Source organism: Oncorhynchus kisutch, linkage group LG19, assembly GCF_002021735.2.
Source record: "Oncorhynchus kisutch isolate 150728-3 linkage group LG19, Okis_V2, whole genome shotgun sequence".
Lineage (NCBI taxonomy): Eukaryota > Metazoa > Chordata > Actinopteri > Salmoniformes > Salmonidae > Oncorhynchus > Oncorhynchus kisutch.
In genome coordinates, this window is record NC_034192.2 from 19,281,372 (window position 1) to 19,425,550 (window position 144,179).

Consider the following 144,179-nt stretch of genomic DNA (forward strand, 5'->3'; position numbering starts at 1 on the left):
TATTGCATGGGTTGCTTTTTCCGTAAACTTCTTTTGAAATCTGACACAGCGGTTGCATTAAGGAGAGGTATATCTATAATTCCATGTGTATAACTTGTATTATCAACGACATTTATGATGAGTATTTCTGTTGAAACGATGTGGCTATGCAAAATCACTTGATGTTTTTGGAACTATTGAATCTAATACGCCAATGTAAACTCAGATTTTTTTATATAAATATGAACTTTATCAAACAAAACATGCATGTATTGTGTAACATGAAGTCCTATGAGTGTCATCTGATGAAGATAATTCAAGTTTAGTGATTCATTTTATCTCTATTTCTGATTTTTGTGAATGCTATATTTCGCTGGAAAATGGCTGTGCTTATTGTGATTTGGTGGAGACCTAACATAATCGTTTGTAGTGCTTTAGCTGAAAAGCATATTTGAAATCGGACACTTTGGTGGGACTAACAGCAAGATTACCTTTAAAATCATATAAGACACATGTATGTTTTAGGAATTGTAATTATGAGATTTCTGTGGTTTGAATTTGGCGCCCTCTATTTTCACTGGTAGTTATCATATCGATCCCGTTAGCGGGATTGCAGCCATTTAAAGCTAGTGAGGGAGATAAGTGTTTCCAGTTTCAGAGATTTTTGTTGGCATTTTTGTTGGCAGCAGAGAACTGGAAGGAGAGGCTACCAAAGGAAAAAATGGTTTTGGGGGTGACCAGAGAGATATACCAGCTGGAGCGCATGCTACAGCTGGGTGCTGCTATGGTGACCAGCAAGCTGAGATAAGGGGGGACTTTACCTAGCAGGGTCTTGTAGATGACTTGGAGCCAGTGGGTTTGGCGATGAGTATGTAGCGAGGGCCAGCCAACGAGAGCGTACAGGTCACAGTGGTGGGTAGTATATGGGGCTTTGGTGACAAAACAGATGGCACTGTGATAGACTGCATCCAATTTATTGAGTAGGGTATTGGAGGCTATTTTGTAAATGACATCGCCGAAGTCGAGGATTGGTAGGATGGTCAGTTTTACGAGGGTATGTTTGGCAGCATGAGTGAAGGATGCTTTGTTGCAAAATAGGAAGCCATTTCTAGATTTAACTTTGGATTGGAGATGTTTGATGTGACTCGGGAAGGATAGTTTACAGTCCAACCAGACACCTAGTTATTTGTAGTTGTCCACATATTCTAAGTCAGAACCGGCCAGAGTAGTGATGTTGGACAGGCGGGCAGGTGCAGGCAGCGATCGGTTGAAGAGCATGCATTTCGTTTTACTTGTATTTAAGAGCAATTGGAGGCCATGGAAGGAGAGTTGTATGGCATTGAAGCTCACCTGGAGGGTTGTTAACACAGTGTCCAAAGAAGGGCCAGAAGTATACAGAATGGTGTCGTCTGCGTAGAGGTGGATCAGAGACTCACCAGCAGCAAGAGCAACATCATTGATGCATACAGAGAAGAGAGTCGGTTGTTGTGGCAGAATCAGAATTCTTTAGGTAACATTGATAAATAAGATGTTTTATCAATTTTCATAAGTATGCTCATGTGGGAAAAAGATACTTGGGCCCCAGAGAGGGGAGAGGTCAGGCTTGTCTTCTTATGGGAATGTGTCTGTAACTATTACATGTCCCCTCTGAGGTTGCCCTTATCTTGATTTAGTATATGGCCTAGGTGGCTCACTGTCTTTTCTGATCTTGTCCAGGAGGGGGTGTATTTGAGATGGGAGTATCTAGAATTGACAATTGATATATGCCATTTGATGAGGTAATGTTTTGGTCCTAAGTGGTACCAAGAATGAGATAGGAACTTCGTTTAGGAGATGAAACTGAACGATAATTTATAGCTAATGCTGTCTGGCTATGGGATACTCCTTTCTCAAGTAAAGTCTTCCTTTGTAATGTTCCTAAGATCTGTTATTTGTCATGTGAGTTGAGAGGGGTGTGTCTTGGCTATAAATGATACTAAGAATTGTTTTGTAAGCACTCTCAGAGAATTCATTTATAGACACTGAATTGATCTGAGAGTCACAGGGCTATGGCGAAGCTCATATAATTAAATATGGACTTTATGATATAGCTCTGACTTGTGTGTGGTTTGGTAATACAGGAAAGTTCCACGACATGGTCCAAGCATTGAACCCTGTGGCACCCCCATAGAGACTGCCAGAGGCCCGGACAACAGACCCTCCGATTTGACACACTGAACTCTATCAGAGAAGTAGTTGATGGACCAGGCGAGGCAATCATTTGAGAAGCCAAGGCTGTCGAGTCTGCCAATGAGGATCTGGTGATTGACAGAGTCGAAAGCCTTGGCCAGGTCAATGAATACGGCTGCACAGTATTGTTTCTTATCGATGGCGGTTAAGATATCGTTTAGGACCTTGAGCGTGGCTGAGGTGCACCCATGACCAGCTCTGAAACCAAATTGCATAGCGGAGAAGGTATGGTGGGATTCGAAATGGTCGGTAATCTGTTTGTTGACTTGGCTTTCGAAGACCTTAGAAAGACAGGGTAGTATAGATATAGGTCTGTAGCAATTTGGGTCAAGAGTGTCCCCCTCTTTGAAGAGGGGGATGACCGCAGCTGCTTTCCAATCTTTGGGAATCTCAGACGACACGAGAGAGGTTGAACAGGCTAGTAATAGGGGTGGCAATAATTTTGGCAGATAATTTTAGAAAGAAAGGGTCCAGATTGAATTATTTACGGTCCATTGAGGTATTTAAAACAGTATTATAATCTCCCACCATAACAATAGTCTTGTATTGCTTGTAGGGTTGATAAATTATTTTATGTATTTTCAGAGAAGCGTGGACCATCATTATTTGGACCGTATAGATTAATGAGCCAAATCTGTTATAGTCCAACAACATACTTAAAATAATCCATCTACTTGGATCTGTTAGGACAATTTGCACATTAGAAGCAAAATGATTGTTAATGAATATCATCACCCCTTTTGGGTTTCGTTGTCGATGGGATAAGTATACCCCCCCCCCCCCCCCAGTCCTTTTTCCACACAAATTCAGATGTATTTTTTGTGAACTTGTTCTAATAGCCTTTTGGTAAAGTTCTCCATGTTTGTTGTCAAGGAGGCTAATTTGTTTTTATACAGGATGTACCGCCCCCACCTACTATCACCCAATCATGCCAATACATAGCTATACGGAGCTATGTGGAGCCCTCCACATTGTTACAAAATCTGGGAGGCTCATGGCATCACCGTACTGAGCTCGATTTGGCCTTCACAAGCCTCGGAGGCTCTGCACACCCTCCACACAGAGCCTCTGGACCACATGTTCGGAACAAGCATCAATAGACTTCAATCCTGCTGTAGAATTCATTCCAGCCATCAAGAAGGTCAAAATAATTAGTGACTAAAATGAACCAGTCACTCAGAAAAAAAAGAATAATGACTCTTGAGTCAGTAAAATGAGTGGTTCAAAAATAACTAATCATTCGCGAACTGGACATCACTATTGTTCACACGCGTATCTGTGTTGGACTTTAGCTATACAAGTTCACAGTCCAACTTCAAAACATAAATGAGAAAAAAAACTGTAACAATATGCAGATCAAAAACATGAAAACAACCCATTTATCATGTTCTGTGTTGTTAGGAAGCCACGACTATTAATTGGTCAAAACGTAGAGTATGGCTTGAACCAGAACCGATAATTAAAAACACAATATTTTAATAATCAAATTATTGATTATTCAAATGATTGGTTATTCAATTTCTTGTTATGTAATGTTTCCTTAGACAAAAAAAAAAAAAAAACATTTGTTTGATTTCAGATTCAAATAAAATAAAAGAGGCAGGACTCTTTACTCGAGTTGTATCTTGTCATGTAATAGGAAATATTAATTCGATAAAAACTACAACTATTTTTCATCCACATTGCCACGCTTCATAAATACTGCACCCTCATCTTCAAAACTCCTAGTTATACAACCATATAACTTAGAAATTCGCTGGAAAGAAACTTGACAATTATTTATTGTTTTGGTGAATAGTCATGACTGGTTCAGTTTATCTGTCCTGTGGTAAAACAATGATTATATTGCTGCTTACACCTTGATTACACCAACAGAATATTGGTACATCAGAAGTATGGAATGCGGCATTAGCCTTGCAGAAATTGTAGCAGAAGGTGAATGATGAATTTTTGTTCCACACATATTCAGATGATGATGCGTTCTATTTTGCGCAAAAGTACTATCGTTGGGATCAAGGCGTGACAGAAATTGTAGCAGAAGGTGAATGTTGAATTTTTGTTGCACACATATTCAGATGATGCTGTGTACCATTTTGCGCGAAACACTGTCGGCGTGATTAAGGCGTTAATCTGGATGCAAATTCAGTTTTGAGTTCCACAGGAGTCATTTGCGTACCTGGACGTTTCTGACTGGTCTTGGAACTATGACAACTGGATGGGATATGTAGTGATTTTGCCAACACAGCCTATGCCCCTTAACCTTTTTTAAACTATCGCATTTTTTAAAATTTAAATCGGCATGTATTAGTATAATGAATAATCCAGGAATGGAACAAGCTAATTGGCTCGAGAAAAGTAGATAAAATAGAGACTCTACAGAGCTACAATGAATTGCTAAATTACCTCTGGACAGGAAGAGTCTACGGAGCTCCTCCTCCACCTCGTCACTCTATGCCGCCTACACTTCCGTATTTCCGCTGTGTCCTGTGCATAGATTCCAAGAAGCTAGACAAGTCTTCCGTATACGCTGTCTAGACCCGGTCAGACAGGCAGCTGGTGTGTCTAGAATACTCTTTCTATGCTCTGGCCATTTTCTTCAGTGTAATTTTTTCTAGGTTACACAACTGCAGCAGCCTACTTGAATAAGTAACAGATTTTGACTCAGAAGGACAAATTCGTCCATTTGGAGCGCTGATTCGGGACACAAGATCAAACAGATCTCTTTAACCTAATTCTATAGATAATTAAGGCGGTCGTTCAATATGCTTTTGGGCAAAGTGAGTTTGACTCCTGCTTTGTGCACAGCACTTCGTATCTCCCCTGCCTTTTCCGGGTAAGTAAATACATTCTCACTGACAAAACCGCTTTAAAACGATTTATTTATATACATTAAATCATTTTCAATTCGTATTTGTATTCGTGTAGGATTCAGAAGCAGATCGGAGCAGCAGCCACGCAGAATGCCCGCCTCTATGCTTCTTCTCAGGCCGCGGAGGTAGGCAGTGCGCTGTCATAAAACACAACACTCACAGCCACGCACTCGTTTTCCTGCTAAAATTGGAAACATTGTATCAATGATCAAACATTGTAACAGTGATTATTCTAAACAGGGGCGTTTATGTTGCCATCTTGACAGCTCATGGGTTATGTGTTCAGGTGTTGAAACAAACCATGCTGCGTCATAATGTTGTATTAATACAATTTTATCCAAATGAGATAAGCGTAACTGATAAAAAGATGACATTGCTTCCAGTGGAGGTAACCTATATGGACCTACCATATCCATCAGGATATGTAGTAGCATCGAGAAGTGGGGGAAAGTTCACCGTGGACTCACGTGACTCCAATCTAGGTTATAGGTGGTGCTGAGTTCTATTTCCATTCAATGATAGACAGGGGACAGCAGGACACAGCCAGGTCACACAGTACATGTGTCTGACCAATGACCATGTCAATAGAGTACCACAATAACCATAAAACCTAGTGGTCAAACAGGGAAATGGTTCCAATTGTTTTTCCACCATACATTTTTCCCATAGGGGATTGTAGAAACACTTAAAATAAGGGCCGTTGGGTGTAGGCTTACCCTGGCGTGACGTTTTGATAACCATGTAAATCTCTCTCCGACAAGGTGATTTTTATCAATATATGTCCCTGTATTCACCTCCCAAAAATGAAATGCTAATTAGCTGCTAATGTGGCTATCATAAAGGATATTTTCTCCAAACAATTTGAGGGAGTGCGCACATGTGGCTATTCTGTGTTGAGTGTTAACAAAGAAACAGGTACTCCAATATGCTTCATTTAGAGTTATGTAACTTTAGTTGTCATACATATGCTGGGCTATATGTTTTAGATTTTTTAATGCATTGTAAGGCTGCATGATGAGAGTAATGAGGATTTGAAAAAAGTCACATCAAAGGCATGAGCTCTACTTTGTTGTTTTTTTGCGCAGGCTGTACACACTTCATCAGTCTCTCATTCACAATTTGACAAGCACTTGATAATGCCTCAAATTTCCCAGCTGCATCATCTATATGTGTGGCCGTAATGCCCCCTAAAAAAAGTCCATACCTTTTGCGGTTAGTGGCCGTTGTGCCCTTTGGCTGAAAAAATAATTATAATTCCCTTCTCCTGGCTGCGTGCCAAAGCACCTGTCATTCACATGGTTCTCTGTCACACGATTGGGTCTTTCTCACAGGCTAGTGAGAGTGTGAAGACTGACATATCGGGGGCGCAACTGCACATGTCCTTATCCCATTCCAAGGTGCATATTGGAAGAACTGTCCACATTTACTTTTCGTCAGCCAACAATATGAGTAGGCCTTGTGAACAGCAAAAGCCCTAGCCTATGTCAATCTACTATCCCCATAGTACAAAGGTCAACTATTCTATTCTGTGCGAGAAATAAATATTCCAAACATAGTCTGGGACTGTTGTTGGGATGCGATAGATCCCAAATGAATACAAATTCTAGCATCAAAAAACATATTTTACGCAATGTGGCTGACACAACATTAGAACGTTTAGCTTAAAATGTTGACCAGCTATTAGGCTATTTCTACACATTATAAGCACAGCAATGCGCACACCGCGATAGGCTCGAAGTGTGATTGTCCCATTAGCTTGAAAACACCATTATCAAAAGTGACCCAAATGCGATTATGCATGTAACGCTTTTATTATAAAGGTGCATTCTTATGGTGAAAATGATCTTCCCCAACCTTGAAACTCATGCTCTGTGTAGGTAGGTATGCCAGTTAGACTCAACACCCATTGTAAAGCGGATTAATATGCTTCATTTTAAGAAGTTATTCAGCCACTTGAGTTGTGATACAAACCTTATCAAAACATATAGGACTATGGGCTGGGCTACATGAGGTGTGCGACTATGATTTGTAGAAGTTGCAAAAAAAAGGCATTGGGCTGTTTTTGACTTAAGCTTTTTTTGCCTTAAGCTGGGCATCATTCACAAGTGATGGGCTATTGTTGCCATAGATATCCGGCACTTACAAAATATCACTGGTAGACGAGATGGTGGCGCTATAACACGTGATTGAAAATGCATACATGAAAAGGTCACGCCCCTCACCCCGTTTGATCTAAAGTCATGAAATTCGGTACATATGGTGCTTTCACTTCAACTGGGGGGAAAAAAAAGAGGTAAAATCATGATGTCAGTGATCTCCAGGTCGGAAAGTCAGAGCTCTAGAAAGAGGCCCAAGTTTCCGACTTGGAATTTTGAGTTGGATGACCGTTCCAAAAAAATGCCAGTTGGAGCTTCTTTTTTTTTTCTTCTTCTCCAGCGTTCCCAGTTGTCTTGAATGCGACAATAGGTCCCTCTCCTCACAAGGAACACATTTGCCTCATGGACCCATACGGTCCACCATGATGGATTTTCTGCCATTAACAATTCTGTGAAAAACACTTAAAGCTATGAGTCTTGCTAAGCCACTTGACATCCCAGACACCACTGGCCTGATTTTGACAACTTGGGTGAATGATGTGTCTTGCCATAGATATCTGTAATTTACAAAATTACACTGATAGGCCCAAGGGTGGTACTATAGTAATCAACTGAAACTTATATCAAGCATGTTGTCCCATTTTGAGCTTAAATTGTTGTCACTAATTGGCCCAAGACACTCCGGGGCGCGGCATCATTCGTGGGGGACATGTTTAATGTTGCCTTGTTTTTAAATGAACACTCAAATTCTTAAGAGTAATATATATTGTTTATCTTTCATATTTAATCCTTGTGTATAGGAGCAGGGTCTCCTACTGTAGCTTTCACAAACCCCTTCGCGATTGTTGCCCATATCCCCTGTCTAAAGTACTGTACCACTCCATTCAATTATCCTGATCCTACCTATCAATAATCCATTGGAAATTCACTTCTTTCAGTCCCTATCTCTCTAACATATTGTAACCATAGAACTTGAATGATATTATATTTCTATGGTTGTAATCTCTTCTCTCTGTATGACATTGCTTGTTTGTGTTTGTCTCTCTACAGGCAGTACTGGACAAGCAGGCTGTTGGCACCACCACAGCAACCAAGGCAGCCACTGCCAAGAAGGCACAGAGCGTGGTATGTGTTCTTAGATCAGCCTTCCTCCCTATAAAGTACTGCTTCACTGAGGTTGTCCATACTGGATGCGGCTACTGTTTGGGTCTCCATGTTTTAAAGTTCAAGATCAACAATTATGACTGAGCTGCGCTTAGATCCCTCTGAAATGCATTAGGAAGTACAGTATGCATTTCCTGCTTTTTTTTGTGACAGTTGATGATATATCAACATGACCCCATGTATCTCTTGTAGGAGTCCCAGTCTTTTGCCGTCAACATGTTCAAGGGCCAGATCAACCCCTCGCAGGTCTTTCCCTTCCCCTCAGGTGAATGGACTAGTCATGTATTGTTATGCAGCCACTTAGCGATGATGTAAAGGAGACATGTTGGAACATCTAACGGTTGTGGGCTTTTTGCTGTTTTCCAGTGATGAACGAGGAGCAGACCCAGTTCCTCCAGGAGTTAGTCCCACCCGTTTCCAAATTCTTTGAAGTGAGTTTCAATTCACCTTTTTCTTGTTTTTGTGACCAAATGTTTATTTTATTTTACAAATAGTAAACCACAACACATATTTCCTCTTTAGTTATTCAAGCTAAATTTCTTTACTGCCACTAGATTTGTCATCAGGGTCACCTTCATTAGGGAACACCGTAGCAAAATGTTTCTTATTGGACAAGTTCAGATAGTTTTGATTATCTGTTAGATTATTGTCTGAATTGGACCGTATTCCTCCATTTCAATACTACTGAACATGGCCCAGGTTGTAACTGTCCTCTGTCTCTCGGGCTGGCTCGTGGGTGCTGTAGAATATATATATATATATATATATATATATATATATATATATACTGCTCAAAAGAAATAAAGGGAACACTTAAACAACACAATGTAACTCTAAGTCAATCACACTTCTCTGTGACATCAAACTGTCCACTTAGGAAGCAACACTGATTGACAATACATTTCACATGCTGTTGTGCAAATGGAATAGACAACAGGTGGAAATTATAGGCACTTAGCAAGACACCCCCAATAAAGGAGTGGTTCTGCAGGTGGGGACCACAGACCACTTCTCAGTTCCTATGCGTCCTGGCTGATGTTTTGGTCACTTTTGAATGCTGGCGGTGCTTTCACTCTAGTGGTAGCATGAGACTGAGTCTACAACCCACACAAGTGGCTCAGGTAGTGCAGCTCATCCAGGATGGCACATCAATGCGAGCTGTGGCAAGAAGGTTTGCTGTGTCTGTCAGCGTAGTGTCCAGAGCATGGAGGCGCTACCAGGAGACAGGCCAGTACATCAGGAGACGTGGAGGAGGGCAAGGAGGAGCACTGCCAGAGCCCTGCAAAATGACCTCCAGCAGGCCACAAATGTGCACGTGTCTGCTCAAACGGTCAGAAACAGACTCCATGAGGGTGGTATGAGGGCCCGACGTCCACAGGTGGGGGTTGTGCTTACAGCCCAACACCGTGCAGGACATTTGGCATTTGCCAGAGAACACCAAGATTGGCAAATTCGCCACTGGCGCCCTGTGCTCTTCACAGATGAAAGTGTAGGTAAACTTCCGACTTCAACTGTATATATGGTATGCTGTAGGAGGTGAATGACCCAGCAAAGAATGACTCCCTGGAGAAGGTGGAGGACAGCACCATGGAAAGCCTGAAAGAGATGGGGGCCTTTGGTCTGCAGGTCCCCCAGGACCTTGGGGGCGTGGGCCTCACCAACACACAGGTGAGAACATACACCTTTATCTCTATACACACACAGTCTTGTACAACTAACCTTGTGGGGACACACAATTCCCCAAAATTATATTTTCCCTAACCCATACCCTAATTTCTAACACTAAACCCCATTGAAATAGCATTTGACCTTGTGGGGATAACAAAATGTCCCTATTTGGTCAAATTTTTGTTTGTTTACTATTGTTGTGGGGAATTCTGGTTCCCAACAAGCATAGTTAAAAAAACACACTGACTTGGGGGGGGCGTGGGGGTAACACATAGGGACGCAGACAGACAGACACACACACACACACCTTAAGAGCAATACCCCAACCAGGACGCAGGTAAGCAGGGATACCCTTTTACCTCTATACAGCAAGAACACAGTCTATTCAGAGTACTGTACCAACACATAATACACAGGTCAGCAGAAATACCAGCACACGGGTGCAATGATGCATATACAGTGCCTTTGGAAAGTATTCAGACCCCTTGATTTTTTCCCCCCCACATTTTGTTATGTTACAGCCTTATTCTAAAATGGATTAAATAAATATTTTAATCCTCAGCAATCTACACACAATACCCCATAATGACAAATCGAAAACAGGGTTTTAGAAATTTTTGCTAAATTATTAAATATAAATAAACAAACACCTTATTTCCATAAGTATTCAGACCTTTTTCTTTGAGTCTCGAAATTAAGCTTAGGGTTATCCTGTTTCCATTGATCATCCTTGATCTTTCTACAACTTGATAAATTCAATTGATTGGACATGATTTGGAAAGGCACACGTATGTCTATATAGGGTCCCATAGTTGACAGTGCATGTCAGAGCAAAATCCAAGCCATGAGGTCAAAGGAATTGTCCGTAGAGCTCCGAGACAGGATTGTGTCGAGGCACAGATCTGGGAAAGGGTACCAAAACATGTCTTCAGCATTGAAGGTCCCCAAGAACACAGTGGCCTCCATAATTCTTAAATGGAAGAGGTTTGGAAGCACCAAGATTCTCCATAGAGCTGGCCGTCAGTCAGCCTTGGTCAGGGAGGTGACCACGAACTCGATGGTCACTCTGACAGAGCTCTGGAGTTCCTCTGAGAACCTTCCAGAAGGACAACCATCTCTGCACCACTGTCAGGTGCCTTTATGGTACAGTGGCCAGATGGAAGCCCCTCAGTAAAAGGCATGACAGCCCGGAGTTTGTCAAAAGGCACCTGAAGACTCTCAGACCATGACAAAACAAGATTCTCTGGTCTGATGAAACCAAGATTGAACTCTTTCTGACCTGAATGCCAAGCGTCACGTCTGGAGGAAACCTGGCTCCATCCCTACGGTGAAGCATGGTGGTGGCAGCATCTTGCTGTGGGCATGTTTTTCAGCGGCAGGGACTGGGAGACGAGTCAGGATTTAGGGAAAGATGAAAGGAACAAAGTACAGAGAGATCCTTGATGAAAACCTGCTCCAGAGCACTCAGGACAGACTGGGGCAAAGTTTCACCTTCCAACAGGACAACAACCCTATTTATTTATTTAACTTCATTTAACTAGGCATTAAAAAAAAACTATAACCTTTATTTAACTAGGCAAGTCAGTTAAGAACAAATTCTTATTTTCAATGACGGCCTAGGAACAGTAGGTTAACTGCCTGTTCAGGGGCAGAACGACAGATTTGTACCTTGTCAGCTCGGGGGTTTGAACTTGCAACCTTCCGGTTACTAGTCCAACGCTCTAACCACTAGGCTACCCTACCGCCCCAACCCTAAGCACACAGCCAAGACGACGCAGGAGTGGCTTCAGGACAAGTCTCTGGATGACCTTGAGTGGCCTAGCCTTAACTTGAACCCGATCGAACATCTCTTGACCTGAAAATAGCTGTACAGCCATGCTCCCCATCCAACCTGACCGAGCTTGAGAGGATTGGCAGAGAAGAATGGGAGAAACTCCCCAAATACAGGTGTGCCAAGCTTGTAACGTCATACCCAAGACTCGAGGCTGTAATTGCTGCTAAAGGTTCTTCAACAAAGTACTGAGTAAAGGGTCTGAATACTTATGTCAATGTGATATTTACTTCTTCTTTTAATACATTTAATACTTCTTTTTTTACACATTTCTAAAAACCTGTTTTTGCTTTGTCATTATTGGGTATTGTGTGTAGATAGCCGAGGGGGAAAAATATATATATTTTAGAATAACACTGTAAGGTGTTGGTGGCGTAGCTGCTGTTTGTGAAGGATGCTACCATAAAGTTCAAGCCATGTCTTAGACCACTGGATAAAGAATGATGTGCCTGTGGTAGAATATCCATGTCGAAACAAGTCGGCATGAAACTGAGCTATGTATGTTGCTCTTGATAAGGATGGCAGCAAAATAACCTTCAAGACTCAGCTGTTTTTTTTGGTTTTTACCTTTGTGTCCTCTGACAATAGTACACCAGACTGTTAGAGTACTGTGTAAATTAAGTACACTAATGTTTTAACCTCCTTTTTTTATTGAACAGTATGCCAGGCTGGTGGAGATCGTGGGCCAGCACGACCTGGGGGTTGGCATCACTCTGGGTGCCCACCAGTCCATCGGTTTCAAGGGCATCCTGCTGGTTGGTAGTCCCGCCCAGAAGGCGAAATACCTGCCCAAGCTGGCCACAGGTGAGAGAGAGAGAGGCGGCAGGTAGCCTAGTGGTCAAATCCCAGAGCTGACGAGGTACAAATCTGTCCTCCTGCCCCTAACAAGGCAGTTAACCCACTGTTCCCCAGTAGGCCGTCATTGAAAATAACATTTTGTTCTTAACCGACTTGCCTTGTTAAATAACGGTAAAATAAAGAGACTTTGTCGTTACTCTCTCTTACAGTCATTCTCTTTGGTTCTGCCTATGTATTGTTATACCTAGACTGTAATTCCACGTATAAGGCATTTCAAATCTGTTGGCCTTAATTCTCTTTTTCTTCCTCTTCTTTCCTCTTTTATCTAGGTGAGACCCTGGCTGCTTTCTGTCTGACTGAACCCGCCAGTGGCTCTGACGCTGCGTCCATAAAGACCCTCGCTACGCTCTCTCCCTGTGGAAAACACTACATCCTCAATGGAGGCAAGATCTGGATCAGGTACTGCAGGACCACCAACATTGTGCTATCATTTAGTATGGCGCAAACACTGTGTGGTTTATGTCCTGTACACAGTCATAGCAACATTGGAAGTCTACATACACAGCCAAATACATTTAAACTCAGTTTTCACAATTCATAACATTTAATACTAGTAAAAATTCCCTGTCTTAGGTCAGTTAGGATCACCACTTTGTTTTACAAATGTGAAATGTCAGAATAACAGTAACATTTATTTCAGCTTTTATTTCTTTCATCACATTCCCAGTGGGTCAGAAGTTTACATACACTCAATTAGTATTTGGTAGCATTGCCTTTTAACTTGGGTCAAATGTTTCGGGTAGCCTTCCACAAGCTTCCCACAATAAGTTGGGTGAATTTTGGCCCATTCTTCCTGACAGAGCTGGTGTAACTGAGTCAGGTTTGTAGGCCTCCTTGCTTCCACACGCCTTTTCAGTTCATCCCACAAATTCTCTATGGGATTGAGGTCAGGGCTTTGATGGCCACTCCAATACCTTGACTTTGTTGTCCTTAAGCCATTTTGCCACAACTTTGGAAGTATGCTTGGGGTCATTGTCCATTTGGAAGACTTGAACTGTACATGCTGAATTGCAGTCTACAGACAAAAAAAAGGAAAAGTGATAGTAGTTAGATGGGATAAAATGGAGTCATGTAGTCTCTTGTCAGCTTTGGGTGATAGGAGGAAAAAATAATTTTGTAAGGCATTCTCGCTTTATAACATTTGCTCTTTGCATTTACCTGTTAAATCAGTTTAGATGAAGGCGAGAAAAGATAAAGACTTAAGACAATTGAGACATGGATTGTGTATGTTTGCCATTCAGAGGGTGAATGGGGGGGGGGGGTCCTAATATAGAGTTGTGGTTGTATACAGTATTGCTATTGTTTTCTTTATCCTGACTCTGTCTGTGTTGTCAGTAATGGTGGTCTGGCTGAGATCTTCACAGTGTTTGCCAAGATGCCCATGATGGATGAGAAGACCGGACAAATGAAAGACAAAATCACAGCCTTTATTGTGGAGAGGAGCTTCGGAGGAGTGACACAGTGAGTGGTGGATGGAGGGATGGGTGAAAGGATGGGTGATGGATAAAGATATGGAAGGATGGAGAAAGGGAGGGATTGGAAGAGGGAGGTGTGAAATGGGGGAATTTACATAAGAGTATATGTACTGTATGTTTCTTGTTAGAAGCTTTAAAGACTATCCCAGTCTCTCTATTTTCTGTCTGTCCATAGTCTTGTTTTTAGTGAATATTTTAAGAAGTTTTTGTCCTGAAGATGCACATCCACATTTTAAAGAAGTTGCAGACTAAAAGACAAAACAAAAACATTTAATTTCGGGCTTTAAGCAACCACTTTTCGTATACACCCCCCCCATTTTTAAATTACGATCTTGTCTCATCGCTGCAACTCCCCAACGGGCTCGGAAGAGGCGAAGGTCGAGTCATGCGTCCTCTGAAACATGACCTGCCAAACCGCGCTCCTTAACTCCCATCCGCTTAACCCGGAAGCCAGGTGCACCTATGTGTCAGAGGAAACACCCGCCTCAAGGAGTCGCAAGAGCACGATGAACCAAGTGAAGCCACCCCGGCCAAACCTTCCCCTAACCCGGACGATGCTGGGTCAATTGTGCGCTGCCCTATGAGACTCCAGGTCATGGCCGGTTGTGACACAGCCCGGGATCGATCCCGGGTCTGCGATGCAGTGCCTTAGACCGCTGCTCCACTTGGGAGGCCCTAAGCAAACACTCTTATCCAGGCGACATATTGTCAATGCATTCATCTAAGGTAGAGAAGACACAACAACATGACGACGTGTATCGTTAACATTTCCTTGCCTTCTACCTCATCCAGCGGTCCCCCTGAGAAGAAGATGGGCATTAAGGCATCCAACACGGCAGAGGTGTACTTTGAGAACGTCCCGGTACCCATTGAGAATGTCCTGGGAGAGGTAGGTGGCGGCTTCAAGGTGGCCATGGCCATCCTCAACAACGGGCGCTTCGGCATGGCCGCCGCCCTCTCCGGCACCATGAAGGGAGTCATCACCCAGGCTGTGAGTAACGCTGTGTGGGACTATCCAAATAAAGTGTTACCTCCTATTTGCCCTTCAGTTGAGTCTGTCTAGTCTCATTGAAGCTCTGTTACTGTGTTGGTTTTAGCACTTCTTGACCTCCCATACTGACACCTGTCCTGTCTCTTTGCCCAGGTGGACCATGCAGCCAACAGGGTCCAGTTTGGCAGTAAGATCCACACCTATGGAGCTATCCAGGAGAAGTTGGCACGCATGACTATGCTGCAATATGTCACTGAGGTACACAGACTATCTATTGATTGATGATCAATTTATATCTTGCTTTTCCACACACTCAACACTCTTTTACATAGTATGAGGAGAAACTCCCCTCAACCACCACCATGTGTAGCACCCTATGGGTGATGCCTTGGCAGCCATTTTACTTCAGAATGCTCGCCACACTTCAGCTGACATGGTATCAGTGGAGGCTGCTGAGGGGGTGACGGCTCATAATATTGGCTGGAACGGACCAAGTTGAATGGCATCAAATACCTGGAGACCATGTGTTTGATGTATTTGAAACCATTCCACCTATTCCGCTCCAGCCTTTACCACGAGCCCATCCTCCCCAATTAAAGCACCACCTGTGCATTGTCTGCTTACAGCCACTGGCAGAAAGACGGAAGCCATCGCATAATGCACATCATAATCCATTACTCAATCAACCAAATGTATTTATAGAACTTCATCAGATGACACAAAGTGCTGTACAGAAATCCAGCCTAAAACTCCAAACGGCAAGCAATGCAGGTGTAAAAGCACTGTAGAAAGGCAGGAATCTACACAGACTATTGCAGCATAGATACTGGGCACTTAGACGGGGTTGGGGGACATTGTGGCCCTGTCCGACGTTACTGCCAGACAGGGCCAAACAGGCAGGATATAACCTCACAGACTTTGCCAAAGCACAGCCCCCACACCACCAGAGGGAGCTCAACAGACCGCCAACTTACTACCCTTACACAAGGCTGAGGATAGCCCACGAAGATCTCCCCCACGGCACGAGCCCGAGGGGGTGCAAAACAGGACAGGAAGGTCACGTCACTGACTCAACCCACTCAAGTCGAGTATAGCGAAAAAAGCCTGGCAAGACGTGATGCACCCCTCCTAGGGTCAGCATGGAAGAGCACTAGCAAGCCAGTGACTCAGCCCACATAATAGGGTCAGAGGTCAGACTACATTCAATCACAGGACCTACTACAGAGATGAGTTCAGTAAAGATCGGCAAACCATTCCATAAAAATGTTGTTCTATAGGAGAAAGCCCTGCCTCCAGCTGTTTACTTAGAAATTCTAGGAACAATAAGGAGGCCTGATTCTTGTGACCGTACATGTAGGTACAGTACCAGTCAAAAGTTTGGACACCTACTCATTCAAGGGTTTTTCATTCTTTTTACAATTGTCTACATTGTAAAATAATAGTGAAGACATCACAACTATGAAATAACACAGATGGAATCATGTAGTAGCCAAGAGAGTGTGAAACAAATCAAAAATCTATTTGAGATTTGAGATTCTTCAGAGTAGCCTCCCTTTGCCTTGATGACGGGGAGCTTATTTTGGTATCCTGTTGGGATTGTCATGTCCTCTTCTCCCCTCCCCTTTCTTTCAGTCCATGGCCTACATGATCAGTGGGAACATGGACAGTGGATCCAAAGACTACCACATTGAAGCGGCCATCAGCAAAATCTTTGCCTCTGTGAGTACAGCACTGTCTGGGTTTTATCCTATCCTCTTTTAAGCATTTCCAAACTATTACTTCAATTGTGTAAATATTCCATAAGATACATTGCAAAATGAATGCACTTTGTTAAGAAACTTCAACACAATGTATATTTGAATCCGTCAGAAAATGTATTGATTGATCCAGCATAGACTGTAAATACTAAAATAAGATTAGTGTGTTTTCTGACGGTCAGACAAGTTGCCTGCCCAGAATGCAACTCACTTTGAAAGGCTTGACTTAACAAAAGCCCATTGAGATGTGCACGATTCAAGACGGGTGCGCTCCACACTAGAGGTGTCCAAAAAGTTAGATCCGTTCTGGATCCTTGGCTTTCCCACCCGGCCAGATATGCATAAATAAAATTTTTTTAACAGAACTGTTCTGAATGGACCTGAGGGCAGTCGGACCTAAAAAGGCCCGTGGATAAACGGATCCAAACAGACCCGTGCCGGTTCGGATCTGAGAGACCCGTTCAGATTCGAGAGTAGAAAGAGGGAGAGGGAAAGAAACCTCAATAAACAAGCGATATTGGCCAAATGATCCACAGTTACGTGTCCTTAACTATCTTTAACAAATCAAAATCGATATGTAGCACACTCAATTATTAGCATATTGTTTTATTGGTTTTTACTTTCCTAAAACAATGATTCACCTGTCTGAGATTTGAGTGCTGAAAGCAACAGGGCATTGTATGCCTATAGGTCTAGTTGTCCACTGTATGATATGAACATTTCCAATCTAAAGGAAGAGAAGTTTAGGCCTAGATATACCAGCGCCATGTTCCCAACACCGACATGCATTTCTTTATAGGGAAAGGGGGATATCTAGTGAGCTGTACAACTGAATGGGGAACAGTGGGTTAATTGCCTTGCTCAGGGGAAGAACGACAAATGTTTACCTTGTCAGCTCGGGGATTTGATCCAGCAACCTGTCTGCTACATTATATTGTTAGATTAATGGAGTTACTCTGTTGGCCCTAAAACATTCTTCCTCGCCTCACTGTCGGAGAGTTAGTGAGGAAGAAACCTTCAAAGGTTTCTTCACTTTATTAGGTTAATATCAAGTCTACAAGTCAGTTAAATGTTTATAAGGAAAATAGGAGCAGGTTATTATATTGCGTCATTAAGTTTTGCATCTCACCTTATGTTTTTCCCTTTCCATGGTTTGAGTGAGAGTAACCCAATAGGCCTACCGGTAATTCTATTAGATTGTGGCAAACACAACATTAACTTAATTTGGCCAATGAAAATGGCTCAAAAGAACTCAACAAATGTCAGCAATTGCTAAGGCCATTTATTTTCCAACAACCCTATTTTTAACCCATCTCTAACTAAATATAGCACACAATTAAAATGACAGTGCAAACTTAATTTAGCCAATTATAAATGTATCAACAAAATTCAACAAAACACTTTGCATATATAAAGAACTGGTTTTGATTCTTAAATACAGCTATAATTGTCATGATTATAGCCTAATGATAATAAATACGAAAATAAATATGTTTGAAAATTTGCATCAAACCTGATTAGCGAGTAGCACACATTCTATTTGGCCGGGCCAACATTCTTCTTACCTGTGTCCTCTAAAACTTGTCCCCAAGGACATTCCCCTTTATAGACTTCATTTCACTATAATCATCCTCCTCTAACTTGTATTTTACTTAAATGAAAAAGGCCTCCATCTTTGCTATCAACAGTAGCCAAGGATACTTTCACTTGCGCGCGCTCTCTCGCTCTCAGCAGGAACATGTGACGTGAGCAGCCGAAACCAGTTTCAGCTGGACATAAGCTATACATTTTATTGTGTTGCAATTGGCTGACACCGATAACACAGTTCACATCCACTCGCATACATTCAATTAACTGAGCATGGTTCAGTCAGGCAGGTCCAGTCGGCAAATCCATTTGATTTGCACATACCTGATACTCATGGCAATTATATCAACCAGATGACCCAGATCCGAGACAAAAAGTCCGAATTTAGGACTCGTACCCGCTCGGGTCCAGGGTCGAATATCGGATCTGTCAGACCCATGCCTCTACTTCACGCTGCTACAACTCGCACGCTACAGGACTGCAACAGCAGAGAAGATTAGCTTCACGGTTGTTGCGGAAATTGACCTGCTACTACTGTTTACTTTGTGCATCTATTCTAGGTAATCTCACTCAGTCGACCTTTAAACCCAACCTAATTTATGGCTTGCCCCAACACCTTATGCACCACTGCCCCACAGTGGCAGGAAGTGACATCCCCAAAAACACACAAGCTATACCACACATAAATAACTCCTAGCCTCCCACGCATTGGCTATTTTCTGTCCTTAACACTCAAACTGAAACTAAATAATATAAAAATGAAATAGAAATGTTTTTTTGTAAAGCAAAATAATCTTAACTAATAGAAATGAAAAACAAATTTAAAACTATAATAACCTTGTCTCTCTCTCTTGTGTAGGAGGCTGCCTGGGAAGTGACTGATGAGTGTATCCAGGTCATGGGAGGAATGGGCTTCATGAAGGTGAGTCTGCGTCACTGGATGGCTGCTGGGATTGTTGGGAGGGGTTGTGTGTGTCGTACATAGAAATATAGTGCTTTATACAGACCTGAAAATGGATAGAATTTCTTACCGGTATGCAAATGCACAAAACCTTTTTTTATGGGCCTAATAGAATGACATATAGAATCCCTATTAATTCAATAGGATCTCTTTGGACCTGGAAGAAAAGATTTGTTACTATTATACAGTAATTTTTTTATTGTCATTTCACAATTTCCACCCAAATTAAGAGATGATAAAAAAAACAGCGCACACTTACACACACGTGTGTGTGTGTGTGTATGTGTGTATGTGTGTATGTATGTATGTATCTATATCCTCCTCCCCACCACTCTCACCCTGTTTCCGTCATTGTATCTCTCAATACATACATTTTAAACGAACATACAGTCAGAAATTAAACACAAAAGCTCAGTTTAAAGAAAGAAGTTAGGTACAGTGTAATTCTGAAACCAATAGACCACCACCACCATTGTAAGAAAATTCTTGCAGCGTAATAGCTGATAAATCAGGTTCTAGATCATTTAAATATGGCCCCCATACTTTGTAGAACTGATCTGTTTTACAATGTGTTCGGGTGCCTGTATCAGTGTTACATTTAAGACACTGAGGAGAAGAGGAAGTGGGGCTAAAAGCATGTCTGTGATCTGGGGATATATGCAATTTGTGTATTATTCTGAACTGGATTGCTCTAATACGATTGCATAGAGATGCTAAAACAATATATCTCCAAATGTCCTCCCACATCTCTTCATCAATAGTAACAGACAATTCTTTCTCCCACACTTGTTTCGCCCTCTGTGTGTTGACAGTAGAAAAGGACCTTAAAGCATCATAAATTAAACTTAAGACATTTTCCTTTGTGGGGAAAAAAAGCATTCATTCAATGAGACACACCAGGATTGTCAATTAAGGTGGTGCTCTTCAAAATATAATGTCTTACTTGTAGAAAGAGGAAGAAGTCCTACTTTGGGGGTTTGTATTTCTCAACCAAATGACAATAAAATCAGCAAATAAATAATTTAGTCTGCCTGTGCCCTTATTAAGTCAAAAGTTAAAACCAGCATCCAGCAATCCTGAACCAAAATCTGGACTGTTAAGAATTGGGAAAAGAGCAGAGGTTAGTTTGAACCTTCCCAAAAAACATTGAACTGATCTCCTCCATGCTTTGAGTGTTAAGTGGAATGGGGTTATTGCAGTGATCCTTTACAGTTTTGAAGCGTCTGAAAAATACAAGCTCCTGTAAGGAGTATTTAGAAAAAGAAGTCTCAATGTCTAACCAAATAAAGGAGTTATCGTTTGCGATCCAGATAAAGCCTGCATGACCTTTTTTTTAATGTGTCATAAACTTGATGGATCTCTCGCATAAGAGGACGAAACAGAAAAAAATGATTTAAAACTGCAGTTCCTCACAATAAAATTACGGCTCTTAATAAGGATTGTTTAAGAAGACCAGCTCTATACAACATTAAAACATTGTTTTGAGCTGTCAAACAATCAATTCAGTAGGCTCCTGTAAGCTTGCCTACCTGCGTGCTTTCGTCCACTCTAAAATAATTCCTGCAACCATACTGTACACCTGCCATTTTAATGAATGGAAAAGACATCTGTTACAAAACACACAAAAAATCTAATGAATGAAATTCAGTGATTTGTCATTTATTAGGCCTACCTTACAAGTAACCTGAATTGATGTCATCTGCCGTCCGTGCGTTTCGGTCTCAGCCACTCATCTCTGCCTTTTGTAGACTCACTGTTCTCATCGAACCACACTGCATTTTGGAGCGTATTCTACATGTTTTCAAGTCCATTCGCTCATGTTTCATGCGACTGACATGGGGTAATGATAAATAATAGCCTACAGTTTTTGGCATCTTTAGTTTTAACTATTGTGATTGACTCATGTTCGACTGGTACGGCGTACCAGCTTACTTTCATCCCTGGTTTAATGTCAGCGTCTTGCATAGAAATAGATTTAGATCACTACAATGGACATTGTTGGTGTGTAGACATGACTACAGAGAGGTGCTATTGGTTTATGCTGGGTGTGTGTGCTTACTGTGAGTGACTAGGAGTGGTGCCTTTTTGAAGACTGATTTTTATTTTATTTTTTATTTTTTTGAACTTTACCAATTTTTCTCCCCAATTTCGTGGTATCCAGCTACTATAGCTACTATCTTGTCTCATCGCTACAACTCCCGTACGGGCTCGGGGGAGACGAAGGTTGAAAGTCATGCGTCCTCCGATATATAACCGCACTGCTTCTTAACACAGCGCCATCCAACCCGGAAGCCAGCCGCACCAATGTGTCGGAGGAAACACCGTGCACCTGGCAACCTTGGTTAGCGCGCACTGCACCCGGCCCGCCACAGGAGTCGCTGGTGCGCGATGAGTCAAGGATTTCCCTACCGGCCAAACCCTCCCTAACCCAGACGACGCTAGGCCAATTGTGCGTCGCCCCACGGACCTCCCGGTCGCGGCCGGTTACGGCAGAGCCTTGGCGTGGACCCAGAGTCTCTGGTGGCACAGCTGGCGCTGCAGTACAGCGCCCTTAACCACTGTGCCACCCGGGAGGCCCTGAAGACTGACATCTTATGGCTGTTTCCTATGGTCTGTATCCAGGGCTCTGGTGTGGAGAGGGTGATGAGGGATCTTAGAATCTTCAGGATCTTTGAGGGAACCAACGACATTCTCAGACTGTTTGTGGCTCTCAACGGATTCCAGGTACACTACATGTCAGCTATTTTGTCTGAACGATCATACTGTTTTTTAAGTAGAATTACAAGAACGGCAATCCCCATTCAAGTCACTGTCTCATGATGGGTGGGCCGGAGGCCATATTCAATCTACCCAATATATGTCCCTGTTGTAGTAATTCTATTCCTATGGCGTTTTCAATGTCGGTGTGCGATATGGAGAGTGAATGGTATTGATCTTCCTGTTGTTTCCAGGATGCAGGGAAGCACCTGAAGTCTCTACAGAAGGCTCTGAAGAACCCTCTGGGCAACGCTGGGCTGCTGGCTGGAGAGATCACCAAGAGGGCCAAGAGGTCAGTGTGTAACACGCTGTTTAAGAAGCCCACTTGTCAACACACTAGGGCTGACCCCATTTAGTCGATAGTTTGGTCGACCGAGATCTCTAGTCGAGCAGTAGCAAAAAAATAAAAAATACCTAAAAATCTCATGTTGTACAAGACACCCGTCTGATTTGAGCTGAGTGGACTGATCCATTGTGGAGGCCGTGGGGATGGCTCAGTCCATTACGTGCTGCTGAAATTGTATATGGATATATTACATAAGAACGATGGTGTAACACTAATAAAAAAGGATATTTGAAAACAAATGCGCTTTCTTCCACGTTGGATAGTCGTCGCTGTCTGCGGTTCTGAAACGCATCAGTGCGCTGTTGAATTAGGTGCCTTTTCCTAAACCATGTTGCTATGTGAATAGGTAACCAGCATATTGGTGTTGAGAACAATATGCGGGGGCAGCAGAATGAGGAGATGACAAGACAGCCCTTGTCTTATTGTCTAAGAAAAGTGAGGAGAGAGGAGACCCCAACATAATTAGGTCTATAATCAACAGTCTAACTGTTAATTTGGATTTATAAATCATATACATGTTTATATACAGTGGGGCAAAAAAGTATTTAGTCAGCCACCAATTGTGCAAGTTCTCCCACTTAAAAAGATGAGAGAGGCCTGTAATTTTCATCATAGGTACACTGCAACTATGACAGACAAAATTAGGAAAAAAATCCAGAAAATCACATTGTAGGATTTTTAATGAATTTATTTGCAAATTATGGTGGAAAATAAGTATTTGGTCACCTACAAGCAAGATTCCTGTCTCTCACAGACCTGTAACTTCTTCTTTAAGAGGCTCCTCTGTCCTCCACTCGTTACCTGTATTAATGGCACCTGCTTGAACTTGTTATCAGTATAAAAGACACCTGTCCACAACCTCAAACAGTCACACTCCAAACTCCAATATGGCCAAGACCAAAGAGCTGTCAAAGGACACCAGAAACAAAATTGTAGACCTGCACCAGGCTGGGAAGACTGAATCTGCAATAGGTAAGCAGCTTGGTTTGAAGAAATCAACTGTGGGAGCAATTATTATGAAATGGAAGACATACAAGACCACTGATAATCTCCCTCGATCTGGGGCTCCACGCAAGATCTCACCCCGTGGGGTCAAAATTATCACAAGAACGGTGAGCAAAAATCCCAGAACCACACGGGGGGACCTAGTGAATGACCTGCAGAGAGCTGGGACCAAAGTAACAAAGCCTACCATCAGTAACACACTACGCCGCCAGGGACTCAAATCCTGCAGTGCCAGACGTGTCCCCCTGCTTAAGCCAGTACATATCCAGGCCCATCTGAAGTTTGCTAGAGAGCATTTGGATGATCCAGAAGAAGATTGGGAGAATGTCTTATGGTCAGATGAAACCAAAATATAACTTTTTGGTAAACTCAACTTGTCGTGTTTGGAGGACAAAGAATGCTGAGTTGCATCCAAAGATCCTACACCATACCTACTGTGAAGCATGGGGGTGGAAACATCATGCTTTGGGGCTGTTTTTCTGCAAAGGGACCAGGACGACTGATCCGTGTAAAGGAAAGAATGAATGGGGCCATGTATCGTGAGATTTTGAGTGGAAACCTTCTATCAGCAAGGGCATTGAAGATGAAATGTGGCTGGGTCTTTCAGCATGACAATGATCCCAAACACACCGCCCGGGTAACGAAGGAGTTGCTTCGTAAGAAGCATTTCAAGGTCCTGGAGTGGCCTAGCCAGTCTCCAGATCTCAACCCCATAGACAATCTTTGGAGGGAGTTGAAAGTCCGTGTTGCCCAGCAACAGCCCCAAAACATCACTGCTCTAGAGGAGATCTGAATGGAGGAATGGGCCAAAATACCAGCAACAGTGTGTGAAAACCTTGTGAAGACTTGCAGAAAACATTTGACCTCTGTCATTGCCAACCAAGGGTATATAACAAAGTATTGAGTGAAACTTTTGTTATTGACCAAATACTTATTTTCCACCATAATTTGCAAATAAATTAATAAAAAATCCTACAATGTGATTTTCTGGAAATGTTTTTCTTCTCATTTTGTCTGTCATAGTTTAAGTATACCTATGATGAAAATTACAGGCCTCATCTTTTTAAGTGGGAGAACTTGTACAATTGGTGGCCGACTAAATACTTTTTTGCCCCACTGTGTATATATATATCTATCTACAGCAATAAGACAGATCCTGTTTGAGTGTTTGAGCAAGGGGAACTACTACTTCAAGGTCTCAGAGCGCGTGAATTCACCGATCGAAACGCTATTAGCGCGCACCTCCACTAACTAGCTAGCCATTTCACATCGGTTACACAAGCTGTAGGCTACACCTCGGTAAGCACGGACCGACACCTTTTGGACTGTCATTTTTTTGGGGGGTCTCGCCTATGGAGAGTAACATTTCCAACCAGAATAACCACCATTTGTTTGGCGAACTCCAAGGTCCTCTGATAATACTAGTCCCGTGTGAATCGACATCCCTGTGTTTTCAGAGAAATGCCTGCGTTTTGACGTTTTTTTTTGTGAAAACCGCAAGCAACACCTGATTTTGATAAATTGCTGCGCATAGGCTACATGTAGGCCATTCATATAGAGTTGATCAACTTTTTACAGTGAATGCTTTTGTTTGTGCTTTTCAGTTGAATATTACCAAATGCATCAGTAAGAAATACTGAGCCTAATTAATGCAACCCTTGCTGTTAATAGATGGCAAAGCAGCATACAACCTAAACACTTGGAAATGATGACTTTGTCATCCATAGCCTTAAAATGCGTATCAAGTGCACTTGCACTGTTTAGCTCACATCTGAAGGCTGGGGGGAATTTAGGACGTACTGCAGCTCGCTAAAATATCCTAATGATTATGATCACACTTCCTCAATTCAAATATGATGGTGACACGATAGGAGAGATGGATTAGAAACTTGGGGGATAAAGCTGGAGTTCTCAGTGTGACCTTATCACCTGGACATGTTGAAATACTTTATCTTCACGCCTAGAATTAAAAACCTCCAGGCTTCCTTCATAACTGTCAATGCATTGGGGGGAAAAATAAAGAAAAAAACTAATCCCATCCGGATCATCCTCTGGAATAACGGACATTCTGGGGTAATAATTACATGACCAACGTTCTCCAGTATTACTAGCCCAGTGCGACTAGGTCTTAGGTTACTTGCGTGCGATACATACATGTGTCACGTAAAGAGAGCAAGGGTTGAGGGAATAGGGAATGTTTTTCCTAAACAAATGAGGGTTTTCGGTAACACAACTTTTCAGTCAGAAATGGCTGTAGTTATGTTTTAGCTCCCGCAACACGGACAGCGTGATTAACACTGATGTTCTGTGGTGGTCACTACAGCAGGGAGGAGAGGGACAACGGGTGCTAGTCAGTCACTGTCTTTTTTTATTTATTTTTAAACACAGCACAGCAAGTCTGAGCCCGGCCCGGCACAATCAAATCAATTTCTGGTTGGACTCCCTCTAGTCATTTGTGTGTCTTAATTATTTAATCAAACCGTGTGCTTAAATCATCAGACAAGCTCAGTGAATATAGTTGATTTGATTCAAACACATAGGATGTGTCAATATATGGAAAAATACATGTTTTAAAATGACAACCAATCGACTGCTCGAAAGAACAGAACTCTTGGTCGACCAATTAAAAAAAAAAAAATCCTTGGACCCTCCCTAACCATCTGTCTCTTTCTTGTTATCCAGGACGGCAGGTCTGAGCACTGGGCTCACTCTACAGGGATCAGTCCATCCGGAGTTGTCTCACAGTGGAAATCTGGTGAGAGAGATTCAAAGCTTGCATTGACCTCCGTGGCTGTATATATCCATCCATGCCATAATGTCACCATAAGTCTAAGACTCCCAGTTGATTGACGTCTGTATTTCTTCCAGGCTGTTAAAGCTATCGAGCACTTTGGAGTCACTGTTGAGGATATGCTGCTCAAACACGGCAAGAACATCCTCCGTGAGTATTTATAATACACTGTCAACCTACCGAAGAAGAACTAAATGTGTGAACCTGATTTTTAAGGATACCCAACTAGCAAATTTTGATCCTTGAAAGTTGTGGGAACTTAGGTTTTTGTTTCCCCATTGGTTCTGGGAACGAAGCCATACATTTCCTGACACTAGTAAAACAAAATGTTTTTTAAAAGCTCTGAGAACGGAAGTGAACATTTTCGACTGTTCTGGGAACATACATTTTTAGGTTGCTGGGAGGTTGAGAACCAGAATGAAGGTAGCATGTCAAGTTTTTTTAAAATATATTTTTATTTTACTGATACAAAGCTGTACATTTGTCTATTCAAACAGAACCCCATAACAAGTGAGAGGATAGAGAAAGTTTTGGTTGAAGCTCAAAATGGAATATATGTTTTTAAATCATTCTTAGAACATTATTTGAGCGTTACTAATGTTTTCTTGTTTTTGTTCTGAGAAGTTTGAGTTTTTAAAATGAACCATGAGGAAACCTGCAGAAAACGGTGGTGGAAATTCTACCTTTTTATCTAATAATGAGGAGAGTTAAAATCAATAATCAATCATGCTGTTACTTTTATTAAAAACGGTATTATAATAAGGAGGCGGGTCACACCACCCACGCAGGTGAAATGGAGTGAGAGCCCCCTGTACAAAGAGTACAGGAGCATTTATTTAGTCAAGCTACCCAATGCGAGCATTTGCAGTGTGTGTGTGTGGAGACAACTGGGTGAAAACGTTGCCTCAGTCTGTCGCAACTGAGTGAGGACAATATGGCCAGAATGACAGGAAGTCACTCCAGACATACTACCTCCAACAGTAGCTCAACGGTTCCCCCAAGCTGGGCAAGCAAGTGCCTTTGACTGTCGGCCCAGATGATGTATGGTCGTACTGGTCACACACACAAACTATGAATCTTTCGCCCAGAAACAGGCTCCAAACCGAACAATAGCTCTTATCACTGGTGTGCAGAATTAACACTTTTAATTTAACACGGCTCTGTCTTCGGTTAAGCTAAGAGGAACCAGTTAGTTTCTGTCAGCTCTTGGCTGAGCGCCCAGATATCATGGTCATTCTACACACACAGAACGGTTAGAACAGGCCTCTTATTAATGCACACACACACTTCTCTTATCTATAGAGTTATTTTCTTTGACAATCTCAAGCCCAATGCCTAGGCGTAAAGACGGATATTTCAGTACACAAGCATTAGTAAGGTTTAACTTCAAAATGCCCTCGCAGAACGTTATGCAGAAGTACTAAATTCCCACAGAAGAATGTTTTAACATTCTCTGAATGCTCTGAGAACATGCCTTTTTTTAAATAGAGCCATGAGTAAACCTGTAGAAAACGTTATGCTGCTAGCCGGGTATCCTGCACCATACCCAGAACGTTGTGGGCAGGTTGTATGTAAAATAACCATAGGACAACACGCTCTGACCAAGCTCTAAGAAACATATGGTTCTCAGAACGTTATGTGCTAGCTGGGTAGTGTTTAATGGCCAATATGGTTGTATTGTAATGTTATTTCTCCTCTCCATTGCAGATGAGCAGTTTGTGCTAAAGAGAGTGGCAGACAGTGCCATTGACCTGTATGCTATGGTTGTTGTCCTGTCCAGGTAATACGGATCCTTACTAAACATGTTTTATTTGTAGAAATGCTGTATTAGAAGCTGTATGTTGTCTGGTGTTCTACTGTATGACATGTTCTTTTGGTTTTGTGAGCTCAACGCTGCTCCTCTGGTCCACTCTTACCCAATGGGTCGTTCCACTTCAAAAAGCACAAGAAAGAGGATTTCCACACCCACCATCTCAGATTTCTCTGAAATAATTTGTTGTTAGAAACAAATGAGATTGGCATTCCTGCATCATTATTCTGTTGAAATGTAGTCGGATCTCTGAGAAATGTAATGGAAAATTCCACCCAAAAATCTATATTTTGTTATTTGTTTCATTTGTCCTGAAATGTTTTGCATGTCAGCCATCAAGATCTGCAGCATCATACCAGCTGAATTTCTGTATTTTTGAAAGGTATAGATCTTTATTGCTGACATGCAAAACATTTTGGGACTACATCAACAATTGACTAATGATAAATACCAAAATATAGTTTTGGTGTGGAATTTTCCTGTAAGCCGTTTAAGTGCTTCCAAATTGGACGTTTTTAATTTATAGGAATCATATAATATTCGGTAAATATAGTACCTAACATCCGATTTGGACAGCTTTTTGTTTAACAATGAGTTAGACGAGGAATCGCGACACACCCCTGCCATTCCCACCCCAACAACGAGTATGTAGTATCAGTTCTCTGTGTCTGACATGTAGTAAGTATGGAGCTGTGGCTCGAGTATTGTTTCTTCATCCTATGTAATGTATTCTCAGTGAATTTATTTTTCTGTTCAGAGAAATTAGTCATCCAATTGTATTTGTCACATTTGCCAAATTTCAATAGGTGTAGAATTTACCATGAAATATTTGCTTATGAGCCCTTCCAAACTATGCTGAGGAAAAAAAAGGAAAAAAAATAGTAACGAGGAAAAAAATGCACAATAATGGAGCTATATACAAGGAGTGCCAGATCAATGTGGAGCTATATACAGGGAGTACCAGTACCAGATCAATGTGGAGCTATATACAGGGAGTACCAGATCAATGTGGAGCTATATAGCTATGTACAGGGAGTACCAGATCAATGTGCAGGGGTATGAGGTAATTGAGGTAGATATGTTCATGAAGGCAGGGTAAAGTAACTAGGCGTCATTGAAATGTAGGTTTATGTCCCATCCTACATGCTGATATTATCAGATTCTGAACACCAAATGGTGCTATTCCTGCAATTTAGGTGAACAAATTGGTTTTAACCCAGTAGTTAAAGATTCTAGTTTCATGTCAGGTCAAATAGCAGTTACCTAGCCATGCTTTCTACGAGAGCGGTCTTCTACCTCTCCACTGTTTTAAGAGAGAAATCCTGATGTTCACTGCAGCTGTATCGATGTGCTAGTCCCAAAGCCAGCCAGGCAAAGACCCTTCCCACCAGCTCTGAGCAGTCCACATGGTCCTAAAGCCAGCCAGCCAGGCAAAGACCCTTCCCGCCAGCTCTGAGCAGTCCACATGGTCCTAAAGCCAGCCAGCCAGGCAGAGACCCTTCCCGCCAGCCTATAAGCAGTCTATTAACCAAGTACACTACATGACCAAAAGTTTGTCCAACATCCCATTCCAAAATCATGGCCATTAATATGGCGATGGTTCCCCCTTTGTTGCTATAACAGCCTCCACATTCCACTAGATGTTGGGACATTATTTCGAGAACTTTCTTCTATTGGCATATCAGTCAGACGTCCTCGTCGTGTCCCATTTATTTATTTATATTTACACCTTTCTTCATATCTTTTTATATATTTTCTTTTCCAAAAACTGAACTTCAAAACACTCTCCTGAAACCCACCTCACCAATTAAAAAAGAAAGTATTATTTACCTCATCTGAAATCCAGGAGCTAGTCAGGAGCTAGCCAATTTACTGGCTAACGTTAGTATTCAGCTTAACACGGTTTGTGGTCATCAGCTATCCTTTAGCTCAAATCTATCGCCAGTTTTGTACAACGCGACTCCGACCAGAACATACCGGACCTATTTTTCTCTCCATAACCCCCGATTTCAACCGCAAGCTCTGGACATTTACACCTGGATCTCGCAGCTAGCTAGCTGTTGGTTTACATCGATCCCGGAGCAAATATCAATTATTCCGGAGCTAGCCAGTTGAAGAGATCCATCAGCCACTCCTGGGCTACAATCACCTATCCGGACCCGTTTTACTGCCGATGCGGAGTCCCACCGGGCCTTCACGACTGGACTACCGACGTTATCTGCCCGATGGAGTTATCCAACTGGCCCCTTCGTCCCAATGTTACCTGAGCGCCCATCTGCGACCCGCTAATCGTTAGCTGTCTTATCGGCTGCTATCTGAATAGGTCTTATCTGGACAATCTTTCTTGGGTCACTATATCTATTTTGCCAATTGGATTGGTCCCCTCTACCACACGGAACCCCACTAATTTACAGACGGAAACGCACAAGGTGGCTAAAAACAGACCTCCATCCTATGCTAGCTTGCTACCGATGGCCCGACTAGCTGTCTGAATCGCCGTGACCCCAACCAACCTCAATACTCACTGGACCCTTGTATTCACATCCTACCATACCTTTGTCTGTACATTATACCTTGAAGCTATTTTATCGCCCCCAGAAACCTTCTTTTACTCTCCGTTCTAGACTGACCAATTCTCATAGCTTTTAGCTGTACCCTTATCCTACTCCTCCTCTGTTCCTCTGGCAATGTAAAGGTGAATCCAGGCCCTGCAGTGCCTAGCTCCACTACTATTCCCCAGGCACTCTCTTTTGATGACTTCTGTAACCGTAATAGCCTTGGTTTCATTCATGTCAACATTAGAAGCCTCCTCCCTAAGTTTGTTTTATTCACGGCTTTAACACACACTGCCAACCCGGATGTTCTAGCCGTGTCTGAATCCTGGCTTAGGGAGACCACCAAAAATTCAGAAATGTTCATCCCTAACTACAACATTTTCAGACAAGAAAGAACGGCCAAAGGGGGTGGTGTTGCAATCTACTGCAGAGTTCTGTACTACTATCCAGGTCTGTACCCAAACAATTTGAACTTCTACTTTTAAAAATCCACCTCTCTAAAAACAAGTCTCTCACCGTTGCCGCCTGCTATAGACCACCCTCTGTCCCCAGCTGTGCTCTGGACGCCATATGTGAACTGATTGCCCCCCCATCTGTCTTCAGGGCTCGTGCTGCTAGGCGACCTAAACTGGAACATGCTTAACACCCCAGCCATCCTACAATCTAAGCTTGATGCCCTCAATCTCACACAAATTATCAATGAACCTACCAGGTACCTCCCCAAAGCCTTAAACACGGGCACCCTCAGATATCATCCTAACCAACTTGCCCTCTAAATACACCTCTGCTGTCTTCAACCAAGATCTCAGCGATCACTGCTTCATTGCCTGCAGCCGTAATGGGTCAGCGGTCAAACGACCTCCACTCATCACTGTCAAACGCTCCCTTAAACACTTCAGCGAGCAGGCCTTTCTAATCGACCTGGCCGGGGTATCCTGGAAGAATATTGATCTCATCCCGTCAGGAGAGGAGGCCTGGTTATTTTTTTTAAATGTCTTCCTCACCATCTTAAATAAGCATGCCCCATTCAAGAAATGTACAACCAGGAACAGATATAGCCCTTGGTTCTCTCCAGACCTGACTGCCCTTAACCAACAAACATCCTATGGCGTTGTGCATTCGCATCGAACAGCCCCCGTGATATGCAACTTTTCAGGGAAGCTAGAAACCAATATACACAGGCAGTTAGAAAAGCCAAGGCTAGCTTTTTCAAGCAGAAATTTGCTTCTTGCAACACAAACTCAAAGTTCTGGAACACTGTAAAGTCCATGGAGAATAAGAACACCTGCTCCCAGCTGCCCACTGCACCGAAGATAGGAAACACTGTCACCGCCGATAAATCCACTATAATTGAGAATTTCATTAACCTCTCTAGAGTAGGGGGCAGCATTCAGAATTTTGGATGAAAAGCATGCCCAAATTTAATGGCCTGCTACTCGGGCCCAGAAGATATGATATGCGCATATAGCTGGTAGATTTGGATAGAAAACACTCTAAAGTTTCCAAAACTGTTAAAATAGTGTCTGAATATAACAGAACTGATTTAGCAGGCGAAAACCTGAGAAAAATCCATTCAGGAAGTTTTTGTTGTTGTTGGTTTTGTAGTTTTCTATTCAATGCCATTACAGTATCCATTGACATAGGACTCCATTTGCAGTTCCTATGCCTTCCACTAATGTCAACAGTCTTTAGAAATCGTTTCAGGCTTGTATTCTTATAAATGAGGGAGTAAGACCAGTCTGAACGAGTGGACCCAAACGTGACGCAGAGTTTTTTTTCATGTGCAATTCTTGTTTACCTTTTATATTGACGACGTTATTGTCCGGTTGAAATATTATAGATAATTTAGGCTAAAAAACAACCTGAGGGTTGAATATAAACATCGTTTGATATGTTTCTATGAACTTTACGGATACAATTAGGATTTTTGGGTCTGATTGTTTTGACTGAGTTTGAGCCTGTGGATTACTGAAGAAAACGCGCTAACAAAACTGAGGTTTTTGGATATAAAGAGACTTCATCGAACAAAAGGAACATTTATTGAGTAAATTAATGTCTTCTGATTAACACCATATGAAGATCATCAAAGGTAAGGGGTTAATTTTATCTCTCAACTGGGCTATGTTCTGGGCTAGGTATGCTTTTGCCGAAAAGCATTTCATAAATATGACACTGGTTGGTTTAACAAGAAGTTAATCTTTAAACCTATGTAAAATATGTTTTGTTTTCTGAATTTTTATAATAAGCATTTCTGTAAATGAATTTGGCGCTCTGCAACCTCACTGGATGTTGGCCAGATGGGACGCTAGCGTCCCACATACCCTAGAGGTTAAGCATTTTTCTACAGCTGGCCATGCTTTCCACCTGGCTACCCCTACCCCGGTCAACAGCACTGCACCCCCCCCCCCCCCCCCCCCCCCCCCCCCACAGAGCAACTCGCCCAAGCCTTCCCCATTTCTCCTTCTCCCAAATCCAGTCAGCTGATGTTCTGAAAGATCTGCAAAATCTGGACCCCTACAAATCAGCCGGGCTAGACAATCTAGACCCTTCTAAAATGATCTGCTGAAATTGTTGCCACCCCTATTACTAGCCTGTTCAACCTCACTTTCGTGTCGTCTGAGATTCCCATAGATTGGAAAGCAGCTGCAGTCATCCCCCTCTTCAAAGGGGGGGGGGGACACTCTAGACACAAACTGCTACAGACCTATATCTATCCTACCCTGCCTTTTCTAAGGTCTTCGAAAGCCAAGTCAACAAACAGATTACCGACCATTTCAAATCCCACCATCCGCTATGCAATCTGGTTTCAGAGCTGGTCATGGGTGCACCTCAGCCACACTCAAGGTCCTAAACAATATCTTAACCGCCATCGATAAGAAACAATACTGTGCAGCCGTATTCATTGACCTGGCCAGGGCTTTCGACTCTGTCAATCACCACATCCTCATCGGCAGACTCTACAGCCTTGGTTTCTCAAATGATTGCCTCGCCTGGTTCACCAACTACTTCTCTGATAGAGTTCAGTGTGTCAAATCGGAGGGTCTGCTGTCCGGGCCTCTGGCAGTCTCTATGGGGGTGCCACAGGGTTCAATTCTTGGACCGACTCTTCTCTGTATACATCAATGATGTCGCTGTTGCTGCTGGCGAGTCTCTGATCCATCTCTACGCAGACGACACCATTCTGTATACTTCTGGCCCTTCTTTGGACACTGTTAACAACCCTCCAAGCGAGCTTCAATGCCATACAACTCTCCTTCCGTGGCCTCCAATTGCTTTTGAATACAAGTAAAACTAAATGCATGCTCTTCATCCGATCGCTGCCTGCATCTGCCCGCCTGTCCAACATCACTACTCTGGACGTCTCTGACTTAGAATATGTGGACAACTACAAATACCTAGGTGTCTGGTGAGTCGAAGGAGAGTTTACAGTCTAACATCTCCAATCCAAAGTTAAATCTAGACTTGGCTTCCTATTTCGCAACAAAGCATCCTTCACTCATGCTGCCAAACATACCCTTGTAAAACTGACCATCCTACCGATCCTCGACTTCGGCGACGTCATTTACAAAATAGCCTCCAATACCCTACTCAATAAATTGGATGCAGTCTATCACAGTGCTATCCATTTAGTCACCAAAGCCCCATATACTACCCACACTGCGACCCGTACTGTAACGGTTTCGACCCGTATTGTAACGGCTGGCCCTCGCTTCATACTCGTCGCCAAACCCACTGGCTCCATGTCATCTACCAGACCCTGCTAGGTAAAGTCCCCCCTTATCTCAGCTCGCTGGTCACCATAGCAGCACCCACCTGTAGTACGCGCTCCAGCAGGTATATCTCTCTGGTCACCTCCAAAACCAATTCTTCCTTTGGCCACCTCTCCTTCTAGTTCTCTGCTGCCAATGACTGGAACGAACTACAAAAATCTCAAACTGGAAACGCTTATCTCCCTCACTAGCTTTAGGCACCAGCTGTCAGAGCAGCTCACAGATTACTGCACCTGTACATTACCCATCTATAATTTAGCCCAAACAACTACCTCTTTCCCTACTGTATTTATTTATTTTGCTCCTTTGCACCCCATTATTTCTATCTCTACTTTGCACATTCTTCCACTGCAAATCAACCATTCCAGTGTTTTACTTGCCTTATTGTATTTACTTCGCCACCATGGCCTTTTTTGCCTTTACCTCCCTTATCTCACATCACTTGCTCACATTGTATATAGACTTATTTTTCTACTGTATTATTGACTGTATGTTTGTTTTACTCAATGTGTAACTCTGGGTTGTTGTATGTGTCGAACTGCTTTGCTTTATCTTGGCCAGGTTGCAATTGTAAATGAGAACTTGTTCTCAACTGGCCTACCTGGTTAAATAAAGGTGAAAATGTAAAAAAACTATTCAGCCACAAGAGCATTATTGAGGTCGGCACTGATGTTGGGCTTTCAAGGATGATCAATGAAAACATGATGCATCTGAGCTCAAAGGGTCTAAGTACTTATGTAAATAGGCATTTCTAAAAAAATGTTTTTGCTTTGTCATAATGGGATATTGTGTGTAGATGAGTTACTAATTTACTCATTTTAGATTAAGGCTGTAATGTAACAAAATGTGGAAAAAGTGAAGGGGTCTAAATACTTTTTGAATGCGCTGCATAGTGTATGACGGTGACCCATGCTTTGGTTGTTGGAAACTATTTCAAATTATAGCTTTTTAGCATTTGTGGTACAAATCTAATGCGAGTCAATGGTACATATATTAGCATTGTTACGATTCGTGTTCAAATCCTCCTAAAGTAACTAAATTATGCTACTTAGATGATTTGTATATGAAGCGGGAAATGCTAATATAAACCATTGACTTTTATTGGATTTGTGCCACAAGTGCTAAAATGTTAGCATTTGAAACAGTGGCCAGGAAAACATCACCAAAGCTTGGGTTGCTGTCATACCTTGTCCATAGACTAAGGAAACCAATATGTTGTTTTGTAATTTGAGTAAACTATCCTGTTAACATTGAGGGGGGAACAGAACCATCTAGACGTCATAACCTGGTAATATCAGGATGTAGGATGGGAATTAAACCTAAACTTCAATGACAGATTTCTCCGAACAGTTTTTCTCCGAAAAACAAATATAAAATTCCCCAGGATGACTAAACAATACATTATATGAATCCTATAAATTAAAATGGGCAATTTGGATTGAATCAATTAGCTTAGATTCTCAGAAATGTTGTTGCAGGAATGCTAATCTTATCTGTTTCTAACTACAGAAACTATTTCAGAACAATATGAGATGGTGGGTGTTATGGCTTGGAACGACCCCAGTAGAAATATAGGTTTACATTTGTGTAACATGCTATATTCTGTGAAAAAGATGAAAGCATGAATTGGAATGAGATCTCCCTCTCTCCTTCTCTTTCAGGGCTTCCCGCTCTCTGAGCCAGGGTCATGCCTCTGCCCAGCATGAGAAGATCCTGTGTGAAACCTGGTGTATCGAGGCAAGTGTCTCTCACTCACACACACACACACACACACACACACACACACACCCACACACACACACCTCTGGAATAAATTAAGAGACCACTGCAAAATGATCAATTTCTCTAGTTTTACTATTTATAGTGTTTGGGTAAAATGAACATTTTTGTTTTATTCTATAAACTACTGACAACATTTCTCCCAAATTCCAAATAGAAATATTGTAATTTAGGGAATTTATTTGCAGAAAATGACAACTGGTTAAAATAACAAAGAAGATCCAGTGTGTCAGACCTCGAATAATGCAAAGAAAATAATTTAATATTCATTTTTAAACAATATAATACTAATGTTTTAACTTAGGAAGAGTTCAGCAATCAATATTTGGTGGAATAACCCTGATTTTCAATCACAGCTTTCATGTGTCTTGGCACGCTCTACACCAGTCTTTCACATTGATGTTGGGTGACTTTAGGCCACAAAAATTCAAGCAGCTCGGCCTGTGACCATCCATCTTCCTCTTGATCACATTCCAGAGGTTTTCAATGGGGTTCAGGTCTTGAGATTTGGCTGGCCATGACATGGTCTTGATCTGGTGGTCCTCCATCCACACCATGATTGACCTGGCTGTGTGGCATGGAGCATTGTCCTGTTGGAAAAACCAATCCTCAGAGTTGGGGAACATTGGCAGAGCAGAAGGAAGCAAAGATAAATCTGCCCAATTCCAGCCTTGCTGAAGCACCCCCAGATCATCATCATCGATCCTCCACCAAATGTCACATTGAGTGCGAGACCTGGAGAGGTCTACAAGCCAGAGTGTCTCGCTCCCACTGCAAAATTTGGTGGCGTAGCGGTGAAGAGGACAAGTACATGAGTGCCTAGTTTGAGAAACATACGCCTCACAAGTCCTCAACTGGCAGCTTCATTAAATGGTACCGGCAAAACACGTACCAGTCTCAACGTCAACAGTGAAGCGGCGACTCCGGGATGCTGGCCTTCTTCAACCGATCGCTGCCCTCCCCTGCCCGCCCGACTAGCATCACTACTCTGGAAGGTTCTGACTTAGAATATGTGGACAACTACAAATACCTAGGTGTCTGGTTAAACCGTAAACTCTCCAGACTCACATTAAACATCTACAATCCAAAATTAAATCTAGAATCGGCTTCCTAATTCGCAACAAAGCCTCCTTCCTCACGCTGCCAAACATATCCTCGTAAAACTGACTATCCTACCGATCCTCGACTTTGGCGATGTCATTTACAAAATAGCCTCCAACACTCTACTCAGCAAACTGGATGCAGTCGATCAGTGCCATCCGTTTTGTCACCAAAGCCCCATATACCATCCACCACTGCGATCTGTATGCTCTCATCGGCTGGCACTCGCTACATATTTGTCGCCAAACATACTGGCTCCAGGTCATCTATAAATAAGTCTTTGCTAGGTAAAGAACTGCCTTATCTCAGTTTACTGGTCTACATAACACCCACCCGTAGCACGTGCTCCAGCAGGTACATCTCACTGGCCATCCCCAAAGCCACACATCTTTGGCTGCCTTTCCTTCCCGTTCTCTGCTGCCAATGACTGGAACGAATTGCAAAAATGGCTGAAGTTGGAGACCTATATCTCATTCACTAACTATTTAAGCATCTATTGGAGCAGCTTACCAATCGCTGCAGCTGTACACAGCCCATCTGTAAATAGCCCATCCAACTACCTACTTCATCCCCATATTGTTTTTATTTACTTTTTTTTGCTCTTTTGCACACCAGTATTTCTACTTGCACTTCTATCACTCCAGTGTTAATGCTAAATTTGAATTACTTCGCCACTATTGGCCTATTTATTGCCGTACCTCCTTACTCCATTTGCACACACTGTATACAGATTTTTCTATTGTTTTTAACTGTACGTTTGTTTATCCCATGTGTAACTCTGTTTTTGTTGCACTGCTTTGCTTTATCTTGGCCAGGTCACAGTTGTAAATGAGAACTTGTTCTCAACTGGCCAAATAAAGAAAATATTATCAATTTGTTTAATTTAACTAGGCAAGTCAGTTAAGATCAAATTCTTGTTTTCAATGAAGGCCTACCGGGGAACAATGGGTTCCCGGTTGGCCTATTTAATGCCACCATTGGCCTATGGTAACTGCCTTGTTCATGGGCAGAACATATTTTTACCCTGTCAGCTCGGGGATTCGATCTTACAACCTTTCGTTTACTAGTCCTACGCTCTAACCACTAGGCTACTTGCCGCCCCTATGACCAATGTATGCGGAAATTAGGTATTTCCAAAGGGTTCACAAACTATTTATTGACACTTTATTGTGTATGTACAGTGTGCACACACAAGTCTCATCTCTGCCCCCCCCTCCCCCTCTACCACCAGGCCTATGACAGGATCATGAAGAACGTCAAGGACCTGAAGTCTAGTTCCACCACCCAGGTCTTTAAGAACATGAAGGCCATATCTGCTGCTGTAGTGGAGAATGGAGGCATCGTCGCTCCTCACCCTCTGGGATTCTAAACCAACTCATAGAACATTTATAACACTGACAGAAACATACTACTCCCTGAGAGAGAGAGGTCCTTTTCACACTACTGAATCAATCCAAGCTGTACTGTACTGGCTGAAACCACGCTAGAAAGGAAAATGTGTAACCAAAATCTGAGCCAGTACGGTTTGGGTTGGCACGATAATGTGAAAAGGGTGAGAATGGGCTCTTCTATGGGAGAATCTCCACTGCATACTTCTCATGTCCTCGCCTCTTTCTCAAAACCCATTGGAGAAGGTCAGAGGAGATAACTTTGGGTTTCTTGAAGGAGGCGAGGAGAGAGGATGCAAGTAGTATGCAATTGAGATTCTCCCATTGTCTCAAAGACCCACTGCAAAAAAAAAGTAATTCTTCAAGCCTCAACGTCACAATGCATCACAAGCCAAGCGGATCAATTACATGGTTCTGACTGTTGATTTACTGAATGTAAAGTCTGTTTTACTTTTACTATATTTATGGCCTTTTTAAATAATATGTTCTGTAGTCTTTATCTGTCCAGGATCTCATTTGGAACTAACCATATGTGCATGGTGGCATTTTATCAAATGACTAAGCTGTGGGGAGAGACCAAGTTACTTTGTTGAAGGTTTATGTATGAAGTTGAGATTTGGTTCTGGGTGGCTGAGACTGTTTGGGACAATTCTGAGTAAGGACAGTTTTAGGAAGTATAGTGACATCAGCCTTGTATCTGGGATCTTTGGATGCATCATTTTGTGTTCATTGTGACAATTCTCTCTACCTGTTAATAACCTGATATGTACAGAGTTGCGTGTGCTGCACTCACAAATGGCCTCCGTCTGAAATGGCATGCAAGGGAAAATAGGGTGCCATTTCAGAGTCACCCATGGTCTCTCCCCTACTAGTTATTTGTTGTATGTTCTAATGTCCTTTGACAGTTGACCTTTAATATTGTGGTCAGGTGTCACATTCTGTGCAATCAACCATCTGCCCTTCTGTTTTCAAATCAAATCTTATTGGTCACATACACATGGTTAGCAGATGTTAATGCGAGTGTAGTGAAATGCTTCTGCTTCTAGTTCCGACTGTGCAGTAATATCGAACAAGTAATCTAAAATTTCTCACACAAGTGTAAAGGAATGAAGAAGAATATGTACATATAAATATATGGATGAGTGATGGCCGAACGGCATAGGCAAGATGCAGTAGATGGTATAGAATACAGTATATACATATGAGATGAGTAATGTAGGGTATGAAAACCTATAAAGTGGCATTTTTTTAAAGTGACTAGTGATACATTACATCCAATTTTTTAATTATTAAAGTGGCTAGAGATGAGTCAGTATGCTGGCAGCAGCCACTCAATGTTAGTGGTGGCTGTTTAACAGTCTGATGGCCTTGAGATAGAAGCTGTTTTTCAGTCTCTCGGTCCCAGCTTTGATACACCTGTACTGACCTCGCCTTCTGGATGATAGCGGTGTGAACAGGCAGTGGCTCGGGTGGTTGTTGTTCTTGATTATTATTTTTTTCACTCGTTTGTGCACGGTGATCATTTGTTCCCTACTGTTTCATGTATTCTACATTTGTCTTCATATGACAAGGATTGGAAAGGATTATACTCCGAGTTTGAGTGTGTGTAACTCACGGTTTTACGTAAATATTTTTGGGGACAGCCTGTTTGTGAAAGTCTATTTTGACAAGCCGGCAGGAATAGTGGTGCAGCACACTCAACCACCAACAAACAACTCTAGTGCCTGATATTCCAATTGCCTTTCCCAGGGGTTGCAGGTCTATTTCTAAAATGTATTTAATGGTCGTACCGGTATGTCGTGTTGCTGAATATGTACCGTAATCAATAAAGATTGGCTTGTGGCTACTTCTTCAATCATGTTAATGTCAAAATGAATGTAGCATTGATGATAATAAAGGAAGAACTTGTTTGGTCATATTGTTTTATATTTTCATTACATGCTGTAAGATAAACCTTAGGACTTCTAACAAAGAAATGGATGAAAGGAATTGTACAGTATATGAAAGACATTGTATCATAAAAAGTATAACTTAATATTGTCCACAAAAGGAATGCCTCTGCTTCAGTTCTGTGAAGCTCGCTACTGTGACGGCTGTGGCTCTTCACAAAGGATTTCAGATAGGTGTTGCATGCCAGCAAAGCCACTCCACAATACATTAATTTCACTATAACTGTGAGAAACGGTGCCCACAAACTGTTAGGGCCTACATACAGCTGTCCCAACAGCATAGCTTTCTTTTCAGCATCATGGAGTGAATCCTTACCACTGCTACACCTGGCTATCAGCGGAGCCTTGTCTGGCAGCAAAACAGTTCATACTGCCTTTTTTTTTTAAACATAGCTGATATGGCTGACTTGCTTAAACAAATGTGGTTTCTACTGACAATTGAGCCGTACAAACTATTGCATAAGGGAACCTACGAGAAAATAAGAGGAAATCCGTAATTTCGTTTAAGACATTCTTGAGCGAGCTAGTATGGATGTAGTCAAAACTATTTGTTCAGCACTTTTGAAATGTATAGTGACAGAATTCATGGGATGTTCTTGCAGTATTCTCCCAGTACACCAAGTCAGAGCCTTTGGACAAATAAAGGGGGCATATAAACAGAAAATGAAAGTTCTCGTAATATTCTATGATTACATTTCTCTAAACATGTTATAGGCTACATGTGCACCATCAAGTCAGAACAGTAGTTAAGTTATGAGGGATATTACAATTTATTGGACTCACCTTGTGCTGTGCTCCCTTGAGCAGGAAGGTGGCGCAGCAGTCCTTGTGGGCTCTAGAAAAATCTCAACTTGGAATTCCGCGTTGGATGATTATTATCAAAATTATTTTCCTTATTTTCCGTTAACCCGGAAGCCAGCTGCACTAACGTGTCGGAGGAAACACTGTCGAAGTAACAACTGAAGTCAGCTTTCAGGTTCCTTTGCCGCCACAAGGACTTGCTAGAGCACGATGAGACAAGGACATCCCGGCTGGCCAAACCGTCCCCTAACCTGGACGACGCTGGGCCAATTGTGCACCGCCTCATGGGTCTCCCGGTCACAGCCGGCTGTAACACAGCCTGGGATCAAACCAGGGGCTGCAGTGGCGCATTTATGGCCGATGAGCACCGATACGTTTTATCTCAATTTCTCTTCATATGTCAAGGATCAAAAAGATTTGCCTTTAGATTGACGACGATGACTGCTTGTCTAGCTTGATTGCTACGATTTTGAAAGTATTTTCTTTATGTAACAAGGCAAGTCAGTTAAGAACAAATTCTTATTTACAATGATGGCCAAACCATAATCCGGAACGACGCTGGGCCAATTGTGCATCGCCCAGTGGGACTCCCAATAACAGCTGGTTGTGATACACCCTGGAAATGAACCAGGGTCTGTAGTAACGCCTCTAGCACTGAGTGCCTTAAACCGTTGCACCACTCAGGAGCCCAATGTATGATGCTGACATGATCAGTCCAATCAAAGCTACGGTAGACATAACGGTATTTTACGTAATTTTTACCTGTGGCCAATGACCTTGAGCCTTCTTGGATGGGCACTTCTAATGTAACTCTATGGCAGCACGTAAGGGGCTTGAATTTTCGAGCTCTACCCGTAGATTTTGCGGTCACATAGTTTCTCCATGAGTGACAGAACACTGAACCAATCACAGCGCAACTAGAGAATATTACGCTCCATATTTTCCGCTAGCTGCCCGATCACTACAGAAAGCATTGAGCTAAGCTGAAATAAAGCAAAAAAGAGACCATGTTTGTATGCAGCTTTATTCACTCAATATTATTTTTATTTGACATTGTTTGCAAACTGATCTGTGACACATATTAATGCCAAAATAACATGCAAAACAGGCAAAAAACAGTTTTCCACCATATTCCTCATACCAATCCATTCCTTTTAAATATGTGCACACTTCGAGATGTATGAGTGTGAGTGCACACTTCGGGAGAGAATCATAATGACAGAGGTATCAGAAAGGCTAAGGTGGCTGGGTGGGTCAGCCCAGAATACAGCTAAAGCAGTGGAGGCTCCTCAGAGGAGGAAGGGGAGGACCATCCTCCTCAGTGAATTTGATAAAATATTTAAAAATGTATCCTTTAGATAAAACTATACTAAATATAACCACGTCACCAAATAATTGATTAAAACACTATTTTGCAAAGAAGGTCTACAGTAACCAGAACAGCACTCTATAGGGTAGAACCATGGTGTAGCCGGAGGACAGCTAGCTTCAGTCTTACTCTGGGTACATTGACTTCAATACAAAACCTAAGAGGCTCATGGTTCTCAACCCCTTCCAGTAATTATGAAAACTTCCAGAGGACGTCCAGCAGCCTGCAAGAGCTCTTGCAACATGAACTGACATGTTATCCGCCCAATCAAAGGATCCGATAATTAATATAGTACTGAAAGCATAAGCTACAGCTAGCTAGCACTGCAGTGCATAAAATGTGGTGAGTGGTTGACTCAAATAGAGCGAAAGACAATAGTTTACCAGATTTTAACAAATGTATATCTTCCGAAATGAAGGAGAAGCAAAAGAGAAAGAGAGAGATTTCCCCCCCCAAAATTCACTTTCTGGCCTCCCGGGTGGCACAGTGGTGAAGGGCGCTGTACTGCAGCGCCAGCTGTGCCACCAGAGACTCTGGGTTCGCGCCCAGGCTCTGTCGTAACTGGCCGCGACCGGGAGGTCCGTGGGGCGACGCACAATTGGCCTAGCTTCGCCCGGTAGGGAAATCCTTGTCTCATCGCGCACCAGCGACTCCCGTGGCAGGCTGGGCGCAGTGCGCGCTAACCAAGGTTGCCAGGTGCACGGTGTTTCCTCCGACACATTGGTGCGGCTGGCTTCCGGGTTGGATGGCGCTGTGTTAAGAAGCAGTGCGGTTATATATCGGTTGGGTTGTGTATCGGAGGACGCATGACTTTCAACCTTCGTCTCTCCCGAGCCCGTACAGGAGTTGTAGCGATGAGACAAGATAGTAGCTACTAAACAATTGGATACCACGAAAAAGGGCTAAAAAATAAATAAATAAAATTCACTTTCAGTTTCACTTACTTAGCTAGCAAATGCAGCTAGCTAGTTTAGCCTACTGAAACACCCTGCTCAAACAGAGGGATGCTATGTTAGCTAGAGCCTCTACAGGATCGCCCCCCATGCCAGTTGAGCTAACATGCGCTAATGTGATTAGCAAGACATTGTAAGTAACAAGAACCTTTCCCAGGACATATACATGTTTTATATGGGTAGAAAGCTTAAATTATTGTTAATCTAACTGCACTGTCCAATTTACAATAGCTGTTACAGTGAAATAATACCATGCTATTGTTTGAGGAGAGTGCACAGTTATGAACTTGAAAATGTATCAATAAACCAATTAGGCACATTTGGGCAGACTTGATACAACATTTTGAACAGTAATGCAATGGTCCATTGGATCAGTGTAAAACTGATTAAAAATATATTTTTATATATATATATATTTTTAAACACGTTTTTTCTTTCTTTGTATTATCTTTTAGCAGATATATTGTGTTATATTCTCCTACATTAATTTCACATTTCCACAAATTTCAAAGTGTTTCTTTTCAAATAGTATCAAAAATATGCATGTCCTTGCTTCAGGTTCTGAGCTACAGGCAGTTAGATTTGGGTATGTCATTTTAGGCGAAAATGTGAAAAAAAGGGTCTGATCCTTAAGAGGCTATTAGCTGGCTATGACTTTCCAACACAACACCTGAACTCTTCCAAGTCAAGGTAAGCTTATGGTATTACTAATTTATTGCCACCAAGGCCCACCGGTGTAATGGCTTATGGCCTCCCGAGTGGCGCAGCGGTCTAAGGCACTGCATTACAGTGCTAGAGGCATCACTACAGACCCAGGTTCAATCCCGGGCTGTATCGGGAGTATTGGCCGCGATTGGGTTAGGGGAGGAGTTGGCCGGGGGGGGGCTTTACAAGTAGGCTGTCATTGTAAATAAGAATTTGTTCTTTAGTGACTTGCCTAGTTAAATAAAAGGTTAAATGTTTAAAAATGACTGACTGTACACTAACGTTACTGCATGATTGTAGCGGGTTTACTAACACGTTAGTTCTATAGGCTGTGTGTAGCGGTTTGGCTTGGAAAGCTATTTTCATCTGGTCACATACAGTTGATGTGCATTGGAGCCCACAAGTGAAGGGAAGAGGTGAGAGGAGGAGAGTGCATGGATGCGAGAAGGAATACAACGTGGCTGCTATGAAAGTGAACTGTGTTTACGCGTGATCAGGGGTGTATTCATTCATTTCTGTTGAAACACGTTTCTTAAACGGAACAAAACGGGGATAAAAATACTTGAATTTGTCCATTAGAAACTTTTGTTTGCAAATGTTGGACTAATGACTATACCTTGTATCAGCTAGATGAAGGCAAGAGTGTGTAAGGTGTCACTATCTGTCCATGTGTCACAGTCTGTCACTTCAAATGTGTCTCTTGACCTGTGTGCACCTACGTTGTAAACTTTCATTCATAGGCTAGGTTGTAGAACCCTCATGATGTGTACAGGGAAATTCTAGTATCATGTAGTAGCCTAAACCTATCTAATGTTACATTGGACTGGGTGAATGGAATATGAATGACTGACATCCAATATGCTGTAATAGAAATAAGGCCATGCGCATGAAAAATATCTTCCTCCCTCAACTTAAACGGCACTGACCGCCACTGGGCTACAGGGTGTTCTCCCCCAGTGAGGTAATATCAGCGGTCAGACCATGGTCATCATCAGGGGCTGCAGTCCGACCAGGAACAGCTGGACTATAATCAACACCACCAGAGGCAATTCTTCTGCTCTTGAAAAAACCCTTCTGAGAAAAAAGAAATAGTCTTTAGTCAATAAATATTTATATGGTTGTATGATGTATACATAATGTTGTTCGTACAGACAGACATCATGGGAGGGAATAGGGTGTCACCTCCCACTCCCTCCTCCCCACTCCAGAACCACTGAACCAGACAGGGTTAGGATTGTGGTTGCGGTTGGGGTTGAACTGGGATGCGGGCATGAGGCTAGGGTTATGTTAGAATTTAGGGTTAGAGGAGTGTCTCACCTTGTAGAGAAACCCAGAGATTATCATCAGTAGCAACAGTGAAAACACAACACTGATAGAAGCAATGAGAGCAGTGTGGGATTCAGGAGTTGTCTCCAGAATGGACAGAATCTAGAAGAGTCAGTGGAAGAAATGAGAAAGATCATTGTCATGAAGCACATTAGAAATAATGTGCTCAAATTGAAAATCATGAAACAAAATAATATGAATTTCTATCAGCCTAATCGAGGTGTAGATTACATCTTACATTCCAATTTTTGAACTTGTAAACAAGACTGCATGGGATTCCTCTTAACGCGACTCCATGCAACCAATGGCAACGCAGTTCCAACCACCAAAACAACCACTATGCAGATGTGAGCTAAAGAGGATCTGATGGAATAGAGCCCTTAGAGAGCATCTGAAATGATTGGCTCACCTTCACACTCTGAGAACCAAAGGCAGGGTACTGGGAGTAGACACTCTGGTCGAAGGACAGCGACCCCCAACTGACCACCTCCACCTGCACCGCTGAACCCTGGGAAACAAACAACACTACTGAAACTGAACCACAACAACTCATAACGTGAATCTCGGCCTCGATTCAATCAGATGGAGCGCTAACCCGCGTTGGCATTTTGGCTGTGTTGGAGGTGGAACTGCGGTAGAAGCTGACAAATAGGTGAGCGGCTGCTCGTGTTTCACAAAGCACTCCATTCCATATTAGCCCTACCATGTTAGAAGTTCAAAATGGCGATAGAAAGTGTAGGGCTCGATTCAATCCGTATCGCCGCAGTTCATCGCTATAGCACGATAGGAATTTAAAGGCAATGATCCTGCGATAGCGGAGATCGCATTCATGGTAAATGCTGCATATGTTGGTGTAACAGTATAGCTTCCGTCCCTCTCCTCGCCCGAACCAGGGACCCTCTGCACACAGACAACAGTCACCCACGAAGCATCGTTACCCATCGCGCCACAAAAGCCACGGCCCTTGCAGAGCAAGGGGAACAACTACTTCAGGTCTCAGAGCGAGTGACGTCACCTATTAGCGCGCACCACCGCTAACTAGCTAGCCATTTCATATCGGTTACATTGGCACAATCAGAAATGACCTTTAAAGGGAGTGTAGCACCTATTTCTGAGAAGTCCCAGAGCCAGGCTTTATTTGGAGGGGTGGATTGTGGATTTTGCTCAATGGGATTGTAAATGTTTCTTGCAATGGCTAGCTATTCTCTTCCCCCGTTTCTGAATGAATGTGGCTATTTCTTTCTTGCTGGCAAAATAAGTGAGCTAGATTTTGTTTGTATTCTGCCATATGTTGATAACATAGTTAGGTTTGTCACTGGTATGGGCCAGTAAATATACTAAACCCAGCCAGCTAGACAGTCATAGATCGTAAGGGTGTCAACATGTGGATATTGTAGAAAAATTCTCACAGCCGTTTTCCATGGTTGAAAGGTTTTAATGACTCCAACCTACAGTATAACACAAAAGTGAATAAACCCCTCACATTTTTGTAAATATTTGAGTATATCTTTTCATGTGACAACACTGAAGAAATTACACTTTGCTACAATGTAAAGGTAGTGAGTGTACAGCTTGTATAACAGTGTAAATTTGCTGTCCCTTCAAAATAACTCAACACACAGCCATTAATGTCTAAACTGCTGGCAACAAAAGTGAGTACACCTCTAAGTGAAAATGTCCAAATTGGGCCCAATTAGCCATTTTCCCTCCCCGGTGTCATATGATTCGTTAGTGTTACAAGGTCTCAGGTGTGAATGGGGAGCAGGTGTGTTAAATTTGGTGTCATTGCTCTCACACTCCCTCATACTGACTGGTCACTGGAAGTTCAACATGGCACCTCATGGCAAAGAACTCTCTGAGGATCTGAAAAAAAGTATTATTGCTCTACATAAAGATGGCCTGGGCTATAAGAAGATTGCCAAGACCCTGAAACAGAGCTGCAGCAAGGTGGCCAAGACCATACAGCGGTTCCACTCAGAACAGGCCTCGCCATGGTCGACCAAAGAAGTTGAGTGCACGTGCTCAGCGTCAGCCTGTCAGTGCTCAGACCATACGCCGTACACTGCATCAAATTGGTCTGCATGGCTGTCGTCCCAGAAGGAATCCTCTTCTAAAGATGATACACAAGAAAGCCTGCAAACAGTTTGCTGAAGACAAGCAGACTAAGGACATGGATTACTGGAACCATGTCCTGTGGTCTGATGAGACCAAGATAAACTTATTTGGTTCAGATGGTGTCAAGCGTGTGTGGTGGCAACCAGGTGAGGAGTACAAAGACAAGTGTGTCTTGCCTACAGTCATGCATGGTGGTGGGAGTGTCATGGTCTGGGGCTGCATGAGTGCTGCCGGCACTGGGGAGCTACAGTTCATTGAGGGAACCATGAATGCCAACTGTGACATACTGAAGCAGAGCATTATCCCCTCCCTTTGGAGACTGAGCCGCAGGGCAGTATTCCAACATGAAAACGACCCCAAACACAACTCCAAGACGACCACTACCTTGCTAAAGAAGCTGAGGGTAAAGGTGATGACTGGCCAAGCATGTCTCCAGACCTAAACCCTATTGAGCATCTGTGGGGCATCCTCAAACGGAAGGTGGAGGAGTGCAAGGTCTCTAACAGTGGAAGAGGACTCCAGTGGCAACCTGTGAAGCTCTGGTGAACTCCATGCCCAAGAGGGTTAAGGCAGTGTTGGAAAATGATGGTGGCCACACAAAATATTGACACTTTGGGCCCAATTTTGAAATTTTCACTTAGGGGTGTACTCACTTTTGTTGCCAGCGGTTTAGACATTAATGGCTGTGTGTTGAGTTATTTTGAGGGGACAGCAAATTTACAATGTTATACAAGCTGTACACTCACTACTTTACATTGTAGCAACGTGTCATTTCTTCAGTGTTGTCACGTGAAAATATATACTCAAATATTGACAAAAATGTGAGGGGTTTACTCACTTTTGTGATATACTGTAAGTGTATGTAAACTTCCGACTTCAACTTTATGTGAGAATGCTGTTCATTGACTACAGCTCAGCATTCAACACCATAGTGCCCTCAAAGCTCATCACTAAGCTAAGGACCATGGGACTGAACACCTCCCTCTGCAAATGTATCCTGGACTTCCTGGTGGGTGGCACCCAGGTGGTAAGGGGCCCCTCGGGGGTGAGGGGCCCCTCAGGGGTGTGTACGTAGTCCCCTCCTGTAATCCCTGTTCACCCACGACTGCATTGCCAAACATGACTCCAACACCATCATTAAGTTTGCTGACGACACAGGGAGTGTCCTGTGGACTACAGGAGAATGCAGGTCGAACAGACCCCCATTAACATCAACTGGGCTGTAGTGGAGCGGGTCGAGAGTTTCAAGTTCCTTGGTGTCCACATCACCAATGATCTATCATGGTCCAAAAACACCAAGACAAAGGGCACGACAAAACCTTTTCCCCCTCAGGAGACTGAAATTATTTGGCATGGATCCCCAGATCCTCAAAAAGTTCTACAGCTGCACCATCGAGAACATCCTGACCGGTTGCATCACCGCCTGGGTTGGCAACGGCTCGGCATCTAACCGTAAGGCGTTACAGAGGGTAGTGCATACGGCCCAGTACATCACTGGGGCCAAGCTTCTTGCCATCCAGGACCTATATAATAGGTGGTGTCAGAGGAAAGCCCATAAAATTGTCAGAGTCATAGAGTCATAGACCCTTTTCTCTGCTACCGCACGGGAAGCAGTACCGGAGTGCCACGTCTTGGACCAAAAAGCTCCTTCAGAGCTTCTGTCCCCTAGCCATAAGACTTTGTTTTGTACACTGCTGCTTCTCGCTGTTTATTATCTATGCATAGTCACTTCACCCCTACCTACATGTACAAATGACCTCAAACCTGTACCCCCGCACACTGACTCGGTACCGGTACGCCCTGTATATAGCCTTGTTATTGTTATGTTACTTTTTATTTTATTTTTTACTTTAGTTTATTTGGTAAATATTTTCTTAACTCTTCTTGAACTGCACTGTTGGTTAAGGTCTTGTATGTAAGCATTTCACGGTAAGGTCTACACTTGTTGAGTTAGGGGCATGTGACAAATAAAGTTTGCTTTGATTTGACACTGCCGAAACAACCGCTATGCGGGTGCCGTCTGACACGGATCTGATAGAATCTAGCCCCTCATCTGCTTGACATGGACCCATACCAGAGCAATCTATATATGGCTGCCTCATCTAGCCCATACAAAACATGTGCTTACATACATTATTCAACAATATGAAACGTATGTATGAAGTTACGATTATCCTTACCTCTGAGTTTCTACTGATATTCCCAACAAACTTGAAGATGGTTGGTTGATTGTTGGATGACAGTCCTATGGTGCAGCCAACCAGATGACAGATGACCCCACTACAGTGCTGTGGTAGACCCAATCAGAAGAGTTAGAGTAGAAATGACTGTACTTGTAATGACAAGTGATTAGAGAAACACCCATGTTTCTATTGAGTTTATGCCTCTTTTAGAGGTCTATCTCACCTGATAAAACAGAGTGTTTTTTTCCTGTTTAGAGAATACCTCCTTCCTCTCACACTTTCCTCTGCTGTTATCCTTTGGCACAAACACAGACGTGCACACAAAAATAAGAACACGTATAATGCCAGAAGACATATGTAACTAACCAAATACCATATCCTGCCACTGGTACTTCATGCTGATTGACTGAGGAAAGTGCTGCTTGACTATTTTAGATGCTGTCAGATGACCTGTGTCTGCTACAGACCAGGCACAAAACAAAAGTAAATGCTTCAAGTGAGTGAAACACGAAGGTACTATCTAAACTTGCCCAATACGAAAAACCCATTTTTCGCTGACAATGTCAAAAAGGTATACCCTAATGAAAAGGACCCAGGCTGCACTCACTGTTTGAGGAAGAGACACATTCCACAGGTAACCAGAGTCCAACTCCACTGGAATCACAAATGTTACATTGACCGGTGCTGCCACATCTCCAAAATTCTCCACCTCAGAGATGGAGATAGGACATGGGGAGATATAACGTGTAATTGAAATACTAACAGATAGAGACAGACATGTATACAGAACCAGTAGGCAGCAGTACCATGTACAGTAGGATTTATTCCTACCATGTATATGTGCTCCAGAAGCTTGTTGTCTGGGAAAGTTATGTATTGGGAGGAGTCTCCCCTGAAATATAATAAGTAAAGATCATTTATCCTGACTCAGTCACTATTGTCATATTGAAACTTTGTCTGAAGAGGAAATTGTATGCACCCACCCTTTCACAACAATATTGATAGGAAGTTTGACATTGACAGAGGCACTTGCATAGTTATCCTGAAGGGTGCCCTGTCCTTCATTATCACTGTAGGACAGAAGAATGAATACACGTTTACCATGACACAAATTATGATCTACAAATTCTGATTAGATAGATGAATGGAATAGAGTAAAATAGAAAATAACTTAATTTCCCCCCCCCCATCACTGGTTAAGTTCTATCCGTGGAAATGGTGACTCACCTAGTAACAAACACATTTAAAGCCAGTCTTTCTCTCAAACAGGTTGGCTCAAACACTGTGAATGACATCAACACTGTCACCTGGGGGAAGGGCAGAATCAGATCAAAATATTGTCTCTCAGTTTTACAAAAATTCAGTAGGCTTAATGATGTTTACCCGTGCCCCCTGTCTCAGGACGGAAGAGCTGAGAGGACACACTGTGTGTGTGAGGTTTTCTAGTCCTGTGGTGTTGGACACACACCAAACAGCCACCTGGCCTGGTCCTGATGGCTATAACAGAATGAAATATTACCTGTGACATGATCAAAGCCAAACAAAAACGAGCTGATAAAAGCAAACAGTTTATCAAATCTCTATCCCTCTATCCGTCCCACCCCTGCTCACAACTAAATCCATCCCATCCTTTTATTCTTACCACCTCTGCTCACAACTAAATCCATCCCATCTTCTCATTCTTACCAACCCTGCTCAAAAACTAAATCCATCCCATTCTTTAATTCCTCCATCCTTCCCATCCCTGCTCACAACACAATCAAATCGCATCCTTTCATCCTTCCCACCCCTGCTCCCAACTAAATCCATCCTCTCATTCCTCGATCCTTCCCACCCCTGCTCCCAACTTCATCCATCCCATTCTTTCTTCCCTCCATCTTTCACACCCCTGCTCACAACTAACTCCGTCGCATCCTATCATCCCTCCATCCTTCCCACACCTGCTCACAACTAAATCCATTCTTTCATCCCTCCATCCTTCCCACCCCTGCTCACAACTAAATCCACCCTCTCATCCCTCCGACCCTGCTCACAACTAAATCCATCCCATTCTTTCATTCTTACCAACCCTGCTCACAACTAAATCCATCCCATCCGTTCATCCCTCCATCCTTCCCACACCTGCTCACAACTAAATCCATTCTTTCATCCCTCCATCCTTCCCACTCCTGTCCACAACTAAATCCATCCCATCCTTTCATCCCTCCATCCCTCCCACCCCTGCTCACAACAACATCCATCCCATCCTTTCATCCCTCCATCCTTCCCACCCCTGCTCACAACTAAATCCATCGCATCCTTTCATCCCTCGATCCTTACCACCCCTGCTCATGACTAAATCCATCGCATCCTTTCATCCTTCCCAACTTTGCTAACAACTAAATCCATCCCATCCTTTCATCCCTCCATCGTTCCCACCCCTGCTCACAACTAAATCCATCCCATCCTTTCATCCCTCCATCCTTCCCACCCCTGCTCACAACTAAATCCATCCCATCCCTCCATCCTTCCCACCCGTTCACAACTTAATCCATCCCATCGTTTCATCCCTCCATCCTTCCCACCCCTGCTCACAACTAAATAATCCGATCCTTTCATCCATCCATCCTTCCCAACCCTGCTCACAACTACATCCACCCCATCCTTTCATTCCTCCATCCTTTCCACCCCCGCTCACAACTAAATCCATCCCATCCCTCCATCCCCTGCTCACAACTAAATCCATCCCATCCTTTCATCCCTCCATCCTTTCCACCCCTGCTCACAACTAAATCCACCCATCCATCCTTCCCACCCCTGCTCACAACTACATCCATCCCATCCTTTCATTCTTACCACCCCTGCTCACAACCAAATCCATCCCATCCTTTCATCCTTCCCACCCCTGCTCACAACTAAATCCATCCCATCCGTTCATCCCTCCATCCTTCCCACCCCTGCTCACAACTAAATCCATCCCATCCTTTCATTCCTCCATTCGTACCAACCCTGCTCACAACTAAATCCATCCCATTCTTTCATCCTTCCCACCTCTGCTCACAACTAAATCCATCCCATCCTTTCATCCCTCCATCCTTCCCACCCCTGCTCACAACTAAATCCATCCCATCCTTTCATCCCTCCATCCTTCCCACCTCTGTTCACAACTAAATCCATCCCATCCGTTCATCCCTCGTTCCTTCCCACCCCTAATCACAACTAAATCCATCCCATCCTTTCAACCCTCCATCCTTCCCACCCCTGCTCACGACTAAATCCACGGCATCATTTCATCCCTCCATCCTTCCCATCCCTGCTCACAATTAAATCCATCCCATCCTTTCATCCCTCCATCCTTTCCACCCCGCTCACAACTAAATCCATCCCATCCCTCCATCCCCTGCTCACAACTAAATCCATCCCATCCTTTCATCCCTCCATCCTTCCCACCCCTGCTCACAACTAAATCCATCCCATCCTTTCATCCATCCATCCCTCCCACCCCTGCTCACAACAACATCCATCCCATCCTTTCATCCTTACCACCCCTGCTCACAACTAAATCCATCCCATCCTATCATCCCTCCATCCTTCCCACACCTGCTCACAACTAAATCCATTCTTTCATCCCTCCATCCTTCCCACTCCTGTCCACAACTAAATCCATCCCATCCTTTCATCCCTCCATCCCTCCCACCCCTGCTCACAACTAAATCCACCCTCTCATCCCTCCGACCCTGCTCACAACTAAATCCATCCCATCCTATCATCCCTCCATCCTTCCCACACCTGCTCACAACTAAATCCATTCTTTCATCCCTCCATCCTTCCCACTCCTGTCCACAACTAAATCCATCCCATCCTTTCATCCCTCCATCCCTCCCACCCCTGCTCACAACTAAATCCACCCTCTCATCCCTCCCACCCCTGCTCACAACAACATCCATCCCATCCTTTCATCCTTACCACCCCTGCTCACAACTAAATCATCCCATCCTTTCATCCCTCCATCCTTACCACCCCTGCTCACAACTAAATAATCCCATCCTTTCATCCTTCCATCCTTCCCAACCCTGCTCACAACTACATCCACCCCATCCTTTCATTCCTCCATCCTTTCCACCCCCGCTCACAACTAAATCCATCCCATCACTCCATCCCCTGCTCACAACTAAATCCATCCCATCCTTTCATCCCTCCATCCTTCCCACCCCTGCTCACAACTAAATCCATCCCATTCTTTCATTCTTCCCACCTCTGCTCACAACTAAATCCATCCCATCCGTTCATCCCTCGATCCTTCCCACCCCTAATCACAACTAAATCCATCCCATCCTTTCAACCCTCCATCCTTCCCACCCCTGCTCACGACTAAATCCACGGCATCATTTCATCCCTCCATCCCTGCTCACAATTAAATCCATCCCATCCTTTCATCCCTCCATCCTTTCCACCCCGCTCACAACTAAATCCATCCCATCCCTCCATCCCCTGCTCACAACTAAATCCATCCCATCCGTTCATCCCTCGATCCTTCCCACCCCTAATCACAACTAAATCCATCCTTTCAACCCTCCATCCTTCCCACCCCTGCTCACGACTAAATCCACGGCATCATTTCATCCCTCCATCCTTCCCACCCCCGCTCACAACTAAATCCATCCCATCCTTTCATTCATCCATCCTTTCCACCCCCGCTCACAACTAAATCCATCCCATCCTTTCATCCATCCATCCCTCCCACCCCTGCTCACAACTAAATCCATCCCATCCTTTCATCCTTACCACCCCTGCTCGCAACTAAATCCATCCCATCCTTTCATCCCTCCATCCTTCCCACTCCTGTCCACAACTAAATCCATCCCATCCTTTCATCCCTCCATCCTTCCCACCCCTGCACACAACTAAATCCACCCTCTCATCCCTCCGACCCCTGCTCACAACTAAATCCATCCCATCCTCTCATCCATCCATCCCTCCCACCCCTGCTCACAACAACATCCATCCCATCCTTTCATTCTTACCACCCCTGCTCACAACCAAATCCATCCCATCCTTTCATCCTTACCACCCCTGCTCACAACTAAATCATCCCATCCTTTCATCCCTCCATCCTTACCACCCCTGCTGACAACTAAATCCATCCCATCCTTTCATCTATCCATCCTTCCCAACCCTGCTCACAACAACATCCATCCCATCCTTTCATCCTTACCACCCCTGCTCACAACTAAATCATCCCATCCTTTCATCCCTCCATCCTTCACACCCCTGCTCACAACTAAATCCATCGCATCCTTTCATTCTTACCAACCCTGCCCACAACTAAATCCGTTCATCCCTCCATCCTTCTCGCTCATGCTCACAACTAAATCAATCCCATCCTTTCATCCCTCCATCCTTACCACCCCTGCTCACAACTAAATAATCCCATCCTTTCATCCTTCCATCCTTCCCAACCCTGCTCACAACTACATCCACCCCATCCTTTCATTCCTCCATCCTTTCCACCCCCGCTCACAACTAAATCCATCCCATCACTCCATCCCCTGCTCACAACTAAATCCATCCCATCCTTTCATCCCTCCATCCTTCCCACCCCTGCTCACAACTAAATCCATCCCATTCTTTCATTCTTCCCACCTCTGCTCACAACTAAATCCATCCCATCCGTTCATCCCTCGATCCTTCCCACCCCTAATCACAACTAAATCCATCCCATCCTTTCAACCCTCCATCCTTCCCACCCCTGCTCACGACTAAATCCACGGCATCATTTCATCCCTCCATCCCCGCTCACAATTAAATCCATCCCATCCTTTCATCCCTCCATCCTTTCCACCCCGCTCACAACTAAATCCATCCATCCCTCCCACCCCTGCTCACAACAACATCCATCCCATCCTTTCATCCTTACCACCCCTGCTCGCAACTAAATCCATCCCATCCTTTCATCCCTCCATCCTTCCCACTCCTGTCCACAACTAAATCCATCCCATCCTTTCATCCCTCCATCCTTCCCACCCCTGCACACAACTAAATCCACCCTCTCATCCCTCCGACCCCTGCTCACAACTAAATCCTTCCCATCCTCTCATCCATCCACCCCTCCCACCCCTGCTCACAACAACATCCATCCCATCCTTTCATTCTTACCACCCCTGCTCACAACCAAATCCATCCCATCCTTTCATCCTTACCACCCCTGCTCACAACTAAATCATCCCATCCTTTCATCCCTCCATCCTTACCACCCCTGCTGACAACTAAATCCATCCTATCCTTTCATCCCTCCATCCTTCACACCCCTGCTCACAACTAAATCCATCCCATCCTTTCATCCATCCATCCTTCCCAACCCTGCTCACAACTACATCCACCCCATCCTTTCATTCCTCCATCCTTTCCACCCCCGCTCACAACTAAATCCATCCCATCCCTCCATCCCCTGCTCACAACTAAATCCATCCCATCCTTTCATCCCTCCATCCTTCACACTCCTGCTCACAACTAAATCCATCCCATCCGTTCATCCCTCCATCCTTCACACCCCCGCTCACAACTAAATCCAGCCCATCCCTCCATCCCCTGCTCGCAACTAAATCCATCCCATCCTTTCATCCCTCCATCCTTCCCACCCCCGCTCACAACTAAATCCAGCCCATCCCTCCATCCCCTGCTCACAACTAAATCCATCCCATCCTTTCATCCTTCCCACCTCTGCTCACAACTAAATACATCCCATCCGTTCATCCCTCGATCCTTCCCACCCCTAATCACAACTAAATACATCCCATCCTTTCAACCCTCCATCCTTCCCATCCCTGCTCACAATTAAATCCATCCTTTCATTCATCCATTCTTTCCACCCCCGCTCACAACTAAATCCATCCCATCCATACATCCATCCATCCCTCCCACCCCTGCTCACAACTAAATCATCCCATTCTTTCTTCCCTCCATCCTTCACACCCCTGCTCACAAATAACTCCATCGCATCCTTTCATCCTTCCCACCCCTGCTCACAACTAAATCCATCCCATCCTATCATCCCTCCATCCTTTCCAGTCCTGTCCACAACTAAATCCATCCCATCCTTCATCCCTCCATCCTTACCACCCCTGCTCACAACTAAATCCATCGCATCCTTTCATTCTTACCAACCCTGCCCACAACTAAATCCGTTCATCCCTCCATCCTTCCCACTCCTGTCCACAACTAAATCCATCCCATACTTTCATCCCTCCATCCTTCCCACCCCTGCACACAACTAAATCCACCCTCTCATCCCTCCGACCCCTGCTCACAACTAAATCCATCCCATCCTCTCATCCATCCATCCCTCCCACCCCTGCTCACAACAACATCCATCCCATCCTTTCATTCTTACCACCCCTGCTCACAACCAAATCCATCCCATCCTTTCATCCTTACCACCCCTGCTCACAACTAAATCATCCCATCCTTTCATCCCTCCATCCTTACCACCCCTGCTGACAACTAAATCCATCCCATCCTTTCATCCATCCATCCTTCCCAACCCTGCTCACAACAACATCCATCCCATCCTTTCATCCTTACCACCCCTGCTCACAACTACATCATCCCATCCTTTCATCCCTCCATCCTTCACACCCCTGCTCACAACTAAATCCATCGCATCCTTTCATTCTTACCAACCCTGCCCACAACTAAATCCGTTCATCCCTCCATCCTTCTCGCTCATGCTCACAACTAAATCAATCCCATCCTTTCATCCCTCCATCCTTACCACCCCTGCTCACAACTAAATAATCCCATCCTTTCATCCTTCCATCCTTCCCAACCCTGCTCACAACTACATCCACCCCATCCTTTCATTCCTCCATCCTTTCCACCCCCGCTCACAACTAAATCCATCCCATCACTCCATCCCCTGCTCACAACTAAATCCATCCCATCCTTTCATCCCTCCATCCTTCCCACCTCTGCTCACAACTAAATCCATCCCATCCGTTCATCCCTCGATCCTTCCCACCCCTAATCACAACTAAATCCATCCCATCCTTTCAACCCTCCATCCTTCCCACCCCTGCTCACGACTAAATCCACGGCATCATTTCATCCCTCCATCCCTGCTCACAATTAAATCCATCCCATCCTTTCATCCCTCCATCCTTCCCACTCCTGTCCACAACTAAATCCATCCCATCCCTCCATCCCCTGCTCACAACTAAATCCATCCCATCCGTTCATCCCTCGATCCTTCCCACCCCTATTCACAACTAAATCCATCCTTTCAACCCTCCATCCTTCCCACCCCTGCTCACGGCTAAATCCACGGCATCATTTCATCCCTCCATCCTTCCCACCCCCGCTCACAACTAAATCCATCCCATCCTTTCATTCATCCATCCTTTCCACCCCCGCTCACAACTAAATCCATCCCATCCTTTCATCCATCCATCCCTCCCACCCCTGCTCACAACTAAATCCATCCCATCCTTTCATCCTTACCACCCCTGCTCGCAACTAAATCCATCCCATCCTTTCATCCCTCCATCCTTCCCACTCCTGTCCACAACTAAATCCATCCCATCCTTTCATCCCTCCATCCTTCCCACCCCTGCACACAACTAAATCCACCCTCTCATCCCTCCGACCCCTGCTCACAACTAAATCCATCCCATCCTCTCATCCATCCATCCCTCCCACCCCTGCTCACAACAACATCCATCCATCCCATCCTTTCATTCTTACCACCCCTGCTCACAACCAAATCCATCCCATCCTTTCATCCTTACCACCCCTGCTCACAACTAAATCCATCCCATCCGTTCATCCCTCCATCCTTCACACCCCCGCTCACAACTAAATCCAGCCCATCCCTCCATCCCCTGCTCGCAACTAAATCCATCCCATCCTTTCATCCCTCCATCCTTCCCACCCCCCGCTCACAACTAAATCCAGCCCATCCCTCCATCCCCTGCTCACAACTAAATCCATCCCATCCTTTCATCCTTCCCACCTCTGCTCACAACTAAATACATCCCATCCGTTCATCCCTCGATCCTTCCCACCCCTAATCACAACTAAATCCATCCCATCCTTTCAACCCTCCATCCTTCCCATCCCTGCTCACAATTAAATCCATCCTTTCATTCATCCATTCTTTCCACCCCCGCTCACAACTAAATCCATCCCATCCATACATCCATCCATCCCTCCCACCCCTGCTCACAACTAAATCATCCCATTCTTTCTTCCCTCCATCCTTCACACCCCTGCTCACAACTAACTCCATCGCATCCTTTCATCCTTCCCACCCCTGCTCACAACTAAATCCATCCCATCCTATCATCCCTCCATCCTTCCCAGTCCTGTCCACAACTAAATCCATCCCATCCTTCATCCCTCCATCCTTACCACCCCTGCTCACAACTAAATCCATCGCATCCTTTCATTCTTACCAACCCTGCCCACAACTAAATCCGTTCATCCCTCCATCCTTCTCGCTCATGCTCACAACTAAATTAATCCCATCCTTTCATCCCTCCATCCTTACCACCCCTGCTCACAACTAAATCCATCCCATCCTTTCATCCCTCGATCCTTACCACCCCTGCTCATGACTAAATCCATCGCATCCTTTCATCCTTCCCAACTTTGCTAACAACTAAATCCATCCCATCCTTTCATCCCTCCATCGTTCCCACCCCTGCTCACAACTAAATCCATCCCATCCTTTCATCCCTCCATCCTTACCAACCCTGCTCACAACTAAATCCATCCCATCCTTTCATTCTTACCAACCCTGCTCACAACTAAATCCATCCCATCCTTTCATCCTTACCAACCCTGCTCACAACTAAATCCAGCCCATCCCTCCCACCCCTGCTCACAACAACATCCATCCCATCATTTCATTCTTACCAACCCCGCTCACAACTAAATCCATCCCATCCCTCCATCCCCTGCTCACAACTAAATCCATCCCATCCATTCATCCATCCTTCCCACCCCTGCTCACAACAACATCCATCCCATCCTTTCATTCTTACCAACCCTGCTCACAACCAAATCCATCCCATCCTTTCATCCTTACCAACCCTGCTCACAACTAAATCCATCCCATCTGTTCATCCCTCGATCCTTCCCACCCCTGCTCACAACTAAATCCATCGCATCATCCCTCCATCCTTCCCACCCCTTCTCACAACTAAATCCATCCCATCCTTTCATCCCTCCATCCTTCCCACCCCTTCTCACAACTAAATCCATCCCATCCTTTCATTCTTACCAACCCTGCTCACAACTACATCCATCCCATCCTTTCATCCCTCCATCCTTCCCACCCCCGCTCACAACTAAATCCATCCCATCCCTCCATCCCCTGCTCACAACTAAATCCATCCGATCCTTTCATCCCTCCATCCTTTCCACCCCCGCTCACAACTAAATCCATCCCATCCCTCCATCCCCTGCTCACAACTAAATCCATCCCATCCATCCATCCATCCTTCCCACCCCTGCTCACAACCAAATTCATCCCATCCGTTCATCCCTCGATCCCTTACCACCCCTGCTCGCAACTAAATCCATCCCATCCTATCATCCCTCCATCCTTCCCACACCTGCTCACAACTAAATCCATTCTTTCATCCCTCCATCCTTCCCACTCCTGTCCACAACTAAATCCATCCCATCCTTTCATCCCTCCATCCCTCCCACCCCTGCTCACAACTAAATCCACCCTCTCATCCCTCCGACCCTGCTCACAACTAAATCCATCCCATCCGTTCATCCCTCGATCCCTTACCACCCCTGCTCGCAACTAAATCCATCCCATCCTATCATCCCTCCATCCTTCCCACACCTGCTCACAACTAAATCCATTCTTTCATCCCTCCATCCTTCCCACTCCTGTCCACAACTAAATCCATCCCATCCTTTCATCCCTCCATCCCTCCCACCCCTGCTCACAACTAAATCCACCCTCTCATCCCTCCGACCCTGCTCACAACTAAATCCATCCCATCCGTTCATCCCTCGATCCCTTACCACCCCTGCTCGCAACTAAATCCATCCCATCCATCCCATCCTTTCATCCCTCCCACCCCTGCTCACAACTAAATCCACCCTCTCATCCCTCCCACCCCTGCTCACAACAACATCCATCCCATCCTTTCATTCTTACCACCCCTGCTCACAACCAAATCCATCCCATCCTTTCATCCTTACCACCCCTGCTCACAACTAAATCATCCCATCCTTTCATCCCTCCATCCTTACCACCCCTGCTGACAACTAAATCCATCCTATCCTTTCATCCCTCCATCCTTCACACCCCTGCTCACAACTAAATCCATCGCATCCTTTCATTCTTACCAACGCTGCCCACAACTAAATCCGTTCATCCCTCCATCCTTCTCGCTCATGCTCACAACTAAATCAATCCCATCCTTTCATCCCTCCATCCTTACCACCCCTGCTCACAACTAAATCCATCCCATCCTTTCATCCTTCCATCCTTTCCACCCCTGCTCACAACTAAATAATCCAATCCTTTCATCCATCCATCCTTCCCAACCCTGCTCACAACTACATCCACCCCATCCTTTCATTCCTCCATCCTTTCCACCCCCGCTCACAACTAAATCCATCCCATCCCTCCATCCCCTGCTCACAACTAAATCCATCCCATCCTTTCATCCCTCCATCCTTCCCACCCCTGCTCACAACTAAATCCATCCAATTCTTTCATTCTTCCCACCTCTGCTCACAACTAAATCCATCCCATCCTTTCATCCCTCGATCCTTTCCACCCCTAATCACAACTAAATCCATCCCATCCTTTCAACCCTCCATCCTTCCCACCCCAGCTCACGACTAAATCCACGGCATCATTTCATCCCTCCATCCCTGCTCACAATTAAATCCATCCCATCCTTTCATCCCTCCATCCTTTCCACCCCGCTCACAACTAAATCCATCCCATCCCTCCATCCCCTGCTCACAACTAAATCCATCCCATCCGTTCATCCCTCGATCCCTCCCACCCCTGCTCACAACAACATCCATCCCATCCTTTCATTCTTACCACCCCTGCTCACAACCAAATCCATCCCATCCTTTCATCCTTACCACCCCTGCTCACAACTAAATCATCCCATCCTTTCATCCCTCCATCCTTACCACCCCTGCTGACAACTAAATCCATCCTATCCTTTCATCCCTCCATCCTTCACACCCCTGCTCACAACTAAATCCATCGCATCCTTTCATTCTTACCAACGCTGCCCACAACTAAATCCGTTCATCCCTCCATCCTTCTCGCTCATGCTCACAACTAAATCAATCCCATCCTTTCATCCCTCCATCCTTACCACCCCTGCTCACAACTAAATCCATCCCATCCTTTCATCCTTCCATCCTTTCCACCCCTGCTCACAACTAAATAATCCAATCCTTTCATCCATCCATCCTTCCCAACCCTGCTCACAACTACATCCACCCCATCCTTTCATTCCTCCATCCTTTCCACCCCCGCTCACAACTAAATCCATCCCATCCCTCCATCCCCTGCTCACAACTAAATCCATCCCATCCTTTCATCCCTCCATCCTTCCCACCCCTGCTCACAACTAAATCCATCCAATTCTTTCATTCTTCCCACCTCTGCTCACAACTAAATCCATCCCATCCTTTCATCCCTCGATCCTTTCCACCCCTAATCACAACTAAATCCATCCCATCCTTTCAACCCTCCATCCTTCCCACCCCAGCTCACGACTAAATCCACGGCATCATTTCATCCCTCCATCCCTGCTCACAATTAAATCCATCCCATCCTTTCATCCCTCCATCCTTTCCACCCCGCTCACAACTAAATCCATCCCATCCCTCCATCCCCTGCTCACAACTAAATCCATCCCATCCGTTCATCCCTCGATCCCTCCCACCCCTGCTCACAACTAAATCCACCCTCTCATCCCTCCCACCCCTGCTCACAACAACATCCATCCCATCCTTTCATTCTTACCACCCCTGCTCACAACCAAATCCATCCCATCCTTTCATCCTTACCACCCCTGCTCACAACTAAATCATCCCATCCTTTCATCCCTCCATCCTTACCACCCCTGCTGACAACTAAATCCATCCTATCCTTTCATCCCTCCATCCTTCACACCCCTGCTCACAACTAAATCCATCGCATCCTTTCATTCTTACCAACGCTGCCCACAACTAAATCCGTTCATCCCTCCATCCTTCTCGCTCATGCTCACAACTAAATCAATCCCATCCTTTCATCCCTCCATCCTTACCACCCCTGCTCACAACTAAATCCATCCCATCCTTTCATCCTTCCATCCTTTCCACCCCTGCTCACAACTAAATAATCCGATCCTTTCATCCATCCATCCTTCCCAACCCTGCTCACAACTACATCCACCCCATCCTTTCATTCCTCCATCCTTTCCACCCCCGCTCACAACTAAATCCATCCCATCCCTCCATCCCCTGCTCACAACTAAATCCATCCCATCCTTTCATCCCTCCATCCTTCCCACCCCTGCTCACAACTAAATCCATCCAATTCTTTCATTCTTCCCACCTCTGCTCACAACTAAATCCATCCCATCCTTTCATCCCTCGATCCTTTCCACCCCTAATCACAACTAAATCCATCCCATCCTTTCAACCCTCCATCCTTCCCACCCCTGCTCACGACTAAATCCACGGCATCATTTCATCCCTCCATCCCTGCTCACAATTAAATCCATCCCATCCTTTCATCCCTCCATCCTTTCCACCCCGCTCACAACTAAATCCATCCCATCCCTCCATCCCCTGCTCACAACTAAATCCATCCCATCCGTTCATCCCTCGATCCTTCCCACCCCTAATCACAACTAAATCCATCCTTTCAACCCTCCATCCTTCCCACCCCTGCTCACGACTAAATCCACGGCATCATTTCATCCCTCCATCCTTCCCATCCCTGCTCACAACTAAATCCATGGCATCATTTCATCCCTCCATCCTTTCCACCCCCGCTCACAACTAAATCCATCTCATCCTTTCATTCATCCATCCTTTCCACCCCCGCTCACAACTAAATCCATCCCATCCTTTCATCCTTACCACCCCTGCTCACAACTAAATCCATCCCATCCTATCATCCCTCCATCCTTCCCACACCTGCTCACAACTAAATCCATTCTTTCATCCCTCCATCCTTCCCACTCCTGTCCACAACTAAATCCATCCCATCCTTTCATCCATCCATCCCTCCCACCCCTGCTCACAACCAAATCTATCCCATCCTTTCATCCTTACCACCCCTGCTCACAACTAAATCATCCCATCCTTTCATCCCTCCATCCTTACCACCCCTGCTGACAACTAAATCCATCCTATCCTTTCATCCCTCCATCCTTACCACCCCTGCTCACAACTAAATCCATCGCATCCTTTCATTCTTACCAACCCTGCCCACAACTAAATCCGTTCATCCCTCCATCCTTCTCGCTCATGCTCACAACTAAATCAATCCCATCCTTTCATCCATCCATCCTTCCCAACCCTGCTCACAACTACATCCACCCCATCCTTTCATTCCTCCATCCTTCACACCCCCGCTCACAACTAAATCCAGCCCATCCCTCCATCCCCTGCTCGCAACTAAATCCATCCCATCCTTTCATCCCTCCATCCTTCCCACCCCTGCTCACAACTAAATCCATCCCATCCTTTCATTCCTCCATCCTTTCCACCCCCGCTCACAACTAAATCCATCCCATCCCTCCATCCCCTGCTCACAACTAAATCCATCCCATCCTTTCATCCCTCCATCCTTCCCACCCCTGCTCACAACTAAATCCATCCAATTCTTTCATTCTTCCCACCTCTGCTCACAACTAAATCCATCCCATCCTTTCATCCCTCGATCCTTTCCACCCCTAATCACAACTAAATCCATCCCATCCTTTCAACCCTCCATCCTTCCCACCCCTGCTCACGACTAAATCCACGGCATCATTTCATCCCTCCATCCCTGCTCACAATTAAATCCATCCCATCCTTTCATCCCTCCATCCTTTCCACCCCGCTCACAACTAAATCCATCCCATCCCTCCATCCCCTGCTCACAACTAAATCCATCCCATCCGTTCATCCCTCGATCCTTCCCACCCCTAATCACAACTAAATCCATCCTTTCAACCCTCCATCCTTCCCACCCCTGCTCACGACTAAATCCACGGCATCATTTCATCCCTCCATCCTTCCCATCCCTGCTCACAACTAAATCCATGGCATCATTTCATCCCTCCATCCTTTCCACCCCCGCTCACAACTAAATCCATCTCATCCTTTCATTCATCCATCCTTTCCACCCCCGCTCACAACTAAATCCATCCCATCCTTTCATCCTTACCACCCCTGCTCACAACTAAATCCATCCCATCCTATCATCCCTCCATCCTTCCCACACCTGCTCACAACTAAATCCATTCTTTCATCCCTCCATCCTTCCCACTCCTGTCCACAACTAAATCCATCCCATCCTTTCATCCATCCATCCCTCCCACCCCTGCTCACAACCAAATCTATCCCATCCTTTCATCCTTACCACCCCTGCTCACAACTAAATCATCCCATCCTTTCATCCCTCCATCCTTACCACCCCTGCTGACAACTAAATCCATCCTATCCTTTCATCCCTCCATCCTTACCACCCCTGCTCACAACGAAATCCATCGCATCCTTTCATTCTTACCAACCCTGCCCACAACTAAATCCGTTCATCCCTCCATCCTTCTCGCTCATGCTCACAACTAAATCAATCCCATCCTTTCATCCATCCATCCTTACCAACCCTGCCCACAACTAAATCCGTTCATCCCTCCATCCTTCTCGCTCATGCTCACAACTAAATCAATCCCATCCTTTCATCCATCCATCCTTCCCAACCCTGCTCACAACTACATCCACCCCATCCTTTCATTCCTCCATCCTTCACACCCCCGCTCACAACTAAATCCAGCCCATCCCTCCATCCCCTGCTCGCAACTAAATCCATCCCATCCTTTCATCCCTCCATCCTTCCCACCCCTGCTCACAACTAAATCCATCCCATCCTTTCATCCTTCCCACCTCTGCTCACAACTAAATACATCCCATCCGTTCATCCCTCGATCCTTCCCACCCCTAATCACAACTAAATCCATCCCATCCTTTCATCCCTCCATCCTTCCCACCCCTGCTCACAACTAAATCCATCCCATCCTTTCATCCTTCCCACCTCTGCTCACAACTAAATACATCCCATCCGTTCATCCCTCGATCCTTCCCACCCCTAATCACAACTAAATCCATCCCATCCTTTCAACCCTCCATCCTTCCCATCCCTGCTCACAATTAAATCCATCCTTTCATTCATCCATTCTTTCCACCCCCGCTCACAACTACATCCATCCCATCCCTCCATCCCCTGCTCACAACTAAATCCATCCCATCCTTTCATCCCTCCATCCTTCCCATCCCTGCTCACAATTAAATCCATTCTTTCATTCATCCATTCTTTCCACTCCCGCTCACAACTAAATCCATCCCATCCATACATCCATCCATCCCTCCCACCCCTGCTCACAACTAAATCATCCCATTCTTTCTTCCCTCCATCCTTCACACCCCTGCTCACAACTAACTCCATCGCATCCTTTCATCCTTCCCACCCCTGCTCACAACTAAATCCATCCCATCCTATCATCCCTCCATCCTTCCCACACCTGCTCACAACTAAATCCATTCTTTCATCCCTCCATCCTTCCCAGTCCTGTCCACAACTAAATCCATCCCATCCTTCATCCCTCCATCCTTACCACCCCTGCTCACAACTAAATCCATCGCATCCTTTCATTCTTACCAACCCTGCCCACAACTAAATCCGTTCATCCCTCCATCCTTCTCGCTCATGCTCACAACTAAATTAATCCCATCCTTTCATCCCTCCATCCTTACCACCCCTGCTCATGACTAAATCCATCGCATCCTTTCATCCTTCCCAACTTTGCTAACAACTAAATCCATCCCATCCTTTCATCCCTCCATCGTTCCCACCCCTGCTCACAACTAAATCCATCCCATCCTTTCATCCCTCGATCCTTACCACCCCTGCTCATGACTAAATCCATCGCATCCTTTCATCCTTCCCAACTTTGCTAACAACTAAATCCATCCCATCCTTTCATCCCTCCATCGTTCCCACCCCTGCTCACAACTAAATCCATCCCATCCTTTCATCCCTCCATCCTTACCAACCCTGCTCACAACTAAATCCATCCCATCCGTTCATCCCTTGATCCTTCCCACCCCTGCTCACAACTAAATCCATCCCATCCGTTCATCCCTCCATCCTTCACACCCCTGCTCACAACTAAATCCATCCCATCCTTTCATTCTTACCAACCCTGCTCACAACTAAATCCATCCCATCCTTTCATCCTTACCAACCCTGCTCACAACTAAATCCATCCCATCCCTCCATCCCCTGCTCACAACTAAATCCATCCCATCCATTCATCCATCCTTCCCACCCCTGCTCACAACAACATCCATCCCATCCTTTCATTCTTACCAACCCTGCTCACAACCAAATCCTCCCATCCTTTCATCCTTACCAACCCTGCTCACAACTACATCCATCCCATCCTTTCATCCTTACCAACCCTGCTCACAACTAAATCCATCCCATCTGTTCATCCCTCGATCCTTCCCACCCCTGCTCACAACTAAATCCATCGCATCATCCCTCCATCCTTCCCACCCCTTCTCACAACTAAATCCATCCCATCCTTTCATCCCTCCATCCTTCCCACCCCTTCTCACAACTAAATCCATCCCATCCTTTCATCACTCCATCCTTTCCACCCCCACAGACAACTAAATCCATCGCATCCTTTCATTCTTACCAACCCTGCTCACAACTACATCCATCCCATCCTTTCATCCCTCCATCCTTCCCACCCCCGCTCACAACTAAATCCATCCCATCCCTCCATCCCCTGCTCACAACTAAATCCATCCGATCCTTTCATCCCTCCATCCTTTCCACCCCCGCTCACAACTAAATCCATCCCATCCCTCCATCCCCTGCTCACAACTAAATCCATCCCATCCATCATCCATCCATCCATCCTTCCCACCCCTGCTCACAACCAAATTCATCCCATCCTTTCACTCTTACCAACCCTGCTCACAACTAAATCCATCCCATCCGTTCATCCCTCGATCCCTTCCACCCCTGCTCACAACCAAATCCATCCCATCCTTTCACTCTTACCAACCCTGATCACAACTAAATCCATCCCATCCGTTCATCCCTCCATCCTTCCCACCCCTGCTCACAACTAAATCCATCGCATCATCCATCCATCCTTCCCACCCCTGCTCACAACTACATCCATCCCATCCTTACCAACCCTGCTCACAACTAAATCCATCCCATCCGTTCATCCCTCCATCCTTCACACTCCTGCTCACAACTAAATCCATCCCATCCGTTCATCCCTCCATCCTTCACACCCCTGCTCACAACTAAATCCAGCCCATCCCTCCATCCCCTGCTCGCAACTAAATCCATCCCATCCTTTCATCCCTCCATCCTTCCCACCCCTGCTCACAACTAAATACATCCCATCCTTTCATCCTTCCCATCCCTGCTCACATCTAAATCCAGCCCATCCCTCCATCCCCTGCTCGCAACTAAATCCATCCCATCCGTTCATCCCTCGATCCTCCCCACCCCTAATCACAACTAAATCCATCCCATCCTTTCAACCCTCCATCCTTCCCACCCCTGTTCACAACTAAATCCATGGCATCATTTCATCCCTCCATCCTTCCCATCCCTGCTCACAATTAAATCCATCCCATCCTTTCATCCCTCCATCCTTTCCACCCCGCTCACAACTAAATCCATCCCATCCCTCCATCCCATCCTTTCATCCCTCCATCATTCCCACCCCTGCTCACAACTAAATCCATGTCATCATTTCATCCCTCCCTCCTTCCCATCCCTGCTCACAATTAAATCCATCCCATCCTTTCATTCATCCATCCTTTCCACCCCCGCTCACAACTAAATCCATCCCATCCATACATCCATCCCTCCCACCCCTGCTCACAACAACATCCATCCCATCATCCTTTCCAACCCCGCTCACAACTAAATCCATCCCATCCCTCCATCCCCTGCTCACAACTAAATCCATCCCATCCATTCATCCATCCATCCTTCCCACCCCTGCTCACAACTAGATCCATCCCATCCTTTCATCCTTACCAACCCTGCTCACAACTAAATCCATCCCATCCTTTCATCCTTACCAACCCTGCTCACAACTAAATCCATCCCATCCTTTCATCCTTACCAACCCTGCTCACAACTAAATCCATCCCATCTGTTCATCCCTCGATCCTTCCCACCCCTGCTCACAACTAAATCCATCGCATCATCCCTCCATCCTTCCCACCCCTTCTCACAACTAAATCCATCCCATCCATTCATCCCTCCATCCTTCCCACCCCTTCTCACAACTAAATCCATCCCATCCTTTCATTCTTACCAACCCTGCTCACAACTACATCCATCCCATCCTTTCATCCCTCCATCCTTCCCACCCCCACAGACAACTAAATCCATTGCATCCTTTCATTCTTACCAACCCCGCTCACAACTAAATCCATCCCATCCCTCCATCCCCTGCTCACAACTAAATCCATCCCATCCTTTCATCCCTCCATCCTTTCCACCCCCGCTCACAACTAAATCCATCCCATCCCTCCATCCCCTGCTCACAACTAAATCCATCCCATCCATCATCCATCCATCCATCCTTCCCACCCCTGCTCACAACCAAATTCATCCCATCCGTTCATCCCTCGATCCCTTCCACCCCTGCTCACAACTAAATCCATCCCATCCTTTCACTCTTACCAACCCTGATCACAACTAAATCCATCCCATCCGTTCATCCCTCCATCCTTCCCACCCCTGCTCACAACTAAATCCATCCCTCCATCCCCTGCTCACAACTAAATCCATCCCATCCATCATCCATCCATCCATCCTTCCCACCCCTGCTCACAACCAAATTCATCCCATCCGTTCATCCCTCGATCCCTTCCACCCCTGCTCACAACTAAATCCATCCCATCCTTTCACTCTTACCAACCCTGATCACAACTAAATCCATCCCATCCGTTCATCCCTCCATCCTTCCAACCCTGCTCACAACCAAATCCATCCCATCCTTTCATCCCTCCATCCTTCCCACCCTTGCTCACAACTAAATCCATCCCATCCTTTCATCCCTCCATCCTTACCACCCCTGCTCACAACTAAATCCATCCCATCCTTTCATCCCTCCATCCTTTCCACCCCTGCTCACAACTAAATCCATCCTATCCATTCATCCATCCATCCTTCCCACCCCTGCTCACAACTACATCCATCCCATCCTTACCAACCCTGCTCACAACTAAATCCATCCCATCCGTTCATCCCTTGATCCTTCCCACCCCTGCTCACAACTAAATCCATCCCATCCGTTCATCCCTCCATCCTTCACACCCCCGCTCACAACTAAATCCAGCCCATCCCTCCATCCTTTGCTCGCAACTAAATCCATCCCATCCTTTCATCCCTCCATCCTTCCCACCCCTGCTCACAACTACATCCATCCCATCCTTTCATCCCTCCATCCTTAGCACAGCTCCTCACAACTTGATGCGATGGATTCTTTCTTTCTTCCCACCCCTGCTCACAACTAAATCTCTCCATCACACCCCTTCATAATCTCTGTAGCCCTTCATCCTAAACCTGCCTCCATCCCTCCCGACAGTGGTGGGTCTTACCCGTTTGGTAGGAACAAAGGGTATGGAGGAGGGGTGGACCAGTGTCAGCTCAGCCTCAGAGGAATCCTCTCCACTGTTAGCCACCTCTACCTCTACTTCTACTGGGAAACCTTCGCTACACACCACCTCTGGACTGGAGGAGAGAGGAGGGGAGAGAGCAGGAGAGAGAGACCGTTTAAGAAACAGTTCAATTAATACAATGACAAATTGGACAAATATTTGACATATTTCACCTGGTGACGTTGACTGATAAGTCAGAGACACACACATGGTCCTCGCCACAAACCTTCTCCAGCAAGATCTGGAAAAAAAAAACATCAAACTGCTGCAAAAACATTTTTTTTAAATGCATTTTATTTCACCTTTATTTAACCAGGTAGGCTAGTTGAGAACAAGTTCTCATTTACAACTGTGACCTGGCCAAGATAAAGCAAAGCAGTTCGACACATACAACAACACAGAGTTACACATAAAATAAACAAACATACAGTCAATAATACAGATGAAAAAGTCTATATACAGTGTGTGCAAATGAGGTAGGATAAGGGAGGTAAGGCCATGGTCATGGTGGCGAAGTAATTACAATATAGCAATTAAACACTGGAGTGATAGATGTGCAAAAGATGAATGTGCAAGTAAAGATACTGGGGTGCAAAGGAGCAAGATAAATAAATAAATAGAGTATGGGGATGAGGTAGGTAGATAGATGGGCTGTTTACAGATGTGCTATGTACAGGTGCAGTGATCTGCTCTGACAGCTGGTGCTTAAAGTTAGTGAGGGAGATATGAGTCTCCAGCTTCAGTGATTTTTGCAGTTCGTTCCTGTCATTGGCAGCAGAGAACTGGAAGGGAAGGCGGCCAAAGGAGGAATTGGCTTTGGGGGTGACCAGTGAGATATACATGCTGGAGCGCGTGCTACGAGTGGGGTGGTGCTATGGTAACCTGTGAGCTGAGATAAGGCGGGGCTTTACCTAGCACATTCACAGACACACAACCAAATTACACACACACACACACACACACACACACACACACACACACACACACACACACAGAGCACTCACCATGTGTGCAAAAGAGGTTGGGTTGTCTGGGCTCAGGACTGACTTCAGTCCTCCTGTCCCTGGTACCTCCAGGCCCTCCACAGCCATTTGAACAGACAGAGGCACCTCACGATAGTCTGATATACACTCCTGGAGGACAGACCCAGAGAACACACCAAAACACTCCTCAAATAAACACCCCAAAAACACACTAAGCATTTACCAAGTGCAGACAGACTGGGAAAAGTGAGGTGTAAATGTGTAAATACAAACCCATACAAGTTGTACAACCATTGTGTGGTGTCTCCACAATGGTCGTGTAAATTTGTTTTGTGCAGACAATCTCATAAAATAAATGTCTGTCGTATCTCACCCATTAAGTCAAATGCATTGAACATTTGCAGATACAATTTAGTTATTTAGCAGACGCGCTTATACAGAGCAATTAGGTTTAAGTGCCTTACTCTAGGGCTAAATGACATGACAGATTTTTCACCTAGTCGACTCAGGGATTCGAGCCCAACGCTCCTTACCACTGTGCCAGCTGCTGCCTCTGCCCCCCTGTACAACCTGAGTGTGTATGGAGCCAACTACATACATGCAACATAATGTACACATATGCACCTAAAGGATGCACACAGGGACAAAACTCACATTAACATGCACTAATTTAAAATCAAACAAAAAGGTTATTTGTCACATGCACCTTTATACAACAGGTGTAGTCTTTACCGTGAAATGCTTACTTTTACAGTTTGGGGAAGGCCCTTTCCTGTTTCAGCATGATATTGCCCCCGTGCACAAAGCGAGGTCCATACAGAAATTGTTTGTCCAGATCGCTGTGGAAGAACTTGACTGGCCTGCATAGAGCCCTGAGCTCAACCCCATCGAACACCTTTGGGATGAATTGGAACGCCGACTGTGAGCCAATCCAAATCGCCCAACATCAGTGACCCACCTCACTAATGTTGTTGTGGCTGAATGAAAGCAAGTCCCCGCAGCAATGTTCCAACATCTAGTTGAAAGCCTTCCCAGAAGAGTGGAGGCTGTTATAGCAGCAAAGGGGGGGACAAACTATATTAATTCCCATGATTTTGGAATGAGATGTCCGACGAGTGTCCACATACTGTTGGTCATTTAGTGTATGTGTGTAGGTTTTGTATGGAGACTGTCAGTGTAGTGTGTGTATATAGTGGGTATGTATAGACTTGTGAGTGTTCATGGAGTCAGTGCAGATAGACGGAGTAACCATTACATTAACTACACAGAACAAAAAAATAAACGCAACATGTAAAGAGTTGGACCCATGTTTCATGATCTGATTTTTAAAAAATCCCAGAAATGTTCCATATGCAGAAAAATCTTTTTTTTTTACATCCCTGTTAGTGAGCATTTCTCCTTTGCCAAGATAACCGATCCACCTGACAGGTATGGCATATCCAGGAGATGATTAAAGAGCATGATCATTACACAGGTGCACCTTGTGTTGGGGACAATAAAAGGCCACTTTAAAATGTGCCGTTTCGTCACACAACACAGTGCCACAGATAACTCAAGGTTTGAGGGAGCGTGCAATTGTCATACTGACTGCAGGAATGTCCACCAGAGCCGATGCCAGAGAATTGAATGTTAATTTACCATAAGCTGCCTTCAACGTTGTTTTAGAGAATTTGGCAGTACGTCCAAGTGGCCCCCCAACCGCAGACCACGTGAAACCACACCAGCCCAGGACCTCCTGGCTTCTTCACCTGCAGGATAGTTTGAGGGGGTGTGTCTGTAATACCGCCCTTTTCTGGTGAAAAACACATTCTGATTGGCTGGGCCTGGCTCCCCAGTGGACCTTCCTCTGAGTATATCTTCCTCTGTAGCGCTTTGTGGTCAAGGGTTGTGCAAGATCCTGTTGCAGAGGGAGGTGTTCAGTCCCAAGATGCCCAGTTTAGTGATGAGCTTGGATGGGACTATGGTGTTGAACACTGGACTGTAGTCTATTTAACCTTTATTTAACTAGGCAAGTCAGTTAAGAAAAAATTCTTATTTTCAATGACGGCCTAGGAACATTTAGTTAACTGCCTTGTTCAGGGGCAGAAAAACAGATTTTTACCTTGTCATTCAATCTTGCCACCTTTCGGTTACAAGTCCAACACTCTAACCAGTAGGCTACCTGCCGCCATCTATGAACAGCATTTTCACATAGTTATTTCCCCTCTTGTCCATGTGTGAGAGGACAGTTTGAAGTGCAATTGAGATGGCTTCATCTGTGGATCTGTTGGGGCGGTATGCGAAACGGAGTGGGTCCAGGGTGTCTGGGATGATGGTATCAATGTGTGTCATGACCAGCCTTTCAAAGCACTTCATAATTAAAGATGTGAGTGCTACAGGCTGTTAGTCATTAAGGGAGGTTACCTTGGAGTTCTTGAGACCAGGGACAATGGTGGTCGGAGCTTGAAACATGTTGCGATTACAGACTTGGACAAGGAGAAATGTAAAATGTCTGTGAAGGCAGTTGCCAGCTGGTCTGCACATGCTTTGAGAATGCGCCCTGGTATTCCGTCTGTTCCGGTAGCCTTGCGAGTGTTGACTTATTAAAAAGGTTTTACTCACATCGTCCACAGAGAGCGAGATCACACAGTCACCCAGAACAACGGGGGCTTTCACGCCAGACTCAGTGTTGTATTCCCCAAAGCGAGTGTAAAAGGCATTCAGCTCGTTTGGTAGCTCTGCATCGTTGGGCATTCAAAAAATGTATTTAACCTTTATTTAACATCTCACGGCTGGGTTTTCCTTTCTAATCCATTATCGTCTGCAAGCCCTGCAAAATACAACGAGAGTCGGAGCCAGTGTAATAGGATTCCACCTTCGTCCTATATTGTCCTTTTGCATGTTTAATGTCTTGTTTAGAGGTCGTAGCAGGCTTTCTTGTCTGTGTCCATGTTCCATTTCTTGTAAGTGGTAACTCTAGCCTTTAGCCCAGCTCGGATATTTCCTTGTAATCTATGGTTTTTGGTTTGGATACTTTCGTATAATCATAGTGGGGACAACGTCATCTATGCACTCATTGATGAAGCCTGTGACTAAGGCGGTCAATTTCTACACACACATAGAAAGTGGTGTGAAGCTACCACTGACCGGGATACTGAGGGAGAAGTTGTGGCAGGCAGTGCCTGTAACTGTTTCAACCCAGCTGGAGGATGTTGATCTGGGGTAGAAGAGCAGACGGGCTGGCCTGGTCCTGGTCTGATCCTCCAGTAGATCCACTGTCACAGACACTGATGCCTGGAGAGAAGCTAGGGCAGAGAAACATACCAGTTACAGCAGTGATATTCAAAGTCGGGTTCGCAGTGGGGTCTCCATATTTGAAAGAAAGTGGCTTTAATTGTCTTCTTTTTTTATTTTTACTTATTGGTATTCAATAAGGAACAATATACAACCTTATTGGAACGATTATTAGAAGAACATTGTATTTATACATTTTTGAAATCTATAAAATAATTAATATACAGATTTTAAAGTTGTCTCATTAGATTTGGAGTGGGGTGTGATCGTGAAAAAAATGGGATCCCTGCTGAAAAAGTTTGAATACTTTCAAGATGGGTTATGTTACACAATGAAAATTAAAGTTAAAGAAAACAAAGAGATACCATAAAATATCCAAAGCATTATAAAAATGTGAAATAAATGTAACAGGTGTTGTCGAACAGCCTAAGAGCCAGTTTCCCGGCCCAGATTAATGGACAAACAAACCGAGCCAATATAACAAATTCCTCTCATTCCAGTAATACAACTCATAGTAGAGTGTGTTATGTTGTAGTGTGGAGATAATCTGTACCCTGTATGTTTCCCACGTGGGCCCCAGTGACAGTGACACACAGAATGGCTGTGGTTACGGGAGTGTTCAGGGCCATGGGGACAGCACAGTGGAAGTAGTCCTGGGAGATCATGGGAGGGTCCATGGTGACAGACACCAACACACGCATCACTGGCTGGGACCTGGGGTGGACAAGAAGACACAACAGATCAAAGACTCTTCTACTACTACTACTACTACAGAACAAATGTCTACTCTTTCCATTGAATTATGTTCCCCTGCTCTAAACCATGTCAAATCAGGGGGTCCAAAACATTGAGAAACATTGGATCACCTTGTGTCTTTTAAACATGCTCCCTCCTCACGGTCTCCCCTTTCACCTATCTCCCACTGTTTATACTCTGTCAATAAAGCATGAAAAAATACAGAAAGGGAGTGACTCTCCCATATGCCAAATTATAAAATGGGTTGTTTAGATCCTGGATGGTGATTGGTTTATATGCGGTGTCGTGTCTTTGGCATCATTAAACTGAAGATTAATCTTTATCAAATGACTCTCTGTAATTATTATTACGCGATTAAACTGATTAATCATGTAACTGTAATTAACTTGGAAGTCGGGGGAACCAAGGAAAATATTCAGATTATAAAGTTATAATTTTCCTAATATAACTTTTCAGATATTTTCATATCTGATCAATAGTCTTCTGATTATTGAATTCTTCTTTAGCTCACGTTAGTCTCATTCCAAACGTCGTAAATTGTTGGTTATCTGCACGAACCCAGTCTTCACGATGAGTCATCCATACATCAATTGTCTTAAATAATGTATTTACTCACTAAGTAATTCACAGAAATGCATAAACAAACAGTAGATAGTTACAAGGAAATGATAAGAGTTTCCCTAGTGGGATTAACCGGCATCGTGGCTTGTTAGACAAAAGGGGAGTGGGGGTCAGCTGAGAAGTCACTACAGAGTTGATAATTATAACAATTGAAATGCTAATCATTTGCACATGAACGCTCACTCATTCGGGAACAATTGCAATCAATATATATATTTACGCTCAGTGTGTCGTCGGGGTCTCTGTTGAAAAGTTTGTTTCTGTTGGAGAGTGTCCATCCTCTCTATCTCTCTGTCGTGGTTAGAATGGATAGTTCAGAGTGACATTCATTCATGTCGTAATAGCATAGATGTTTCGGCGGTTGTCGGTCTTCGCGTTCAATGATACCGAATTCATAGCTGCAGACTAGTAAATAATATCAAAGACATGTTCATATTCTGTCCGTATCGATAGTCTAAAAGTTTAACCACATGGTATGGTTAAAAGATTCAGCCATCTACTCAAACCTTGGCCCTCTCCTTTTCGAGGTAAGCTGGTCAGCAACCTTTGTCCTCTCGTAATTAAGGGAAACATGGTCTGGTGATAGAAAACCCAGGTGGGGTTTTATTCGGAATATCGAAAAGGGCTGTCTCATGACGCCCGGTCCTGTCTGTGCACATGGGAGCGTGCCAAGGACTTAGTGAATTTTTTTAGGGAATTGGAGTTTCCTTCATTAAACAGTCCAAAATCACATTACACAATTTCACAAACAGTTACATCCTCACTCATTCATTTTATACAAGAATTAGATGTAAGCCTCACATGAGGCTATTATACAGTGGGGCAAAAAAGTATTTAGTCAGCCACCAATTGTGCAAATTCTCACACTTAAAAAGATGAGATAGGCCTGTAATTTTCATCATAGGTACACTTCAACTATGACAGACAAAATTAGATTTTTTTTCCCCAGAAAATCACACTGTAGGATTTTTAATGAATTTATTTGCAAATTATGTTGGAAAAGAAGTATTGGTCACCTACAAACAAGCAAGATTTTCTGACTTGCCTAGTTAAATAAAGATAAAAAACATGCTCTTGTAGGCAGACATCATATTTGCTTAGCAACAATATAAGCTCAAGAAACTTGCCATGATTAACGGCCATGTTTTTCAAGTTATATGCAGCTTTGTGTCCTTGTCCTCTGTAGCTAACTCACATTTACCAATAACTTCAACTACATCAATCACACGTTCCATGACCTTCCTCCTCTTTTTGACCTGGTCTCGTTGAACTGACATTTGCTTATCACTCAGAAGGGTACAAATGTCTGCTTTGCTGGATCTGGGGATAAAGGCTTCTGCACTTTCTCTATGGGTCTTGCTTCTCTCATGTTCCTGTACTCTCTGATGGGCATGTTTCCAGGCCTGCATGCCTCCTTTGACAAATGCACTATCCCTGGCTGAAGGTTTTGCAAATGACAAGACATACTGAGCAGAACAAGGAGTGAGTTACTTGATAGTATGTCAGCCATTTTGTGTTTGTGCCATCTTTGGAGTGGAATACATTGGGAATGACTCGGAGGGGTTTGTTTTGGGTGGTACTGAAAAAATCTAAAAGTCAAAATCCTTGGACTGAGGATGGACAAAATAATCAAATGGATGTTCAGTGCTTTCACTGTGCCTTTCTATTTTCCCTGTACTGGGCTCTGAACCTCTCTCTCTCTCTCTCTCTACACATCTGGTTGCTCTGCAGAATGAGATCAACATTGTAAATAACCTAAATGTAAACTTGTATTACTTGTGTAGTCATCGATTGTATGCCCCCCCGATTACAGTCCTACTGATAATCTCATAAATAAAGAACATATTCATCTAAAATCATAGACTCCATGTTTAGGTTTGTGCTCTTCAGTTGTACCTGAAGGTTCCTGCTCGGAGTCTGACTCTGAACTGACCACCATCTCCAGTTCTGCATGAGCACCTGAAGATCTAGTACTGCTGCTGCTTCTTTCTCCATCTTTACAAAGAAAATACTATTGTCACACTCACTATCATTAGTGTATCAGTAGGCTACATTAATACAGCTCTGGAAAAATTAAGAGCGGTCTCTTAATTTGGAGTGGTCTGTAAATTTTTTCCCAGAGCTGTATATTATTGTAGTAACTTGTCATGTTGGTACTAATGGCGCGAATGATCTTTGTCATTTCCTGTGCTGTGTCACACAGGCTACTGTGTTACGTTCATGGATGTATTATGGTAATGTTACTGTAGCCTGTATGTGCACTTTCCCTAGCTTATGAGTCATGACCGAATACTGTCAAGTCCATAGTCTAGGTTTACTATGTTTTACTAGTTGAAATATATTGCCTTCAATGTCATATTATGATCTCTATGTTGCACTCATTACTATGATATAATTCCTCCACGAAGACGTAAGACGTGCAAACTGTTTAGCCTCCCTGCCGTTGTGTCAGTATTATTAGCTAGACACGCCATGCTGGGTGTCGTGTGTGTGTCAGTGTGTGTTTTAGCTAGTGGTTTTGACTGACCTGGGCCCTTACTGGCGAACATGTCACTTATTTTGCAGTGTCTGTGGCAAGGGCCTTCCTCTTTTTTATTCTCTCCCTCTCTGCTCCACCTTTCCTTTTCTGACCATCTGTCATGCCCTGGCCATAGAGAGGCTTTTTATTCTCTATTTTGGTTAGGCCAGGGTGTGACTAGGGTGGGCATTCTGTTCTTCTTTCTATGTTTTGTATTTCTATGTCTTGGCCTGGTATGGTTCTCAATCAGGGACAACTGTCTATCGTTGTCTCTGATTGAGAACCATACTGAGGTACCCTTTTCCCCCACCTGTTTTGTGGGAAGTTAACTTTGTCTTTGTTCAGGGCACATAGCCCAAAGCTTCACGGTTTGTTTTCTTGTTCTTCGTTTTGTCAGCGTCATTTTTAAATAAAGTTCAAATGTACGCTTTCCCATGCTGCACCTTGGTCCAGTCCTTCAGCCAGCCGTGACAGAACTTCCCACCAACGGACCAAGCAGCATGGTAAGGTAGGAGAGCAGAGGCAGCCGGAGAGAAGAACCAGCGGTATGTGGGAACACGGCTGGCAAGGAAGCCCGAGAGGCATCCCCAAAAATGTTTGTTTTTTGCCACACTCCATGGGGAGTGTGGCAGAGTCAGGAAGCAGACCTGAGCCAACTCCCCGTGCCTACCGTGGGGAGCATGGGACTGGTCAGGCCCCGTGCTATGGGGTGATACGCACGGTACCGAGGCAGAGTATTCACAGGCCGGTGCCAGCGTCCCGCATTTGCTGGGGGGGAAGCTGGCATCCAGCCAGAACGGGTGGGTGATTCTGGAACGATTTTCCTCTTCTTCTGACAAGTAGTAAGAGAGGTCGGACCAATGTGCAGCATGGTAAGTGTTAGTTTAATAAACTGAATACAACATAAAAGTGAATGACACAAACGAAAACTGAAACAGTCCTGAAATGTGAAACAATCACCCACAACTCAAAAGTGAAACCAGGCTACCTAAGTATGGTTCTCAATCAGGGACAACGAATGACAGTTGCCTCTGATTGAGAACCATACCAGGCCAAACACAGAAATCCCAAAACATAGAAAAAGGAACATAGACAACACACCCAACCCACCCAACTCCCAGCAGACTGGGATAAGGATTGATTGAATATGTCCATAAACACACCAGTCAGCTGGTCTGCGCATGTTCTGAGGACACGCCTGGGGATGCCGTCTGGGCCGGCAGCCCTGCGAAGGTTAACACGTTTAAATGTTTTACTCATGTTAGCCGCAGAGTTTTTGTAGTGGACCGTGTCAGTGGTACTGTATTGTCCTCAAGTGAGCAAAGAACTTGTTTAGTCAGTCTGGGAGCAAGACGTCGATGTCCGCGACGGGGCTGGTTTTCTTTTTGTAATCCGTGATCGACTGTAGACCCTGCCACATACGTCTCGCGTTTGAGCCGTTGAATTGCGACCCCACTTTGTCTCTATACTGACGCTTTGCTTGTTTGATTGCCTTGCGGAGGGAATAGCTACACTGTATGTATTCGGTCATGTTTCCAGTCGCCTTTCCATGACCAGGCTGCCCTTCATTATGTACACCTGTCATTATCATTACGCACACGCACAGCAGCGCTCATTGGACTCAGACTCCTTCCCTTTATTGATTACCCCATCTATAACGGTCTGCTCTCCCGCTTCTTCCCCGTGTCTGCATTAATTTCATTATGTGTTCATGTCCAGACTCTGTCCTGTTTCATGTCTGTTGTTAATTAAAATGTTCACTCCCTGTACCTGCTTCTTGCCTACCAGCGTCGATCCTTACAGAATGCTGATAACACTAAAATAAGCATCAGGGAGTTTTGTTTTGGTTGGTGAAGTCGGGTCCGGGTGCAGTCGCCGAGGGAACCGGGGGTGCCTCAGCTAGCTCATCGGGCTTCCACACTTTAGCTGGCTCGAGAGGTCTTCTTGCCTCGGTGGGCTCAGAAGGCGCCCACCCCACGACATGCTTCAGCCGGCCCATCAGGCTCCCACGCCTCAGCCAGTTCATCGGGCTCCGACGCCTCAGCGGGATCATCAGGCTTTCACGCCTGAGCCGGCTCATCAGGCTCACACGCCTCTGCCTGTTCGCCGGGCTTCTACGCCCCAACCGGCTTGTCCAGCGTCCATGCGCCGCCCAAGTGGGACGCCGGGTGGAGTCATTGGACTCACCTGGACTCCTTCCCTTTGTTGATTACCCCGTCTATAACTGTCTGCTCCCCCGTTTGTTCCCCGTGTCTGCATTAACCTCTAGCGTCGAACAATCCCGCATCCGGGAGCGTAATTATGGCCTCAAGCTCATTACCATAACTATTCATAACTATTCATGAAAATCGCAAATGAAATGAAAGAAATATATTCACTCACAAGCTTAGCCTTTTGTTAACAACACTGTCATCTCAGATTTTCAATATATACTTTTCAACCATAGCTACACAAGCATTTGTGTAAGAGTATTGATAGCTAGCATAGCATTAAGCCTAGCATTCAGCAGGCAACATTTTCACAAAAACAAGAAAAGCATTCAAATAAAATAATTTACCTTTGAAGAACTTCGGATGTTTTCAATGAGGAGACTCTCAGTTAGATAGCAAATGTTCATTTTTTCCAAAAAGATGATTTGTGTAGGAGAAATCGCTCCGTTTTGTTCATCACGTTTGGCTAAGAAAAAAATCTGAAAATGCAGTCTCTACAACGCCGAACTTTTTACCAAATTAACGCCATAATATCGACAGAAACATGGCAAACGTTGTTTAGAATCAATCCTCAAGGTGTTTTTCACATATCTATTCGATGATAAATCATTCGTGGCAGCTGTGTTTCTCCTCGAAGCAAACGAAAAATACACGCAGCTGGAGATTACGCAATAATGGCAACGGAGGACACCAAGCGGCCACCTGGTAGATGTAGTCTCTTAAGGTCAATCTTCCAATGATTTGCCTACAAATATGTCACAATGCTGTCGACACCTTGTGGAAACGACAGAAAGCTCATTCGTGACCCATACACAGCCATATAAGGAGACATTGGAACACAGCGCATTCAAAATCTGGGGCACTTCCTGTATGAAATTTCATCTTGGTTTCGCCTGTAGCATTAGTTCTGTGGCACTCACAGACAATATCGTTGCAGTTTTGGAAACATCAGAGTGTTTTCTTTCCAAAGCTGTCAATTATTTGCATAGTCGAGCATCTTTTCGTGACAAAATATCTTGTTTAAAACGGGAACAATTTTTATCCATAAATTAAAAGGGCACCCCCTATATCCAAGAAGTTAATGTCATTATGTGTTCATGTCCATACACTGTCCTGTCCTGTTTCATGTCCCTTGTTAATTAAATGTTCACTCCCTATACCTGCTTCTCGTCTACCAGCGTCAACCCTTACAGAAACCCATTTCATGAAGCTCCCCGGCAAACAGTTCTTGTGTGTTGCTTCCAGAGGCAGTTTGGAACTCAGTAGTGAGTGTTCCAACCGAGGACAAACAACTTTTACGCACTACGTGCTTCAGAAGTCCCGTTCTGTGAGCTTGTGTGGCCTACTACTTCACGGCTAAGCCATTGTAGCTCCTAGCCGTTTCCACTTCGCAATAACAGCACTTGCAATTGACCGGGGCAGCTCTAGCAGGGCAAAAATTTGACGAACTGACTTGTTGGAAGTGTGACATTCTATGACAGTGTCACGTTGAAAGTGACGGAGCTCTTCAGTAAGGCCATTCTACTGCCAATGTTTGTCTATGGAGATTTCATGGCTGTGTGCTAGATTTTATACACCTGTCAGCAACGGTGTGGCTGAAATAGCCAAATCCACTCATTTGAAGGGGTGTCCATATACTTTTGTATATATAGTGTATTTAAGAATACATTCCTTTGTAATCTTTTTTTATTACTGAGTGTTTATGAACCTACCTCAGTATGAAAGCGGCTCCTTTAGCTCCCACCACCATATCAGCCAGTCCGTCTGAGTTCAGATCCCCAGCAGAGTGCACCGAAACCCCAAAGAACTGCAGCCCTCTACCCGCTCTCCCGCTCACTCCCTGGATCCTCTGGAGAAAGTAAGGGTGGGGAGAGAGAGAGACAGAGAGTGAGAGAGATAGTGAGGCCCTCCTATCCAAACTACCTCCCCTTAATGTGTTGACTGAAGTCATTAGTTGGATGTATTCCTATCTGACAAACAGAAGTCAAATGGATCGTCTGGGGGACACTCAGTCGGACTCTCTTTACTATAACATTGGGGTCCCACAAGGGTCAATATTAGGCCCCCTTCTGTTTACAATCTATATAAATGATCTCACACTTGCTTGCCCACAAGTTAACATGCAGATGTATGCTTGCCTGCATTTAAATATCGACAAGACTGTTTGTATGTACTTCTCTAAGAAATCCATTGATTATTCACATAATTTGCCTAGTCATTCTTCGTATTGTACATTATTTTGCACGCCCAATTTTTCAGTTTTGATTTGTTAAAAAAGTTTGAAATATCCAATAAATGTCGTTCCACTTCATGATTGTGTCCCACTTGTTGTTGATTCTTTACAAAAAAATACAGTTTTATATCTTTATGTTTGAAGCCTGAAATATGGCAAAAGGTCGCAAAGTTCAATGGGGCCGAATACTTTCGCAAGGCACTGTATATGCAGATAATACAGTCTTATACTCAGCTGGCCTATCCCCAAATGTTGTGTTAAATGCTCTACAACAAAGCTTTCTTAGTGTCCAACATGCTTTCTCTACCCTTAACCTTGTTCTGAACACCTCCAAAACAAAGGTCATGTGGTTTGGTAAGAAGAATGCCCCTCTCCCCACAGGTGTGATTACTACCTCTGAGGGTTTAGAGCTTGAGGTAGTCACCTCATACAAGTACTTGGGAGTATGACTAGACGGTACACTGTCCTTCTCTCAGCACATATCAAAGCTGCAGGCTAAAGTTAAATCTAGCTGCCAAACTAACCCTGATACAGATGACCATCCTACCCATGCTAGATTACAGAGACATAATTTATAGATCGGCAGGTAAGGGTGCTCTCGAGCGGCTAGATGCTCTTTACCATTCGGCCATCAGATTTACCACCAACGCTCCGTATAGAACACATCACTGCACTCTATACGTCTCTGTAAACTGGTCATCTCTGTATACCCGTCCACTGGTTGATGCTTATTTATAAAACCCTCTTACGCCTCACTCCCCCCTATCTGAGATATCTACTGCAGCCCTCATCCTCCACATACAACACCCGTTCTGCCAGTCACATTCTGTTAAAGGTCCCCAAAGCACACACATCCCTGGGTCTCTCCTTTTTTTCACTTTGCTGCAGCTAGCGACTGGAACGAGCTGCAACAAAACACTCAAACTGGACAGTTCTATCTCAATCTTGGACACTCTTACTGACAATTGTGGTTGCTTTGTGTGATGTATTGTTGTCTCTACCTTCTTGCCCTTTGTGCTGTTGTCTGTTCCCAATAATGTTTGTACCATGTTGTGTTGTCATGTGTTGCTACCTTGCTATGTTGTTGTCTTAGATCTCTATGTAGTGTTGTCTTTCTTGTCTTGATGTGTGTTTATCTTATTTATATTTTTAATCCCAGCCCGTCCCCCGCAGGAGGCCTTTTGCCTTTTGGTAGGCCGTCATTGTAAATAAGAATCTGTTATTAACTGACTTGCCTAGTTAAATAATAAAATAATGTACAATACGAAGAATGACTAGGCAACTTTAAGATTTATACTTTTTACCTCTACAGTATTTGCTTTACATGCATGCTCCTTTGTAGCTCTATAGCTTTGCATGCCAGTTTCTTTAGAGAGTGTCAAATATTTACGTGAACATTATGAAGAAAACTTTGGCCTGTGTAAACACTCATGCGTAAAGATCAACCCTGTCCAGACCTGTTTGAATAAATGTGTTATGCCATTCGGAGGTGAGTTTTGTAGCCTACTCTAATAACTTAACCTGTTTCTACTGTGTGCATAAGTGTCATTTGTATTTATACTGTACATTCATTTTATTTTGTACACACATCCAGATACTCAGCTCGTTTGTGTGCTGACTTTTAAGGATAGAGATTCTCTGAATCGTTGGATAACAAAAGTATGTTGTAATGATGAGAGTATAAACTATTGACTATGAAAGTGTGCTGTTTTCTGTCGATTTATAAACGGGTGAGCTGACAACGTCACGAAAACGATGCACACGCTTCAATGTGGCAGAAGTCGGTGGGCTGGTTTAAGTGGTAAAGCGAAAGCAACCAACTGTAAACGAAAGCCGAGGAGTGAAGTCGGGGGAGGTGCATCTTTAACAGCCAGAAGTCAGACACTAATGTGGTTTTACAACAGCAAGGCTCAGATCAACATGGCAGTGTTGCCATTATTTATAAAAGTTTTTCTTTACAATGTTGAAATGAACATGTCTCTAACCGTCATTTCACACACTCACAAAAAATGTGTGTACATTTTTACAATCAATGAGAGACCCTCCCTCAAGTATCACATTCATTTGTATATATCCATCATATTAACTGAGGCAAAGTTGGTTCCTATTAAAGTCATGTCTTTGGTTGGTAAAAAACCCACCTAATGATTGCTTGATAATAGAGCCTCCCACAATGCAGGCGATGGCTGCAGGATGAAGTTGGTAAAGAGTAACTGCAGGAACTGGCAGTCGACTGCAAAACACTTTTGATCACATGATTTGTGTAAAGCTCATGCAGTCGACATGTAGACGCAAGTAGAACAATTTATATCCCCATAATGCAACACACTTTGAAAGGCGGTGACCAAAGAAGGTCGGACAATTGGGAGTCTAATCCTGGAATTGGAAACTTGACAAAAGTGATCCGCTCGAACGCGCCCTGTGTTTTTTTGTGATTTTGGATGGCCAGATAGGTATCAACAATGGCAAGAAGCTTCCATGTGGGAAATCGTTTCAATTCATTTTTATCTTGTTCTTGATACCCATGTATGCCATCGTGAGAGGCATTGGGCATAGGTGTGGCTGAGTGCAACACCATGGACAGAGCCACCCACCTCAGCACAAAACAGGTGCGCTCACTTCAGTGCCATGGACAGCGGCACTAGGTGCAGCACAATAGACAGCAGCACTCAGTTCAGCACTGTGGAAGGCTGCACTACCTTTAGCACCAGACCAGCCAAAGAAGGCATCACAGCTCTGCTCACCGATACACCTGTGCAGGATTACTAATCAGCACACCTTGACTGGCCGGTGTTGCCTGGAGTTTGTTTTCTAGGGGAGCCATCTCCTGCCTCTCATCCCCCGTCTGATAGCGGAGTTGCAGGAGCACAGCAAGAGGAGCATGGCAATCAATGATCGTCGTATGTCACGAGCCGTGGAAGCCGAAGACAGTGGCCTCCCACAAAGCAGTCTACACTCCCAACGTGAGGCCTGGAGCGGATGCAAACAACGAATAGTTTCGCCACACTGTAGCCTGATCTTCCTGCACCTTTGTTGCTGGGGGTACTTCTGTCTGCGACTGCTGTGCCTACTCCTTCCCCTACGATTTCGATGTCGACGTCAGCAACCTTCCTTCCCTGCTCAGGATCGAGCAGGGCTTCTCCATCTGTCGGAGGCCTGCACCAGGAGCCGGGAGCTACGGGCTCAAGTTATCCTGCCTCTAGCCCATCCTTAAAGGGTTCTCCGAATCCTGTGGAGTGTGGGAGTGGGCGGATTTCCTCATCTTTCTCGCCAGTGTAGAGAAATGCTATTTCTTATGTAGGTGACCAGACTATTGTTAAGGGGGGGGGGCTACCACTTAGAATTGAGCCTGTGGGGTCCCCTACAGGGTAGCTCCCGCATTACACTAATGGCCAAAACCAGCGCACACACACATGATCTCCTTTGTCTCTTAACATTGTGTGTCCGAAGAGGATTCTACGATGACGGACAGACTACTGAGCCAATGGCGGAAGACTACAGACTACACCCCAGATGAACCAATCCAAAGATCCGATCTTCCAGAATCAACCTACATTCTTTCCTATATAATAGTGGTGTACTGATTGTAACGGTCTCTTCTTCGTCTGCGCTTCCGTATGAACCAGCGGGAGAGCCGTAATTACGTTGTTCTAGATATCTTCACTCTGAATAAACTGTAGCTTGTCATACAATTTACCACCTTGTCTGAATCGATCCTTGACCGACTCGTCCGTCTACATACCAAATTACTAACAGAAATGGTAGCAGAGTATAGTTTACTAACGATCCAGTCGAAGTGAGTTGATTTGGGTGTGGAGAAGGCGAGTTGGGGAAAGGACGATTCATTAAATAAATAAGAAAGACGGGTGAAGACTTTCGGGGGAGGGCAACAATTCTGCTCAACTCGGAAAACTGATTTCAAGGTGCACCATAAAAAAAAATAAGGTAAGCAAAAGCCTGTTAAATCAAACTTTGCATATTGTCGAATAGTCTGTCCAAATTTTTATCAGTTTTTCCGAGTAAGTATGAATTCTTGTGTAAATTTATAATTTGCTGACGAGTCGAAATAACAGTGTATGTGAACATATGTAGTAACGAACCGGCGACGGCCGGTGTGATTTAAATCATTGATGAGATATCAGTCCGGTCAGCACAGTCTGCTAGCTTTCAATGATGAGTGATCACTGTTTTGTCTTTGTTAGTTCCGATAGGGGTCGGGAATAGAGATCAGTAGGGGATAGCTAATTACTATTCTTCAAATCTGGCACCGAGGGGGATAAATTGTAATTTTATCCTGTGGCCCGGTACGGCTCAGTCTGATAGAGATTCACCGATAGGGGTCGGACATGTGTGTTAGTTCCGATAGGGGTCGGGAATAGAGATCAGTAGGGGATAGCTAATTACTATTCTTCAAATCTGGCACCGAGGGGGATAAATTGTAATTTTATCCTGTGGCCCGGTACGGCTCAGTCTGATAGAGATTCACCGATAGGGGTCGGACATGTGTAATAATTCTGATAGGGGTCAGCTCGATAGGGATCAGGAATAGAGATCAGTAGGGGATAGCTAATTACTATTCTTCAAATCTGGCGCCGATGGGGATAAGTTGTAATTTTATCCTGTGGTCCGGTACGGCTCAGTCTGATAGAAATTCACTGATAAGGATCGGTTTTGTCTATTTGTAACTGTTTATGTTATGTTATGTTAAAATGCAATGTGGTTGTAATTGTTTCCATTAAGATTGTTGGTGGTTAGATAGAGGGAGAGAGAGAGAATTATAATAAGGGATATTGGATAAATCCGAAACTTCTATATTGTACCCATGTACCCATGTTAATAGGTACATGTATAAATGTATAATCAGGAATGAAATGACTGATGTATAATTGAAATAATATCTGAATATAATATGTAAATATTGAGACTAAATAGTCGAATAGATCCCTTGGTTGTGCGCTCCACAAATGCTATACCAGCCCATGCGTTTTTCTCAACCTGAATATACGAAGGGGAAGCTCTGAGATAAGGCAGAGTACGAGCAATAGTGTCTCTTCGAATACATCATGGGTATTAATCAACGTCGGGCGAAGTATATGCTAACTATATTCAGATAGAAGGAGAGAATTTTGATTAAAACTACGATTAAATTCCGATTGAATTAAATTAAATTACGTTTAAAGCAAATTCACAATGGCGAACCCCAATACTCCAAAGCTGAGGTTTAATGAGTTCCTAGAACAAAAAATTGAATATAGATCAGGGGGACAGGAACAATGGAAGCCTATAAAGAAAGTATGGGAGGGATTGAAGTTAAAATGGACACAAGCAGGTTATCTAGGGGGGGGGCCGCCAACAGGGGCCCAGCTGAAAACGATGGAATGTGAGTTGAGAGGGACGTTACAAGAGGCCAGAGACAAGGAAGTAGAAAATAACAAAAATCACGTATTTAAGAAAAAAGGGACTAAACAGAGAGAAAGGGCAGAAGTGGAACTGAAGATAGGAACTTGGGCCATCGAAGAGGCGCTAAAAGCACAACTGAATAAAAAAACGGAAATGATGGGGGTGGCCACTCCCTCACAAGGGGAAGATGAGCAGACGGACCACCACCAGGAGAGGGCGCCAAATCCATTTCCCTCTGCCCCGCCAACACATGTGCCCTCAACGACCCAATCCCTTTACCCAGTCCTCTCAAATTTGCCTCCACCTTATACTGATAAGGGGAAAAGGGCCGGGCACGCGTCAACACAGGCCCCTGTGTTCCTTGTAAAAGAAGGAGTACTCCAAGGGGATACGTTGATCACAGGGGGCCACCTGGAGTGTGAAGAATTAAAGCCTGGCCCACAGGGATGCTCCACACCAGGGGGTGCACAAAAGTGCACACCAGGGCCATCTGACATGCATGCCCCTCGAACTATGCGAGAACAGCTCCGCCCCAGTGGCCACACGAGGAATCCAGTCATAAATGGAGCAGGGGGCAACGGGAGCAGCTTGAAGTCAGAGGGGAGAGGAACCCCGACCTTCTGCACATCCAGTGTGTACAGAGAACATAGAGGGGAACCAAGGAGCGATATTAGTAAGGAGTATTTCACAAGTGGCCGCCAAGAAGGAGAAAATTTAATGTCTTTCAGCGAAACGGAAGAACAGGAAGGAGATGATATGGAACCACAAGAGGAGACAGAGGAGGACGTTCCCCTCACGGCTGCAGGTGTATGGGAGGCAGAAAGCCAACTGAAACTCATGGAAGAAGTCGCAGAAGAATCGGGTGAAATAATCCTGATACAAGGAGTTTTTAAGGGAAAATCAACCCCCGTTGAAACGGCAGTAAGACGGTCGAGGCGCATCATAGCCAGACAAAGGAAAGGAGGAGAAGAAGAAGCCCAAAGACAACATGGGCCGTATCAAATGCCACTCAGGATGGACGAAACAACCCACCGAGAGGAATACGTTGCCTGGAAGATGCACGATTTAACGGTCCTGATGGAACAGCTCCCGAGCTTACATGGGGGTGCCTCAGCCTGGCTGCTTCAGCTTCAGTCCCTAACTTCTGGGGTCCGGCTTGCCTTGGGGGACATGAAGGCCTTATTGGCTAGGTCAACCGACTACACGACCATGAATGCCCTAATAAACACAGCAGGACTGGGAAAATTGGGGTCAGCAACAGAACCTGAGAAATACAGAGTATCACTGTGGAATGAGCTCAGAAGGGCATATCCCACCGAAAAAAATTATGCAACCCTTACCTCTTTTGCCATGAAAGACGGGGAGCAGGCAGCTCAATACCTAGATAGGGCTAAGACCACCTGGAGGTCAGTCCACATTGAACCCCATGACCAGAGCGGAACCACTCTCAGCATGTGGAAGGAGATGGTGGTGAATGGGACACCCATAGAAGTGAAAACCAAGCTTAGGGCCACAGTGGGGCTGATGGCCTTGCCCACTGCCCAATTCAACTCCCATGTGCACCATCACATCTCTCAATACAACAAAGACAAAGGCACGGCTGATTCACAAGTTCAGTCGCTGCAACTCCAACTGCTCAAATTACAATTGAATGAGGCCCAAAAGACTGCAAAGCCAAAAAAGCAAATGGTGGCGGAGGAACCCACTGATATAGCCAAGATTGGGACTCAGACCATTAACCAGATGTTGGTGGCCGCTCCAACACCACCGACCCCCGCACAGGCACCGGTCGTATACGCCGCCCCTCCAAATCCAGGAGCCAACTACGGATATGAGGGTTACACCCAGCCTGGATTTTCTAACCCATCTGGACCGACATGGGGGGGACCGCCGCAAGCAAGAAGAAATTGCTACAACTGCTACCAAGAAGGTCATTATGCAAGGATCTGCCCTGTTCCCCTCTCACAGCAGCGCCAGTCATACATGGCCAACAGAGGGAGGAGAGGTGGACAACGGGGAAGCTGGGCCCCAAGATACCCAGCCCCTGCCCAGGGATATCCACCAGCCCCTGCCCAGGGATATCCACCAGCCCCTGCCCAGGGATATCCACCAGCCCCTGCCCAGGGATATCCACCAGCCCCTGCCCAGGGATATCCACCAGCCCCTGCCCAGGGATATCCACCAGCCCCTACCCAGGGATATCAACCAGCATACAACCCAGCGCCCCCTACCGGTCCCACCTTCCAGGGGATGTCTGAGGGATACCCCCCATGGGAATGAGGCTGCCCACCACCACCAGTTGGGTTAGATGGCCAACAATTCTCTGTCCACACGGAACCCACTATTACATGTGTAGTACAAGGGGTCACCCACAGGTTCCTTGTGGACACTGGATGTACATATTCCGCCATCAATTCTCATCAACCCCTCTCTTCAGAAAAGGTAAAGGTGGTGGGGGTTTCAGGAAATCCTGAAGATCAATACAAAACTACTCCACTATTGTTCCAGTGGGGCCCTTCCAGTTTGAAACACCAATTCCTATATTGTCCAAATTGCCCAATCAACCTACTAGGTCGAGACCTACTCTGTAAGTTAGGATGCGCAATATACCTAACTGAGTCAGGAGTGGAGGTCGCGCTCGATCCACCGCCAAGGGCCCGAATCCTGATGCTCCCAATTCTGCCCGCACCTGCTCTATCCACCACACAGGAGGTTTACTGGCTCAAATGCCTACCATCTGGACCTGGAACTCCTGCCATCCAATTTCAATTCAACCAATGGAGGAAGCTAATATATACCTTCCATCCCTATAAGACACCACAGGCTGAGTTGCACTGCACTCTCAACGTCACTGACGAAGAAGACACGCCGTACACACAAGATTGGGATGAAAACATGATGCATCTTACCCCAAACATACGCTGCCTTACCATCGTGTGCGGCCCTGAGGGGGTGGCAGCCCCAGTCATACTCCCACACCATATTAAACCTTGGTATCAACTGGGACCCGACTCTGCTCCACACGTGACCCTCGCAGTAGGGAATGGACATGAGGCCCGAAGTCTGGGTCAAATGATAAAGAGGGCCTCGAAACTCACTTGGGAAGAGACTAGTGCACCAGGCCTGTTGAAGGCAACCACCGAAGAGATGTGGCGTCTGACTATGGTGGACACTGAAGAACAGTGCCAGCCTGAGCGCCTCACTCTCCCCAGGCATCACGGGAAACCATATTCTGATCACCCCTCCTCCCCTGCTGTCTTGGACTCCATAGACAAGGCAATATGGACAACCACACCATTTGACGTGGGAAAGTTACAGGTCCAACCAGTGTGCATTACCCTAACCAATCCGGCGCAAGTACCAATATTTCGAACCCAATATCGACTGAAGCAAGAACAGATAGAGGGGATAAGACCCACTATCGAAGGCCTACTGGAAGCTGGGTGCATATACAGGACTAAATCACACTGGAACACCCCCATACTTCCAGTTCCGAAGGCAGGAGGAGAAACATACCGGATGGTGCAGGATTTCCGGGCTGTAAATGAAGTTACCACACCCATCGATCTCCCTGTTCCAGACCCACACATTATACTGAGCAACCTGTCACCCAAACATCGGTATTTCACCGTAGTGGACTTGGCCAATGCCTTTTTCAGCATCCCATTGGATGAGGCTTCCCAGCCATTTTTTGCCTTTACCTACGAGAATCAGCAATTTACCTATTCCGTACTTCCCCAAGGTTACACTTCTTCCCCGGGAATCTTCAATTATATTCTGAAGACTCATCTGGCAGAACTGAAAATCCCAGAAGGAGTGATACTCATACAATACGTAGACGACCTGTTGTTGGGGGCTCCCACCTCAGACCTTTGTCTAGAAATGACTAAAACCCTGTTGGACTTTCTGGCAGTCAAAGGCTACAAAGTCAAGATGTCAAAAGTCCAATCATGCAGACGAACCGTCCTGTTCCTGGGAAGGGAAATCTCAAGCGAGGGGGCCGGACTCTCAAAATCACACCGAGACTCAATCCTACATCATCCCAGGCCCATTACTGTTTCAGGAATGCTCTCTTTCCTGGGGTTGACGGGATACAGCCGTACTCACATCCCAGACTATACTGAAAGAACTGAACCTCTGAGAGAAATTGTTCGAGAAGCTGGCCCAAGAAACCTGCAGGCCCCACTTATATGGACTCCTGAGGCTTCAACGGCGTTTGGGCTCCTGAAGACTGACCTGTCTGTGGCTGCTGCTCTCACGGCACCAGACTACGGTAAAACATTTCACCTGGATGTTTCTGAAAAGGAAGGCTTTGCATCCGCCGTCCTTTTTCAGAAACATGAGGGGGAGAGAAGAGTACTCATGTACCACTCTTCAAAACTTGACCACATTGAAACCGGACAGACCGCCTGTTCCAGATACGTTGCGGCGGTAGCCAAGGCGATTGAGAAGACAGCCCATTTGGTAATGTGCCACAAGATGCAAATACACACCCACCACGGGGTGGCAGCATACCTCATCAGCAAAGAATTTACCTTCAGTGCGGACAGAAAAAACAAAATCCAGAACAAATGCACCCAGTCACACATCACTTTTGTGAACACCGACAAGAACATGGCAGATGCACTCACCGCAGAAGATGGCCTAGCACACTCCTGCCAAGAGAGGGCAGCACAAGAGCTCAAACTGAGACCAGACCTGGAAAATGAACCACTGACATCTCCAGACCTATGGTTGTACACAGACGGATGTTGCTACAAGGGAGACACAGGAAACGTAGCTGCCTATGCGGTCGTACAGCAGCTGCATGACAAAACACATGTCACGTTGGAATCAGGAATTATCCCCCAGCCAGCATCGGCACAACTTGCGGAAATTGTGGCTTTGACTCAAGCTCTAGAGAAAGCTGAAGGAAAAACCGTAAACATTTACACGGACTCGGCATACGCACACGGAGCAGTGCACATAGATGGACCACAATGGGTTAGGCGCAACTTCACCACCACAGGTAACCTACCCATCAAGCACCGAGCCCAAATGGAACGTTTGATACATGCCGTGTCCATACCAAAGACAGTGGCCATAATGAAATGCCAAGGCCACCAAAGACTGACCAACAGAATCAATCAAGGAAATGATGCCGCAGATCTGGCAGCCAAGGCCGCAGGAGGATACCGCCCCCGACAGATGGTGCTCGGGATAGAACCGGCAAGGACTGAATTGACAAGCCAACACATACTAGAACTACAGGAAGAGGCAGGCCCTTACGAACATTCGGTTTGGACACAGAAGGGAGGCTCTAAGGGACCAGATGGAATATGGAGATGCCATGATGGCCGACTGGTGGCTCCGGCTAACCTCTGTCCAGAACTGATAAGAGAAGCCCATGGACCCACTCATGAAGGGAAACTCAGAACTTTACAGAAGGTTTCATACATATGGTGGCACCCCCACATGAAGGACATGACAGATTTATTCTGTGACGAATGCAACATATGTGGAAGCCACAATCCAAAGAAGCCCTACCAAACCCCGATGGGGGCCTACCCGGTGCCAAACGCATGCTTCCAAGACATCAGTATAGACTATACAGACATGGGAGAAGACAATGTAAAGAACGGGAAGAGATATTTGCTAGTAATGGTAGATAGATTCTCTAGATGGGTAGAAGCAATTCCAACAGCTAAGGAGGATGGGTTAACGGTCATTAAGTGGCTACAGACAGAACTCATACCTAGATATGGGGTCCCTAGACATATCCGAAGCGACAATGGGTCCCACTTCGCAAACAAACAACTGAGACAGGTGGAGGAAAGGTTCGGCATTATACACAAGTTTGGATCCGTGTATAAGCCGCAGGCCCAAGGCCTTGTGGAGCGCTGCAACCAATCTCTTAAGTGTAAGATAGCCAAAGTGTGTGCTGGTACAAAACTGACATGGGTGGAGGCCCTGCCACTGGCGTTGATGGCCATGAGGTCATCACCTGGGGCAGGGACTCATCTCTCACCCCACGAAATAATGACAGGAAGAGTAATGCCAGGTCCACCAAGAGAGGGAGGTCATATGCCCCCTCTTGATGTACACCAGATAGGTATGACTGACTATGTAAGAAAATTGACGGAACTGTCCGCAGCTCTTTCCAAACAGATACACAAAGTCCATGAGGGGAAGCTGACGGGAGATCCGGAGCAACTGAGGGTAAAGGTCGGCGATTGGGTAAGGATCAAAGTCCACAAAAGAAAGTGGGCGGATCCCAGGTGGACTGGACCGTACGAAGTGAAGGAGGTTACTTCACACTCAGTCCAGGTCAAAGGTAAATCGGGCGCACCTTGGCACCACTTGACTCATTGTACACCAGCACCGACTCCTTCAAGAACGCTGACTGAAGTCAGGGTCGATTTGAGCGACCTAAATTTGATTACAACCACAGAACCCTTAGTTGGTGAGGATGTGGGAGCAGCTCCCCAGCACACCAACTAACAGGTCGTCCAGAGATAGGGGCTATCCCTGGACGAGATTGGGGATATCCGGCCCCGTGTTTGTTATTTTTATTGTAGTCACAGGAGTTTCCATGGGGATTCTCCTGTGTGTATTAGAGCATCATACACCTACATCACAAGCAGATATAGGACCCTTTAATGGGTCATCCAACCTGACCACATCCATGGCACATATAGAACTGACTAATCATTTGTGCAAGAGGCATTCCACCACCCCTGACACTGATTGTAAGGCCAACGACATACGAAGCACAACCGTTTGCGTCCCCGCAAATGCAACTAATATCATTAACATCCCTTGGGGGACTTTAGGGTACTCTAGGATAAAGGGGAGGGAACAGGCGGGGACCAGTGCACTCTGGTTTGCCAGACACGTCTGGTATATGACATTAGGGAAGGTTGGCGATTGGTCATGGAGAAATTTGGTGGGGGAGACAGGTAATGGGTGGGAAGACTGGACAAAAGACGAGGGGGCAGTGAAATGGCGGAAGCGACTGACCTTAACTAAGACAAATACGGGACTGAAACTTACTGTCAGGCCAGGGGGCCAGCCCTTAGGGTGTTATGATTTCATACTGGCCCCAGGGAATTCCGGGGTCAGATATTGGTTGTGGCGAATTTGCGTGACTAATAATCCTAAACCGACTTCGGTTACAGTAAGGAATGACATGACTACACCCGTAAAAGGGTCCCCGTCATCCCCACTGTTTGGCCCGGTGGAGGCAATATCCAGGCTTAAAAGTCCGGATGATGTAATTTTAACAGCCACAGGAGTCTCAGGTTTCTCCAATAATTGGCTATTGTTGACCGAGGAAGCTGCAAATACCACCAGGCAGAGTTGTGTGGTATGCATGGGAGCTCGTCCATTGCTCCGCATTGTCCCAGCAGTGGTGACTCTAGCTTGTCTAATCCCTCTTATGACTACAGATAACCCCAGGGGTAAATGTACTGCCTGGGATGAGGTCTATCCGGTTACTAAATTCACAACTAGGAACCCAGTGTTTTCCAACCAGGTTGCAAAGGCAAATTTTACTTGTGTCAATATGACGGGAGGAGGAACCAAAGTGGGATGGATCCCTGCGGATTGGTGTCTGGATACAGTTAATATTAAGGGGAGCCTTAGGTCAATATCCAGAGCAGATGTGTGGTGGTGGTGTGGTAGCACGGTCCTGTTTGATAAGTTACCCTCCAACAGTACTGGACGCTGTGCACTTGTTACTCTCTTGTTGCCTGTTTCTATCTACCCTATAGGAGCCGAGGACCTTGTTCTGCGGACCCAGGGAGTAAATCCCGGATATAGGGGACGTTCCAGGAGAGACACCACCCCATCTAGTGGAGACCCCTCCTACATAGACGCTATCGGAGTCCCTAGGGGAGTGCCTGATGAGTATAAGTTAATAGATCAGGTAGCTGCAGGGTTTGAATCATCCATCTGTTGGTGGTGCACAATTAACAAGAATGTTGATCGTATTAACTATATACATTACAATGTCCAAAGGCTAGGCAACTGGACTCAGCAGGGTTTTGAAGCAGTACATGGCCAACTGGCTGCAACCAGCCTGATGGCTTTCCAAAATCGTATTGCAATTGATATGTTACTCTCTGAGAAGGGCGGGGTTTGCTCCATGTTTGGTGACCAGTGTTGTACTTTCATCCCTAATAACACAGCCTCGGATGGTAGCTTGACGATAGCCCTAGAAGGTCTGCGGACGCTTAATGGTAAAATGAAATCTCATTCTGGGATAGATACCTCGATGTGGGACTCCTGGATGAGTGCGTTTGGTAAATATAAAACCCTGGTGTCCTCCATTTTGGTATCTATTTCGGTGTTCGCTGCCATTTTAGTTCTCTGTGGATGTTGTTGCATTCCATGCATCCGTTCCCTTGCCACTGGGGTTATCTCTAAAGCCATTGACCCTTCCTCCCCTTCCCAGATGTTTCCTCTGCTGGATAAAGACCTACTTGAATTCGAGGATGAGGAGGAGAGTGTCTATTAGATTTACATTATATCTGCTGTTGCCTTATGGGGATGTATGCATGTGTTATGCAAGTGGATCATTCCGCCTGACTTGCCAAGTTTAAGTCACATCTCTTTGGAGATGTGAAGAGAGGGAATCACAACTTTTTCCTGCGGGAAAAAGTTGCCTTATATAGACAAGCATTTTACTTTTATTTTGAGCTGTTGTTCTCCGCTCTGTTAAATGAGGGTTGTAAGTTCCTGGGTGGCTGGTAGCCAACTTAGTACATAGTGGGATTGAATGGAGAACATGATGGTAATACTATATCTATTTTTGTTTAATACCGTGCCTTATTTCATAGTCCCCTTGGGAGAAGTTTCTCTTTGTGTCTGGATCCAGTTAGGTTGTGTCACGTCTCTGGTGAGACGTGAAGAGAGGGTTTTGTAGAGAAATGCTATTTCTTATGTAGGTGACCAGACTATTGTTAAGGGGGGGGGGGCTACCACTTAGAATTGAGCCTGTGGGGTCCCCTACAGGGTAGCTCCCGCATTACACTAATGGCCAAAACCAGCGCACACACACATGATCTCCTTTGTCTCTTAACATTGTGTGTCCGAAGAGGATTCTACGATGACGGACAGACTACTGAGCCAATGGCGGAAGACTACAGACTACACCCCAGATGAACCAATCCAAAGATCCGATCTTCCAGAATCAACCTACATTCTTTCCTATATAATAGTGGTGTACTGATTGTAACGGTCTCTTCTTCGTCTGCGCTTCCGTACGAACCAGCGGGAGAGCCGTAATTACGTTGTTCTAGATATCTTCACAGGACCCCCCTGTTCTCAATCAGAAACAACGATAGACAGCTGCCTCTGAGTGGGAACCATACCAGGCCAAACACATAGAAAAACAACAGAATGCTCACGCCCGACCAAACAAAAATAGAGACATAAAAAAGGAACTAAGGTTCAGGGCGTGACAGGATGTTAATTTTTATGCAGATGATACTGTTCTTTATTCAAGTGGTAGTAGTTTATCTTTAGCTTTTGAAAATTCCCAAAGAGCATTTAACATCATACAACAGAATTTGTATGATTCAAAGCTGATTCTAAATTCGGATAAACAAAAATGCATGGTATTTCCAAATGCCAGGCATGTTACAAATCATGTCATTGCTACATCCCTGAGAGCACTTGATTCAGTGTATCATGCAGCCCTCAGGTTCATTACAAATCAGAAACATCTAACACATCATTGTGATCTCTACAGCGCTGTTGGCTGGTCGTCATTTACCTTGCGTAGGCTTAAACACTGGTATACACTGATTTATAAAATTCTATTTCAAAAAGCATTTCTCTACGGCTGGCCATGGTCTCCACGTGGCTACCCCTACCCCGGTCAACTGCCCGGCACCCTCCACAGCAACCCGCCAAAGCCCCCACCATTTCTCCTTTACCCAAATCCAGATAGCTGATGTTCTAAAAGAGCTGCAAAATCTGGACCCCTACAAATCAGCCGGGCTAGACAATCTGGACCCTCTCTTTATGGGGGTGCCACAGGGTTCAATCCTTGGGCCGACTCTTCTCTGTATACATCAATGATGTTGCTCTTGCTGCTGGTGATTTTCTGGTACACCTCTACGCAGACGACACCATTCTGTATACTTCTGGCCCCTCTTTGGACACTGTGTTAACTAACCTCCAGACGAGCTTCAATGCCATACAACTCTCCTTCCGTGGCCTCCAACTGCTCTTAAATACTTGTTTTCCACCATCATTTGCAAATAAATTCATAAAAAATCCTACAATGTGATTTTCTGGATTTTTTTTCTCATTTTGTCTGTCATAGTTGAAGTGCTATGATGAAAATTACAGGCCTCTCATATTTTTAAGTGGGAGATCTTGCACAATTGCTGGCCGACTAAATACTTTTTTGCCCCACTGTATACAGCACAGGCGGTTGGTGGCACCTTAATTGGGGAGGATAGGCTCGTGGTAATGGCTGGAGTGGAATGGTATCAAATACAACATGGTTTCCTTGTATTTTATTACCATATGTAGACTCAAAGTTTGATCAGATAGTGATCTTTTTTAAATGTAGCTATGCATGTCAGTTAAGAACAAATTCTTATTTTCAATGATGGCCTAGGAACAGTGGGTTAACTGCCTTGTTCAGGGGCAGAATGACAGATATTTACCTTGTTAGCTTGGGGATTCGATCTTGCAACCTTTCGGTTACTAGTCCAACGCTCTAACCACTAGGATACCTGCCGCCTCAATCAGTTAGTGACCTATAGTGGTTGCAATTGAGATCAGCTGTGCGGGTGATTTTAGAGTGTATTGCTGGTATAACGAGAGATCAGCTGGTGATAACCTAGTGGCCATCGATGGTTGCAATTGTCTATGTGTTATGGGGGATGCAGTGCTTAGAACAGAATAATATAACAGAATAAAAGTCAGGTTGAGACAAAAAACAATTTACAAAATACATACAAGCTTTCAGCTTATTTCAGAATATTTAGACAGAAACAAGAGGGCTGTCTATTTAGTACTGACCTGACTGTATTTGGCCTGGATGCCCCAAGGGCATCCCAGGAAGATGTAAACACTCCCATGTCCTCTGTCCTCCAGTGGGGCTCCTACAGCCAGCTCCGGCAACCCGTCCCCATTCAGGTCTGGACAGGGGGACAGAGACGTCCCAAACTGACCATGGACGTTCCCCTGGACTCCACGCAGGGTGAGGGAGCAGTTGGGTGCCTAGAATGGAATCAAATTGAATTCAGGTAGGCATCTGCACTCCAGCAAACGAAGGAGGTAGGATGGGTGATCAATAACAGTAATCCAGTGATACGACTTACACAATAAAAACGGCTCAAATTGATTGAATTGGCAGCAGTAGGGTGGCTGAGCGGGTATAACACAATTTGATACAGTTTCTCGAAGTCGAACTAACTATGACCAAAAATACAGAGGAAAATGACTCATGATAATACAAATGACAAGGAACTGATATACAGTGCATTCAGAAAGTATAGACTTTTCCCACATTTTGTTACGTTACAGCCTTATTCTAAAATATATATATTTTTCTAAATTCCCTCATCAATCTACACACAATACCCCTAATGACAAAACTAAAATAGTTTTTTAGAAATCTAGGCAGATTTATTAGAAAAACACGGAAATATCACATTTGCATAAGTATTTAAAGACCCCTTACTGAGTACTTCGTTGAAGCACCTTTTGGCAGCGATGACAGCTTCGAGTCTTCTTGGGTATAACACTACAAGCTTGGATTTGATGGGGAGCACCGCTGCACAGCTATTTTCAGGTGTGTCCAGAGATGTTTGATCGGGTTCAAGTCTAGCTGGGCCACTCAAGGGAATTCAAAGACTTCTCTCGAGGCCAGTCCTGATTTGTCTTAGCTGTGTGCTTAGGGTCGTTGTCCTGTTGGAAGGTGAACCTTCTGAGGTCGTGAGCGCTCTGAAACAGGTTTTCATCAAGGATCTCTCTGTACTTTGCTCCGTTCATCTTTCTCTCGATCGTGACTAGTCAGCACTTTGTGAAGGGCTGCAGAGAATATTGTCCTTCATAAAGGTTCTCCCATCTCCACAAAGGAACTCGGTCAATGACCATCGGGTTCTTGGTCACCTCCCTGACCAAGGCCTTTCTCCCCCGATTTGCTCAGTTTGGCCAGGCAGCCAGCTCTAGGAAGAGTCTTGGTGGTTCTAAACTTTTTTCCATTTAAGAATGATGGAGGCCACTGTGTTCTTGGGGACCTTCAATGCTGCAGAAACGTTTTGGTACCCATCCCCTGGTCTGTGCCTCGACACAATCCTTTCTCAGAGCTCTACGGGAAATTCCTTCAACCTCCTGGCTTGGATTTTGCTCTGACATGCACTGTCAACTGTGGGACCTTTTTATATAGATAGGTGTGTACCTTTCCAAATCATGTCCAATCAATTCAATTTACCATAGGTGGACTCCAAGTTGTAGAAACATCAAGGATGATCAATGGAAACAGAATGCACCGGAGCTCAATTGAGTCTCACAGCAAAGGTTCAGTTTTTTTAGGCTGTAACATTTAAAAAAATGGAAAAAAGTGAAAGGGTACTTTCTGAATACTTTCCGATTGCACTGTATCTTCAAGTATTTCATGTGTGCATGAAGCAACAATTACACATGTGCCGTGCACACACAGGAAGCAGTAACGGCAATTGTGGAATGTGGTCTGCGTCAGTTTGAAATTTGTGTCCGAAATTCTGTAGTATTTAAATCTTTTATAAGCAGAATATGAACACAGCAGTGTTGGTTGGAGTCATTCAGACGAAAGTAGTCAACTTGAATCATAACCAATTATGAATTGATAATGCACATTTTCAGTTTATGAATTATTTCAATTAATCTACTACTGAATTGGTTGGTTTACTATGATATTGACCAAAACATAGATATGCAATACAGTGTTCTATTTAATTCCGCCCTTCATGTATGTATGGGGTGTTATGTAGCCACTCTTACTCCAGTCTCCAGGGTACAGACGTGGACCTCTCCCCCAACACCCTGGGCGTGATACCAAGGAGCCCCAACAACCAGCAGCTCAGCACGGCCCTCCCCTGGCCCAGCATGGCTCTCTAACACACACAGCTCTGCCCCGAAGTAGGAACCAAGCTAGGGAGAGAGAGAGAGAAAAGAGAAACAGTGGAAGGAAACATTATTAGGTAAAGAGCAACATGGTAATGACAACTTTGCATTCTGGTTGCCTATCAGTGTCTTCTGATTTCCCCATAGGCTCTGGTCAATAGGGCATAGGGTGCCTCTCTGGTCTCTTTCTCACCTGAGACCCAAGTATCCTGTGGGTGACAGTCCACTCCTGTTGGAGAGGATCCCTCTGGAAGACCAGGACCAGCCCAGTGTGGTTGAACCTGGGAGCTCCAGCAAAATATATACTGCCATTCACTGTCTCTGCCACTGCCACTGAATAGCCTGTACAGACACATGCAGCATTTGAGTTCAAGTTTAAGAAGTTTATTTGCCATTTGCAGGTATTTAAAGTAATGCCATCGGAAAGTGTTCAAAACCCCTGACTTTTCCCACACTTTGTTACATTACACCCTTATTCTAAAATGGATTTAATAACTTTTTCCTCAATCAATACACACAATACCCCATAATGATGAAGTGAAAACAGGTTTTTAGAAATGTTTGCAAATGTATAACAAATTTAAAACAGAAAAGAAAGTACTCAGACCCTTTGCTGTGAGACTCAAAAATGAGCTCAGGTGTATCCTGTTTCCATTGATCATCCTTGAGATGTTTCTACAACTTGATTGGAGTCCACCTGTGATAAATTTAATTGATTGGACATGATTTGGAAAGGCACACACCTGTCTATATAAGGACTGACAGTTGACAGTGCATGTCAGAACAAAGACCAAGCCAGGAGGTTGACGGATTGTCCGTAGAGCTCCGAGACAACATTGTGTCAAGGTACAGATCTGGGGAAGTGTACCAATGAATGTCTGCAGCATTGAAGGTCCCCAAGAACACAGTGGCCTCCATCATTCTTAAATTAAACAAGTTTAGAACCACCAAGACTCTTCCTAGAGCTGGCCACCTAGCCAGTAATCGGGGGAGAAGGGCCTTGGTCATTGAGGTGACCAAGAACCCAATGGTCACTGACAGAGCTCTAGAGTTCCTCTGTGGAGATGGGACTACCTTCCAGAAAGACAACCATCTCTGCAACAATCCACCAATCAGGCCTTTATGGTAGAGTGGCCAGACGGAAGCCACTCCTTAGTGAAAGGCACATGACAGCCCGCTTGGAATATGACAAAAGGCACCTAAAGACTCACAGACCATGAGAAACAAGATTCTCATCTGATGAAACCAAGATTGAACTCTTTGGCCTGAATGGCAAGTGTCATGCCTGGAGGAAACCTGGCACCATCCCTACGGTGAAGCATGGTGGTGGCAGCATCATGCTGTGGGGATGTTCTTCAGCGGCAGGGAAATGGCAACTAGTCAGGATCGAGGCAAAAATGAATGGAGCAAAGTACAGAGAGATCTTTGATGAAAACCTGCTCCAGAGCGCTCAGGATGGAAAGTGAACCTTTACCCCAGTCTAACAGGACAACGACCCTAAGCACACAGCCAAGACAATGCATTAGTGGCTTCGGGACAAGTCTCTGAATGTCCTTGAGTGGCCCAGCCAGAGCCCGGACATGAACATCTCTGGAGAGATCTGATAATAGCTGTGAAGCAACGCTCCGCATCCAACCTGACAAATCTACAGAGTGGAATGGGAGAAACTCCCCAAATACAGGTGTGCCAACCTTGCAGCGTCATTCCCAAGAAGACTCTATGGTGTAATCGCTGCCAAATGTGCTTCAACAAAGTACTGTGAAAAAGGTCTGAATACTTATGTAAATGTAAGGTTTATATTTTTAATACATTAGAAAAAATGTCTAAGACTATTTTTGCTTCGTCATTATGGGGTATTGTGTGTAGATTAATGGCGAGAAATTATTTAATCCATTTTAGAATAAGGCTGAAATTTAACAAAATGTGGAAAAAAATCAAGGGGTCTTAATACTTTCTGAATGCACCGTACATTTTCATTATTTGTTGGAGCTCCCTCACGTAAGACAGTACATACACACAGACAGTAAATGATCAGAAAAAGAACATCAATCATAAAACAAAAACAGTTCAGATATGTGCTAAAAGTATGATAAACAGCTCAGGTTGCATGGTTTATCGCACTGGGATATAAGCTGTTCTTCAAACTGGTCGTGGAGGTTTTGATGCTGTTGTACCTCTGCCCAGTTGGTAACTGATAAAATGGCGCCGAAGAGGATGGCTGACATTTTACATGCCTGTAATCAATTGTGCTATTAGAGAAAGATATTCTGCTCTCCCAAGAACAGGCCCAGATCCCTGTCATTTGCGTGAAGAAAAGACAGAGGAAAAGACTACGAAGATCAGGCTGCCTTTTGAGAATCCGTAGGCGAGTGAGTAAACACCCATTTCCATCAATTCTACTTGCTAACATGCAAACATTGGACATTTTTTTGAGGTGCCCTACGATTATCCTAACAACGGAACATTAAGAACTGTAATATCCTCTGTTTCACAGAGTCGTGGCTGAACGACACGGACAATATAGAGCTAGAGGGATTTTCAATGCACCGGCAGAACAGAGAAGTCTGGTAAGATGAGCGGTGGGGGTGTGTCTTTTGTCAATAACAGCTGGTGCACAATGTCTAATATTAAATAAGGCTTGAGGTATTGCTCGCCTAAGGTAGAGTACCTTATGATAAGCTGTAGACCACACTATCTACCAAGAGAGTTCTCATCTATTATTCGTAGCTGTCTATTTACCACCACAGACCAATGCTGGCCCTAAGACCGCACTAAACCAACTCTAAGGCCATAAGAAAACATGAAAATACTCACCCAGAAGCGGTGCTCCTAGTGGCCAGGGACTTAAATCAGTTTTAACAAATTTCTACCAGCATTACACATGCAACCAGAGGGGGAAAAAAAAACTCTAGACCACCTTTTCTCCACACACACAGATGCATACAAAGCTCTCCCCCGCCCTCCATTTGGCAAATCTAACCATAATTATATCCTCCTGATTCCAAGCAAAAACTAAAGCAGGATGCACCAGTGACTCGGTCAATACGAAAGTGGTCAGATGGCACGGATGCTACACTACAGGACTGTTTTGCTAGCACAGACTGGAATATGTTCCGGGATTCATCCAATGGCATTGAGGAGTATAACATCCTCGGTCATTGGCTTCATCAATAATTGCATTGACGACATCGTCCCCACAGTGACCGTACGTACATATCCCAACCAGAAGCCATGGATTACAGGCAACATCCACATAGAGCTAAAGGCTAGAGCTGCCGCTTTCAAGGATCGGGACACTAATCCGGACGCCGATAAGAAATCCCGCTATGCCCTCAGATGAACCATCAAACAAGCAAAGCGTCAATACAGGATTAAGATTGAATCTTACTACACCGGCTCTGACGTTCGTTGGTTGTGGCAGGGCTCAAACTATTATGGACTACAAAGGGAAACCCAGACGCGAGCTGCCCAGTGACGTGAACTTAATGCTACCAGACGAGCTAAATGTTATGCTCGCTTTGAGGCAAGCAACACTGAAGCATGCACGACAGCAGCAGCTGTTCGGTTGACTGTGTGATAACGCTTTCAATAGCCAATGTGAACAAGACGTTTAAACAGGTCAACATTCACAAAGCCGCGGGGCCAGATGGATTCCCAGGATGTGTACTCAAAGCATTCTGCGGACCAACTGGCAAGTGCCTTCACTGACATTTTCAACCTCACTGAGGTTAATACCTACATGTTTCAAACAGACCACCATAGTCCCTGTGCGAAGGAAGCGAAGGTAACCTGCCCAAATGACTACCAACCCGTAGCACTCAGGTCGGTAGCCATGAAGTGCTTTGAAAGGCTTGTGATGGCTCACATCAACAGCATCCTCCCAGACACCCTAGACCCACTCCAATTTGCATACCGCCCCAACAGATGACGCAATCTCGATTTCACTCCACACTGCCCTTAACCACCCGGACAAAAGGAACACGTATGTGAGAATGCTGTTCATTGACTACAGCTCAGTGTTCAACAACATAGTGCCCACAAAGCTTGGACGAGATGGTTAAAACAGTCCCCCAGCCCCACGTCATATTGGACGAGATGGTTAAAACAGTCCCCCAGCCCCACGTCATATTGGACGAGATGGTTAAAACAGTCCCCCAGCCCCACGTCATATTGGACGAGATGGTTAAAACAGTCCCCCAGCTCCCCGTCATATTGGACGAGATGGTTAAAACAGTCCCCCAGCCCCACGTCATATTGGACGAGATGGTTAAAACAGTCCCCCAGCCCCACGTCATATTGGACGAGATGATTAAAACAGTCCCCCAGCTCCACGTCATATTGGACGAGATGGTTAAAACAGTCCCCCAGCCCCACGTCATATTGGACGAGATGGTTAAAACAGTCCCCCAGCCCCACGTCATATTGGACGAGATGGTTAAAACAGTCCCCCAGCTCCACGTCATATTGGACGAGATGGTTAAAACAGTCCCCCAGCTTCTTGAAATCCATAATCATTTTCTTTGCATTTAGCTCAAGGTTGTTTCACTACACCACGCTGTTAGACACTGCTTGTCTATATGCTGTTTCGTCACTGCTAGTGATAAGCCCTATGATGGTAATATCATCTGCAAACTTTCTGATCTGATTGCTGTCACTTTGGGCAACACAATCAGAGGTGAGTAAAGAGTACATCAGAGTACAGTAGAGCACTGTGCCCACGCATCTGTGAACAGTTACAATAGGCACCACATAAACAGGCTATCATTCTATAATCTCCACTGACAGAGCTATTCACAAACCATCCAGAACCAACACTGAACAGAACATGAAAAAGTGCCTATGGAAATAGTGGTACACATTACAGTTTCATAAAAACAAATTTCTCTGTCCCACACCAACACAAACTTGAGATGAGTTATGAGCAATCATTTTTGAGTGATGATACATTAGTCGGTTCTCTATCTGGTGTCAGTTTCTAAAAATCTCCAGTATATCTGTATAATAAGTTGCTGACATGACATATTTGTAGTGAATGCTACCTCATGTCTCCTCACCACATGCTTCTCCTTCTCCTTACACTGCACTTTTGCTCAGTAGTGGTGGGAGATTGTATACATACAGTACATAGTTCTGTGGGCATAGTTCTGCATGTCTTTTTGACAATAAAGGCATACACTCCTCTCACGATTATCTGTTGTCTAAGTGGCGGTATTATTGAGACTTTATAATTGGTGATATTGGTATACTGTAATTGGTGACGTCTTTGTAAAAGCTTGAGTAGTGTATTTCCCTTAGTCCTTCATTCTCACCCAGATAGGAGTTCTGCATGTCTGTCTCCAGTGCAGAGGCATTGATGAACGTGGCATTCACCCCTCTGGCTACCTCCACAATGCCCCCAGACCATGAGTAGGACCCTACTGCCCCAAACAGAGACACACCCTTCACAGGAGAGAGAAAAGTACTTCATGTGTTACTTTACTTGACCATACTTTACTTTTAAACTGTAATGTGATATAAATATTTCATGGAAGTAAGTACAAATGCTCTTTTAAGCAAGAACTCTCCAGACCCTGCCGAAAGGGGAAGCATTACATTGGTTAAACATGACGTTAACATTGAAAGGATATTCTGGAATAATCAATAACAATAATATTGGCCTTCAGTAGACACTTTCTAGACAGAGAGCAGTCACTAACCCCAGAGAGAGTGGTACTAAAGCCTCCCTGGGACAGTTCCTGTTCAAAAGAACTGGAGTTGGTGGAGTTAGTTCCTGAACATGCGAAACAAAGAGAATAATCAACAAACCAACATACCAGTTTCCTAGACACAAAGCATTTTCAAATTGTGATTATCCGCGGTTCTATTTCCACTGTTAGAATTCACATATTACAAACTTCCAAATTAGGTGTACATGTAAAAGGTACACATTCCTTATCCAATGTTTAAATTAAGATTTAGTAACTACTGTAGTTATCATTTCAATGGATAGGTTGTGTTTAAAAAAACAAATCCAAATCCTTTTGTACCTTCAATTGCAAAGATCTTCTCCCTAAGCTCATTCTGAATGGATTTCAGAGCATCAAAACTGTTGGTCTCAAATACAAAGTTTGGGAAAGACGCAATCTGCTCAAGCTCTTGTCTAGAGAATTGCTTCCCAACCTGGGAGGGGGAAGGGAGAGAGAGCAAAAAAGAGAGATGGCACTTAAAATTAAGAGCAATCTAACACTTAACAGCCATATCATTTTAACAGAAGTGCCAGAGACAAATCCTAGAATAAAGAGAGATCAGAGGAACACCGTATTCGCTACACAGTGCATTACTTTTGACCCTATGGGCTCTAGTCAAAAGTAGAGCACTATATAGGGAATAGGGTGACATTTTGTATGCAGCTCACAAGTAAAAGATTAATGAAATCACCCCAATGGCAAATCTGATGACGTCCTTCATCTCGGCCAATGGTATGACAGAGTTAAAGGTCTCTTTAGGGTCGTTAGATTTGCCGTCTGTTATCACAACCAACAGCTTCCTGGAATGTTTCCTCATGCCCCGTTCTTCTGTCATCATCTCTTCTCTGAGGACGGGGACAGAACAGGACAGAGTAGAGACAGTGTAGAAGAGGGAGGGGAGTGAGATGGGGACTTTATGAGTACTTTAGAGTAGACTGATTCAAGTAGTGACCCTCCTGGCAATCGTGAGCAGCACAAATATAAAAGGCCTTTCTCAAAGAGGCCAGTTAGACATTACTCTGCTTTTGTGCTGGTAGTGTCTCCCTGTTGCAACTTGCAATAAACCGGATTGATTATTGATTGACTTTCCCAACGACTGCTCCTCCTTTTGGTAGGACGTTACTAAGAATGTGTTCTTAATTGATTTGCATAGTTACATTTCAGGATAAATACATACAAATGGGATACTACAGTTTTATTAATCGTTCATATGATGGGGTGTATGACACTCACAGAACATAGCAGATGGCTGATGGGGTGAATGACACTGACAGAACATAGTTGGATGGCTGATGGGGTGAATGACACTCACAGAACATAGCGGATGGCTGATGGGGTGTATGACACTCACAGAACATAGCGGATGGCTGATGGGTTGTATGTCACTCACAGAACATAGCGGATGGCTGATGGGTTGTATGTCACTCACAGAACATAGCGGATGGCTGATGGGTTGTATGTCACTCACAGAACGTAGCGGATGGCTGATGGGGTGTATGTCACTCACAGAACATAGCGGATGGCTGATGGGGTGTATGTTGCCTCCTGGAAATGGTCCACGGATCGCATCAGGTTGTCAGGGTTAGGGTCAGACACAAAGTCCTCAAAGTGGAAGACAGCACTGGTGTCTGTTGAATACTGAGCAACTGCCACCTGGGAGAAGTGGACACACAAGTATGGTTCCCATTGAGACCAATGTCCAAAGAGTCCATACTAGCATACTATTTAGAACAAAGCTAGTGTATTGGCCATGCATTCTACTATAAATGGCCATACTAGTGTGGATATTTGAACAGAGTCAATAGATACCAATAAGAAAGAGGGTGGTATAATCAGTAGTTCTGCGTGACAGTGGACAGAGATGGGCACAGAGAAGGCCCATACACCCACCTGTGCACGGGGGGCAGTGAACATCCGAATAATGTTTTTGATGAAGTCGATCATGGTGACAAAGTCTCTGGTTATGATACTCTGAGATCCGTCAAACAGAATCACTGCATCCAAGCCAAACTCACGGCACTCTGCAGGACAGAACTGATTGCTTGATTGGTTGGTTGATAGATTGGATACATAAAGCACTTTCACAGAAAGAAACATCTTGTCCTGTGTAATGCAAACATGTTAGTTTTTGATGTCAATTACAGTTATCACAAAACCTGAAGTAGACATTGATAATTTACTCAATTGAACACAGACCACGTCATCCTCTAAAACAAATAGTATAACCTTGAAAGGCAGGCTTCAGTGTTTGTGAGACCGTAAGCTGTGGCCCCAGCTCAACACAAAGTCCTTGGAGGTAGTTTAGAGTATCACAGCCATGGATCTGCCGTGGTCCACACACCTAGCTCAGCGAAATGGAGAGAGAGAGAGAGAGAGGAGACTTTACAACAATGTCCTCTCAGGAATGGCTGAACCCAAGCAAAGAATACATCGAGATCAGTGGAAGCAACCACATAGCGAATCGAGTGAGTGAATTAGCATTACTCAGTTCATGTGTCAGGTCATAGCTCACAATGTATCTGAGTCAGGTCATACTGTGGGTCACAATGTATTTACTGGAAATGGCACAAGAGGGTAAGCACATAGCACAGGATGTTTGTGAAGAGCAGCTAGTTCCTGATTATAATTGCAGAGGGGAAGGGAAATTGAAAGGGCCCATTTTTTTAAAGCCCAAATTCAAAAGGTCAGAAATGAAATAGTGCTCCGGCTCAGTGAGTCAAGGATGAGCAACTCACCATAGCTCTGTCAGCATTACAAGCTAGTGACAATCCTAATGAAACTCCTGGCTCCACTAAAATGAAACAAAATAAGTGAATATAGACGGATTTAACATTCGAACATTAAAAAAAGTATAAAAATTTTGCACCAATTTGTCAATACAAGCCTACGAAAATCTGAACCTCAGCTTGACATAAGCACATGAGGTAAGTAAAACATTCCCACAAATCATGCATGAGACAAAATGACAACACACAACACAAAATGACAACACACACACACTCCCACAAGATGTGAGACTAACCAGTGAAGCAATTGTGTGAAAAGAGGAAATGTATACAGGACTTGAGAATTACTATAACTGAACAAAACACAACAGCAGAGCTTTATAGAGAGAGAGAGAGAACTCTGATTCTTGGGGGCCACACAATAGTATAGTGCGCATGCATCTTACCTTGTACAGGTAGAGCTTTACAAGTGCCACTGTCATAAGAACATCTGTAAACCACTCCTGTCCCATTGTCTTGAAAAGGAGCGGTGACCAACACACTACAGAGAGACGAGAGGATGGAGAGAATAGAGGAGAAAGACAGAAGGGATGGAGAGAGAGGAGATGTTAATTGGTTATGTTTTAAATGCTCATGAAAGTGTGTTATGTGTAACATTTCTTGTTTTCAAAATATACTCCGCGGTCTCATAGACCGTGCTAACATTGCCTGGATTGTAGGATTTTAGAGCATAAATTATAACAGCACAAAGTAAATGTGTGTCTGTTAAATCAGAACTTCTGGGTCTGCTGAGCAATACACTAGCTAGAACCTTCTCATCGTGTATCTGGTAGGACAAAAAAGCATGGCCAATTTTGTTTCCCCCCATTCTGTTAGTCGGGTTCTACTGTTGGTGACAGGACGACAATTTCTCATGAGAAACATTGAGAAATTGTTTGGCTGATTTTCTGGGCAAATTAACCAGTTATCTACCTTTGATAAGCAGCTAGCTACCTATGGCTCACTGGTAGCTTGCTAGTTAGTTTGCTTCCAATTTCAAGTCTTTTGAAACCAATATCTGTCTAACTGAAAAATATGTTATTTCAAAATGAAAGTCTTGTGACACTATGATAGCTGTCTATCCCCAGTTAGATAATGTGTTTTCACTTATTGCATCAACATGTTTGTTTTGATCTCCCTGGTTTCCACTAGTTACCACAACCACAAAGTAGAAATTGGGTATATCGTACCAATTCCTGAAAACAAAAATGTATGCTTTGGTCTTAATTTAAGGTTAGGCATAAGATTAGCAGTGTTGTTAATATTAGGGTTAAGCTTAGGGTTAGGTTGAAAATCAATCACATTTGTGACCCGATTCAGAAAACTAGGCGTATGTCGCAAGTCACGACTTCACAGGAGAGCGTTTTTTGGCAGAAATGCCTTGTGTGAACTTTCATGTGCCTTAATAACAAACTTGTATGCCATCTGTAAATATGAATAAAATTGTTAAATTATGAGCCTGTTTGGTTAAGCCTCAGAATAAGCCAGCAACCTTCCCACTAGCCATGATTGGCTGAGATAATGAATGGGCTGGACATGCCGAGAGGATGTCGAACGTGGCTTTTTTATGTATTGTGTAGTGGAGCTGCATGAGTGTTGCTCTCCACTTTCTGGAGGATCAAGTTTTGAAATCAGTAGAATTAGGGTATGATAGTTAAAGAGATGGAGGAAACACCTGTCTCCGGATTACATCATCAAACTAAGGGCAACCGTGGCATGGTCTTCATGACAGGGAGACGTCTCCATCATGGATGATGTATACATATTACATGTTTCTAATTTTGACAAAGTGGTTTCATTTCAAGCTAAAGTGTACTGTTAGCTAGCTAGCTAACATTAGCTGGCTGGCTCCCTAGCTGACGTTATTATTCGTATCCAAGAGCCAAGAGCCGTTTGCTTTTCTAGTTAGAGCCTAATGTTAGCTAGCTAACATTGAACCTAGTTGGTTAGCTCCCAGCATTGTGGCATTGTTGGCACTTTGTTCATTGTTGTTTAGCCTAGCTAACATTAGCTGGCTGGCTCGTTAGCTAACGTTACGTGATGTTTGTACAACACCCATTGAATATGGCCGGTGTCAGTGCACGTCTGCAAAAACATTTTAGGAAATTGTTGCCAGCGGAGCTGGTTAGGCCATTTTCATGTTATCCAGATGTAAACAAATCATTGGCCAGAGCATCAAGTGTGCGCTCCGAGAGCGAAACGAGATGGGTGGGGCTAAAGCTTAAGAGGGTATGAACGATGCTGAATGGGTGTAGACACAGAAGAGGTCTTCACATTTTAAAAATAGGCAGGCGTTATGACTTTGTAGCTGTGGTAACTAGTGACGACCGTTCTCTCTGGCTGCTCGTTCTATGTAGTATAATATAATCTGTTCAAAACAGTGGCAGAATGTGTAGCAGTTGTCATTTGTTTTTTTACATGCAAAAGTGAAATGTGTTTTTATGCTGTTGTTCAAATGCACAGATCGCTTTGTATATCTTCTCAAAGAATCTACCAGTAGTTTGAAAACATCATCTGTCATGCTGCTTTGTTGACAAATCCAACCACCTCACACCCTGGGTATTTATCCAATCAGCGGACATCACTGGTATCAATAAAGTTACATTGGATCAAATCATTAGAGGACAGTGTTGAAATACTGTTTGTTGTCGTTTTAGGCCTATATTCAATCTAGACCGCGGAAGATAACGCGATTGACATTTAAAGGTAATTTCCGATTGAGACCACATACGCAGCGTTTACCGTGAATGCGCTTTCCGTGAACACTAAGACAATGCCTTTAAAAGGTGAATGGCTGAAAAGGGGCGAACGGATTGATTCTAGACCGATGTAAAATTGGTTTGATATTCGGTTCTCTCGTCTATTGCTTGTTTAGGAACTACATCGACACGTGCGTAAGTATGGGGAAAAACAGACTTGGGGGTTGGCTTAGATTGTTGACAACATGTAAGCTATATTTCATCTCCAATGTTTATTGAAAATATAAATACATTTGCACAATGAGCACTTGTTTCCTGTCAAATACATCTTTACAGTTGTTGGTTAGCTAGAATTTTAGCCATATTATCATTCACATAAAATCTGTCAAAACACCTGAAAACAAGACATGGTATCAAGAACAAGATGAAACGAGACACTTACAATTCCCCACATGGCAGTTTCTTCTCATTCTTGCTAGCAATCTGGCCATCCAGAATCACAATAACACACTGACTTCTGCTCCATTGAAGCGCCATGGGGGCTTTCAATCTTCAATAGCTCTTACACAAAGTGTGCCATGACTATGCAGGGAATTTCAACCACAGATTAAACAAAAAGCAGGGAGGTTTTCCAATGCCTCTATTTATAAAGTAGACATTGAATATCCCTTTGAGCATGGTGAAGTTATTAATTACACTTTGGATGGTGTATTAATACACCTAGTCACTACAAAGATACAGGCGTCCTTCTTAACTCAGTTGCCGGAGAGGAAGGAATCCGCTCAGTGATTTCAACATGAGGCCAATGGTGACTTTAAAACAGTTAGAGAGTTTAATGGCTGTGACAGGAGAAAACTGAGGATGGATCAACAACATTGTGATTACTCCACAATAATAACCTAAATGACAGTGAAAAGAAGGAAGCCTGTACAGAATAATGTAAAACTGAAAATGTGGCAGAGAAATTAACTTAGTCCTAAATACAAAGCGTTATGTTTGGGGTAAATCCAACACAGCACATCACTGAGTACCACTCTTCATATTTTCAAGCATGGTGGTGGCTGCATCATGTTATGGATGTGCTTGTCATTGGCAAGGACTAGGGAGTTTAAGGATAATAAGAAATGGAATAGAGCTAAGCACAGGCAAAAAAAATCCTAGAAGAAAATGTGGATTAGTCTGCTTTTCAACAGACAGTGGGAGACAAATTCACCTTTCTACAAGACAATAACCTAAAGCACAAGGTCAAATATACACTGGAGTTGCTTTTTTTAAACTAGGCAAGTCAGTTAAGAACAAATTCTTATTTACAATGACAGCCTAGGAACAGTGTTTTAACTGCCTTGTTCGGGAGCAGAACAGATTTTTACCTTGTCAGCTCGGGGATTCATTCTAGCAACCTTTCGGTTACTAGCCCAACGCTCTAACCATTAAGCTACCTGCCACCCCAAAATGACATTGAGTGTTCCTAAGTGGCCTAGTTACAGTTTTGATTTGAAAACGGCTTGAAAACCTATGGCAAGAATTGAAAATGGCTGTCTAGCAATGATCAATAACCAACCTGACAGAGCTTGTAGAATTTTTAAATAATAATGTGCAAATATTGTACATTCCAGGTGTGCAAAGCTCTTAGAGACTTACTCGGAGGGACTCAGAGCTGTAATCGCAACATGGATTCTATAACACAGTGAAATGGTCCACCCACACAGAAATGTTATGATGATTAACATCCAATTGTGAGATCTGAACCCAGTGGTTTGACTGTTTTAATGATTAGTAACTTGCCTGCTGGCTCCCTGCGCCGATCCAAACTGACAGACACGATAACCGAAATGGGACCCTGCTGCCTCCGAGTCCGAGACACTCAATGTTCTGGGATAGCGAATGTCGAAGCTGAACCCCACTGTCAATGGTGCGACTGCAACAACAACAAAAATGAACAAACACATTTTAAATTATACATATTTTCTTTTTACAAAAGCGTCTACAGCAAGTCTGATAGTCAATTCCTCAGGCAGGCCAGGTGAAACTCTTAACTATAACTCTACTATAAATGTATTCTACTAATACAATGTAGATTTGGCTATATAACCTTACATTGCAAAAGTCCCAGTAAACACCAAAACTGGATGTGCTCCAGTTGCTTGTCCATGTCGACTGAAGTCCGCGCTACAGTCCTCGCATAGTAGTGAACGCAGAGAAGATGAGGAGAGCACCGGCTCGAAGAATATCATGTGGTGAAACCTTTCACGATAATGAAGGAGTGAGTCGGTCGGTAAATGCGCCTTTTTTTTACAGGCACGTTCTAAAAGGATTACAACGGTCTGTGACCGCCACCCGGTGGTGAGAGCTGACTGGTGCAGGAGAGACTGGGGAGAGATGGGGGAGAAAAAACGTGAGTTTGTACTATGGAGGGGAGGGGTGCACAAAAATCAAATCAAATGTATTTGTCACATACACATGGTTAGCAGATGTTGATGCGAGTGTAGCAAAATGCTTGTGCTTCTAGTTCCGACAATGCAGTAATAACCAACGAGTAATCTAACCTAACAATTCCAAAACTACTACCTTATACACACACACACAAGTGTAAAGGGATAAAGAATATGTATATAAAGATATATGAATGAGTGATGGTACAGAACGTCATAGGCAAGATGCAGTAGATGGTATCGAGTACAGTAATTTGCAAATAAATTCACTAAATCCTACAATGTGATTTTCTGGATATATTTTTTTCTCATTTTGTCTGTCATAGTTGAAGTGTACCTATGATGAAAATTACAGGCCTCTCTCATCTTTTTAAGTGGGAGAACTTGCACAATTGGTGGCTGACTAAATACTTTTTTGCCCCACTGTACATATGAGATGAGTAATGTAGGGTATGTAAACAAAGTGGCATAGTTTAAAGTGGCTAGTGATACATATATTACATAAATATGCAGTAGATGATATAGAGTACAGTATATACATATACATATACATATGCGATGAGTAATGTAGGGTATGTAAACCTTATATTAAGTAGCATTGTTTAAAGTGGCCAGTGATATATTTTACATCAATTCCCATTATTAAAGTGGCTGGAGTTGAGTCAGTGTGTTGGCAGCAGCCACTCAATGTTAGTGGTGGCTGTTTAACAGTCTGATGGCCTTGAGTTAGAAGCTGTTTTTCAGTCTCTCGGTCCCTGCTTTGATGCACCTGTACTGACCTCGCCTTCTGGATGACAGCAGGGTGAACAGGCAGTGGCTCGGGTGGTTGTTGTCCTTGATGATCTTTATGGCCTTCCTCTGACATCGGGTGGTGTAGGTGTCCTAGAGGGCAGGTAGTTTGCCCCCGGTGATGCGTTATGCAGACCTCACTACCCTCTGGAGAGCTTTACGGTTGTGGGCGGAGCAGTTGCCATACCAGGCGGTGATACAACCCGACAGGATGCTCTCGATTGTGCATCTATAGAAGTTTGTGAGTGCTTTTGGTGACAAGCCACATTTTTCAGCCTCCTGAGGTTGTCTGTGTGGGTGGACCATTTCAGTTTGTCCATGATGTGTATGCCGAGGAACTTAACTTACTACCCTCTCCACTACTGTCCCATCGATGTGGATAAAGGGGTGCTCCCTCTGCTGTTTCCTGAAGTCCACAAGCATCTCCTTTGTTTTGTTGACGTTGAGTGTGAGGTTATTTTCCAGTCACCACACGCCGAGGGCCCTCACCTCCTCCCTGTAGGCCGTCTCGTCGTTGTTGGTAGTCAAGCCTACCACTGTAGTGTCGTCCGCAAACTTGATGATTGAGTTGGAGGCGTGCCTGGCCACGCAGTCATGGGTGAACAGGGAGTACAGGAGAGGGCTCAGAATGCACCCTTGTGGGGCCCCAGTGTTGAGGATCAGCGGGGTGGAGATGTTGTTACCTACCCTCTCCACCTGGGGGTGGCCCGTCAGGAAGTCCAATACCCAGTTGCACAGGGCGGGGTCGAGACCCAGGGTCTCGAGCTTGATGACGAGTTTGGAGGGTACTAATGGTGTTAAATGCTGAGCTGTAGTCGATGAACAGCAATTCTCACATAGGCAATCCTCTTGTCCAGATGGGTTAGGGCAGTGTGCAGTGTGGTTGAGATTGCGTCGTCTGTGGACCTATTTGGGCGGTAAGTAAATTGGAGTGGGTCTAGGGCATCAGGTAGGGTGGAGGTGAAATAGTCCTTGACTAGTCTCTCAAAGCACTTCATGATGACGGAAGTGAGTGCTACTCAGTTACCTTAGATTTCTTGGGAACTGGAACAATGGTGGCCCTCTTGAAGCATGTGGGAACTGCAGACTGGGATAAGGATTGATTGAATATGTCCGTAAACACACCAGCCAGCTGGTCTGCGCACACTCTGAGGACGCGGCTGGGGATGCCGTCTGGGCCTGCAGCCTTGCGAGGGTTAACACGTTTAAATGTTTTACTCACATCGGCTGCAGTGAAGGAGAGTCCGCAGGTTTTGGTTGCGGGCCGTGTCAGTGGCACTGTATTGTCCTCAAAGCGGGCAAAAAAGTTATTTAGTCTGCCTGGGAGCAAGACATCCTGGTCCGTGACGGGGCTGGTTTTCTTTATGTAATCCGTGATTGAGTGTAGACCCTGCCACATACCTCTTGTGTCTGAGCCATTGAATTGCGACTCTACTTTGTCTCTATACTGACGCTTAGCTTGTTTGATTGCCTTGTGGAGGGAATAGCTACACTGTTTGTATTCAGTCATGTTTCCAGTCACCTTGCCCTGGTTAAAAGCAGTGGTTCGAGCATAGCTCCAGCTCTGGGTCTACTCTAAAGCACTTATCATGTAAAAGGGGCCATCCAATGTGATTAGATGGATTGATCAATTGATTGGTTGGTAGGCTTGTTTGTTGGTTGGTTGGTTGGTTGGTTGACTGATTGATTGGTCAGTGGTGCACAGCTCCCGTCCTCAAGTGCAACAGTGTGACTTTACCTTTTGTGCACTAGAGGGCGCTATCTCATTTTCTTGAAATAAATAGCTGACGCCAGGACTGGAGGACATCCCTGCTTGCAGAAGTTTGTAGTATATTTTCTTGTATATTGTTGTTGTGATATGAATAGAAATGATAACCACTAAAGAGTTCACAAGCTGTCTTAGTGTGAGAAAGACTACAACATGCTGGGAAAGTTTTGCTGAATATAATATTTCCTTACTTCATGAGCACAAGTAAAAACTGAAGTGAAATCCTATTTAACAGTGGTCTGCTTCCCATCTTACAAAATACTGTTTATTCTCAAATCATTTTCTCCTCAGTGAGACGTAGCTTAAACTGAACCAGAGAGGTCTCCAGTCCTATCCAGTTGGGTCCTGTAGCGTCCATTATTCAAGTTTCAGTTTCAAGTTTCAAGTAGTATTAGTCTTGTTTTTTACATGTATTTTATTGAACATTTATTTAACTATGTACGGGATACACATGGTATACATCTTCCAATGAAGTGCTTACTTGCAGGTTCCTTCTCAACCTCATATTGTAACTGTCAGTGGAGAGACGCAGTCAAAGGTTGCCAGGTATCAAATCTATTGTCCCTGTTAATCTCCTGTGTAACAAACCAAACAGGCTACAGTTAGTAACTACTCAAACAACCCACACTACCCCCCCCCCTCTTCTCTCTCTTCCCTCCTCCTTCCCCATTTTCTCTGTGTAACAAAACAGAGTGTAAAACACACATTTGTGCGCTGGCATGTTTGAGCACATCGTTGTGCATGAGTCACTGTGGACAGAGAATCCAGCCAACGTCACTGGTGATGACCTCACACACACTCTGACACCCACCATGTCATTATGTTAAATGGTGAAAAATGCAGTTTGACTGGTCATGGAAAACTCTGAGTCACTCGATTTAACTCCTTGTCTTTGTGCCCTCCAATAACCATTTATATCAGTATTAGATATATGAGGTGGGAAGCTGGAAGGTCACAGAAGTTGTGAAGAGGTTTGTCAAGATAGAGAGATTTGAGTTGAGAGAAAGAGAGAGAGGAAAAGTGAGAGAGAGGGTATACGATCCTGCCAGGTCACAGGCTTGGGGACAGAGATAACAGGGGGTACAACAGTGTCTGTGTGAGGCATTTGGCCCAGCAGAATCAGCATGAGAGAGAGAAAATGAAAGATGGCTTGAAAGAAGAATGGGGGGGAAGAGAAAGTGAAAAGGAAAGATTTTAAAGAGTGAAATAGACGGATTGAGAAAGACAGAACGACAGAGAAAGCCAGAGAAAGAGATGGATAAAACGGGCAAGATGATAGAGAGAAAGGGAGAGGGAAATAGATGTGGGAGAGCAAGAAAGAGTTTGAAAGAGAGTGAGTCGAGTCAGGTCATGTGGATGTGGAGACAGTGTGGACCTAGCCTGTCTCTCTGGTTCTCCTGTTGACTGGCTCTGTCTGAGGTAGGGCGGGCCATCACACAGGACCCATTGTAGAGGCCTATAATCTCTATCCTCCAGGTTCTGTTCATGTACCTTGTTTAGGTCCCCTCAGATGACCCCTATCCAGGAGGGAGAGGCTACAGAGACACTCTGGCTTTGTCAAGTCCTGTATCATTGTATGTGTATTGTACCAACATCTTAAGTGGACTAACCGGTGCCCCCACACATTGACTCTGTACCGGTACCCCCTGTATATAGCCTCATTACTAACCGGTGCCACCGCACATTGACGCTTTACCGGTACCCCCTGTATATAGCCTCATTACTAACCTATACCACTGCACTTTGACTCTGTACCGGTACCCTCTGTATATAGCCTCATTACTAACCTATACCACTGCACATTGAAGCTGTACCGGTACCCCCTGTATATAGCCTCATTACTAACCAGTGCCACCGCACATTGACGCTGTACCGGTACCCCCTGTATATAGCCTCATTACTAACCGGTGCCCCCGCACATTGACGCTTTACCGGTACCCCCTGTATATAGCCTCATTACTAACCTATACCACTGCACTTTGACTCTGTACCGGTACCCTCTGTATATAGCCTCATTACTAACCTATACCACTGCACATTGAAGCTGTACCGGTACCCCCTGTATATAGCCTCATTACTAACCAGTGCCACCGCACATTGACGCTGTACCGGTACCCCCTGTATATAGCCTCATTACTAACCGGTGCCCCCGCACATTGACGCTGTACCGGTACCCCCTGTATATAGCCTCATTACTAACCTATACCACTGCACATTGACGCTGTACCGGTACCCCCTTGTATATAGCCTCATTACTAACCGGTGCCCCCGCACATTGATACTGTACCGGTACCCCCTGTATATAGCCTCATTACTAACCGGTGCCCCCGCACATTGACGCTCTACCGGTACCCCCAGTATATAGCCTCATTACTAACCTATACCACTGCACATTGAAGCTGTACCGGTACCCCCTGTATATAGCCTCATTACTAACCTATACCACTGCACATTGAAGCTGTACCGGTACCCCCTGTATATAGCCTCATTACTAACCTATACCACTGCACATTGAAGCTGTACCGGTATCCCCTGTATATAGCCTCATTACTAACCTATACCACTGCACATTGAAGCTGTACCGGTACCCCCTGTATATAGCCTCATTACTAACCTATACCACTGCACATTGAAGCTGTACCGGTACCCCCTGTATATAGCCTCATTACTAACCTATACCACTGCACATTGAAGCTGTACCGGTACCCCGTGTATATAGCCTCATTACTAACCTATACCACTGCACATTGAAGCTGTACCGGTATCCCCTGTATATAGCCTCATTACTAACCTATACCACTGCACATTGAAGCTGTACTGGTACCCCCTGTATATAGCCTCATTACTAACCTATACCACTGCACATTGAAGCTGTACCGGTACCCCGTGTATATAGCCTCATTACTAACCTATACCACTGCACATTGAAGCTGTACTGGTACCCCCTGTATATAGCCTCATTACTAACCTATACCACTGCACATTGAAGCTGTACTGGTAACCCCTGTATATAGCCGATATTACTAACCTATACCACTGCACATTGAAGCTGTACCGGTACCCCCTGTATATAGCCTCATTACTAACCTATACCACTGCACATTGAAGCTGTACTGGTACCCCCTGTATATAGCCTCATTACTAACCTATACCACTGCACATTGAAGCTGTACCGGTAACCCCTGTATATAGCCGATATTACTAACCTATACCACTGCACATTGAAGCTGTACCGGTACCCCCTGTATATAGCCTCATTACTAACCTATACCACTGCACATTGAAGCTGTACCGGTACCCCCTGTATATAGCCTCATTACTAACCTATACCACTGCACATTGAAGCTGTACCGGTACCCCCTGTATATAGCCTCATTACTAACCTATACCACTGCACATTGAAGCTGTACCGGTACCCCCTGTTAACAGCCTCATTACTAACCTATACCACTGCACATTGAAGCTGTACCGGTACCCCCTGTTAACAGCCTCATTACTAACCTATACCACTGCACATTGAAGCTGTACCGGTACCCCCTGTTAACAGCCTCATTACTAACCTATACCACTGCACATTGAAGCTGTACCGGTACCCCCTGTTAACAGCCTCATTACTAACCTATACCACTGCACATTGAAGCTGTACCGGTACCCCCTGTTAACAGCCTCATTACTAACCTATACCACTGCACATTGAAGCTGTACCGGTACCCCCTGTTAACAGCCTCGCACCTGTTATTTTACTGCTGCTCCATTTTTTACTCAACACTTATTTTTCTTAAAACGACATTGTTGGTTAAGGGCTTGTAAGTAAGCATTTCACTGTAAGGTCTACACCTGTTGTAATCAGCGCATGTGACAAATCCAATTTTATTTAACTTGAGACGGACCGTCCACCATCCACAAATCTGGTCACTTTACTAAGACAAAAGTCTAAATGTTTCTAAAAACTGGCTGTTATGTTTCAGGTGTAATATGGGAGTGTATAATGCCTTCTACTTTTCATAGAAATTGTAATGTATAGGCCTCATTTACTTTGACATCAATATCCCTGCGGGGTTAAAACAGTTGTCGGAAGTTTACATACACCTTAGCCAAATACATTTAAACTCAGTTTTCACAATTCTTAACATTTAATCCTAATAAAAATTCCTGTCTTAGGTCATTTAGGATCACCACTTTATTTTAAGAGTGTGAATAATAGTAGAGAGAATGATGTATTTCAGCTTTTATTTCTTTCATCACATTCCCAATGGGTCAGAAGTTTACATACAGTCAATTAGTATTTGGTAGCATTGCCTTTAACTTGTTTAACTTGGGTCAAACGTTTCGGGCAGCCTACCACAAGCTTCCCACAATAAGTTGGGTGAATTTTGGCCCATTCCTCCTGACAGAGCTGGTGTAACTGCGTCAGGTTTGTAGGCCTCCTTGCTCGCACACGGTTTTTCCGTTCTGCCCACAAATTCTCCATGGGATTGAGGTCAGGGCTTTGTGATGGCCACTCCAATACCTTGACATTGTTGTCCTTAAGCCGTTTTGCCACAACTTTGGAAGTATGCTTGGGGTCATTGTCCATTTGGAAGACCCATTTGCAACCAACATTTAACTGACTGATGTCTTGAGATGTTGCTTCAATATAGCCACATCATTTTCCTCCTCATGACGACATCTATTTTGTGAAGTGCACCAGTCCCTCATGCAGAAAAGCACCCCCACAACATGATGCTGCCACCCCATGCTTCATGGTTAGGATGCTATTCTTCGGCTTGCAAGCCTCCCCTTTTTCCTCCAAACATAGCGATGGTCATTATGGCCAAACAGTATATTATATTTTTGTCTCATCAGATCAGGGGACATTTCTCCAAAACGTACGATCTTTGTCCCTATAAGCAGTTGCAAACTGTAGTTTTTATGGCGGTTTTGGAGCAGTGGCTTCTTCCTTGCTGACCGTTTTACTGTGGATATAGATACTTTTGTACCTGTTTCCTCCAGCATCTTCACAAGGTCCTTTGCTGTTGTTCTGGGATTGATTTGCACTTTTCGCACCAAAGCATGTTCATCTCTAGGAGACAAAACGTGTCTCCTTCCTGAGTGGTATGACGGCTGTGTGGTCCCATGATGTTTATACCTGCGTACTATTGTTTGTACAGATGAACGTGGTACCTTCGGGCATTTGGTAATTGCTCCCAAGGATGAACCAGACTTGTGGAGGTCTTGGCTGATTCCTTTTGATTTCCCCATGATATCAAGCAAAGAGGCACTGAGTTTGAAGGTAGGCCTTGAAATACATCCACAGTTACACCTCCAATTGACTCAAATTATGTCAATTAGCCTATCAGAAGCTTCTAAAGCCATGACCAAATTTTCTGGAATTTTCCAAGCTGTTTAAAGGCACAGTCAACTTAGTGTATGTAAACTTCTGACCCACTGAAATTGTGATACAGTGAATTACAAGTGAAATAATCTGTCTGTAAACAATAGTTGAAAAAATGACTTGTGTCATGCACAAAGTAGATGTCCTAACCGTCTTGCCAAAACTATAGTTTGTTAACAAGGAATTTGTGGAGTGGTTGAAAAACGAGTTTTAATGACTCAAACCTAAGTGCATGTAAACTTCCGACTTCAACTGTTTGTCCATTGTGTTGGTGTCAAATAGATCAAATCAGGGTGTGGTGTGTGAAAAAAATGACGTTAGTTTGACAGGTAGCATGAGCTGTGTGTGTTTGTTTGCCTGTGTGTGCATGTGCAAATGTGTTTGTGTATGCATGCGAGTGTGTGTGTGTGTGTGTGTGTGTGTGTAACACAGTATTTTGCGCATGTGTGTGTGTGGCAAGCCTCCATGGCGGTGCCACGTCTATCCAAGGCTGTCGTCCTGGAGATGATGATATAACAGCACAAAGACATTAAAAGAGACGTGCCTGGGCAGAGCTAAACACCCTAGCTATCAGGTCAAGTTATATAAGGTATGCTACTAGGAAAATGTCTGTGGAAAACTATACTAGGTACCATGTAGGTACTAGGCACATTGCTATGGAAAGCTTTGTCTGTGGAAAACTATACTAGGTACCATGTAGGTACTAGGCACATTGCTATGGAAAGATAAGCATTGCTGCAGAAGGCTACACTACCGGTATGCTACTGTAGGTACATTGCTATGTAAAGCTACAGGTAGTAGGGACTGGGGGTTGAGGTATACTGAAATTATAGGTATCAGAGGTTGAGGAACTAGTTAAGTATATGCTGTACTCCCATGGACACGTACTGTACATGGTACAGTTATTCTGAATGGCAAAGGCCAGGAAAGAGTGGATCCTCAGCCAAAGGTGTCATCAGCGATCAGCACCAGGTGCGTCACGCACCCATTATTTTAAAGAGGGCAGGAAATACGTGAGGATGGTCTGGAGGGGGGCTGTCCCCACTCAGGAATTCTGAGAATGTAGCATTTTTCTAACACCTGAAGCAGCTTTTTCCTGCAATCTAGAGCCATAATAATTATGCCTAATTCTGTGCGTAGGTTATCTAAGCACACCTGTTCAATTGGAATTTTAATGAATGAACTTTGATGCATAAGGAGTTTAGTACAACTGCCACACTGGCATATAGTATCATAACCCAAGAATTACAGCAATTATAGTCATTTCTGAAGTCCAGCAGGCATGCCAGCTAAAATAGCTTAGACAAAATAATCCAACTTGGTTGATAGCCTGAATGGAATGGTTGCAATATTTCTGTTTTATTTTTCATCAAGAAGGGTTAGGGTTATCAATAGGCTGATCAAAATAATTTACAAACATACCTCCTGCGAGTCCTGCCCATCACCTTCAGCTAAAATCATTTACAAACCTACCTCCTGTGAGTCCTGCCCGTCAGCTAAAATCATTTACAAACCTACCTCCTGCGAGTCCTGCCCATCACCGTCAGCTAAAATCATTTACAAACCTACCTCCTGTGAGTCCTGCCCATCACCGTCAGCTAAAATCATTTACAAACCTACCTCCTGTGAGTCCTGCCCATCACCGTCAGCTAAAATCATTTACAAACCTACCTCCTGCGAGTCCTGCCCATCACCGTCAGCTAAAATCATTTACAAACCTACCTCCTGTGAGTCCTGCCCATCACCGTCAGCTAAAATCATTTACAAACCTACCTCCTGTGAGTCCTGCCCATCACCGTCAGCTAAAATCATTGCTGTGTGTGTCACTCAACACTTTCTCTCCTCCTCCAATGATGATTCTGTTTTCGTGCGCTAGTGTCCTGCCTAGCATATCTTTACTCAATGATGCACCTTGAAAGAGTATTTATTTGATTGTGAGTTCCTTAACAGTGACGTGGCGGCAGGAAGCCTAGCGGTTAGTGAGGCGAGCCAGCAACCGGAGGGTTGCCAGTTTGAATCCCGGGTCCGACAGGAAAAATCTGTCGAGAAGTGAGCTGGTAACCAGAGGGTTGCAGGGTCAAATCCTAGATGCCATTACTTGCCATTGTGCCCTTGAGCAAGGCATGTATAACCCCCCGTAACAACAGCTCCCCAGGCACCCAGTGTGGCAGCCCTCTGCACATCTTCCAAGCCTGTATATGTACAGTGGCTTCTGAAAGTAATTAGACCCCTTGACTTTTTCCACATTTTGTTGCGTTACAGCCTTATTCTAAAATGGATTAAATCAATACAAATACTCAGTAATCTACACACAATACCCCGATTAATGACAAAGTGAAAACAGGTTTTTAGATTGTTTTTGCAAATTTATTCAAAACAAAAATCATAAATAACTTATTTACATAAGTATTCAGACCCATTGCTATGAGACTCAAAATTGAGCTCAGGTGCATCCTGTTTCCATTGATTATCCTTGAGATGTTTCTACAACTTGTGTGGAGCCCACCTGTGGTAAATTCAATTGATTGGACATGATTTGGAAGGGCACACACCTGTCTATATAAGGTCCCACAGTTGACAGTGCATGTCAAAGCAAAAACCAAGGTTGAAGGAATTGTCCGTAGAGCTCCGAGACAGGATTGTGTCGAGGCACAGATCTGTGGAAGGGGACCAAAAAAATGTCTGCAGCATTGAAGGTCCCCAAGAACCCAGTGGCCTCCATCATTCTTAAATGGAAGACGTTTGGGACCACCGAGACTCTTCCTAGAGCTGGCCGCCGAACTGAGCAATCTCGGGAGAAGGGCCTTTGACAGGGAGGGGACCAAGAACACGATGATCATTCTAATAGAGCTCTAGAGGTCCTCTGTGGAGATGGGAGAACCTCCCAGAATGACAACAATTTCATGTCTGGAGGAAACCTGGCACCATCCCTACGGTGAGGCATGGTGGTGGCAGCATCATGCTGTGGGGGTGCTTTTCAACGGCAGGGACTGGGAGATTAGTCAGGATCGATGCAGAGATGAGCAAAGTACAGAGAGATCCTTGATGAAAATCTGCTCCAGAGTGCTCAGGACCTCAGACTGGGGCGAAGGTACAATTTCCAACAAGACAACGACCCTAAGCACACAGCCAAGACAACGCAGGAGTGGATTTGGGACAAGTCTCTGAACGTCCTTGAGTGGCCCAGCCAGAGCCCGGACTTGAACCCAATCAAACATATTTGGAGAGACCTGAAAATACCTGTGCAGCAACGCTCCCCATCCATCCGGACAGAGCTTGAGAGGATCTACAGAGAGGAATGGGAGGAACACCCCAAATATAGGTGTGCCAAGCTTGTAGTGTCATACCCAAGGAGACTTGAGGCTGTAATTGCTGCCAAAGGTCCATCAACAAAGTACTGAGTAAAGGGTCTGAATACTTATGTAAATGTGATATTAAAAATAAAACAATCTCAAAACCTGTTTTTACTTTGTCATTATGGGGTAATGTGTGTGAGGACAAACAACTTTTGTAATGCATTTTAAAATAAGGCTGTAACCTAACAAAATGTGGAAAAAGTCAAGGGGTCTGAATACATTTTGAAAGCACTGTATGTGTATGTATGCGTGTCCTTTGGACAGTTTGGGTTAAAAGCCTTGTGTGCAGTTTACCAATAAGATCACTTTATCTCTTAATGTGTGAATAATATAAACTCTGATTCATACTATCCTGAATACACAGGAAAATCAATTGGCTATTGTCCACAATAAGCCCATTGTATATAGTTAATTGTATAGTAGGGTAGGGCCATTGAATGGACTTATTGAAACGATGTGTTAAAGGTCCTGCCTTGTAACAATTACATCATGGCTTTGTGACTGAACACCCAGGTATAACTGCTTTGTCTTTTTCATTGTTGATGATGAGTACAACATAATGCCTCCGTTGTGTAACACACTGTAAGAAGTCAACTTTATATGTTCCTCAAACAATATTGATTCAGTTTGTTTCTTATACGAATGCAGCTTGCGCATCTCCTCCAGTACTCTTTAATCCTTAAATCAATATTTGCACGGCACCTTGTTTCCTTGTTCGAATGAAAAAGAACTTTTTTTCCCACATGTGCGCTGAGGGCATGTACCAGCAGTCTTACGTCAGTAAGGGGCCAATTAAACCTTCTTTTTTTTTTTCAACCGCCAGGTTACCATGGGGGCCAGAATAACATGTTGCACATCAATGTCAACACACGTTGTGCTGAGTGAATGGGGAAAAAAGCAGAATGTAAGAGAGGAAGAGTGGAGCAGAGAAGAGAAGATACATAAGTTTACATACACTTAGGTACACTTAGGTTTTTTTTAACCACTCCACAAATGCCTTATTACAAAATATAGTTTTGGCAAGTCGGTAAGGACATCTACTTTGTGCATGACACAAGTAATTTTTCCAACAATTGTTTACAGACAGAATATTTCACTTATAATTCACTGTATCACAATTTCAGTGGGTCAGAAGTTTACATACACTAAGTTGACTGTGCCTTTAAACAGCTTGGAAAATTCCAGAAAATGATGTCTTTAGAAGCTTGGATATAGCATGGCTTTAGAATCTTCTGATAAGCTAATTGACATAATTTGAGTCAATTGGAGGTGTACCTGTGGATGTATTTCAAGGCCTACCTTCAAACTCAGTGCCTCTTTGCTTGACATCATGGGAAAATCAAAAGAAATCAGCCAAGACCTCAGAAATAAATTGTAGACCTCCACAAGTCTGGTTCATCCTTGGGAGCAATTTCCAAATGCCTGAAGGTACCATGTTCATCTGTACAATCAATAGCACGCAAGTATAAACACAGTGGGACCACGCAGCCGTCATACCGCTCAGGAAGGAGACACGTTCTGTCTCCTAGAGATGTACGTACTTTGGTGCAAAAAGTGCAAATCGATCCCAGAACAACAGCAAAGGACCTTGTGAAGATGCTGGAGGAAACAGGTACAAAAGTATCTATATTGTCACGCCCTGGTCGAAGTATTTTGTGTTTATCTTCATTTATTTGGTCAGGCCAGGGTGTGGCATGGGTTTTTGTATGTGGTGTGTATGTATTGTATGGATTGTAGCTTAGTGGGGTGTTCTAGTTAAGTCTATGGCTGTCTGAAGTGGTTCTCAATCAGAGGCAGGTGTTTATCGTTGTCTCTGATTGGGAACCATATTTAGGCAGCCATATTCCATGTCCTTGTTCCTGTCTCTGTGTTAGTTTACACTAGTATAGGCTGTTTCGGTTTTCGTTACGTTCTTTGTTTTGTAGTGTTTATAATTGATTCGTGTTTTACGTTTGTTCATTAAACATGGATCGCAATCTACACGCTGCATTTTGGTCCGACTTCACCACATGAAAACCGTTACATATATCAACAGTAAAGTGAGTCCTATATCGACATAAGTCCGCTCAAGCAAGGAAGAAGCCATTGCTCCAATGGGGACAATGATCATACTTTTTGGAGAAATGTCCCCTACCTGATGAAACAAAAATATAACTGTTTGAACATAATGACCATCGCTATGTTTGGAGGAAAAAGGGGGAGGCTTGCAAGCCAAAGAACACCATCCCAACCATGAAGCATGGGGTGGCAGCATCATGTTTTGGGGGGTGCTTTGCTGCATGAGGAACTGGTGCACTTCACAAAATAGATGACATCATGAGGGACGAAAATTATGTGGATATATTGAAGCAACATCTCAAGACATCAGTCAGGAAGTTAAAGCTTGGTCGCAAATGGGTCTCCGGGACCCCAAGCATACTTCCAAAGTTGTGGAGAAATGGCTCAAGGACAACAAAGTCAAGGTATTGGAGTGGCCATCACAAAGCCCTGACCTCAATCCCATAGAATATGAAAAAGTGTGTGCGAGCAAGGAGGCCTACAAACGTGACTCGGTTACACCAGGTCTGTCAGGAGGAATGGGTCAAAATCCACCCCAACTTATTGTGGGAAGCTTGTGGAAGGCTACCCGAAATGTTTGACCCAAGTTAATTTAACAATTTAAAGGCAATGCTACCAAATACAAATTGAGTGTATGTAAACTTCTGACCCACTGGGAATGTGAAATAAATGATTAACTAACCTAAGCTTACTTGATGGTGTGCTAATGCAGAACACTCAGACAACAGTAAGACTGCAGCACCCACCAAACCAAGGGTACTCTTCCAGGAAATATTGCAAGGTGTGTAACGGCTTTGAGTCAGGTCACTGGAAGAAAAACTGTCCGAAGTCTGGGCCTAGATACAGTGAGGAGCACACACAAGCCACCAATGGAGCGGAGTCGTTAAACTAGAGGGCCCGCATTTAGAGGGGGGATATGTGGGTAAAGAGAAACAAACCCTTGAGTGTGATGAAGATTTAGAATGACGATATGTGAACGCATGTAGTGCAGCACCAGAAGGGGTTCGGGGCGCAGAATATACAAAGAGTAACGTCATTTGATGAACTGTTTTATGCCCCAGTTCCAATCGAAAGGGATGCTTGACACCGGCTCCATGGCCTGTACTTTAAGCGAAGCAGCAGAACAAAGAATGCTTGCGGAAAATATTAGTCTAGAGAAGAAGCTACTATCAGAGCCAGTCATTCTCGTTCGCTCTCACTGCAGGTCAGAAGAGAAAGGGGAAGGTGAAGCCTGAGAATCAAGCTGGCAGATTCAGAAATAACCTACTGACTGGACCTACTAATGACTGGACTATTCTTCACTTAACAGCCTTAAGGATAAGTTGTTAAACTGTGCTGTTCTTGGTCATCCGTGTTTCACAAGGACATTGATCCTGTCAATTGATGCCTCCCTGGACGGGTTGGGCGATGTACTGTCTCAAATACCTGCTGGTGAAGATAGAGCACGTCCCATCGCTTTTGCCAGTAAAACATTGAGTGGCTTACAAAATAGATATCCTGCCCACAGACTTGAGTTTTTGGCTTTGAAATTGAGTGTGTGTGAAAAGTTTAGCCACTGGCTCAAGGGACATTCATTTACAGTTTGGACTGATAATAATCCCCTCACATACATAATGACAAAACCAAAACTCGACGCCTGCGAGCAATGATGGGTAGCCAAATTGGCACCCTACTCATTCGATCTGAAGCACATAGCAGGTACAAAGAACATTGTGGCTGATTCCTTCAGTAGGGACCTATTTGCCAGTTATTTAGTCAAAGGTTGATCAGTGAGAACTATGTCAGTCTGCTTGCTGAAGCCAATGCTATAGGAGAAGATAGGATTCAAGATGTGTTTCGCTTGAAGGTCCACATAGTGAAAAAACAAGCAAAGAATCTCTGGAAATCAGACAGCTGTCCTTTAACCTGTGGCTCTGCAGTAGTGAAAGCGATCTGTGAAGTCTATGATCAGTGGGATGTAGCAACCGAAGCTCAAGCAGTACAGTTAGTGCAGTCTGTGCAACAACCCATATCTCCAGGCCATGACTCCCTTCCTGCGATCTCTTTTGAGGAGCTTCAATGGAGTCAAGAACTTGATCCTACGATTTCTAAGGCTATCCTGTTTGTCAACCGCAAAAGACATCCTTCAAGACGAGAGAGGGATGTATTGGTTCTGACAGATCACTTCACCAAGTTAGCTCACGCGTTTCCATGCTCAAATCAAATGGCAAAGCAAGTTGCCAGAAAGATATGGGACAACGTATTTTGTGTTTATGGATTTGCTGAGCGGATCCACACGGATCAAGGGGCCAATTTTGAGAGTGAGCTAATCACAGAACTTCTCAAGCTGTCTGGTGTCGCCAAATCACACACAACTGCGTACCATCCCATGGGGAACAGTGGAACGGAAAGGTTCAATCGAACTCTGGGAATTATGCTTTGCTCACTCCCTCTAAAAGCTAAAGAGAAATGGCAGCAGCAGATACAAACTCTAACATTTGCCTACAATGCTACTGTACATGAAACCACTGGCTATGCTCCATTCCAGCTCATGTTTGGTCATGTTCCGAGACTCCCTGTTGATGTAATGTTCAAGCAAGTTTAGAGGGATCCTGTGGTTGTTGACTATAGTAGCTATGTCAAAACACTGATGTCCCATCTCCATGAAGCAGTGAGCATCTTTAACTAAAGAACAACAGAAACAGGCCAAACATTATGACAGAAAAGTCAGAGGCACTCACTTGAACAAAGGAGACAAGGTGCTTCTCACTAACAATGGAGAAAGGGGAAAAAGAAAGCTTCCTACTTGTTGGAAAGTTAAGGTGTACACGGTCATTGGAAGAAACCTACATACACACATATACAGTGGGGAGAACAAGTATTTGATACACTGCCGATTTTGCAGGTTTTCCTACTTACAAAGCATGTAGAGGTCTGTAATTTTTATCATAGGTACACTTCAAATGTGAGAGACAGAATCTAAAACAAAATTCCAGAAAGTCACATTGTATGATTTTTAAGTATTGCATTTGAAGTATTTGCATTTTATTGCATGACATAAGTATTTGATGCACCAGAAAAGCAGAACTTAATATTTGGTACAGAAACCTTTGTTTGCAATTACAGAGATCATATGTTTCCTGTAGTTCTTGACCAGGTTTGCACACACTGCAGCAGGGATTTTGGTCCACAAACCTGCAAAATCAGCAGTGTATCAAATACTTGTTCTCCCCACTGTATAAGCTGGTGGATGATAAAGGAAACACCAAGATCGTACATCGGAACCTTCTTCTAGACATCAGCTTTCTGCCGGTAGAAACGCCTAAGGATGATTCAAGTGAATCTCAATCAGATGGAGCTGTTGATCCAGAGTATGAGGGTCAGTCAATGGACCTTTCAGGCTTTGATGAAGAGGAAAGCTCTGGAGATGTGACCAGTTCATGGATACTCCGTGGAGTAGATGACGCTGCAGGCCAGGAATCTTCGGAGAGACCGGAGACAGTCAGGGATGAGATGGAGCAAGAACAGTCAGCGTACAGCTGCAGGGACCATCCAAATCAAGACCGTCAAGCTCAGCTATCTCTCAATAATGAGACTGCTATTAGCATTCCTGACTATGACAGGGTAGCTGTAGTCCCTGACACAGAACCTTCAGGTATTCCTGACTCAGTTGCACCAGCTGATTTAGCTAGTGACCAAGACTTACAAAGACCGGGTTCACGTGATTCGCAAGATGTGGTCAGAACGCGCACTGGCAGGGTAGTGAAATCTGTAAGTCGTCTTATTGAGACAATGGCTCAGAGATCATTCACTATGGAGGGCTTAGCCACCAAACTAGGAAAGAAGTCCCAGTCTCTTCTAACTCTGTTTTAAAAAAGGGTTTTCTTTATTTTTCTGTTGTTCTGAGGAATATTCATGGATATGTAAAGCCATCTAAGTGATGTGTAGAATGGTGTCAAGTGATGTGAGGATGAGTGTTGTATGATGTACTTGGTATCGTATTTGTCTAGGAGGTTCTCAGGCCTGATCAACCTTAGATTCCTCTGAATCTGCCCAGCAGATGGCTTGTATAGCAGAGACCAAAGATGAAATCTTGGTGTTCACTTGTGCCAGTAGTGACTCAGTAGAGTTCGCAAATGTTCACAAATTCACAAGAAAAGACAAGCAAAAGTTATATCGTCACTGATTTAGTGTTGCATTACTGTTTATAGGAATATACAGTGGGGCAAAAAAGTATTGTCAGCCACCAATTGTGCAAGTTCTCCAACTTAAAAAGATGAGAGAGGCCTGTAATTTTCATCATAGGTACACGTCAACTATGACAGACAAAATGCGATTTTTTTTCTCTCCAGAAAATCACATTGTAGGATTTTTTATGAATTAATTAGCAAATAATGGTGGAAAATAAGTATTTGGTCACCTACAATCAAGCAAGATTTCTGGTTCTCACAGACCTGTAACTTCTTCTTTAAGAGGCTCCTCTGTCCTCCACTCGTTACCTGTATTAATGGCACATGTTTGAACTTGTTGTCAGTATAAAAGACACCTGTCCACAACCTCAAACAGTCACACTCCAAACTCCACTCAGGCGAATATACTTGTATGGAGTCCAGACTGCAGCAGTAACTTTTGCCTTGTATTTGTATTCCTTCCGTGCAGCTTTGTTGTGAAATGTGACGATTTTGTATTTCATGTTTAAAGTGCCTAGTTAGCTGTCGTTCATTTTGTTACTTGCCCGGGCATGTCAAAAATGGCGTTGTTGCTCACATTAACCTCATCTAAATAGCTCATGTACAAAGCGGTAACATTTGATTGAGTGACCGATTTAAGAACAGTCATATTTTCTGCCACAAGCACAAATAACCAGACAAAGACATTTGCAGACCTTTCGCAAAATATGCATTTTCTTCCCAGGTGATAATCACGAGAAGAAATATCATGAGAACAACATAGTACAATGTCAAATACAGGGTGCCAATAAGACGACTTTGCTCTGAGAGGTGTGATTAAAGGGGAAATAAGAGAGAAAACACAAAGCAAAAGCAGTAAATTACGCAATACCTGCAAAACATGCAACCCCTAGTAAATGACCCACCAATTTTTGGGGTGACATGGAGGGCTCTGTCTCACTCAAGAGAGGATGGAGCAGACACTGTACTGATCAATGACCTTGTGAAAGTACACGAGCGGATTTCACATGTTCTAACTAGGTCTACTAAACATAATATCAGAAACACACACATACACTGTACAAAAGGACAAGAGTATATACTGTATCTGGCATATAGGTGTCTGTCAGACAATGTTTCACGTAATCACAAAGCCAACCCAGTTGTCGGACAATCAGCAGCATCAGCACTCCTTGGCTCCTTCGCCTTTTTCAGATAGCGAACATGCCGGTTCCAAATGGTTCTCCATTTTTCTTTGCTATCAGTGTTCAAATTCTGTGATATCTCCCTCCAGCTGTTATCTTGTTATCTTGTACAACGACATCAAGGATAGAAGAGGTTGTGGTATCATCTCACCTCCTCGTACAGATGCTCCTCAAGGCTGGACAGAGATATAATTGTGCATAGAAAATGTTGAAATGAAAGCACAAGAAAAGGACACTTGGAAGTAGAATAGCAAGTAGCAGCAAAGCAATTTTTCTAAATTTGCGTCATCTAATGTTAAATAATACACATTGGCTGCTAAGTCAATTATATTATATGACTGTTTCCTCTTGTTTAAGTTTATTGTGATTGTAATAATGTTTGCTTTTGATGATAATTATTAGGTGAAGATCTTTAGCTACATTGGTATCTTCAACCTAGCATAGCTTTTTTTTACTATGCAGTGCAAGCTAGCTTGACTTGCTACCAAGTTGAGGAAAAAGTAACATATACTGAACAAAAATATAAATGCAGCATGTAAAGTGTTGGTCTCATGTTTCATGAGCTGAAATAAAAAATCCCTGACATTTTCCATATGGACAAAAAGCACATTTCTCTGAAATTCTGCACGCAAATTTGTATACATCCCTGTTAGTGAGCATTTCTCCTTTGCCAAGATAATCCATCCACCTGACAGGTGTGGCACATCAAGAAGCTGATTAAACAGCATGATCATTTACTTAGGTGCACCTTGTGCTGGGGACAATAAAAGGCCACTCTAAAATGTACAATTTTGTCACACAACACAATGCCACCGAAGTGTCAAGTTTTGAGGGCACGTGCAATTGGCATGCTGACTGCAGGAAAGTCCATCAGAGCTGTTTCCAGAGAACTGAATGTTCATATGTCCAACTGGTCTCACAACCGCAGACCACGTGTAACCACGCCTTCTTCACCTGCGGGGGGAGAGCACACACCCGGACAGCTGATGAAACTGTGGAGTATTTCTGTCTGTCATAAAGTCCTTTTGTGGGGGAAAAGAAATGCAATTCTGGTTGGTTGGGCTCTCCAGTGGCTGAGCCTGGCTGTAAGGGGTGCGTACTGGCGGCAGAGAAGTCAGATGCAGGAGAGCAAAAACTGTGTTTCCAACGGCGCAGTTTAATAATAAAAACCCACCGCAAACCAGAACAATCAATAAATGGGTACAGAACCCAATGCACACCAGACATAACGCTCTCCACTGGGTAGGGCTGGCTCTCCACTGGGTAGGGCTGGCTCTCCACTGGGTAGGGCTGGCTCTCCACTGGGTAGGGCTGGCTCTCCACTGGGTAGGGCTGGCTCTCCACTGGGTAGGGCTGTCTCTCCACTGGGTAGGGCCGGCTCTCCACTGGGTAGGGCTCGGCTCTCCACTGGGTAGGGCTGGCTCTCCACTGGGTAGGCCTGGCTCTCCACTGGGTAGGGCTGGCTCTCCACTGGGTAGGGCTGGCTCTCCACTGGGTAGGGCTGTCTCTCCACTGGGTAGGGCTGTCTCTCCAGTGGGTTGACCTGGCTCTCCACTGGGTAGGGCTGTCTCTCCACTGGGTAGGGCTGTCTCTCCACTGGGTAGGGCTGGCTCTCCACTGGGTAGGGCTGTCTCTCCACTGGGTAGGGCCGGCTCTCCACTGGGTAGGACCGGCTCTCCACTGGGTAGGCCTGGCTCTCCACTGGGTAGGGCTGGCTCTCCACTGGGTAGGGCTGGCTCTCCACTGGGTAGGGCTGGCTCTCCACTGGGTAGGGCTGGCTCTCCACTGGGTAGGGCTGGCTCTCCAGTGGGTTGACCTGGCTCTCCACTGGGTAGGGCTGGCTCTCCACTGGGTAGGGCTGGCTCTCCACTGGGTAGGGCTGGCTCTCCACTGGGTAGGGCTGGCTCTCCACTGGGTAGGGCTGGCTCTCCAGTGGGTTGACCTGGCTCTCCACTGGGTAGGGCTGGCTCTCCACTGGGTAGGGCTGGCTCTCCACTGGGAAGGACTGGCTCTCCACTGGGTAGGGCTGGCTCTCCACTGGGTAGGGCTGGCTCTCCACTGGGTAGGGCTGGCTCTCCACTGGGAAGGACTGGCTCTCCACTGGGTAGGGCTGTCTCTCCACTGGGTTGACCTGGCTCCCAAGTGGGTGGGCCAATGCCTTCCCAAGCCCACCCAGTCATGTGAAAACCATAGATTAGGGCCTTATTTCAATTGACTGATTCCTTTATATGAACTGGAACTGAGTAGAATTTTCAGTATATTTATCATGTCTTGAATGAAAAGTTCATATTTTGCAGTCTCCCAAAAGAAATGTGATTTCTGACGAGACAGGCTCTCCTCTATCTTGCATTACAAACACTACACTCTGTTCAGTAGCTGGGCAAGACTCTGTGAAGATGAAGTACGGCGGAATTAAATATGTCACGATGTAAACGGGGCATTACAAGGAGCCATTGGAGCGTTGCAATGCAATTTTTTTGTGACAAAAAACGACATTGCAACACTATGGTATGCTCCGTACATTCTGTCTCAGTAGTGTGTGGATTTACTTTAAGCCTGTGTGAGTGTTTGTTTGTGCATATGCGTGTGTGTTTGTGTACATGTGTATGTGCTCATGCGTGTTTGTGTGTGTGTGTTTGTTTGTGTGTGTGTGTGTGTACATCTTTACAGGCCTCAGTACTTGTGTGTGTGTGTGTGTGTATGTCAGTAGCTCCCCGTGTGGAATTACATGGGCCCATTGTGTCCCAACAACACTCCCAGCCACAGATGGTGTGTTGCTGTTTCCACAGCCAAGTACCAGGCTGTATAATGGGACCTGACTCTAGTGTAGTTTCCACAACCAGGTAGGCTTCTCACTCTATTGCAACAGCCAAAGAACTTGTTGTCTGGAAGGTACTGTATCTGGCTCTATTGTAGTTTCCGCAGCCAACTCCCTGGCTCCATTGTAGTTTCCACAGCCAACTCCCTAGCTCTATTGTAGTTTCCACAGCAAACTCCCTGGCTCTATTGTAGTTTCCACAGCCAAATCCCTGGCACTATTGTAGTTTCAACAGACAACTCCCTGGCTCTATTGTAGTTTACAGGGCCAACTCACAGGCTCAACTGTAGTTTCCACAGCCAAATCCATGGCTCTATTGTAGTTTCCACAGCCAACTCCATGGCTCTATTGTAGTTTTCACAGTCAACTCCCTAGCTCTATTTTAGATTCCACAGCCAAATCCCTGGCTCTATTGTAGCTTCCACAGCCAAATCCCTGGCTCTACTGTAGTCTCCACAGCCAAATCACTGGCTCTATTGCAGTTTCCACAGCCAACTCCCTGGCTCTATTGTAGTGTCCACAGCCAACTCCCTGGCTCTATAGTTTTTTTCCTCAGCCAAAACTCTGGCTCCATTGTAGTTTCCACAGCCAACTCCATGGCTCTACTGTAGTTTCCACAGTCAAATCCCTGGCTCTATTGTAGTTCCCATAGCCAAATCCCTGGCTCTATTGTAGTTTCCACAGCCAACTCCCTGGCTCTATTGTAGTTTCCACAGCCAACTTCCTGGCTCTATTGTAGTTCCCATAGCCATATCCCTGGCTCTATTGTAGTTTCCACAGCCAACTCCCTGGCTCTATTGTAGTTTCCACAGCCAAATCCCTGGCTCTATTGTAGTTTCCACAGCCAACTCCCTGGCTCTATTGTAGTTTCCACAGCCAACTCCCTGGCTCTATTGTAGTTTCCGCAGCCAACTCCCTGGCTCTATTGTAGTTTCCACAGCCAACTCCCTGGCTCTATTGTAGTTTCCACAGCCAACTCCCTGGCTCTATTGTAGTTTCCACAGCCAAATCCCTGACTCTATTGTAGTTTCCACAGCCAATTCCCTGGCTCTATTGTAGTTACCACAGCCAACTCCCTAGCTCTATTGTAGTTTTCACAGCCAAATTCCTAGCTCTACTGTAGTTCCACAGCCAACTCCCTGGCTCTATTTTAGATTCCACAGCCAACTCCCTGGCTCTATTTTAGATTCCACAGCCACATCCCTGGCACTCATGTAGTTTCCACAGCCAGGTACGTTCCTGACTCTATTGCAGTGGCTTGAGCATAGTCAGGCCTAAGGATGAATGATTCCACAACATGCACATTTGGGACAGCTAAGCTTTCTGAACCAGGCGTTTCCAAACCGTAATAGAAATGTTCAGGTAAAACAGACTGCAACATTTCAAAACCTTTCAGAAACATTACACTTATCAAAAGAGCCACCGGCATAACTATGATTGATTAAGTTTGGTTTGATTGAAACCCTGGAGCCTGCAACACCTGATTGGGTAATATGGATCAGACCAAGGAAAGGTCCATGAAGGTACAAGGAGTACGTGCCGCAGGACCCTATTGATCCCAGTCAAAACCACCCTCACACTCCGCTCTGCCCACTCTGCTTTACAGAGCAATCCACACACACTTCCAGTTATATAGTGCCTCTGGTCTGCCAGTCTTCCAACTCTCCTAAACTACAGTAGAGACACGAAGCCTGGGGTCTTAAAGTCGTTTGGGAAACAGAAACTAAGAGACTGCCACATATTAGAGAGTGTTTGATATGAACACTAATCTGTGAAGAAAGCCATCTGGTGTAGTGATGAGTAGCATCATGATCTTTGACATACAGTATCATCACTACTCAGTTTGCTCTGCATTTCAGGAGTGTGATTATATGATTATGATTAAGTTGTGGTGTGATTTGTGGAACCATCTTGTAGTGAGAAGATTCACATAAAAAGTAAGATAGAATACAATACAGTGATTTACCTATATATGTACTTTTAGTACACCTTCAGGTCTCAAAGTATCACCTTACGAGAGAGACAGAAGGAGAAAGAGAGTGGGATTAACTCTGTTTTGTTGTTGCATGGCTGTGTAATCTCAAAACAAACCTCAGGCATGAGGATTCCCATACGCTTAGGGCTGAACAGGGTTTCTTTGTCTCCTTTCTCATCCTTTCTTCTTCAGTTGGGTCCTCTACCCTTCTACACCTCCCTCTGTTTCCTGGAGCAGTTCAGAATTGCACCACCACCAGCAGAGAACAAACACACACACACATTATTCTTATTCATTGAACCACACACACACGCACGCACACACACACACATATCTTTCTGGAGGTTTCATTCTGTTACAATACGTATCAGAGTGTGTGTGTGTGTGTGTGTGTGTGTGTGTGTGTGTGTGTGTGTGTGTGTGTGTGTGTGTGTGAGAGAGAGAGAGGGAGAGAGATAGCTAAGATACACTGCAGATAACAATATAACAATACAATCATTACATTTGTTTAAAATGCAATGGTAAATTTGTTTTACAGTGGTAAATATGAAAATAAAAGCTTCCAAATGAAACTAACACCCCCATCTCTCTGTCATGGTTTAAACCATTTATTTCTAGGTGGCTACACAAATTGTCTCTCTGTCCACGACGCTCAGTAGGGCTGAATTTTGGCCCCCGCTGAGCCCCTTTAAATGCATAGATTTTCATTTGTGCTTGCTCATTTTGTCCGTTTGTTTGCCATGTGCCCTTGATAAAATGATCCTTTATTCCAATGCATTAGATTTATCTGTTGATTTATCATTGTATGCTCTTGTTAGTTAGCTGTTTAGAGGGCTCACTGCTCATTGCTCGCGGGTACTGGTATTCTCCGTGGCCAGAAGAAGTAGACCATTGATTTAGCTTTATTATTTTCTATCAATATTTGTTTTCTTTCCTGGATCAGCTGATGATGGTCGCCAATATCCCTAGACAACTAGCCTACAGCTAGCTAGACACCAATATTCCTAGACAACTAGCCTACAGCTAGCTAGACACCAATATCCCTAGACAACTAGCCTACAGCTAGCTAGACACCAATATCACTAGACAACTAGCCTACAGCTAGACACCAATCTGCCTCCAACCCATCCAACATTGACCGTAGGCCTATAGTTGACTCTTTCAGTTAGACACATTTGATTTTGCAATGGCATAGGTCTAACATTATTTTGGGTTTGTGTGCCCGTGAGAACTCTTTTCACAGCCAAACATAATTCCATTTTATGTAGGCATAGTTACACTTACATTTTCAGAGTTCTCCAAGGTCCGTGAATCGTACAGGGCTTAAGTTCAATGTTCTAATTCAATTGTTAAATGCTTAACAATGACAAATAACACTGTCATAAATGTCATTCATGTAAGGAAAGAAAGGTAGGTGTTTTATGTCACACGATCTGTGAACACTCCAAGCACTCAACTCATGAATTACGGACAACTCATGAACTAGGGTGTAAACATGTTTTGATTCAACTCGTGTATTATATTGAATGTAGGCTAACTGTTCTGCGTGTGTTCATGTATGTAAAATTGCCTCGGCTGAGAAGTAAGGCTACTGGCAGTTTAGGCCTAGTGGAGGGTAAATGCAACTAAACACAGTTTACTCCCCTTTTTCAGAAAATGCATTGAAAGTATAGGGAGCATGACTTTTTCCATCAATTTCTTTACCACCACATCACTGGCTACCGGTAGGCCTATTTGAAGTTCATGGTAATAGGCCTACACATTGTAGCCTAGTCTAGTAAATTGACCATGTGTGTTAGGGTGACCATCCAATTTTTGCCTGGAGAGTTTCAGCCCTATTTCAGGTGTCCTGACTTTTCAGGTGGTAGTGTCCTCATTATGTTTGTGTTGGGATAACAGATGAACCAAACATTCAGAAAGGGTATTTACATATCAAAATACATTTAATGAAGCTTTCCCAGTGTTGCAGGTATGAGAAATGATCATGTGGTTGAGTAAAGAATGGGTGCATGTTTACATTAACTAAAGATATGTTACTATTCCTTCATCTGTACATGCACATTCCTTAGAAATTAGATAGGATCTACATTTTTATTGAAGTTTTATTATTCTAAAATAATAAAATAAGTTATTTTCTAAATATGATTTCATTTTCTATTTTCTAATATATGCATCTAAATTATAATATTTAGTATTTGATATAAAAAACAATTCCTTATCATGATTTTCTGGGTTGCATGCCTGCCTACAGTTGGACTGGTGCAATCAGTAATACACAGGCAGTGATTGGTTGAACTGTGTTCTCTACAGTAGTGATAGTGAATAGTTGTTTCATTCAGAATGACTTGGCAGTGCGGGGGTTAAATTAGCGTGTTGCGTTCTTACAGATCTGTGTTCACTTCACTCATGTGACCCCATTTGCTTTGTGACGTAAATCCCTTGGCCGATCTCACCTGAAGGAATTCCAGCATTTCCTGAAACCAAATATGGTCACATCCCATTGTATTCCTGCACCTGGGAGGTTGAGACACTTCCTCTGTCTTAAAGGGACAGGTGCATCCTGTGGGTTCACACTCTGACTTCTTTTTTGCACTGTTGTCAAGAGAGAGAGAGAGAGGATTTTGCCAGTGATGTAAAGTTTGCTAAGCAAATATCTGAAGTGGTATTGCATTACTATCATGATGACTAAACCTGTGGCAAGTAAAGAGTGTTTCTTCTCTTTCCACCAAGATACAACCACCTTCTATAAAACCACACTAAATACACTATAGATTATTTGAGAAGAGAAGTTCCCATACAATTCAATGGATTTTGACATTTGTGAGAATTAGAGCAACACATTTCCAAATGTCTCTTCCCAAATGAAGAGTGGGAGAGATGCCTTGCCGCCACATGATGTTTGAGTTGTATAGTATACTCTACATTCTAAACTCAGCAAAAAAAAGAAACTTCCCTTTTTCAGGACCTTGTCTTTCAAAGATAATTTGTAAAAATCCAAATAAACTTCACCGATCTTCATTGTAGGGTTTAAACACTGTTTCCCATGCTTTTTCAATGAACCATAAACAATTAATGAACATGTACCTGTGGAACAGTTGTTAAGACACTAACATCTTACAGACGGTAGGCAATTAAGGTCACAGTTATGAAAACGTAGAACACTAAAGACGCCTTTCTACTGACTCTGAAAAACACCAAAAGAAAGATGCCCAGGGTTCCTGCTCATCTGTGTGAACGTGCCTTAGGCATGCTGCAAGGAGGCATGAGGACTGCAGATGTGACCAGGACAAAAAATTTAAATGTCCGCACTGTGAGACACCTAAGACAGCGCTACAGGGAAACAGGACGGACAGCTGATCGTCCTCGCAGTGGCAGACCACGTGTAACAACACCTGCGCAGGATCGGTACATCCGAGCATCACACCTGTGGGACAGGTACAGGATGGCAACAACAACTGCCCAAGTTACACCACGAACGCACAATCCCTCCATCAGTGCTCAGACTGTCCGCAATAGGCTGAGAGAGGCTGAACTGAGGGCTTGTAGGCCTGTTGTAAGGCAGGTCCTCACCAGACATCACCGGCAACAACATCGCCTATGGGCACAAACCCACCGTCGCTGGACCAGACAGGACTGGCAAAAAGTGCTCTTCACTGACGAGTCGCAGGTTTTGTCTCACCAGGGGTGATGGTCGGATTTGCGTGTATCGTCGAAGGAATGAGCGTTACACCGAGGCCTGTACTCTAGAGCGGCATCAATTTGGATGTGGAGGGTCCGTAATGGTCTGGGGCGGTGTGTCACAGCATCATTGGACTGAGCTTGTTGTCATTGCAGTCAATCTCAACGCTGTGCGTTACAGGGAAGACATCCTCCTCCCTAATCTGGTACCCTTCCTGCAGGCTCATCCTGACATGACCCTCCAGTATTTCAATGCCACCAGCCATACTGCTCGTTCTGTGCGTGATTTCCTGCAAGACAGGAATGTCAGTGTTCTGCCATGGCCAGCAAAGAGCCCGGATCTCACTCCCATTGAGCATGTCTGGGACCTGTTGGATCGGAGGGTGAGGGCTAGGGCCATTCCCCCCAGAAATGTCCGGGAACTTGCAGGTGCCTAAGTGGAAGAGTGGGGTAACATCTCACAGGAAGAACTGGCAAATCTGGTGCAGTCCATGAGGAGGAGATGCAGTGCAGTACTTAACGCAGCTGGTGGCCACACCAGATACGGACTGTTACCCCTTTGTTCAGGGACACATTATTCAATTTCTGTTGGTCACATGTCTATGGAACTTGTTCAGTTTATGTCTCAGTTGTTGAATCTTGTTATGTTCATACAAATATTTACACATGTTAAGTTAGCTGAAAATAAACACAGTTGACAGTGAGAGGACTTTCTTTTTTTGCTGAGTTTATGTTTTGGTTCTCTATTCTGTGACTGAGAAGGGGTTGAAGGGAGTCACTTCCGGTGGAGCTGTAGAAAAGGGAGCAGAGTGTAAGTGCAATTTAACGATAAGTAGTTGTTATGTCATCTGAGAGATTGTTTTCCAGATCTGAGATGTTCATTTCTTCAGCTTGATAGTTATGATGGGTTACGAAAAGTAAACACACCAAACTGTGATCTCGGTTTTTGGGGTTTGTTCTGTAGTAATTTCATAAAAACGAACGAAAATTTTTCCAAATCAACTACATACTAGTCTCAAATCAAGTGCATACTTCTCTCTCGCATGACTCAAGGCACTCTGCAGTGCTTACCAGAGCCATAGATATAGATTCAGTTTCTGGGATTCGTTCTGGACTTGGTTCTGAATCGTGCGTTTTTGTCCCAACAGAAGAGGAGGTTTGTCGATGAAGCGGTG

At 44.4% G+C, this 144,179-nt stretch overlaps 2 protein-coding genes across 5 annotated transcripts; one reads left to right on the forward strand and one right to left on the reverse strand.

Annotated features, from left to right (window-relative positions):
- Positions 1 to 4,703: 4,703 nt before the first annotated feature.
- On the forward strand, positions 4,704 to 40,684 carry acadvl (acyl-CoA dehydrogenase very long chain). The gene is made up of 20 exons (XM_020452192.2): positions 4,704 to 5,041; positions 5,134 to 5,203; positions 8,225 to 8,299; positions 8,531 to 8,603; positions 8,705 to 8,769; positions 9,872 to 10,006; positions 12,497 to 12,641; positions 12,965 to 13,094; positions 14,031 to 14,156; positions 14,963 to 15,161; positions 15,315 to 15,419; positions 16,794 to 16,880; positions 19,365 to 19,427; positions 22,089 to 22,190; positions 22,418 to 22,515; positions 26,257 to 26,329; positions 26,443 to 26,515; positions 28,073 to 28,145; positions 36,162 to 36,237; positions 38,612 to 40,684. The coding sequence occupies exons 1-20, from the start codon at positions 4,971 to 4,973 to the stop codon at positions 38,747 to 38,749; spliced, it is 1,977 nt and encodes a 658-aa protein (XP_020307781.1). The 5' UTR covers positions 4,704 to 4,970; the 3' UTR covers positions 38,750 to 40,684.
- A 1,849-nt stretch (positions 40,685 to 42,533) lies between these two features.
- LOC109864416 (integrin alpha-X) lies at positions 42,534 to 115,636 on the reverse strand. Of its 4 annotated transcripts, none has more exons than XM_020452195.2 (30): positions 115,501 to 115,636; positions 115,189 to 115,321; positions 111,112 to 111,206; positions 110,675 to 110,730; positions 110,166 to 110,280; positions 109,830 to 109,960; positions 109,447 to 109,592; positions 108,631 to 108,784; positions 108,240 to 108,372; positions 107,910 to 107,983; positions 107,523 to 107,652; positions 102,407 to 102,555; positions 102,091 to 102,240; positions 100,126 to 100,326; positions 83,186 to 83,322; positions 75,922 to 76,082; positions 75,222 to 75,379; positions 72,117 to 72,245; positions 71,286 to 71,353; positions 71,053 to 71,185; positions 51,553 to 51,666; positions 51,397 to 51,476; positions 51,153 to 51,239; positions 51,001 to 51,061; positions 50,777 to 50,878; positions 50,393 to 50,464; positions 50,167 to 50,274; positions 46,281 to 46,379; positions 45,863 to 45,973; positions 42,534 to 45,616 (listed from the first exon to the last, which is right to left on the reverse strand). In XM_020452195.2, the coding sequence occupies exons 1-30, from the start codon at positions 115,553 to 115,555 to the stop codon at positions 45,482 to 45,484; spliced, it is 3,477 nt and encodes a 1,158-aa protein (XP_020307784.1). In that variant the 5' UTR covers positions 115,556 to 115,636; the 3' UTR covers positions 42,534 to 45,481. The 4 variants fall into 4 exon arrangements, with proteins under 4 accessions (XP_020307784.1, XP_020307782.1, XP_031653754.1 ...); XM_020452193.2 differs by having other exon boundaries at positions 42,534 to 45,619; XM_031797894.1 differs by lacking the exons at positions 110,675 to 110,730; positions 115,501 to 115,636 and having other exon boundaries at positions 42,534 to 45,619; positions 115,189 to 115,297.
- Positions 115,637 to 144,179: the final 28,543 nt, after the last annotated feature.

Coding starts and splice junctions, on each gene's coding strand:
- acadvl (XM_020452192.2), top strand. CDS start 4,971: ATGCTTTTGGGCAAAGTGAGTTTGACTCCTGCTTTGTGCACAGCACTT. Junction 8,604..8,704: donor GGTCTTTCCCTTCCCCTCAG/GTGAATGGACTA, acceptor GCTGTTTTCCAG/TGATGAACGAGGAGCAGACC. Junction 12,642..12,964: donor CCTGCCCAAGCTGGCCACAG/GTGAGAGAGAGA, acceptor TCTTTTATCTAG/GTGAGACCCTGGCTGCTTTC.
- LOC109864416 (XM_020452193.2), bottom strand. CDS start 115,555: ATGGACAAGCAACTGGAGCACATCCAGTTTTGGTGTTTACTGGGACTT. Junction 107,984..108,239: donor GAAGATCTTTGCAATTGAAG/GTACAAAAGGAT, acceptor TCGCATGTTCAG/GAACTAACTCCACCAACTCC. Junction 50,275..50,392: donor AAAACACTCTGTTTTATCAG/GTGAGATAGACC, acceptor GGTCTACCACAG/CACTGTAGTGGGGTCATCTG.